The following is a 144179-nucleotide window of genomic DNA, read 5'->3' as shown; positions in this document are numbered from 1 at the left end:
TAACATCAGTCACTAACCACACCCCTAACAACAGTCACTAACCACACCCATAACAACACAATTGCTGTCCAGCCGATGTCTGTTTCTGACAACCAATCCAGGTTTAAGGTTGGCATCAAGCACTGGATTTGGCTTGAATTTGTGAGCTGGAGTGAAGCTGCAGCCACTGGGCCTCACACACATGTTGGGGGTTCAGATTCACAGAATTCCTGTAATACTTCAGGCCTGTTGTTAATTCTGCTCTGCAGTAACAGGCAGCTCTGTTTATGAACTGAGAGTTTAGCAAATGGAAGCATTATTTTTATTTAATTTGGTTTCTTTCAAGCATGCTTGACCTTATCAGTAACTGGGAAATACAATCTAATGTTTGCTGCTGTTGGTCAGATAAATTTAAAATGACTCAATTATAATTAAAGTATTATGCAGGGTGCTATTGCTCACAGGCCCCTTGGATGTCAAATCAGTTTCCATGCTTTCAAGGTTTTGTTGCCAGCCATGAAAAACAAAATCATACCCTTATGAATTAGCATTGCAATTAAACAGTATTAAATAGCCAACTGGCAATAAGAACAGCAATGCTCAGTCCAAGTCTCAACCGTTTATAAAAGTCTCTGTATTCATTAAAAGTCTAAGTTTACATTGAAAGTCTCAGTTCTGATTAAAATTCTGAATTCAGATTTAAACTTCCACTTGGTTTGTCTTCTATTTTAAAACTAAAGCAGCAAATTTTATATTTGCCCCCTGGTATATTTCATGTCATATCAGTTCATTAGGAAGGATGAATATTTATGACGTCTCTCAGCCTGCTCGATGAGAGCTAGCAAAATTTATTATAAGCTGCATTTTTAAAGCAGTGTATCAAAGCAAGTTCCTCCATGGATATGAAGATCTAGCTGCAGACTCCTTTGCAGATTCAGCAAAACTCCGTTCCAAAAAATGTTCCTAATTTTCAAGAGTAAAGAGGGCCTGTGTGAGAGAGCACTGCCCCAGTGCCACTTGTCTTCCAGTTATCTTCGCTCTTCTACTCATTACATTACATCATTTGGCAGACGCGACGAAGAGTAGTGGAGAGCATTGGTGTTACTCTCAGCTTACTCAGTTAGTCCATTACCCTATTCAGTCAGCATTAGAGATTGCCAGCTTAATATACAAGATCTACTATGGCTCCCCAAAACTGACTGGCCGTGCAGCACATACGGCATCTCTAAACCAAGCTTTCTTACATTAGACAGCTGTATGTTTACCATATGCTTGATTTCACATCCATGCGCAGTATTCTGGAATATGATCTAGAACAATGATATTACCCCTATAATACAGCAATGTCACATTCACATATCATAATCAATATTGTGTAATCGTATTAACCCACATTTTTTCAGTAGGAATCTATCTTCAAGCTATCAGTCTTCACGGAGACAAACCATTCTGTGAATACAGAATGTAATTTTGAATTGTGAATTGTGATTTTAGAAGATGAAGTACAAGCATCCATCTGTTTCCTTAAGCACAAAAAGGCTTCAAGTTGTTGCTGATTTTGCACGTCATCCATAACCTGAAGAGGTCAGATCTGTTCTGCCATTCAAATAGTTTGCTCTTTTTATAGATCATTTTCAAAATCATATTTGTATGGAGAAAGCTAAAATCTTTTGCTCCAAGGCTATTAATATAGAAATATGTGATCCTATGCTTTTTATAACTAAACATAATGATTTTAAATAAATGCATGTTTGTATATTCAAAATACTTTTTTAGAAATTTTTAGAATTTATTACAATACTACAATATTTGTATTGCATCAAAATACATTGATGTATTTTTACCTGTCTCTGTGTGAATATACTGTATGTTTGTGGGTATGTAGGTATGTATTTGTTGATTTTTGAAAAACACGATGCTCTGCTCTTGCGTCGTTGCATTATTCTCTGTTACCTCTGAAAGCTTTAAGTTTTCTCTGCTGTGATAAACCTGCAGAATATTTGTGGATTCTGGAACTATTTTCTTTTTTTCCTCTCTGGGCCATGCTCTCTCAATGAAAGCAAAATTGAGTAGTAAACTTTTCTGAGAGACAGCGTAAAGCACAAGTAGCGAAAATGAAAAGAAATTAAATCTTCCCATCAGCAAATCTTGCAGCTTCTGAGTGGAGGGTCTAGCCTCCATTGGGAGTGTTTTTATTGCAGATTGAAAATTTTCAGTGGAATAATGGAGCTGATTCAAATGCAGTATTGACAACAATAAAACTCCCCATCACCACTGAAAATTTTAATTAGCTTCCTCCGTTCTTGTTGCCTATACTGTATTTTGCACAAGAGCTCCGCATTCGTATTATCCGAACACAATGCACATCTGAGTAAATGAATGCACAGTGGATATCCATTGAAAGCCAGAATAGAAGCATTGCACATTATGATCCCTCATAAACAAATCCCTGTGCAATTAAGATAGTAAGTACTGCTTTACTAATGGACTCTCTCTCTTTCTCTCTCTCTCTCTCGGTGTAGTGCTAGAATGTATTAGTGCTTTGCAGTCAAATCTCACACCAATTTTCATAGTGAGCTTCATAATGTTTTGCACAAAAGGCATGTTTTTTTGTGATTCGGCTTTGTGCTCCACAATTTTAGATTTATAAGCAAACAATTCACGTGCAGTTAAAGCGCAGATTCGCAACATTTATTAAAGGGTATTTTAAAAAATACCTTTTGGTTTCACCATGTAGAAATTGTACCTGTTTCTATATATATATATAGACACAGGTGCTCCTGTGCTATAAGCAGTGGTGTCATTCAACAACATGGCCACACAACTGCACAATACCCAGCAGCTATGGTATAACTGCCACCCTTCTGTAAACCAAAATTTAAATACCAAAGAAACAGGAGGAATTAACCTTACTCATGCAGCAGGTTCTACCTAGCCCCTCAGGTATGAATTGTTAAAAGAAGCTAAGCCTGCCAATAAGGCATATCTTTTTTTGCGGTTTTGGGCACCATCCCAGAAAAGATGAACCACTCAGCACTGGTCATCATTCAAAAATGCATTTTAACATGAGGGTCCAAAGGCATGACAGAAGGCAATCAGCAATCCCCAGAGAGCTCCTCACATAGTATTTAAGATGGTGATAGGGCTTTATTAAGGATGGAAATATGTTTGACTACAAAATAAAAATATGATGCTCTGTGACAAATTGGTTGTACTAAAAATTTTTTTTGCATGCTTTCATGCTCTGTTAAAATATTGCCATAAAAATGTACACAGCCTAATGCTGTACATGTGAGTCTACAGGATAACTACCCAATGACTTTCATGACCCCTGTGAATCTGTGATGATGCGGGCGCATATTATCACGAGCGTACCTTATGTGCTGAAGCGCATATTATCATGAGCGCACCTTTAAGCACTCAAACACGCCACTTCCGCATTTTTCATTCCCGGACAATTTCCCACCTTAAAAAAAAAAAAAAAACTTTCACGAACTCTCATAATTCACTGTACATCTTTTATCTCACGACTCTTGCATGGATATGTGAATTCATAAGTGCACAATTAATTCGCATGGCATGGATCAGCTGAGACCATTGTATACACGCTGTTTAAAAGTGAACTGCTTCTCATTCATTGATCACGCCCTAGGGCACGCGCATTGTTAAAGGAATAAGCGCAACTATTGTTGGGGGGTGGTGGAAACCTCGCTACAATGATGTTTGTGCATTTAGTAATGTTGCACTGGCGATCGATGCTTGGTGTACACAGTATTGAAGTGTGAAAATATTCGGGTTTTGTACAAATGTATTTTTATTCATTTTGAAAGGTGCGGAGACATGTATTTGTAGTTTCTATAAATTGTTTAGCTAATTGTCCTGTGGGAATTTGAATGTGGTTTATCCCTCCACTTTAGAGGGAGGCTGAAGAGTATAAAAGCCAGTCTGTGTGGGACTGCAGGGTGATTGGTCTGTAGGCTATAACTGCTGTGAGTTATTGCTGTCAGTGAGTTACATGTTTTGTGAGTGAGTGCAAGTTGGAAACAGACTAAGTGAAGTCTAAACACTTTGTAAATATTTTTTTATTTTATTTTTTACCAAAGTCTTTATTTCACTGTAAATATTTAGTCACTATAACACCAGCTACTGGAAGAGAAGAAAAACAATCAGTTTTACTGAATTCCTGCCTCCTGAGCCTTCCTACAACCTCCCTTGACCATGAGACATGTTTTACCCGACGACATCTGGTTGCAGTGGAGGGATTCAGTGCCATTCGGAGGTGCCAAGGAGTGCAGTTGATGCCCAGCAGAGGTGAAAGGGCGTGGACGAGGGCAGCTGAAACCAGCACCAGCACCTGGTGCGGATGACGATGGCACCCTGTTTGATGACAATCCTGTCCTTAATGAGGGTGGAGCCATGGAACCAAACCCCACAGTGCCAAGGGTGAATGCCGATGTGGCGGACCTCAAAGCCATGTTCAGGGCCTTCAGGGGAATCAGCAGGTGAAGCATCACACTAAGGAAGAGATTGGGGAGTTCCTCAAGGTGCTCAACCCAGAGCTCCAGACCTGGATTAAGGAGCACAAACCTGCAACATCAAAGGAGGTAGCAAACCTGGTGGAGACCTTCATCGCTGCACGACGAACCACTAGGGCACCGGGTTCCAGTTCTATCGCCAGCTCCAGCTCTCCGGCTAACCGTAAGTCTAGTGGTGGTGATGGTTGTGGTTTTAAGGGCCCCAGTACAGCTAACAACCCCTGATTTCCAAACACTAGCTCCACACACAACACCAGGCCTACCCTGTTCAGAAGGTAGACTAGGGACAGCACAGAATGAAAGCAGAATGTCCTGCTAAGAAATTTTCAGATGCCCACCTGCGAATTGTAACAAGGTCTGCAAGCAGTGGAGTAGAGAGGTTGCAGTGCTCAGATACTATCATCCCAGTCCAGATTAGGAGTAGAACTTTTAAGGCACTTGTGGGTTCTGGTTGCAGTCTGGAAGTGGGTGTTGTTTAGGGAGGCTCCATATCCTGTTATTTTGGGGAGGGATGTACCGGTTCTCATTGACCATCTACAGAGAGGCAGAGCAGCTGAGGCAGAGGCAATGGTAGTTACCAGGGTTTAGTAAGGCCCAGGCATCTAATGATGTTTGGGATGTGTTGTCATTTGCTGAATCTAGCATCACTGGCCATGCAGACCATGAAACCAGACCGCTGACAAGGCATGCTAAGGTCCAAGGCACTGTGTTAGCTGAGGACGTACTGCAGCCAGAGTTTAAGGCAGGTGAGGAGGATTTCCCTGTTAATATTGCTGAACTGCAGAGGCAAGATCCAAGTCAAAAACCCCTGTTTGTGAAGACTGAGAGTGTGGCTGAAAGTGGCAAATCTTCTGTGGCTGGTTCAGAATCCTACAAACTGAAAGAGGGCATGCTGTGCAAACAGAGCAGTGCAGGTGAACATTTGGTCATTCCTGAAGCTTTGAGACCTGAAGTACTTCAGTAGTGCCACTTTGTGCCAAGGGCAGGGCACTTAGACCAGAATAAGTCCCTTGCTAGAGGGTCTGCACGTTTTCATTGGCCCAACATGTATATGGATGTCATCAATTTCTGTAAGTCTCATTAACTGTTAAAAGCCTACATATGCTAAATAAATAGTTTAGCCATGTACATACTTGTAATCCCAAAGTAAAAACAGATAATCTAAACAATGAAAATGTAAAAAAACAAAACAAAGTTCTTCTATTTTACAGACTAGTTGAGTTTTGAATTAAAGCACAATGTAGACATACAAGGCAATGGAAGTAAGCCGTAAATTGTTACTGGTCATCAGACTCCTTTTTATGCGAGTATACATGCAAGGTAAACATAATTAACAGAATTCCAATATAGCTTCCAGCTAACTGATGACTAAGGGCTGGCAGTGTCATGCTGTGGCTGCGAACACTAACATGGTTTTCCCTTTTCCAGCACTGATTTTAATGAGTATTTTAATGAATTCAATTAGAAAATCCCACGATCCCAGATCCTGGTCTTAATTACATTGCTTCATCTGTGCCCCTGTGTAATACCCTCAGCTTCATTACCAGCAGTTGCTGGCTTGATTAATGCCCTGTTAAGTTCCTATACTCCTTCCTGAAATTTGTTCTCAACTTCTGAGCGCCTTTAGTGTAAGGGTAGGGACAAAGAAACGCTGGAGAAACTTGAAACTTCTGTAGCCAACAAAAAATGCCCATCTCTCTTTTGCTGTCTGTTTTCACCTTTCTTGTCTGACAAATTACCCTCAAACAAATGGAGACAGACAGAGCCGTGCTGGTCTGTCAGAATCTGAAAGGTCAGTCAAGATGGAAATGTACGCAGTTGGTTACATAAACAGTGCCCAGAGCCGTGCGTGGGGACTGATGGCCTTGCTGGCAGAGTAGACTGATATTGGTGTTTATTGTTGGTGTTCTTGCTAACATTTGCAACCGAGTAAAATAATACTAGCGATACCAAGGATGCTTTTATCAGCCAGAAAGCTAAACCAATGCAGAAACTGTGCAGCATACTGAAACTAAAGCAAGCACTACCTGTTCTGCACTGTATGTGCAGAGTGACTGTAATAAATAGCATTTCACATTATACTACATTTCTTGTGATTTAGAGGCAGATGCAAGCTGCAGCAATTGTTATTTTGAATAACTTGATCATTATTTTGTAAGTTTTTTGACAAATGATTGGTCTAACTAGGTCAGCCTGGGAAAGGACAGTTCTGGGGCAATGAGTAATCTTCACAGGGACCAATGCTTATTCATCTTAGCAGCTAATCTTCAGTCAGTCATACCCTTTAGCCATTGGGGACATCTGGCCAAATGGAACCTTAGTCAATCAGAACATTTGCCTTCAACTTGGAATTAAATGATTAAAATGGACTAAAATGCATTCATATGCTACAGACAGCAATGTCATGCCCCTGAAGGCAGTACTAGAGGATGATGACTGCTAGGTTAAGGATCTGGGTCTTTGGCTCCTGATAATCCCATCTGTTTCTGTGCTTAACAGAAGGTGAAGCCTGTCGTTTGAAAACCAAAAGTCCTCCTCCTGCCATGTGCTGCTATATTGGCTTTAGTGCTATGTTTTACTCTGGGTTGGACATTCAGGCAAATGAAAGTTTTTGGAGGACAAAGTTTTTTTGATGACACCACCCCCATTTGAAAAAAATACCTAAACCATATGATTTTCTGATTTGAATTATATAATAACATAATTATTATTATATTTGAATATGCATGTGATCTGATTATGAAGTTGATGTGGTTTGCCATAACCGAATGAGGGATAGGGAGGCTCCTTTTGTTTTATTGCCATTTATTTTCCTGAGGGGGAATGAGTGGCATTGTTGACAGAAATGACTCTGCTGAAGTGTGAACCTGTGGCATGTAAAATCAGCTATGTTTTAATAAATTGTGGATTTTTGCCGTGTACCCATTCTGTGGGTGGTACTGCCCACATGACTGGGCAGCTGGGGATATACAGCTGGGGCATGCATAATTTACTGTGACTAGCACTTTATCAGATCCAAGTGTTCACTGTAGCCTGTGCACTATATTTACTGTTATCCACTCAGATGGGAGTGTGCACAATAAATGGGATAAGAAAACAGTCTAAACAATATTGTGTTTGGTATCAGACACTTTTTACAATGGCTGCAGTTATTGTCAGGTGATTTTAGTGAGAACGGGTCTTATCCAAACAATTAAGTTATTAACAGATATTCAGGAACAAAGCCAATAAAGCTACAAGGCATTCAAACAAAATCAGTGTGACTTCACGGAACTCATAAATTACTTTTTGAACAAAAACTTTTAAATTTTGTTACAGCAGAGAGTAAGTCCCAAGTCAGGTTCCGCAGGAACATAATAAGAGGCATAGCAGGCATAACAGCACATTGTCTCTTCAGGATGTGATACAAAGAGGTTGATGCTGAATTGGGTGACATGGTGTGGTGCTCCACATTGGAGAGATAATGCTGTCTGTTGAAGGATGTTCAAAACTCCAGACAGGGTTACCAGATTAATGCAGGACTCTCCCGATCAGAAGAACGTGTCAGACTCTGCTGCACCTCACACCACTCTATTGGATGGTGTGCCTGAGGGGGTGGCAAAGACAAAAACAAAAAAAGTCAACTGAAAGGTCAAAGAACATGAACAGAATGTGCACGTTTCATTCAAACATTGATGCACGGTGGTGGTGAAAAGCAAGCTTAGTAAGTATATTTTTGATGATTTGCACTATGCAGCAGTATGTTTGTTTTACACATAGTTTCGGTTCAAATTGTTCTGGACAGCTGGTTTTGCTGGCTGGCTAACTCACTACCTGTAGAAGTGTATGTGTATGTGTGTTAGGCTGTTCGCATTCATCTAGCTGCCATTCTTCTTTTCTTGTAATTTTAATATTAAAATTGATGTTATATACCTGACCGCCAGCACAACATAGTTGTTGTTGTAGTTATCAGTTTTGTTCACCTGCAGTTAGTGACTGGAGAATTTATATGAAATGACTGGGTACAGGTGTTTCACTGCTGATTAAAGTATTACAAAGCCGCTGGGGTCAAAGACAGCTGTTTGGAGTATAGAAGAATTAATGTGAAATCATTGAGTGCAGGTGTTTCACCTCTGATTAATGAAGTCAAAGACAGGTGTGTACTGAGTGATACGTAAATCACAACTCATTTTTTATTGGCCTGCAAGCAAGCAAGCAGGCAAGCGAGCTAGCGACAGTTTCCTGGAATGTGAATTAATTAGTGATGTTATTTCATCTTCTGTCGCTAAGTCTGTAAGTCTCAACATCGCTGGGACTATGATGAAACTCAGATGAAAGTCTGGCTGTCAGCAATTCATTAACTAGTAAAAAGAAAATTCTAGAGGCTGCTGAAAAATGAGCCTAATGCTACCTCCAGCAGCAACCTGAAAACTAACTCAAATAACTCATTTGGTTTTGCTATCATTTAAATAATTTTTTGTGTTACACCATCACCTAAATACCAACTCTCTAAAAACTAGTTGGCTAATAAAACATTTTTGTGTGGTAATAATTTTAGTATTTGTCAATATATAATTTACTATCAACATTTTTAAATTAACATTTTATACAGGCATGTAGTTGTAGCAGCAGAAGGGTGGAGTAGTCTGGAGGATGACCACCAGTACAAGAGACAAATTCACAACAGGACATAATATTTTTAATTTCTTATTTTTTTATTTAATTTTTTATTTAACAGGTCTAAGCCATAGCTCAAATTTATTTGTAGTTTAAATATGGCTTTTTATGTTGCTATGAAAAATACAATATATAATGTGTTTTAATAATGAACAATATTTTGAATTCAAGCTTCAGCACTTATAGAACACTAGAGTGATGCAGTTTTTTGTTGTTTTGGCTCTGTATTCCAGCATAATTAAAATAAAGCAATGAATGTGAGGTTAAAATGCAGACTGTTGACCATGTAGGAATTACAGCCCTTTTTATGCATAGCCCCCCCCCCCCATTTTAAGGGAGAAAAAGTAATTTGACAAATTAACATAATCTGATGAAAAGTTGTAATATTTGGAATCAATGTCTGCCTGAAGTCTGAAAACCATAGGTAGTGAGTTGTGCGTTGTGTTTATTAAAGAAATGTTTCTATTGTATTAATAGTTTATTACATTAATTCAGAATCAAAATAGAAAATATTTTCATGATTAGATATGCCTGGTTAATTCTGAGCGATACTTTTCTCTGTTTCCAGGTGGATTGTAGCACCTTAACGGGTTGTACATTTAGCAGGCCCCTTTGTGAGGTGAAATAAGTCTGTTGTCACAAGGCATATTTTTTGTTTTCTTGCTGTGGTCCTTTGATGTTCAGTTGCATGTATTGTCTGGTGCTTGACACGGACAGCTTTCTCATTGATGCTGTAGACCTGTGTTCTTCCTCTGAACATCATTTAGGGCCAGCAGCTTTTTCTTTTTACAACCCTGGTTTTATGAAAAGCAGCACCCGACTGCGATGCCTTTGATCAAGACTAAAGCCTCATGGTGGGAAAATGCTTGTCTATGATTAAAATCTGTAAGATCCAAACCTCATTCTAATCCCTTCTGCAAGTGCCCTGAGGTAGTCCGAAACAGAGCTGCATCCAAATCAGTCTGCTGTTTGGGGGGAAAAAGTTCCCCTATTCATTTTCAATTAAATTATAAGATATCTGTAGAAGCACTGTCAACTTCACTAACATCCAAGTAACATGGACTACACCTCCATTGTGCGTGAAAATATCTAAGTGCAAAAATCCCATTTTCCAGCTGAATGTACCCTATGCCGGTCTGTGTGTGTGTGTGTACTTATCTCAATGGCATGCAATATAATGTAATGTCAGCAGTGTTCTCGGAACATCGTCATACATTTTTCTCTAGCTAATGTTCTTTTGAGGAATGACATGAAATCTCAAAAATGTGATCTGACATTTGACTTCACTTGCCGTGATTCATCCTTTAAGCGGTGGAAATGAAAAGCGCAGTGTTCTTCCAGCTTCTGGAGGGTTCTAGGAGTACACGCCCCCCCTGTTTGGAATGCCCAGTTGTATTTGTGAGCTGATCTCAATACAGAAGAGAGCAGATAAGCACACGCTCTCCTCCAAAATAAGTGATGTCAGAACGTGCTCTTTTCAAAAATATCCAAGCTTTCTGTAACATATGACGTCAGCAACTGTTGAGCACTGCAGTTACATTACAATACACATTTTGCAGACACTCTTAACTAGAGTGACCTACAGTTTTATAATTAATGTGAGCAATTGTGGCAGACCTGGCTAACAATGTTCCCAAACCAGCAAGAATTGACAGCATTAAAAACCAAAAAGCAGCAGTGTCAGTTATTTCCATATATTGTACTGTAAGTAGTGTGTCTGGTGAAGGTCAGTAAAACCTTTAACAGTTTAAATTTTTAAAGTGAAACTGCTCAAGCTCTGTGCATTTCAAAGTTTGGCTGCTTCTTAAGATGGTTTTCAAAGGAATATGATGGCACATCAGCAGCAGTGGGAGTAAGAGCTGTTTATCACTACCTTCAGATTTAGCCTTTTGAATACCAGCTTGTCACTTTGGCTTGAAATATAAATATGTGTCTTCTGTGGCAGTAATTCAAAGAAGTGACAAGCAGTGCAGACTCATGATCAGAGAGACGTGGGTGAAATCCCAGCTAAGGAAGTATCCCATACTCTGTCCTTGACAGAGCTGCTGAGTATTGCTAGTGTGTCTCGCAGTGCTGTATTAAACGGACTTACATGCCCCTTTGCATAATTGAGTGTGCAGGTCAGTTTCAGCACAGAAGACTCAAAGAGCTGACATTAGAACAGTCATTCAGTGGTGGGCACTACGCGCTCACACACGCATGCACACATACACAGAGGCGCACACACGCACACACACATGCATGTGCGCACGCACGCACGCACGTATGCACACACACAGTCATTTCTCAATTCCTGAGAATGCTTCCCTGCTTCCTTACTTCATCAGTGATGATCTGCGATGGTCAATTCAGTAGGGAGCCAATTGGGTACAGCAAGGGTTATTAAGCGGAAAGTTTTAGAATATAACAAGGACAGAGGGGTAAATACTGTAACCCATTCTAAAAGTGACATGGGATCTTTAATGGCCACTCTGATCCTGGACCTAGGTCGTCTACAGCACAGTGTCCTCATCACTGCAAGGGGGTATTTGATTGATTGTACTGGTCCAGAAGGGAGGATTCTCGCTACGGGCCCACCCACATCACTTAGTAGCCAGGTTTTCCCAGGAGGCCCATCTAAGCGCCTATAGCATTGGCTGAAATCCAGCTGATGACCTAAGGCCTGTACAGGGTGCTATGGCTGCTGGCCGTGGCTTACTGCCAGTCCGGTGAAGGACAGATAAGGTCTTAGAACCAAGAGAGGTCACACATACCTCAGAGTGAAGACCTTCTGCAGGCACAAACCAAGGGTGAACTCCCTGGAGAAAGCAGAGGGCTGTGTTGGAACACCTGTTGGAGAGATTTCCCTCTCTTAGCATGTTCACTGCTAGCCAATAAGGATCAGCATCTGCCCCGTTCCTGTCCTACAGGAGGAGGGTGTGCGATAACCTGCCTGACACATGCTAGACCACACACTAAAGAGTTAATGGTGAATAGCATAAGAATAGAAACCTTCTTTTCCACACAAAGTGGAAACTCGCCTTCAGCATCACAGTGACGTTGAAAACAACATTCATCAACAGTGTGGCACTAGACACTGCTTGGGGCAATCATACAAATAACAATAAGGATGCATCTATCACTTAGGGTGAATAAGAGTTACAAGTAAATAAAATCTTCAAGTCTGTTTTGACACCAGATGGCCAAACAGGAGACAACATTTATCAGCCATTGTAGCCGCAGCCCTGGAAATAAGAACAAAGAGAAATCTATCAGTGCAGATTTGATGGAATACTCTTGAAAACAAGTTGGCAAGTCATTATCAGAATGTCAAACAGGACGTGAGTGGGTTCCCTGAGAACTGTTTTTGACACGGGCGACTTCTTCCTAATCTGACAAAACCATCGCAGCCTCCATGGAGCTCCTTGGTCCACTGGAGAAGATAGTGAAATTTGCCTTTAGCATTTGTGCCTGATTTTCCATTCTTTTATGTTTGAAAACTGGAGGCTTTGGCGAAGAGTGGCTTAGCGCTCCTCTCACACAGGTAAAAGTGGGGTGTCCTGGGTGTGTGGGGAAAAACAGAGAGGTGCAGAGGGATATGGTCGCAGCAGGATAATGGCCACATTAAGATACAGTGGGGTGGGGCAGTAGAATGGGGCAGTGGTACTGGGTAGTGTGGTGGGTGTGGCTGTAGGGCGGGACATTGAGGTGGAGCAGTGGGCATGTGTGAGATGGTCTTGTCCTGACATTGTGAAAATAAATCACTTTGAAACCCCTAGAGAGGTTGAAACTAAACAGCTAACCATTTAGGGGGGTTGAAATGCCAAGTTTAAATCAGCATGATTTTTTAACCATAAAAAAGGTTATTGGATTGTGTTTTCCTTGGCTGTGATCTGAGCATTTTTTTTAGCATACTGAAGGATCAGAGAGTAACCGTTGATGGAAAAACCCATGCTGTAGCACATGATTGAATTATATGCAAATTATGTTAAATGTATTATGGACAGGACATGTAGTATGCGTCCCTTTCAAATGCAGTTGTATGTGTCTGTTATCATTTATTCTACACCAACATGTCATATGTAAAATCAATAGATCTGATCCACAGTAATATATGTTGGAGATAATTACAGCCCCCCAAACTAAGTAAATACCCAAAAACTGTATTTTTTATACACTTTTATTTTAGGATTTAATTTTATTCTGCAAAATAGCCTGCAGGTACAGAAAGATAAACCGCACTAGCCTATGTGAAATGTTTTAAAAGCATTTTTTAGAAGCATTAACAAAAACAGGCAGGTTCCATGATAATGCTTGATGGGACTTTCAGGGTCATGCAAGTTGAATGAATTTATTTGTTCAGTTTCTACTGGTGACTACAGCACTGGATCCATACTCTTAACTTCTTTATATTGTTCTCCTCTTGTGGAAACACTGGCTTTTCTCATTTATTCATATTCCGTTTATTCTCTCCTTCATCTAATAAGAACAAAGTCAGAGCTCAGGAATTTAAAGAGGTTGAACGAAGAAAATAAGTTTGCTTTGTCTTAATTTAAAGTATTTGGCACAGCAGGATGAGCACGGCAAATTGTCTTTTATAGTCTGCTCACACACCTATTAAACACTCTGTGTGCTAATACACCTCTAAGCAGCCCTGAACTCGCTCATTCAGACTTCCGATGATTTCTCTGGGTACAGAATTCCCGTTACCCTGCTTCGTCTCTTTGCTTCAGTGTCTTTTCCATCATAACCAGGAGGCTCTTTCAGGATTCATTTATTCAGTCAAAACATCTTTCATTAAGTTTTCAATAGCACATCACAAAACTTATTGAGTTTAATCTGAACATTTTTTGTAAACGAAATGCACATGGTCGTTATAATGAACAAATACTGGCTTATGCTAGGTACAACATTAACAAATACGTGAGTTTTTGTGAGAGATTTATTTTAGGAATGTCGTTCTCAGGCGACACTTTGCGCAGCTACTGTGCTTTGTGTTGCACTGATGAACTTGTGCGGAATTTGTTCTTTTGTTTCTGTTGCCGTTGGTACATTTGATTTCATTATTTTTTTGCAGACCTGCTTTTAGCTACCTATGCGAGGCTCAAAGCTGCAGTCCGTTAGAGCCACCGCAGGTCCGTTTCTTAGGCCCAACTCTATCCCTCTCCATTGCCTTCATGTAGTACAATTAGCACATGCTATATCAGTCTAATATAGCTGATAATTTAGTACATATCAAGATACAAGCCAAGAAAAAAGAAAATTAAAGGGAAGAAGAGTGTATTCTCAAGTGGCACTGTAGGATTATTTCACGAATGAACACATTTCTGCTTTCCCTTAACTGCCTCAAAAAATCTTTTACAGCTCTCCTTCAAAGGGCTGAGGGGTAGCATTGTATCATCAACCGTGTCATTTAAAAAAAAAAAAACTGCAGTGCTTCTATGGTTGGATATATTCCCTTGAAAACAGACTAATCTATGCACAGTTCATTCCCTGCTTCCTTCAGGCATTTCAGTCTTCTGAATTCTTTGCACATTTTAAGAAAGAGCTTTATGACCACACTGCAAATTAAAGCACTTTTTTGTTTGTGAACAGTGTTTGTGGAAAAGGGGGGAGGAAGCTTCTGCATCTACAAGTTCATGTAACACTGTCACTCCATTAAAGGAAGGAGGGACATACCTGTCTCACTTTGACTCTCTTTAACTTCTGCCTCATTTCGACTCTGTTTAACTCCTCCCTCACTCTGACTCCCTTTAACTCCTCCTTCACTCATGAATCATGCTTATCTGCTCACTTTGATTATAGGCCTTCAGTCTTTGTTTGTTTGAAATGTAGTCTTTATGATCACAGAGTTAGAGCTGGCAGAGAGGATGGTTGTGGGGTAGAGGGGCTGGAAGCAGTTCATGAAACCATTAAAAAAGCATTACAAAGTAATTTACAGGGAGATAAAGTTTCCAGAGAGCCATTACCCTTCTCTCTGTACCCTTCTCATCTGAAAATGAATGAATTCTTATGCAAACCCGTACCCCCAAGAGCCAGTATGCTTTAGAATCAGCCTGTTTATTTTCTTAAAGGTTCCTTGGGCCACAGGGACGAAGCAGAGCGCATGAGCGCAGAGGGCCAGCGGGGTGCTGTAGAGAGGCAGAGAGGAGCAGAAGTACTAGAGATGGGCAGAGGGGGTGCTAGAGAGTAAGGCATCAGAGCCCAACAGGACTAGAGCTTTGAGAATTACAGAGTGTACTGCTGTTGTTCATGTGATAATTTTCTGTCAGAGTATTAAAAACTTACTGACTGTATACGATGCCTTTTTAAATAGTCAACTGAACTATGATAGTTTATTCCAGTACTCCTTGATTTGGTATAGGAAAGGTACAAGGGAGCAGAGACAAGCAGCCAGCTACTCTGGCTCAACACCAGTCACAGCCCCCTGAATATGCCTAAAGATACTGTAATATAAACAAAACCCCCAAAAACACCATTTGGGATGACATTTACCCTGGAATAATCTACTTTCACTCACACATCACAGTGAGGTAACAAGCCATCAGCCAATCACAGACTCTCTTCAGTGTCACTGGGTATTTTCAGCAGGCTGTTTATAGCAGGCCAGCAGGACAACAGGAGATGAGCTGGAGGTAATTTAAGGGCCACTGAAGTGTCTCATCTCACTGCTATTGATTAGATTGGTACACTCAGTAATGAGGTCATTCACATCAATGCTGCAACATTCAATGACAGAAACTACTGCAGGTTAGTGGAATGAAGAGACTGATGGTGACACACAAACAAACAGACGAACAGAATTTTGGTAGCGTTGCATGGTCTCATTTGCACAGTTATTGCTGTAGGAACTGCAACATAATTCTTCAGGGGTATGAAAAATAATGTGTTGCCCTTCGTCATCATTCAGGTGTGTCCTCTTTCCCCAGGCATTTGTTTTCAAGCTCATAAAAACTGGCATTAATATGAAGACTTTGCTTTGCAATAAAACGAACGGCAGAATAAATCAAGATTAAGTCCTCAAATACTTTTACAAGGCAGACTGAGCACTTCATAGATCAAACAGACTGTAAAATTATGCCACCTGCATTAACACTGCAACAGCCAGGAAAAGTGCTCTATCGCTGCTGAGGCCATCATTATCTGAACAGGTGAAGTACTGTCCAGCTCAAATGTCTTCATACGACAGAGGAAGGTAAATTATTTTCATGCCAATCTTTTAAATACCATTGACATATAAAATATGCAGCAAGCAGTGCATAATATCTCAATAAGCCTTGTGTTCTTAATAACTTCTACAGCAGGCATGAAGCATTCAGGGTCACGACACAACCCGAAATATGATGATTTTGCAATGTTTCAGAGACGCTGGTGCTAAAACAGTGTAAATTATAGAAAAATATTTATTTTTCCATTTTATTGTTGGCGACTTAAAATCCCAGACCTTCAACCTTACTGCATTGTTTTCTGGCTGTACAAAAAAAAAAGAAAACAAAGATAAAAGGAGCGATGGATGGATAATTGTATCTAAACCAGGCCGAACAGATAAAAACAATTGTTTTCCTCTTTCTTGTCATAGCCAGATGGGTTCATAACAGAGCACAATTAAAAGAAGTATTTGGCACAGAGTTAAACAGAACTCTAACTGCTAGCTGCCCAACTCTATTTAGTATCATCTGGGTAGAGTGCTGCTGGTAATATGTGAGGTATTTATTTCAGTGTGAAGACAGTATTAATTCCCTGGGATACAAATTTGTACAGGCTTAGGCAACACTGAATAATTGACGGTAGAAAGAAAATCTCCCTGGAGACTTGGTGACATTCTGAGTTTCCCGCTTATTTTATATGCCTCTGAAAAAAAACTCTTTAATGTTGCATAGAAAAAAAACATCCTGTTTCACTGATGTTCCCTCAATCCGAATCTGCAAATGATCTTTCCTGCACATGTGGAGCATTCTATCTGCCAGTTAAGATTTAACCACAGGGATAATTAAAATGTGCTGTAGGAGTGCATGCCCAAGAAATTATGGATTGAGATTTAAGCAAATGGAAAAAGAAGTTTAAACTATTCACACTAACCAGCGATTAGTTGTTACCACACTCACATGCACATACTTGAATACAGATGAGAATACTTTATGTGGGAGGAAGCAATTCAAGCAAAATGAAAATAGATCTGAGGGGGCGAGGAGTCAGAGTGTTTGGAAGAGGCCCAGGGTAGGGGTTAGGGGAGGAGCAAAGAGGGGTGGGGAAGGAGCAGAGAGAGCTGCTCATCTTTATTTTTTTTTATTTTGCTGCTGCCGATGGATGCTGTTCTCTCCCACTGGCTGAGAGGGTTTGCGCACACTGGACAGTAGCAGCAGCCTCATGCACAGTCAAGGTGCATTAATAATCAGCTCAGGTGTGGCTCATAGCCTTCCTTAAGCCGGTTATTGAGGCTTTTGGAGAGTGATGGACAGGAATGAAACCACTACATAATGTGCTTCTAACCTCAGAGCCTCTCTGTGCTTGCATTTTGCACTTCAGGTGTTTAGTAGATGCTCTTAACCAGAGTGACTTGCATAGCTTGCATTCTTTTATATGCAATCCACTTATACAGCTGGGCATTTTTGCTGAAGCAATTCAGATGAAGTACCTTGCTTACAGGTACAACAGCAGTGCCCCACCTGAGAAACAGACCTACAACCTCAGACTCACAAGCCCAGTTCCCTAACCATTATGCTACACTGCTGCCCTTTTTTTGTTCTTTTTATTAGAGGCTAGTAGATAATGGTTTCAGGCACAACCAAAGTTAAGAGAAATAAATCAGCTTTTGTGCCCCCTGACCTTGTATTCCTTCTCAATCACCACCCCACTTAATGGCTTTTCCTGAAACCAGAGCAGGAAAAATATAAAAGTTAGTGCCAGCGCTTGGTCCTTTTGTCTTGAGGTATTCGAGAGAGAATTCTCTCTTGGAGCCTCAAAGTATTTGGCTCATTCATAATAAAACCCTTTAATCTGATAGAACTCAGCATACAGAAAGAATACTAAATGGATATTTAATTAATTAGCCTATTTAATTACATGAATAAAATATGTTTTTAATTTGTGCTGTTAAATATTTATTTTCTCAATTGCATGAATACAAGTTAAATTGTTCAGCTTGCATGGAGCCTGATTATTTAATCAGGCTTTTTCAACTGTTTTAACTTTAAAAATGGTTGGAGTCTAATTTCTTCTGCATCTAAACTGCGGCATGATTATAAAGTGTGATGTTTCATTTCAAATAGCATTTTGTATTCTGCACCATTACAGCTTGATCATGTCAAGGGTGCTTTTGTGTGAATAATTAATACTTGACTGCATAAATGCAGAAAAACAATGAAACCAGCACAGAACAGAGTGATGCTGATTTCTGGGCGGTGAAATATGTTGAAAGGGAGCTAGCCGCTGTTGCACTCTAGGACTCTTCTGGCTGCAGTTCCATCTTCTTTCCGGAAAAATATACCAGTGACTGCTTGCATTTTTGCTTGGAAAAAGGACATTATCGCTTTACCACAGGGCCCAGAGAAAGCAAGCATTTTAAAATAGGTTTGTCTAAATATTATCACATAGATTCTTTGCAAATCTTGGCACACGCAGCAGTGTGATCCCTATGCCATTTCAGTAGTGTCGTATTAGCTGTGTTATTCTGTAAAGGCAATGAGTACAATTCCCAGGGAACAGGAACAATGCTTGATCAATTGTTTTGTAGCTTTGTGAATAATGTTCTCATTAAATTACTGATTCTCATGTCCTAAATCAGCAGGAGTACCTAGCTGAGGAAGAGCTTCAGAGGCTGTTTATGATGTGGATGGGAGTCTGGAGGCATTGTGGGACTTTTGGATATCGGTAGGATACACAGTTTTTTGGAAAACTGTAGGATCGGCAGAGTCCCTTCTGCAGGTAATGAATGTTCAATTTCATTAGCATTCCCAGTGAGGATATTGTTATGCATATTGTGAGCAGTTCTCAAACAACATTATATTCCTTTCAGTTTTTGGTCTCACACATACACGCACAGACATGCACACACATACACAAGCAGAAATGCACAATAATGCACACATACAAACACGCACACATGCGCGCAATGGACATGCAGATCCATACTCACACACAGACACACACATTCACACGTCCAATGCCTAGCCCCCCCCCCCCCCCCCCCCCCCCGTTCCTGCTTTGTCTTATCTCCAGGTATATATATTTATTACTGTAGCAGAGTTCATTCTAATCTTCAGGAGAGTTGATGGTTGGAAAGTGGATTTCCTCAATCTCCTCTCTGCTGATTGGTGAGCATTTTTGGATTTCCTATGAGCTCCCAGAGGACAAAGTGGATGGACGTAATTTGGAGAAATTAAGATGGAACTTAAGTTGGAGAAGTGTTGGGTGGGGGAGGGTGTTGAGAGACGAAGTATAAGTACTGGGAGTGAAATGATATAGAACAAAGAGATTCTGCTGTGTGTACTGAACACAGGGTCAGCCTGGCCACCATTAGCAGGCTGCCGGTCTCAGAGGGCCAGGAAGTCCTGCACTGTGGCCAGACTCTTAGCCTCTGAGAGAGCACAGACCAGGGGCATCATGGGAGATATTTTCTGGGTAAAACACAGACTGCAGGGCTACTCTGATCAGGTGCTGATGGCTGAGTGTGCTCTTACACACTGCTCAAATGTGCGGTAATAACAGCACCCCCAGTCTTTCAAATTGTATTACAAAATCAATGGTATTGGGAAGCTCAATGTATTCTTCTATAAAATTTGTTTTTGTAATGCAAAACGGGAAAGGCTGTGGCTGAAATTGAATTTGTCCATTTGTTCAATGAGAATGAAGAAATGGAGAGCTGTTCATTTTCCTCAAGTGCACTTCCACACCCTGTTCTCTAATGCCAGTGAAATATGAGTGGCTTTCCTGCAGTCTGCACTCATGTAGATTTCAAACATTTTCATATTTTCCATCACACTTCAATGCAAAAACTCAGCACAATCATTATAACAACACAGCTCCAGAAAAAAGCAGGGACAAACCACCACCGTTCAAAATCTGAAAAAGGATTCTTTTTTTTTTATTAGGTGTTGGATATTTCTTTGTTTTCTTCAGAAAGTTTGATCAATCACAGAGTGATTATAATTACATTACACGACAAGAATATTTGCATGGGCATTGAAATAAACACTTGCATTAATTTGCATGTCAGAAAAAAAATGTTGATTGGATCCAAGCTGTGTTTTTGACCCAATATCCTGATTTAGCCAGCCTTATTGTGTTTGGATAAAGACCTTGGTTTAGTGAAAGTGCTGAATAGCTCAGTGTTAAAATAAAGGAACCTGGTGCAGCCAGGACAGTGAGTATAAATGAACAGTAGATAATGTGTGCTGGCTCAAATAGAAAATTTAAATCCCACATCCGGTGACTGCAGGTACTATACTATGTGCACTCAGAAACTCCATCAACCAAAATCAGACAGGACCGATTTCTGAAGCCACGGGCAAAAAGCACTTTCTCTCTGTGAGTGTCTGAAACACTGCAGCAATAGCACTCATCTACCAGGGGAAGGGACACACCGAAAGGAACATGAAATACGTGTTTTAATTTCTACTGGAGTAATTCGCCACTCCGACTGCTTTTGTTTGCCCTGTAGACCAAGCTCGGACAAACACAATAACATCCCTCTGATGGATCCCTGAACTGAAAACAAGTCCTGCGTTGAACAGTTATTGCAATAAAATGGAAGCATACCACATTTTTTAGGTGATTTAGTGAAAAAGTCTATGCTGTGCTACAATCCACCTGCCTTCCCCATCTGCATTATTCTCTTTAAATAGATGTGCCTTTTCATCTTTGTTAAAAGTTAAATACTATTTGTGGTATCAAGCATTTTTTTTGTGATTTTCTTTCAATTGGCAGCCAATTTAGGCCTTGGAAACAAGGCATGTGCACTCTCTAGCCAATCAATGACATAAATTAAGCACTTAAGTGCAGGAACACAACAAAATTCTGTAGACACACAGCAGCCGTCCAGAATTTGAGTTTGAGGTCCCTGTGGTGCAGGGTGTCCTAGCAGAGACACTAAACTTTCCCTGCTGTCGGAGTTGGAGCAGAGGGTCCTAAGAGCCCTCAGAGGAGTCAACACACGCCCACCCACGCATGCATGCACACACACACACACACACGTACGCACCCACGCACACATGCACACACCCACGCATGCATGCACACACACACACACGTACGCACCCACGCACACATGCACACACCCACGCATGCATGCACACACACACACGTACGCACACATGCACACCCACGCACACATGCACACACCCACGCATGCTTGCACACACACACACACACGTACGCACCCACGCACACCCACACGTACGCACCCACGCACACATGCACACACCCACGCATGCATGCACACACACACACACACGTACGCACACATGCACAAACCCATGCATGCATGCACACACACACAGGTACGCACACATGCACACACCCACGCATGCATGCACACACACACACGTACGCACACATGCACACCCACACGTACGCACCCACGCTCACATGCACACACCCACGCATGCATGCACGCACACACTTGCACACACTCACTCTCTTTCACTCTCTCTTTATCTCTCTCTCATTTCTGTTCCCCAACAGCCTACTGCTCTCTACAGTCATTGCCCCACTTCTAAATAAGCTGTAGCCAAATGAATCATTCAAACTTTAGAGAGAGTTTGGCCCAGGTGTATTCTAACTGTAATCTATAATGTAGCCACACCTTTCGCTTTGACCAATGAGCTGAAATGTTAAGCTCTTCCTTTCTTACAGAATATAATGCGTTGTGTGGTCACTGAAATAAATGGAATATTATAAACAATGAACATGTGGCATTTGCTGAAATTTGATGCTGAAAGTGTTGTACAGTTAGGTTAAATCTTGGCCTTGGTGTATTCCCCTAAATGTTTGTCCAGCACCTGTAACTAAGGCATTGATATTGCAGATTTCAGCCATTTCTCTGGGGATCAGTTGTTCTTTTATGTAGGCCCAAAGAGTATCATCTCCTGATCCTCCATGCTGGCTATTCTGGAGCCTTTTGACAGGGGACATTGGAGGGGCCATGCTTCCTACGCCCCTGTCTATAGATATTTAAAAAATATATGTCAATGGTACAATAATAACTGTTTTGACCAAAGATGTACCCTTAGTATCATGCTGCTGAGTTCTTCAAATTAGAAATGATTTCTTTCACTTCCTTCATATTGGGTGGATCTAACTGTTTTAGAGTGGAGTCCTTTATGACCTTTGATGCACTTCCAACTGACACAGTTTTTTCTGAGAGTGAAATACCCACATTTACAAAAATGTTCATTAGAAATTTCAAAAAGATCAGGGAAGGACATATTCCCATTGTTCATTTGTGATGGCAGAATGGCAGAGGCCTTATTTTTGTTCAAAAGGTGATTGATGATTCCCCATGTGGATTCAATATTATTGGCTGATTCTTTAATCTTGTCGGAATAGTATTTTTTAGATATCCTTGGAAGATGTGTGAATTTGTTTTTGTACATCTTGTAATTTGCAGAACCCAGGGGTGTTGGAGAAGAATGAAACTTTTTATATAATTTGATTTTAGTTACTGCAGATCTTTGCAAACCTTAGCTGAACCATAGTTTGTTGAACCCAACAGGTTTTTTCGTATGTGGTTTGACAAGTGGAAAGCATTCATTAAATATTTTATTGAAAAGCATTTTTGATGAAAACATTGTTAAGCTAATTCTGCATTGGTTTGTTTGTACACATTCTCCCATGAAATACCACCAACACCTTAAAATGGTCTTTTTTCAGTTAAATATTCAGAATTTTGAAATTTTGTCTGCAGCCTTCTGCTGATAGTCTGGTAATAAAGAAAACTGAAAAGTAGGGAAATGGTCAGAGATGTCAGTGAACAGTACACCCAATTTTATAATGCTGCTAAGAGTATTTGAAAAAATGCTATTAATTAGAGTGGCGAATGAGGCAGTCACTAATGTTGGTTTATATTTGAGAAGATAAGTATAGCTAGAGTGAAATGTAATCATAAAATGAGCAGTTTGAGCGAGGGATTCATTTGTGAGCAGGTTAATGTTATAGTTGCCCAATAGAAAGCAATGGGTGCTTTCCTTATTTATAAGATCCAAAGTAGGTGAATGGGCTTCAATAAAATGATTGTTATCACTGTCAGGAGAATGGTCACATCTCTACCACCAGAAGAACAGAAAGGGATTTCTCCCAAAAGTGACTCCTCTTTAGTAATGTCTGTGTTATACAAAGTGCAAGAATTTATTTCACTGAACTTAAATTTATCGTGGGCAAAAATTGATACTCCTCCTCCAACTCTTAATTTTCTGCAGGAGTGTACAGCATTTTATTGTGATATTACGTACACCGTTGTTATACTTTCCCTTAACCATGTTTCAGATATGGAAAATTATTGCCTACACTGTTTCTCTTTTTTGCTTGCATAGATTCTCCAAACACACTTATGCATGCTCCCCTTTGCTGTTAAGGTCCTGAGTAATTGGCCTGACACTAAAACTGAAGAGCTGCTCACTGCCTGCAAATGAGGTGCGAAATATAATGAATGAGAAAAACTGAAGTCATAATCTGCCCATAAAGAGCAGAACAGATGAAAAACACAGAAGTTGGAATCGTTCCATAAAGAGTAGAGCAAATGAGAATATGCCGCACTTTACAGAATGAACAACAACCCTTGCACATATTCCCCACTGCATCACATGTCCCTTCACAGTAATCAGCTCCCAGCCAGTATGGAATTTTTTCCCAAAGTTTGTGGAATGGTCACTTGAAAGCCTACCTTATAATTGATGGCTTTATTAAACAATATTTATATTATCTGATTGATATTAAGTAATTGTTTCTAATTCCTGTGACTTTGTTGCATTTTGGCCTCTGTAATATGAATACTTCACTTCAAGCATAAAGAAGAAAAGGAAGACCAGGAGAAAACACTTTCTAAAATGTTTTTTTTTTAATAAATAAAAAATTATTAATATGCCGTGAGTACAATATTAAAGTAAGAATTCTGATGGGTTATGAAATGTAACAATTATACATTTAGTAATTAAAGCAATCATCAGTATGCTGAATGCAAATTTAACATCAAATTACAAAAATATTCTCCAGCTGGGTAGGACACTTATTTTTGAGTTGTTCTACTTGGATACAGCATGCTGACTCCTGAGCAGCTCTTAATTCATCTATTATGAAAAATAAGCCTGGACTGACTCTCACAGCCTGTTTGACTGTGCAGAACATTAAGTGGAGGGGTGTATCAAGGATACATTGATACAGATTTAGAAGGCAAATGACTGCCTGACTCTGCTAGGCTTGTTCATGTGAACACACACGTGCGCCTACACAAACACATGCACAGCCAGACACATGCACCTACAGTACACAAACACACCTACACTCAGACACATGCACTTACACAAACACATCCACATTCAGACACTTGCACCTCCAGTACACAAACACATGCACACTCACACATATACACCTGCACAACCTATGCACACACATACTCATGTACATGCACACACACACACACACATACATGCACACACGCCACTAAATACTGACAGTCCCATTTACTGCTCACTCTTTATTTCCCACTGATCATGAAATGCTGCTGTTTCCTGCCTGAGATGTTATCTTCAGGCATGCTATCCATCTGTGTTATCTCCAGGCATCTGAGGCAGAAAACAGCAGCATTCCTACTGCCCCTGTCCCTAAGGAGAGCAGCTGTGTTGCTCACCACCTCTCAGCCTATTCCTCATGGCTCCTCTTGGCTCAGCCTGCTCTACTTTAGCTACTTTCCAGCTTGGCTCATCACCAATCCCTTCCTTCCACAACGCCTCAACAAAAGTGTTGCTGTGGAAGTTTTTAGGGGCACAATCTCATTTTTCATGAAGGATTTTCATGAAGGTGGTTTTATGGAACCACAGATTCCCATTTCCCATACTCTGTTCAGTTCTATTACTTTCCTAATGGGATGTTGTTTTCATTTGGGGATGGAGAAGCACAGAGAGTGAACAGAACCTGATGTTCTTTTGTTCCCATGGAGACACCATAGAGAATACCCAGATCCCCAGGAATGCAAATTCAAGAGACTTTGAAATACTAATTTGGAGAGAGAACGTGTGCATTACCCACTGGTGACAACAGACAGGGAACTGCAGTGGTATTATTTTAAGATGCTGGTTGCATTATTCTGATCAGTGGCCTGGGGGCAGCAGTGTGTTAGAATGCTGTTTCATCATTATGATCAGTATTTTTGGGGTTGGGTGTTGTTCAGCAGCATTTTAAATGCTCTTTTGCTTAGGGAAGAAAACATGAACCAATACTTGAATCTGTATCTTATATAAATATACAATATGTAATTTTGATAAGGCCAAGCTGATACAAGTGAATCTTGGCCTCATCGGTCTGCAAGACCTATTTTCCAGAACTTCCAGGAGCAGTGAAAGTCTGAGTAGAGCAATCTCAGCCACTGTCGTGCTGGCCACTTGGGTGCTTGCACAAAGGGGTTTAACTGCTTGTGAACTGTTTGATTAAAAATCTAAAATTGTGGAATACAGAGCCAAATCAAGAAAAAAATGTCTTGGTCACAATCATTATTGAGCACACTGTAGATTCTCTTTTATTACCGCTGATGCAAAAAAGTTAGTATTTTACCAAAGTGAGTCACACTTTGCATTGATACAAAAACTGGATATACCCCAGTTTTTCCACTTGGGTCCACTTAAATTCAGTGAGTTGGGAGCAAGTTTCTGAAAAAGCGATGGTTAAAGGAAACGATGATAATTTCTTGGTACAATAAAGCTATTTTAATGCAAATCCAGACTGTGCCAGTGCTGACTGTGGCCAGCAGCCCACAGGGCAATGCACAATGGGCCTCAGAAGATTGACGTAATGCAGAGCAAAACCTGTACCCATATATGGATTTCCAGATCAAAGCATAATTTCTCTATGGAGAAAATGAATGGGATTTCCCATTCCCATGAATGGGAATAAATCACATTCCCATTCATGGGAATGGGAAATGAATGGGAATGTGATTTAGACTGCTGTTTAAAATGTTTTTATCCGGACAAATTTCTGTCTTAAATTGCATTGGATCTACTGAATTCTGATGCTACCTTCCAACCGATATTATTATTTTGCTAACAGCAAGCCAACACTGCTGCAAATGTTATTTACGTCACAGCTAGCCTACTGGCTTTTTGAGCTGGTCAAAGCTACCGAGGAGGAAAATAATTAAAAAGAAACAAAAATAAACAAGGCTAGAGTAATGAAAATAACCATTTCAATTAATGATTTGAAGTATGACTGATGTTCCAAAAAACCCCCATTCCTGAAGTGTTTATATCTCTGGGGTACAGTTGTTCTGTGTTTCGGGTTGACAGGTAAAATCAACACTATCAGCAGAGACAAAGTTGTTCGATATTAAAAACGTTCTTGAACAATTCAAGTGAACATTCCTGTGGCCTGTCATGAAATGAATGATCATGTCTGTTCTGTGACTGTATGACACTGGTGTCCCTGATCCTCAGATAAGCATCTTCACAGTCTGTACTGTCCTTCAAAGACAGGTATTAGACAGCTTGCCAATGGGGAAAAAGCTGTTTGAGGTTCTTAATCCATTTTAGTCAGCTTTTAATGCATTATTTTGCATTGTTATTGAAGTGTTCCATGATTGCACAATCACCCTCAACATTTAGACATTGTCTAAAAATCTTGTACTTTGCATTTGGTCAACCGTACAGATACACACTATTGAGATGATGGCTGTATGCTATTGTAGCGTCTGTCTAATTTTAAAAATCTCGTTCAATATTGGGAAGAGTAGGGCCCTCAAATGTAAATCACATTAACTACCCACAGGCCTTTGCTAACTGAACACATTTTCTGTGCATTACAGTGTAGGTATGTGTGCTATAGTCAGCCCATAATTTTCGCAATAAGCACATTGCACTTGGCGTTGAAGTTTTAAAATGGCAGTTCTCCAGAGGAAAGCTGATTAGCCAGAAGAGTGTGGCAGACAGCCATGCAAACAGTGTACACATCAAAAATGCTGAGAGCTCTGAACACAAGTTCTTGCATTTGCCCAGCAGGAAGAGTCTAGGTTTGTGGAAAGACTAAATGATACATCCATCACAATGATTTATACGTTACTGGAAAGTATTTTGGTTATTCTCAGAGTAGTATCTATAGCCTATAGCAGGAAAAGGAAATACTTTCTTAAACAACACCCATTTTTCTTCATAAAAAAACAACATCAGAGTATTGTGCCAATCAGAGCATACAGCATTGAGAAAATGAGTATTGGGCATCGGAGTACTGGGGCATCAGAGTAATTTTTGTAATTATTGTATTGCAATTGGGTAATTCTGCTATGGGAGAATTGGGGTAATTACGGTTATCAGGCTATCGGAGCAATCACATTATTGGGGTAAGGACAATATCGTAATCCCACCATTAATTATGGCATCACAGTATTTGGTGAATAACAGTACTGGTGTAATTATGGTGTCAGAGTACTGCAGCAATTACAGTATTGGGAGAAATATCAGTTTTTGGGAATTATTATTTTGTATTTGGATAGTACTGGTAATGGTACTGGATCAGTTATAGTATTGGGGTATTATGGGTTTGGAGTATTACAATATTGGGGTGTTGAATATACAGCAGAACACATGGCCCCAGTAGTTTTTAGTTTGAGAACATGCATGTAGCCTAATATCTGAATAAAACATAGTCTTCAAAGCACTTCTAACCGGGATCTGATTAATGAGTCCCCGAGTCACTGATGTAATCAAACTGCAACGACTGCAGAGTTGAAAGGAGTCCAGATATCTGCTCCTCACGTACGAGGCCAGTCTGATTAGCTGCAATCACAACAGATAACACAGATACTGAATCCAAACAGCTCCTGCTGTAGACAGACCCTCTCCTCTCAGGTTCACAGAAACACAAAGACTCAAAGACACATACACTGTAGCTCCAGAGCACTGGTGGTTGGTATATGTAACAGTATTTTATATCAAAACTAAAATAGATTATTAGCTTATGACCATTAACATTTTTTGATATTACAGTGGAAACTGGATATATTCTTAATTAAGTTCTGAATTAATAAACATAACACTTTATTTAAAATTGTTTAATTGTTCAAATGCAATCATAAATTAGAATAGAAATTATGCAAGAATGTACCTATGTTTTTACCAATGCTCTGCCTTCTCTATTATAAATGCCCCCATCAGTTTATCTCTTGAGCGTAGCCCTAATATATTTTTGTCACTTGAAGTGGCTTCTCAGACAATAAATAGATCCACGCTACACTGTAGGTAAATACCACATGGCTGTGCTCTGTACAGTACAGCCTTTAACTATTTTTCATGCCCCATGCTTTGCCCTCTGCCTCAAGGTGATTCCATGTTTTTCCCATAAGCTCAGCACCTATACAAAGCAAATGGATTTCGTATGAGTATTATTATTATATTATGAAATGATAGCATGTATTATATAATTATATATATAAAGTGATTAAATAAGTGATAGACCTGAGTGCTGAAAGCAAAGGCCAGACATGAGGGCAGGAGCTGAGGCTGCTTTTTCATGTGTGAATTACTGCAGCTTCCACTACTCTAACTACAGAGACTAAGAGCTGTTATGGGATCAGCCTGATAACACCTGGATCTCCACCTCCTGTAGAGGCACTAGCTTCTCTCTGACTCATTGCCCCCCACTGACTTTCCCTCTAAAGGACTCTTGATAAAAATGTGTAGAGCAGGATGTCTCATATATTTCATAATAGTTTTGTACTGCTTATTTTGTGTGGTGATCATCTTAGTTGTAAGAACACTTAATATTTTAGCGAGGGGGATCTTGGGACCTGTGTTTACCTGTTCATTCCCCTTGGCCGGCTGCTGTCTTCAGATCAGGTGTTATGTTTGGTCTTAGCTTAAGGCGCTCAGTCTCTGAGATGCATTAAGTCCAGTGTTGAGTTTCAGTGCAATGGTCTCCAGTGTAGTCATACTTTCCAATGAATGTGTAATCCTGAAACTAGTTTTATTTTTTGTTGTGAGAGAGGAAACCAACTGAATCATTAATAAGCATCTTTCACTTCTACTCATTTGCACCAACTGACTAACACCTCCCTTGATTATCCAAACAGCCAGACTCTTTGATGAGGACATTTTATAACACAATTCAATAAAAATTTAATTATCAAAGCTCATATCCTTCCATTTTTTACAGCTGTCACAGAATTATACAAAAGCATCGTGATTATAACTTCATGAAAAACATTAAACCTGAAATGGAACTAGTAGCCAATCACATTCGGCCTGATATTATAATTACTTAGTCTGCATTTTTGCTAAGAGGATTTTGGTAAGAAGATTTTGAGGTTACATGGACATCAAGTATGATGAGGATGCACCCCTGTTCCCTTCTTGTTGCTCCACAAATCAAATAACTTTGTTTATCCATATACAGGATGAATTCTGCTTGCTTAGACATTAAAAAAAAGAGAAGTGCCTGAGCAGGACTGATACCTAATGAATGAAACACATTAAATTAACCAAGACATTCAAAGCACAACCATACCCGTATAAAGGAAACAATAATAACAGCATTAGGAGCATGCTTCAGAAAAAAAGACAGATGTTATATGCACTCTGAAAGCCACTGGCAGCAGACCTCTGTCATCAAAGCTTGGCTGGAATCCTCTTTGACATCAATTGATCACAAGCCAAACAGTACACAGCCCAAGAAGCTAATTCTGCAGAGGACCTCCCTGAGTTACCGCATCACAGAATTTCTCTTCTCTTCCTTTATTTTTAAAAAAACTTGAATGTAGTCAGAAGCATGACATTATGCATATCTGGCAGCTTTGAAGTGCAAATCAGATCCCACTGAAGTACGAAAAAATAATTCTGCTCAGATGGAGGACGAGAGACCTGTCAAGCCCAGAGAGCATTGCTGTTTGGAAAGCGATCAGTCACATCAGTATATCACGCCAGAGGAACTGCGCATTAACAGACACGGAGCTGCCATACAGTTTATGATCTTTTCACTGAGAAAAAAAGAAAGAAAGAATGAGAACCCCTTCAGACTGCTGGATAGAAGACAGCAGCGGAAAGAGTTCTCAAAGCTCTGTGGACATAGAGGTGGGGAAGTGCAGAACACGAGGACCACTCAGCTTGAACAGAGTGAAGTAAAAGAAGTGACTTCTGACAAAATACAGGAACAGTGTGGATGGAAATGTGGCAGCGCTGCGTATTATACATAACCCAAATAAACCCACATCTAGAGCATGGATGGAACTGTATCATTGCTGCTTATTATTATACATAACCCAAATAAACCCAAATCTAGAGTATGGATGGAATTGTAGCAGTGCTGCTTATTATTATACGTAACCCAAATAAACCCAAATCTAGAGCATGGATGGAACTGTAGCAGTGCTGCTTCTTATTATACATAACCCAAATCCACAATATGGATGGAACTGCAGCAGTGCTGCCGATTCCTTGCAGCTTTAACAGAATGTGAAACTATAGTCCCTAGCCATCAGGGGGCACTCTCTCTCCAACTAAGCACGGAACCTTTCCTACCATCTGTTCTCTTTTATCTTGTTTGTGTCAGATGAAATGATATCACACTTCAAATCCCAGATAAATGTGTCTAAACTTCTTATCCTTTGCATGCTCGGCTGACTGGGGCTGCTCATTATTGCAAGTTTAATTTGCCTTTCAGCTCTAAACTCCAAAACACAGGTGCCACCCTTCACTTTTCAGGCTCATTTAGAGCTAAAGCACTCTACTGTCTAATGATCTAAAACAACAGTAAACAAGTTAAGCCCAAGGACACCAAATCATCCACACCCCACAGCTTGGAGCCCAGGGAAGTCGTATGCAAAGCTGATGTCAGTGACTGTAGAGTGTGACTTTCAGTCTATTTGAACACATTAAATAAAAAAAAGGAAAGGAAACCACTTTCAGTTTTTCCGCTCAGAATTCTCTCTGACCACACTGCCGGCATGTGGCCTCAGGGCTACAATCTCACATGTACTTTCCCTACTTTGCCCTGTCCTGGTTTATTTAGGCTATAGCTTTTCATCTCATTACTGATTACCAAGGGGATGTCCTTCGTCCGCTTCCAACAACACACTGAATATCAGGATTTACCAATCATGTGTTGAGCGTGCGACTGATTTCTGGTGCTATTTGAAGCGTCACAAGCAAATGTACATCAGACCATAAGGTTTTATGAAAAAGAAATGCATTTTGTTTTATGAATATAAAAACCTATTTATTGTAGAAAAACGGTGGCTTATATCGTCATAATCAAACGGTCTGCATTGCATTCATGTGGGTTGTAATATCTTATATACAGTATGTGTGACTCACTGTGCTGCATGAGACTGTGGGGGCGAACCTGGGGGCACAATTCACCTGCAGGTACCCATGCAGAGACTGACAAAGCTCCTGCAGACACACTGTCCACTTCATCAGCGTATCTAACCACATGTTACCATGGTCTTTTAAAGCATGATCTAAAACAGTGTTTCTCAAACTCAGTCCTGGGGCACCACTGTGCATGCTGGTTTTTGTTCCAACCACTATTGCAATCCCATTATTTTAATAAGTTGCTATTTTTTATTAATTAGGTGCTTTTCATGTTTAGAGGGATTATTTACCATCTTAAACAACATTATGTCCGAAATACCTATGCACGCCATATAGAATTAAAGGCCTATATTCGCAATGGTATATTGCAAGCGATTAAATAAAGAGAAGTGAAAAATGTTTTAATGACCCCTCCACTCATAAAGATGTTTGTTTTTTTTTGTAGTAGTAGTTGTCTCCTCTTGGAAGCATGACTTTGACAATACTGATTGGTTTTTGTGCAGAACTTGTCACAAGAGCACCTTTTTCACATTCTTCCACTGTGGCGGAGAGCTTCTCCATACTTCCCCAAAATCTGAGCCGGAAATGTGCTAGTAGGAGCGAAATGTTTGACATCACAAATATCTCAAACCTATCATGATCCACAATGCAAGATACTGAGATTGACACTTTTCTCCTATAGAACTTTTCAACAGACTCTCAGCCCTTAAGAACATTAACTTCTGTACCTTCTGACCTCATGAAAACACACAGAATTAAGATACAACTTCAAATGTCTGCACAATCATCTACAGATGATTCAGAACGCCGCTGCCCGGCTCATCTACAACCTCCCCAAATTCTCCCATGTCACTCCTCTGCTGCGATCGCTTCACTGGCTACCGGTCGCTGCCAGGATCCGATTCAAAGCCCTGACCCTTGCCTACACTGCCGCCAACAGGACAGCCCCCATCTACTTGCAGGACATGACTCAATTCTATGTGCCTGCTCGACCACTCCGCTCTGCAGCAGCAGGGCGTCTTGTAACCCCTCCCACCCGCCCAAAGGGATCACAGAGCTTCTCCACCCTAGCTCCCCAGTGGTGGAACGAACTCCCCGTCCCTCTCCGAACCTCCCCCTCACTATCCATCTTCCGCCGTGGCCTGAAGACTCATCTCTTCAGACTATACCTAGAATAACCACCACCATGCTGTGTATATATATACATATACATATTAAAAAAAAAAAAAAAAAAAAAAAAAAAAAAAAATAACCCTTTTTCCTTTGCACTTGTTACATGTTGCCCCATCCCTGCACTTCTTGGTAAATTGTATTTGTCCTAATACTCTAGCTTAATCTTCTGCCTAGTTTGGCTTTGCAGATGTTAGACCAGGATAGTGTTCATTGTTCTCAGCTAGAAATAGCTGTACAAAATAAGTAATTGTACCTTACTGAACCCGTGTTCAGCAGTTGTCTACGATCATGAAAATGCACTTCTTGTACGTCGCTTTGGATAAAAGCGTCTGCCAAATGAATGTAATGTAATGTAACAATAAAGTCTCATACTTGGGTTATTTTACGGTTACTCCTCCTTTTTCCTGCCAATTTCATCATCAAAAATGCTCCAGTCCCTCAATCAATAATTCTCCCAATTGGACATTTAGCTGCAGCTGCCAATAACTACATCTGATTGAAGTACTCTAATCAATGTAGCCATTTGCACAAGCAAAATGGACATATATGGAACTGCATGTGATGCTGTTTCAGCCGATAGAACACATTTGCTGTTGCCATCTTTATTTTTTGTGGAAGCTAGCTCACTTGCTAATTAATAATAACTGCAAAAACAATTACTTTTACAGCTGTATAACCTTTGTGGAAAACTCATATTTCTGAAATGCATTCTCAATCATTTCACATGAAAATCTCCATAATTTTGTTTATTGACTAGTGATGGTATCATTTAAATTTTGACAATACCCATGTTAAACAGTACTTTAGAGGCCTGAGACCTCAACCTTTAAAATAACAAGAAAAATTACAGCTGTAAATAATGTATTTTTAATTGCAAAGGCTGGTCCCATTATTTGAATCATTTTGGCTAAAATACAGTTTCACTTTGCCATTTTTACCTAGTTTAATGTTAGTTAGCTTGCTAATGGTACCTGCTGAGCCCTTCTCCTCTGTTGGATCAAGATGAATATGTCCTGGCTATTTGAGGATGGAACTGAGCCAGATGATTTTGCTGGATGTTCAGGACTGTTATAGAACCAGAAGAAAACTCTGTATTATTCAACCCACAGGTGGATCCATCCATCCAATCAGGCCTGCACTGTAGCAGATCAGGGTAATGTGTGTGCACGCAGGGTCACTGTGCTGGCCACCTGGAGCTGCTGTTTTTGGGCACACTCCTTTGGTGCTTATAAAGAACCTGCCCTGTCTCATCAATTACCTGGCAGTGTAATGAAGGGTCCTTCCTGTGCCCATGACCTTGAGCCAGCATGGCTACCTTCACTTAATTTCGTACCAGGTGGCCTGATGCAAGATGGAAACTAGAGACAGTGGCTCAGGTTCTCTGGTGCTCTGGTGTTGCCATGCCAGTGTGGCTGGAAGCCAGTGGAGTAGATCTTACTTGAAATTGGGTGTCAGGTGAATGACCACCTGAAGTTTACTGGATGACCCCTGGAGGGTATTGATGGCTTTATTTGTTTGTGTCACCTTGTGAACTTCTCATTCAATCAAAACTAATCAAGCACATCCCATCTATGTAGCAAATGATCAACTGACCTAAAATTCTTTTAAAAAAACAAACTAATTTCTGTTTCATGTCAACACTAATGTGGATATATTAATGTGTGGGTATAACATTTACTACAGACACATAGCCTATACACACTGGATACCTTTAAGGAGATAGTTGTTGTTTTTTTTTTGCTTTTATATTTTCCAGCTCTCTTTCACTTATTCAAGCAGTGCCATTAATCTCAATGGAGGGTTGATTCTGACAGAGATAGGAAAAGGACATTGTGGTGAGGTTAAAAGTGTTGCATCAAACAGATAATTTAGGGTAATGGCTGATGTCACACACCACCCTCCCCCATCCCACACTATTGATATGGGACATGTGCTGTGTGAAATCAGATGGCTTCATTAGAGATCTCCTCCCCTGTGCAGAGATGCTTTGGTTTCTGCAATGCACCATTACAGAGTGGTCTGTGTGCAGACCCAGAACAACTGTGCCTTCTTTACCCTGGAGAATTTTAGCCTGAATATGCAAGACATCACTCACTTTTTACCTATCTGAGTGAGTATTTCTCGATGTAGTACAAGCATGTTTTTGTTTTGTTATTCTTATTACGACTAGCAGCCTTACCACCTTGTACCATTCTCTGGGCCGATGACTGAAGCTAAGCAGAGCTGGTCTTAGTCAGACTGGGGAAGAGCAGGCCACTGCTGAAGGGTTGTTGGGGGCCAGCAGGGGGAAATCATCCTTTTGCACAATGCCTCTTGTACTATGGGAATCAGTGTCCAAAGTATTGACTCACTTTAGTTAATAAACGTCCCATGGAAAACAACAGACAGGTCACCAAATGTCTCAGCCAAATTCTTGAACTGGCTCTATTAATCTGTCGAGCTGATCAGATGGACTGGATTAATGGTTCTCTCTCTCTCCGCTGCTGTTGTGTGGTGAGAGGTCTGGCACAAAATGGCTGCTGTGTGAAGCCATCTTTGTGCAATTATTTTCCTTTACTCCTCTGTGTGGACACATGCACTAACGTGTGCACTTCACAAACCGAACATGAACACAGGTACTCATGTGTTCACTCTACAAACAGAACATGAACTCAGGCACTCACGTGCAAAACTTCACAAACGGAACAAGAATAGATAGAATCAGCTCTGAACAATGTTGGGTGCAGGAGAGCCAGAAGAACAACATGAGAAGACATGGCAATATGACTGGGCTCTTTAAAAGCTGTTTGTTTCATGGGCTGTCATAGGATGTTACATCACTGCCCCCTTTTAACTGCTACTTAGTTCCAGGAAGACCTGCTGCACTTTAAATTGTGTCTAACAAAAAGCTCTGAAAGCTTCCTGCTCAAACATTTTCAACCTCATTTATATAAAGTCTCTTGGAGGAGCACAGACCTCAATACCAGTGAAAGACTGTTTCCATTTCTTAAATATGTATTTTAGGCAAGCGCATAAATATTTCAAAACTTAACTTTCATTCCACTAAAGTAAGCCAATGACAGAAGGTGCAATCTTGTTTATGTAAAATGTCTTTGAAGTGTGCAGACCTTAATTAATGAAAAGTGCACTTTTTGTTTCCTAAGCACAGGAAAGCACATACATTTTTAAAAACTTGACAACATGTTTATCTTTGCATATAATCATTACGCCCTCATGATAAAAAAAAGACAATCTGTCTTTTGCGAACCAAGCTTCATTATTTTTTCATTAAATAAAATATATATGAATACAACATATGGTCCATAAAACAGGTTTTTATTTTACAACCATTTTTGTAGCAGAACCACCAAAGAAAACAACTTGCCTAATTCAAGTTTGTTAAATTCATATTCTGAAGACACATGTACATTGGGGGCACTAGAAGTATACTAACAGAACTGCAATAACAACACTAATTCTACAAAATACATTTACTTTTATAATTTTGGATAAGCAGACTTGGACAGTATAGTCAAATGTTGGAGTGTGTTGCCTTTTTTAATGTGTGATTTGCAGCTGAAGTGCTGCTCTCTGTGATTTCATTATGAATCACAGCACAGTGACTTCTGACCCCACTCATCGGGAAGACCCTGATAACACAAATCACCATCCACCATCCCTGCACATCAGAGCCCCGCCCACCATCCCTGCACATTACAGAGCCCAGCCCACCATCCCTGCACATCACAGCCCCGCCCACCATCCCTGCACATTACAGAGCCCAGCCCACCATCCCTGCACATCACAGAGCCCCGCCCACCATCCCTGCACATTACAGTGCCCCGCCCACCATCCCTGCACATCACAGCCCCACCCACCATCCCTGCACATTACAGAGCCCCGCCCACCATCCCTGCACATCACAGAGCCCTGCCCACCATCCCTGCACATTACAGAACCCCGCTTAATGTCCCTGCACATCACAGAGCCCTGCCCACCATCCCTGCACATTACAGAGCCCCGCCCATCATCCCTCTACATTACAGAGCCCTGCCTACTGTCCCTGCACATCACAGAGCCCCGCCCATCATCTCTTTACATTACAGAGCCCTGCCCACCATCCCTGTGCTTCAGGGCCCTGCCTACTGTCCCTGCACATCACGGAACTCTGTGTTTCATGCTGAAAGCCCATTAGCATGATACTCACCATTCCTGGGGAAGGATGTGAAATATTTCATTTGGTGACAGAGTAAGATTAGAGAAGGCATGCATCAGTGGAACTCATGCTTCTTTGCTGGCAGCACATGGAGGACTCGCTGCATGATGGTGGGTACCATAGCAAGACTGTTTCTGTCAGGAAGCTAACTACTCACAGCCCAATACTCCCAAAACAACAATAACAGCACCCCAGTGATTGCTGATTAGATTGTGACAGACACATACTGCAGCAGGGATGCATGACCCCCCAGTCTTGATATCCTGTGATGCTCTGACCAGTCCCCAGCAGGCATTACATAGTAGGTCACAGCACATGCGTGACTCACCAGTTAGCCTGGACCAGAGGAGGAATTCACTCAGAATTAATAGGGGAAAGGTAGTTCACCTGTAAGCACAAGAACTGTTTTCCCTGTTTTATCATTCATGCAAGTACACAGGGAAGCAGTAACATTCTGAAGATGGATGTTGTCCATTCTCTCCCATCTCCACTATCTGTACTAATGATGGTAATGAAGGCGTGTAGCAGGAAGGTCATGAAAGATTTTTGAAGCCCATTAGAGGTAGTCATTGCATTTAGCAGTTATCTGTAGTTTTCCATAAACTTGTAAAATAAAACTAGTAAATTTCCCTGGTATCAGCTATGTAATCTTTTTAAAACTGCACGATTGAATTATACGGCTGCAGACTTTCAGCCATAGTCAGCAGAGAGGTGCAGCTCTCCTCTCCTACTGCGTAGCCTGGAGGTTCGGAGCTGTGCACACCCTTCTGCATGACTGCTGGTCACTCCAGACACAACTGCCAATTCAAACCAGGGGAGAAAAAGGGGGAAAAATATTTTTATTCTGAAAAAGCAAACATGCATTGCAAGGAGATAGTGACCTTGAAAATTATGCTTTGAGTAAAAACACCCGCCAGAAGATTTTAAATCGAAATGACATAATGTTAGTCACAATGCTATTCTCAAGCCTTACATATGAGTCACCAAAATAAAAAAATACACATGTATAAAATTCAAAGCTTCTATTTTCACTTGGAGAGATAAAGATCAAACAATCAACTCTACAGCACAGATGGGTATATAGATAGGATTAATCAGTTGAAGAGAACAGGTTTTAGGCCATACATTACAAACTGACAACTGGAGAATATGAATATAAACCATCTTTTTAGCAGTACCATCTCATTTATAATTTCTACAAGATGTTCTTCTGAAGTACTAAACAAAAGTTTGAGCACTTTGTTGTATAAAGCAAGTGAATTAAAAACCAAGTTGGGAAATATAGGCTACAGGTTTGTGAGGTATAGCTCCATTTTACCATTTCTACTTTCTTAGACTAAGGTGTTCGAGAAATCAAAGAAAATAAGGTTGCTAAAAATTTTTCACAGAAAGAAGTATATTTATTGGGTTGAGGGTATTTGTTTAAATATAATCTGAGCGCCTCTGCATTGCCCTCTCCATGTTATAGTTTCACGGCTCACTTCATACGATCTGTTCAATCTGCTTGTGCCAAAGGGCAAATCCACTATTATGCTCTACTGTTCTGATTCTTCAGTCATTCATGTTCCTGTCGCATTTCCTTGAGACGGTTTTTATCATTATATGAGGCATGCAAACAACTGAGCCCCCTCAGACACATTTGGGTTCACAATAGCAGCTAATGTTCACTGAAACGTGCTTGAGGGCTGGTGTGCAATCGCTCCTAAGAGACTGCAACACACACAGTCCCCGCTTTTTTGGCACTGTCACAAATTGTTTACTTCAGGAAATGAGATGGACGCTGAGCCAATGAAGAGGTCTGCGAGCGAGACTGAGCAGCGGTTCAGTCAGACATTTATGCAGCTCCATTTCTACTCCTGCAATATTATTGGGCTTGATTCACAGCTTTAATTTGAGGAGCCTAACTGGATTTGGGAGGTTAGAGAAATCCCACCGTTTGCTGCCCGCTGGAACTGGAACATCTGCAGACATGCAAAACAGGGGGCTAAAAAAAAAGATCCAGGAATTATTTAGCAGCCCTTCTGGCATCATCAAACCAGCCTATTCTTTAAACATGGAGAATCAGAATTTCTAAAAATTTAACCTGAATAATTGACCAAGATGGACCCAAACAGCCAAAAACTGCTATTCTGAGCAGCCTGACGATGACAGTAAAGTTGCACAAAAAAAGAGAAATGACTGGGATGATGCCTGTACAGCACTGGTATTGTATAAATATCCTGTTTCACAGGAATCTAGTAAAACTTTTTCCATATTCAAACACCCCACTGGTGTCTTCCCTGGGAGTGAGAGGGTGGGTTGAAAATGAATGTTACAGTAAAGCTGGTCGATATGTCCATAAATAGGAGATGAAATGATGGCATCCCTCTCATTATTTCCGCTCTGCACCACACAACAGGAACCTGTGGGAGCATTAATATACAGTCCTGTGTTCATCTTTATGAGGATTGTCTGGGTGTTCTGCATAATGCAGTGTGCATTGGACACAGCTGCCTATGCATTATTTACATACCCATGGACGGCAGTGCCTGAAAAAAATTGTGATTTCCTAAGTACTAAGAACTGGAATAATACATTGTACTACAGCCTTCTCTGGATTTCAACATAATTGAATTAATCTGACTATCGAATCTGCCTTTTTCTGTCGCTCACGTTCGCTCATTTCATTGCCTTTAAGAATCAACAGTCTAGACACCAACTGCATTACTGCACTACTGTTATTTTGCTGTATTGTTAGGACATCAAAATGCCTAAAATACAAAATCTTTTTTTGACATAACATTTGTCGCTTGTTTGGTAGAGACACTGTATTATTAGAGTGAAATGTCAGGGGACAATTAATAGTAATGCATTTACTGAAGGGTTTATGCTCCTTATTACATATGTCTTCAATCATAATGTCATGTTCTCTGGTGTCATGGTAATTAATTAATTTAATTATCAAGAGTATTGTGGTACATTGCATGTTAATTTAATTTTGAGAAGGCCTTTCCTTCAACACAACCTGGAAAAACCTGGTTCCTGAGGGACACATACATATTACTGAATTTTCCAGTGCCCACAGTCAAAATGCTTGTGCATGCCCACAGAATGCTCCAGTGCCCACTGCCAAAATGCTGCCCAATTCCTGTCACATGCCTGTCACTTTAACATCCATCCCCAGCTCATTAAAGGGGTTTTGTACAGTGATCCATTCCCAGAGTTCCAGGGATAAAAAGAGTAGGGTAAACTATACACATTTCAATAGGGTTAATCAAGCGTAGTGACAAATTTCTGCGATTGATGGCAGCTTTGTCAAGTTCCTGCTAATTGCCACTGTGTTGGGGTAGTGCTGCACGGTGAATTTTGTTCAGTCTTTCATAGGAGTCACAGATCATTCCAAGGACCTTGTTTCAGTGTTTTCACTTTGTTAGAGGAATGTTTGATTTCCCTAACTGGTCAGTTTGATTAAGATCCAAATGATGTATGCACCAGGGCAGGAGACTCACACAGGAGGGCCAGCCTCACACTCTCACAGCTTGCTCTACAAACCTCCCACATTCCAGTGAAAGTGACCATGTTAGCTTTTATGTGCAAAACTGAGTACCTTTCAACCAAAAGATATACATTTTTAAACAAATGTCATTCAAACAACCACAGACTCGATGGACAAACAACTGCTGTTTTTGGAAAAGATTCAGCTGGAGACAAGTTGATAAATCACAGTTCTGTAACTCTACCCCACACATGTAACATAATCAATTAAAAAACAAAACAACACCAAATTTGGGAACAGTGTATGATTTTACTGTGTAACTAGAGCTGTCTGTGTGACCAGTCTAAAGCCATGGGAGCTTTTTGAGAGTTTCGGAGCTTTAGATTTATGCTCACATATGATGCATACCTTATAGGTGTAATTCTACAGACAACTGGGGGGGGGGGGGGGTAGTCTGGTATGACCTGACACAACACTATAGATTATGATGAACCCACAAGTCAAGGATCAATCTAACCATTGCTCCTATAAATTGGCAGCTTCAGAGATTATGATCATGGTTAGAATGCTTTGAAATGAATTCATATTTCTGATATTAATATCTTTACCAAAAATCAGTGAAAAAAAAATGATGTCAGTACATGCCAATTGACCAATCAAAGTTCTGTGTGGATTGTGTTTACAGTGCTTGTGCGAGCACAGGACTACAGGCCAGATAAACCCAGCATTCCTCTCTCTTAATTGACATGTCCAGTTAATGTTCTTTGGCTGTGCGTCTGGGTGATGCGCCTGCATTAACAGGCTCTGAATAGCGTGCAGGATATCAGCAGTCTCTGTCACGTAGACTCTGTTCCACCGCATACAGTCTGACAGCTGATTGGCACCCCCATAAGGCATCCAGTGCACTGATCAGGAGAGTCAGATCAGGAATTGTGTCCTGCTGAGAAGCTATCACTGGGAGGACAATGTCACAGTGGTTACTATGGTAATGACATTTCCTTGGCACCCTCCACCTGCAGAGTTAATTACCTGTGATCACATGGGCACTAGAAGGGGTTGAGGAAGGAGGATCAGGTGATGAATGTGAAATGGCAGCTTCCTGTTGGGATAGGAGCACTGCTGTGCAGGTGGCTGCCCAGAGCAGCTCCAGCAGGCCTGTCCGTCTCCTCAGGTCACCATGTAATCAGCCATTTCCATCTACCCATTTTGCATCTAAAGCAACACTCTCAGCTTTTAATGAATGCTGGGAAACATGCTCCTCAGAGACCCTCATCCTCACTACTCCTTTTGTTCCGCTAGGAGCCAGTACACTGCGCAGTACTGAGGGATCTGCCTCATCCCATTGAGTCAGTAATGTCTCTAAATTGAACTCTCATACGTCTTGATGAACTACAGTCATAGAGGAATGACATCGCATACATGTGATAATGAATACAGTATGTAAGCTCCCAGCAGTCCTCTCATATTTGGTATGTTTCTCAGGCTTGGTCTCTGGGTGTATACATGACCACACATTCAACTTTGTTTTGTTGGTGGGGATTTTTTGTGCAAAGAACAGCCTGTTATCCCTGGGGTGGCTTTAAAAACCATTTTTCTCTGGTGCTATATGAAAAAAAAGTATATCAAGATTAAGAGTGGATAGATTTTACAGTAAGAAATTCTTCAATAACACTCTAAGCCTCTTTATTTCTTGAAAAATAATCAATGCATCAGTTTCCCTTTTTTTAAAAAAGGATTTTGACTTTAAAATGGCAGCCTGTCTCGCCACTGTAATCACCAAGTATGAGCAATTCTCTCTCGTGGCACTGAGAGGCTCATTTGCAATATTTTACATTTTGATGTTTCTGTGTTTCAGAGTTCATCAAAATATTCATCCATCACCTCTGAGTGTTTCACTGTTTGCTATATGACTGAGCTCTGGATATTTATGAATGATTACATGTTTACTTTTTGATTCTCAAGCATACATCAGTTCAATGAGCTCTGCTCAGTGATTCATCATGACAGACCATGATTATCACTCAGAATGCCCAGTTTTAGAAAGCAGTGTAGTTATTCAGAAAGACGTATACTGTTCACTGGTAAGTCCAGGCACATGCTGTTGGGCCGGGCTCTGTGCAGGCTCTGGGTGCCCGAGCACCTGCCCCTTTTGCCCTTAAGTGCCAGATGTTCCCATCCATTCCATTAAAAAGTGTATTATTTGTATTATTGTTGCTGTTGTTAATTTTCATTCATTCATTTTGGTAAAATATATTCTCTACGATAACTGGATGTTGTTAAACCGTTTTTCTATGTTGGTGTGCCCCTTTCTCACTTTAAGCACCTGCCCCTCAGAAGGTCTCTACATGGCCCTGGGTTGGACCATAAGCAAGCCCTAATATTTCCCCATAGTGATTAGTGATGAAGCAGTGAATGAGAGCAGGATGAGAGAGGGAGAGAGCAACTTTGGAGGTTCTTTGAGTCCTAAGAGTGGAGAGAGGGCACTCACTCCATACTAATCACAATGTGGAGCTTGCACTGCAGAAACACTAAGATCCCAATCACAGTCAGAACTCTCCAGTTCCAGTTCTACAAGTTTGCCTCACAGAATGATACAAACAGCCAGAGTGGAAGTGTTGTTTCTTTCTTGTGAATATGCTTAGCAATGATCTTAATCCAACAAACAGTTCTAATGTTACTGTAAAAATTGTTACAGTCTTCATTACTCTTTTGTTACAACCTGGTCAAGGGTCAGATTGTAATGGGATGTATGATCTGGGAAATGAGTGGGGAATGGGTAAGAGAAATATACTGCAAACCAATGAGTAACTCCAATCCCTGCCTGTCCAGAACTAACTAAAACCTAACTAGTCTTTGAAGATTTGCTGAGCACGGGGCTGCTTTGAATGCTGAGCTTCGAGGTAACCAGTCTGCAGTCTGAGAACCTGAGAACTGTCTGAAAAGTGTACCCCCAACAGAGATCTGAAATTCCACCCAGGCTTACCTTTAAAAATAATAAAAGAAAAATAACAAAGCAAAGAAACAAAGCAGTGTCCTAAGAGAAGTATTTGTAGCCCACCTGGGAACACACTAACAACCCGGAGCTCTAAACGGCGAGCAGATGGGAAAACGAGAGGTGAGGTTGAGAACGAGAGAATGGTCAAACACAAAATACAAGCGGCAAACAAAGCAAAGGGGCTAGGTGAGAATCGGAATCGAATACAACGATGGAATGGTCAAACACAAAAACGCGGGGCAAACAAACTAGAAAGGCTAAGGCAAGAATTGGAGTTGAGGGGGAATGAGTCAGTGGTCAAACACGAGATCTACTTGGCAAACAAACCAGAAGGGCTAGACGGGAGTCAAAATCAAACCGAATAGGGTCAAATATGCAAAGTCAAACAAGGCAATCACTATGCACAAATTGCCAGGAATGAGTTTGAAGAGCTAGTCTCCACTGGTACTGCAAGTGGCAAATGGTTTTTCGAACAGAGTAACTAGAAACAGAAACCTCAATCTGATGATGAACCAGAAAAACGAAACACATCCACAAGACAGACAAATGTAAACACAAGCTTATGACGGGTCATTACAGGCATGTCTGGCTCCATTGCATTTAAATGTTTTAAATTAATCTTTATGGCTGGCTTCAGTGTTGTAGGAGACCAAAGAAATCATTTAAAGGTCGGGTGAGTAATGAGGAAATCGTCAGACAGCCATGTTGTTTGATAGGTTTAAAATCTTCTGCCATATGATATGGTGATTTACAAGTAGCCATTCAGAACTTTAAAGCTCTGAAACACAGAAAAAGGTGGAGACCCGACACAAAGGCCTAAAGCAGTATGATTCATAATCACAGAGATTATACGTTTTGAGCTGTCCATACCGTATCTACACTCAGTCAGCCCCTCAGAGTCAGCAGATGATCAAGGCTCACAGTCCCAGGTCCCCCGCTGTGTCATATTACACATCAGCCCAGGTCCCGATCACACCTCTCACCAATGGAGGAAATGAAATATCTCTGCTCCTGCAGTAAAGCAGGTCTGTGGAGGGACCAGTTAGCCACGGGGCAGGGATCACGCAGGAGAGACGGGGACAGCCTGCTGATAGGCTACTGCCAACCCACTGACTAGAGGAGACTGGTACTGGTGACCACTACGGGATAGGGGTGGGCGGTACTGCCACTTTTGATTTCAGCCCAATATCAAGTAATACCAGACATAGTACTGCCAATTGCAATAAAAAAAACATATAGTATATATGAAAGCTGCTGCTGTACTTTAACTGAGTAGAACAGACCTGCAAATATTGCAACATCCTTCCCCAACCGCCCTTCCAAACATAGAAAACTATCCCAATCTAGAGTACACTGTGTTCAGTCTGAAGGGTATCATGTGATGAACAATGCAATTGTGGTTATATTTGCCTAAGAAATACACACTCTTGGTCAGGAGCTAATATGTGCACTACATTTTATGAGAAATGCTATCTCAGCCAATTCCAATACACAATGACACAATAACATGTATAATTTATAACCTATTGTTTCCTGAAATAAATCCAATGGTTCCTCCACCATCCCATTGGAATGTGTTATCAGTAAGCTAAACGGTCTTTTATTAAACATTTTACTTTTATTTGGATACTAATATTAAAAAATGAAGTCTATCTTTTCTCAATGCATATGTGCTCACTTTACAAAAAGTGTTGGTTTTATTCATGCATTTATATTCAGTTTCTTAAAGCATCTGTGTTTAATGTTAATCTGCTTTTCTGCTGTAAATAGATAACATTTGGTATGAATGTAGGTCTAAATATTCATATAATTAGAATTTTACACAATATCCACAAAAGCATACCCATTTTACAAACTTACACTTGAACTTGTAAAAATAACAACGTTGTGAAAACTTCACTTAACATGTAATATGATTTGACTTACTAAAGAAATAATGTTTTTCATTTGTCCTTGATAGACCTCCCATTTTTTTAAATTACACTCCTATTTCCATTATGCATGAATCAAAAGGCATGTTTCTCACTTAGCCTAAAAGCTCAATTGAGTGATTGGATTTCAGCTTGTGAAAATCTGTTCATTTTTCGTTTTAAAATATGCTTTACGTAATATATTGTTTGCAGGCAACTCCTTACACCTTCAAAGCACTGTTTATGATGGCAGCGTGTATTGGCTGTCTGTCAGTTTGCCTGTAGCTGCTCAGCCAGAGAGGAAATCAGCTTTGCTCTGTGTGCCCTCTTAGGGCCATGCCCTCAACACCAGGCCTCATACATAATTCTCCCTCTAATTCCTATTGCAGTCTTATTACATGGGCCTGTTTCTCCCCAAAGTGAGACAGAGCGGTGTTTTTGATGCATTGCAGGCAGTGAGGCAGTACACTGCTGCTTGTGGGATGGTGGGTGGTACGGTAATCAGGCTGCCGCAAGTCCTGGTGCTAGGTGGTAATACGAGTGTGGCCATGCAGGGAACAGAGGTCAGGGCTGTGGGTGGATTCTGATTTCAACATGTATGGTGAAGCAGGTAATAGAGGTCAGGCTTGGAGGTGGATTCTGATTTCAATGTGTATTGTGAAGCAGGTAATAGAGGTCAGCGGTGAAGGTGGGTTTGGTGTGTTCTTCATGGTGAGGGAAGAAACTGTGCCTACTGCAGTCCTCTGTTCTTCTGTTATACAGGCTCTGGTCTTGCTGCTTTAGCACAGAAGCGGCTGCTGAGGGACAGAGAGGGAGGGAGGGAGGGCGGGAGGGCATCTTTGTTGGATAGCGTATGAGAGACTGAGATCAAGAGAGAGTCCTGGCTTTATTAGCACTGTCCGCGTTAGTACACACCTTGAAGCTCTTTGTAGCTTTCCTATGGCATCATACAGGCCTGTATCACATTCTTTGGCCAGAGACATAATCATAACTTTTTCGTTGACTCACCTCACAATTATTGAGAAATAAAAACATTTTTTAATACATTTTTATGTCCATTGTATCTGTCTCTACATTTTGAGTACATTAAAAAAAAAAAAAAAAGGAATTCCAACTACTTTAAAAGTGTACTTGCAAGACAAATTCAAAACCTCTTCCCACTTTATATGTATGAGTGCACCAGTCATTTACAACATTGCAGTAGGTATGAAAGATTTAGGAGCGATTCAGCATGAGGGTGGATTACAGCATGAGTCACTTTAACCTCAGATCAGTCTTCAGTGTCCAGTGTGAAAGCTACACTGCGTTACACTTTGGGGGCTGTACACACACATAACAGCCCTGTAAAGATACAGCTCTGATGTACTGAATTTCCTAACTTTAGTAAGTGGAACCACAAACATGAAAGCCCGCAACTTGCTGGCATAGACTGTGAATATTGGGGACCCCTGGGGTGTGACCCACATTTTTCCCTTTGACGAAACTATAACATAAACTGAGGAGGGGTGTTGAGTACCCAGCATCACGTACTCTCCCAAAAACATCACTCTACCAAACACATCACTTTATCAAACACATCACTTTACCAAATACATTACTTTAATAAACTCATTATCAGCAGGCAGGAGAATGCAGCATTGGTGCTAGTTTGTTCTCAGGTGTCATGCTGTGGGAGAATGCGAGTTCCATTATCAATGTAAAATCCCATTTGATTCTAAATCCATTAACAAAGATGAAGCCACCGTCAATGCTAATTGATGTCATTAACAAGGCATGCTACATGCAGGTCAGTGTTTAGGTTGAGGGACTACAGTAGCACCTGCCCAGATCCTGTCCTCCTTGTAAAAATACCCCTGGTGATTACTGTCTGTCCTAACACTTCTCCCTGTGACATCAATTGTAACCATGGAGACATATCTGGAATGCTGCAGAACTGCACAAAAAGTGCAGACCCTGTTTTAGGAAGTCAGCTAATTGGCACCTTGTTTTTACTCTGTGCCCAGCCTTCACTGGGCATGCAAAATTGATTGTTACATAAAGACATACTATGCAGGATTTTTTTTTGCCTTGCTGTGGTCCTGTGTTTACAATGAATGATGTCTAGATGGCTAGAAGTAACATTACTACAGGTCCAAGAGAAAACACGACAAATCCGCACTGCTTTTCATCCCCTTTATGAACTTCAGCTGTCACGATGGAAAAAAAGAAATTCCACATTTTTAGCTAGCTATAAACAATCTCTGAAACGTGATCCCACACAGGCTCTGTAGCCACAACCTGCCCTCCCCAAACTGAAAAAAGTGTCATGCCCAGAAATGTCCCGAACACACTTTAGAAGAAGAAATACAGGTAGAGGAGCACAGATTTGGCAAATGTGTGCAATGACAGAAACTGCCAGTGCATCATAGATATGTTTTATATTTTCAAGGTAAAAAATCCTGCATAGTATGACTTTAAAAATCAGTTTTCCTGTTTACCTCTGAAAATACATATGGTAAATTATGAAAATATTTTTAAGTATTACATTTTTTTGTTTAACTATTGCTTGACCATTGCATTAAATCAATAATGATACATTAGACCTTACAGTGCAATGACGTAATGCCTGTCTTACCTGCCAATCTGGACTGAGCTGCTGAGAAGGTTCAGTTCTGATTACAGACCCAGAGGCCTGAGGTGAAAATGCCCCCTGCTTTAATATTTCACACCTCATCAATATTTCACACGGTAGGGTCATGGATCACATTCTGACTAGAGAGGAACTGAGCCCAGGGCCCTGGTCGCACACATGTACTGGCTGTGTGTGTTTGTGTATTTAGCAGAGAGAGAGAGAGACAAAGGGAGGGAGGGAGGGAGGGAGGGAGGGAGAAGGGGAGAGAGGGAGAGAGAGAGAGAGAGGGAGAGAGGGAGAGAGGGAGAGAGAGAGAGCGGGAGAGGGAGAGAGAGAGAGAGCGAGGGAGAGAGAGAGAGAAAGAGTGTTGGCAGAGAATAAATAGTATGGAATAAAGATGGAGAGGATGACTTGGAGGGTTGCAGAGAGAGAGAGAGAGAGAGAGAGAGATGGTATGTGTGTAAATTTGACATCAAATTGGCATGATGTTCCCAAAGCTGTGCTGTTCTTTCGTATGTACATGCGCAAGCAACACTGGTGTGCAACATTTTAAATGAAATAGAATCAATGCCTGCAGGGTAAAATGCCCAAAATGATCCCTGAGCTGGTAGGGCAGCTTGAGAACATCAACATGTATCATTTTTTTAAAAATTCCTGAGTAATGCGGTATGGAGAGGTAATGCTCCCCCACAAAGGCCACAGGACTAGTCCACACTGTAACACCCTGCTGCAACACTGGAACACCCTGCTGCAACACTGTAACACCCTGCTGCAACACTGGAACACCCTGCTGCAACACTGGAACAGCCTGCTGCAACACTGGAACAGCCTGCTGCAACACTGGAACAGCCTGCTGCAACACTGTAACACCCTGCTGCAACACTGTAACACCCTGCTGCAACACTGTAACACCCTGCTGCAACACTGGAACACCCTGCTGCAACACTGTAACACCCTGCTGCAACACTGTAACACCCTGCTGCAACACTGTAACACCCTGCTGCAACACTGGAACACCCTGCTGCAACACTGTAACACCCTGCTGCAACACTGTAACACCCTGCTGCAACACTGTAACACCCTGCTGCAACACTGGAACACCCTGCTGCAACACTGTAACACCCTGCTGCAACACTGTAACACCCTGCTGCAACACTGTAACACCCTACTGCAACACTGTAACACCCTGCTGCAACACTGGAACAGCCCAACGTGGCTCCCCACTGCTGCAAAAAAAAAACAACCATTGCTAGAAATCTGCTGCCTGTCAGGTGATGAGGAGGTCTGGCAGAACAACATTACCAGCTTTAATAATTTTCTGGAGATTGCAAATTCAAGCGCAGTTAGGCTGCTGAGGCCAGATAAGCACAGTCCTTCTGTGACTGCAGTGGAGGAGATACTGCAGCACTGCAGATGAGACAGGTTCCAGCTCTCGCTGCATAAAGCCTCCATGCCTGCGAATGCATCCTTCAGACTCACTCAAGTTTTCCGCTGCCAGGAGCCGCTGTGTCAGTAGCCTTACCCCTGGAGGGGACAGCGGGGCCCAGCGGCTGTTCCAGCACAGCCTCCACTCCAGCGGGTCGTTTCATCTCCAGCGGGCGGGACCTTTCCACAGCCACTTACAGCCGCCGTTTGTACAGCCAGACCCTGCAGCACTTCAGGATCAGCGCCACAGGCAAGGTTACAAAAGCACTAACCTTCACAGCTATGCCACATTACAGCCTTTACACCATGGGAGACGAAAGGAAGTTTGCGCTTGGCTGAAATTCTCTAATCTCAAGTTCACAAGTTCTCAAGTTCGCCCTTTTGGATATGGTCTCATTGCTGCAACATCATACGTTATGCTCATGCAAAGCTCATCGTGTCAGCTGCCCGCCCCCCTTCGCTCTCCAGCCCACCTGCTGCGCTGCGCAGTCACTGCATCTGAAGAGCATATTTTATGTGCAGTGCTCTTGTGTGACAAGGAGGGTGGCAGTCCCACTGACTGAAACCCCTCCCTGGGTCCTGCTGTGGACTGTCATGAAGGGGCCCATAGGGGTGCTACGCTCAGTCCGGATTTAGTCACAGACAATCGGGACAGACACACACTCGAGCCCACAACCAACCAGCAGCCTAATACACCTGCAGCCATTTTCTTGAATTATTAAATGTCAAAGTATTAAAATATTTAAAAATGAATTTAAAAATATTTCTTATAGGATAACTGGTTATAACTGCTGGTATTACTCGTGGCCACTAATTACAAGCAGCCACTTTTTGTCAGTATCATTAAAATGGCTGCAATTTTTATAATAACACACAATAACAATTTTTGAACAATTCAAATGTATAACATATGAAAATAGACTATATAAAACTGCTGCTGCACTTTAAAAAAAGCTTATGTACACTGTTTCAAACCCCCAAGCTTTCAAAGGTGAGCTCTGTTGCTTTCATTGCCGAGTGGAGTAAAAGATTCAGCTCATTTGTATGTCTCTCTGGATTCTGATAAATAATCTAAAACCTGGGCTTTCTGCTTTAAATGCATGCGATGGGGAGGCATAGAGAGGTACGGATATCCTGTAATTTGACATTAAACCTCTCTGGAGTAGTGTGGGCTGATTCTGAATTTGAGCAGGAAGCTGGGGTGAGATTTATTGATTAAGCCATTGTGTGGTGTCGTGCAATCGCTAGACAGAAAAAAAATTGTCTTTGCATATTTACATGATGGATGAGTCAAATTTCTTTCATAACCAAGCTTCAATAGTTAGGAGCTTGCTTTGAATTCCAGTCTTCTTCATACTTGATAGGCTAGAATCACAGAGTATGTTGGCTGAATCCTGAGATGTAGGCTTTCGGTCTAAGTAAATAAATTTTTAAAAGATTCTTTATTTCTAATTGAACATTGACTTCAGCAGAACTGAAATAATAATAGTTATTTGTTTTTTTTCTTCTCCATTTTGACTGTCTTAGAAATTTTCCTTGAGGGAGATAAGTAGGCCTTGGGAAATACCAGAAAGCCAACCTGAGCCTAACTGTGGGAAATGACAGATGGAATTAAGAAAGAAGAACGACCCTGATGTGACATGATGATCACAGAAAGGACAGTTCTGCTACAGCGGAGGGACAGCAAGGCTGCACTCGGCTGACACGCCCACTGTATGGACACAGAGCAGAGCCCAGCAGCACTGGGTCCATAGACCAGCCTTTCCCACCACTGCCTCAAATGGCTCAAGCAAGCATAAACACAACATTTGGGAAGCTATACTACATCAACACATTCACATAACATGTGTCACCAGATTAGGAAATCAACAGAAAATAAAATATATATATATAAATATAGTGTTTATTTTAAATTTACATAAAACACATTTCATATGTAGTTTATGTTGAAGTAAGTTTGGTTTATACACCTGCTAAGGTCAAAATTGCACGAAATGCATGAAAATATGTCATTCATTTACCGTAAATCTGAATTTGTATTGCTATTCTGCTATTTTTCAATATTGTATGCATTAATTTCATAGTATGGTATTACATAAAATGTTTGTCGATTTAGCGAAACAAATTTTAAAGTTTGGAGTTACAGCTGTGAGTAAAGTGTCTCCCTCTTGTGGTGGAAGCTGGAACGTCAATCGCCTTATTACATTGAACACCTCTTAATGACATTGAACACCATTGTTTATATTTTCGTTTAAAAATACATAGGTCCATATTTTGGTATCTTAAACTGATCAATGACTGGCATTATTCACCTGGCAAAAGCAGCCCGGCAAAAGTCTGTAATGTCAGCTCAATTGACAGAAGCAAATGCTTTATTTTTAACCTTGACCCAAAAAGGCTGTATTCTTAACCACAGTCTTGAGCAAATTAACAGAAATAGACAGATGGGGGGCAAGTTTAAAGAGCTCTTACCAGTAGCCTACATGGAAGGTTTTAATTCAGTATGAGATACTTCTTATACCGTCATTTTACACAACCTTTTGAATTGGTTCACCAACTCTGCCGTAACATCGATTAAATGAACAGTTAGGGTTCATTTAATCCAAATGTAGGCTGCAGTAAACACTCTATTATGTGTCGTCCTCACATTATTTTATTTGGCTTCGTGCAGTGGCACGTCCATTTCCTGGGAGCTTTTTACCCACCTGGTACAAAACGTAGCATAATTGCAACTTTTCACAATTTTCATTACCGTTGTGAATTATCTTCCTTACTACAACATGTTGTGCTATAACATTTTTCCTTTTAGTACCCCGGAACCACAACTGCCAGGCTATATTGTAAATGGGTCTACTCTAAATCACACCTATATAACTTTGCTTTTCCGAAGGATTTTTAACAGTACAAGCCGTCCATTCTAAACAGGCCTATAAGTGCACATCCACGTGCAACTGTCTGCTATGCTTTTCTTCTGATGTTAGTTCAGCGTCTGGATGGAGATTTCACGAACACACGCCCACTACATTCTAATTGGATTGCTGGTCAATTGAATATGAAAATTACAGCCCCACTGCCGCATCTCATTGGCCAACAGCTTCTGCGGCTCATTTACCACATTCCGCTACGTGAAGCATTGAAACAAAACCGTTGCCTGATCACTGACGAGGGAAGGAAAGTTAGGCAATGTAGAATACCTCCACTGCTAAACATCTTCACGGACCAAGTGTGGCGCTAACAGCAGGGAAGATCTGGTAGTGGTCAGAAGCGGCGAAGACTGTTGTGGTAATAGCCTACGTTCTCCTGGCAAAATGGTTCTGTCAATGCGGGAATGTAATCAGACTGCGAAGTAACATTTCTATGACAGACGGCAATAATTGACCAGGGGGCTGCCGCGCTTTTCCTGTGGTAACCTGGATTCTCGAGGCTATATGGAGGGGATGTCGGAATGGCTTGCACGAGGAGAACCAAGACTTTGGTGTCAACATGTGTTATCTTGAGCGGAATGACCAACATTGCTTGTCTTCTATATGTAGGATGGGTTACCAATTACCTCGCGAATGTGTACATCAAAGTTCCCGAACCTGTTCCGGAGAAAAAGTTGGAGGAGGACAACAAAGGGGAAACTTTGAGGATTATCGAACGACTTGATCGACTCGAGAATGTTGTCAACCAGCACATACAAGGTATGATCTTCCTGCTTTTTATGTACCGTCACATTTTAAAAAAATATCTTGAACGGATCTGAAGGACTGTCCACTGAACGCGTTATATGCATTAGATAGGCTATCAATCTGCTTGATTTATTAAAGCATAGATTGACTATAATTCGTGGAAATAATCTACATGCGCATGTTTTCAAGTCACTTTTGTTCTTTTAGAATGTAACGTCATTTTGTGCTGTGGTATTTGGCTTCATGTGCATGACTCTGGCGCATCGGGTAGCAGCTGGTGGTGGCGCTTTTGAATGGATGTGAGAGAACGTGGATTAAATGGCACGCGCCGCGCATTTACGGTTTTGACGAGAGTTGCATCAAATTGCCGAATGCAGAATTCATGTCACCACCATGCTATTCAGTACCAGCTCGTATGCGTCCTTATCACAGAAATGACTTTTCTAGAAAAAAGAAAAATCTAATAAAAACAAAATATAAGTAGCATACCATGCGACAGTTTCGTTTTATTTTTTCTTCCTATGCGCGATGAAGAAATGTCTCCACATAGATATCAATCTACAGTTGCGTGCACGCTGAAACAAATCGTCTTAACTACGATTCTGCAGTAATATAATGTAGAGAACTGTTTTACTTCCATCACCTGATACTATATTTTCTGTAAAGCTAAAAGTGTTTTTCGAATCAATTCCTAAAGTTGAAAGTTGAGGAGGAACGCAGCTGGTAATATTCTTTGTATGAAATGGCTTAAATGGCATAGGATGGAGAACTTCAATGGAAGTAGATATGTGACAGAAATGATAGCTATGGGGAATCGCGAGGTAGTTGAAAACAGTCTTATTATTATTATTATTATTATTATTATTATTAACAGCAGCAACAACAATAATAATAATAAGAATTATGCACAAGTGTGGTAAAGTGGACTCAGTGTTAGTGTTTGCTGCTTGTATTTAGACTTGAAAGCACCCGGGACATTGCAGTTATTGCAGTCCAAGCATCCATTGAAAAGAGGTGGTGGTCAGAGGTGCTCGGCTTCGCAGAAAGGAACTTGAGTCTCACTGAGTGCTGCGCTTAAGTGGGCAAAGAATCTTCCATAAAGGAAATCATCTAGTCCTTTATAACCGACTGTGCTGGGAGGGAGAAGAGTGGCAAACACAGTATGCAGAGACATCTGTATTCTGTACATCTGTATTGATTTGAGGACTTTTATTTGCTAAATCAAGTCTTTATTTTGGGATGCATTCAGTCTACATTGTATCCATACAGCCAGGCGTTTAGAGAAGAATGAAGTTGAAATTCTTTAACTCCATTACCCAAGGGTACATTTTATGTAACAAACCAGTGTGTGTGACTGACTTGCTACATGTTACATTCTTACTCTTGCTTCACTCTTATCTGGATACTTTTTAGTTTTGTGATTTCATTTAGTTAAATCATTAATTTAACTAAATTAGATTTAATTAGATACTTTAACTACAGCTACAGTGTACTGTCATCATTATAGAACCTTAAATGTTGACATAAAAAATGTCTAATGTGTAATATACTTACTAATTAAATGGACAGACTGACAGTAGTGGCATCTGATCTGAGGTTAGGCCAGGTGAGGTGTACTACCTCCACACAGCAACAGCGTAATTTGCAACCCTGCATATTCCTATAAAATGGTAAGTGATAGGCAGGTGGAGCCTGCATGGTTACAGGTAGGCTATTAGGCAGGTATAAAGCCTTTAAGGTTACAGGTATTGGACACTAAAAACTGGATAAAGGCTACAAATTTATTTTTGAACACAAAAGCCATAGCATTAATGCAATTACCCTAGCTAGCTGCCTTGCAACCTGTCCTAGCTATCCAGCTACTACTGGCTGTATAACACTAACTGTTACTACAGCTACGTAAAGCTGTTACTGTAAATGACAAAGCAAGCAAGTACTCAGAACAAATGCCTGCCTGCCTATTTTATTTTCTGCTTTGAATAGCTTTTCTTTCAACTTCTGTACTGGCAGCAATTTCAGTTTGATAATCTTGAGACATTGCAATATTACGAATAAGTTTGAATTTAATTTTTGGGTCAAGATGATAGCCCTCGTCTCAAAAATACCAAAAATGTGATTGCTCACAATTTCAGAAGTTGTAGTTTGTACTTCTGTACTTCTTGTGTACTAGAAACCAATACTGGGTCAGTAGTCGTACTAGCCCATGGAATGCATCGCCTTTGGAATGCAGGACATTTCAACATCTGTGTGTTACACTAATTCACTTGTGTTCTGATAAAAATAACTTTTTGCCATAATATCCCAACTCACAATGATAACACAATACATGTATGTCATTCGTAATTTAGTAAAACCTTTACCCATCCAGATCAAAGGGTAATTTCTCTTCGGAGAAAATTAATGGTAGTTTCACCTAACTGTCCCTGTCGCAGTCTGTAATTTAAGCTTTTTTTATTTATAAGAAGTTGTAACTAGCAAACTGCAGACTGATGTCAGTATCATTTACCCTTTTACAGATACTGATGTATTTGAAGTTGCTAGCTGCATTTATTTGTAGATTGGCTACATTTTGTGTGGATCAGTTACTTTGATTTGCTCTTGCCGCACTGGGAATGCCCAACAGGAAACAGGGCAGACAGCTGTCTCGATTGGTTGTTAAGATTCAGGCACGATGAAATTTGGAGTGGCTGATTTCAGAGCCTGGGGCAGTCAGAGAGACCGGATTTTTTCTTAGACCTTATAATGTATTGATATCTGTCTGGATGTGAAGGAAATCTAGCCAAATTTGAACAAAAGTGTTCTTACAACCAACTTAGATTCTGCACCTTTAATCTAAAGTGAAAAAATCATTGTCCAGACTGTCACAACAGTGAGCATGTTGGGTAATTTGTATAAGATCGGTTTGAATGCATGCTACTTAACCATCAGTTAACCATCCGCAGAGGGGCGGAGATGGGGCATTGATTTGCTTACATAGAAGTAGGCCTTTGCTACTCCCAAGTCACAGGTGTGTCTCCAGGCAAAATGAAAGCAAGCTTTTCACCTTTGGGTGGCAGTGCATGGCTCTTTTTTTTGCACAAAATGCAGTGGTAGGGCTTTGTTTTTGCTTTTTAACAATAGGACTAATGTGATGTATCGAATGGAGACGTTACACACTGGTTTATAAATAAATGAAAAATGTGATTTAGTGTTTATTACCCTATAAGGACTGCACTCTTCTAGAAATAATTGATTCAAGGAAAGAAAATGAAGAGTGATGCATTTTGGAATGTTTTCTCTGAAATGCGTCAGTCTTTAATTTTTCGCTTGAATCAATAAATTATCCCTAGGAGAGTGCTGTCCTTAAGCCTCTTAACTCCATGCTGCAAATAATGTTTTGACATTCTAATCAAAACAAATTTTTACCACAAATAATATTTTAAAACCCTAGGAATGATTTCTGTTTGAAGCTAAGGGTGCATAGTGGTGCTATGGGTAGCACTGTTGCCTCACAGCAAGAAAGTCCTTGGTTTGAATCCCAACCTTTCTGGGATCCTTTTAGACCAGCAGATCATAGTAACGGTTTCACTGTAGCCCGGGGAACTGGTTTTCTCGAGCTGCATTGAGTTCTACCTGTAGTTGTGGTGTAATTTTACAAAGGTTTCTTTTACTAGACTCCACAATTTGTCTTATTTCTTGATCTTCCTGGTCTTCTCTTGTTAACATTACTGCCCATCAGCTGGACCCCTCTGGAGTGTTGCATGGAGCAATTGCATGTTATTAGTAAGTTGTGTGTTGTAGAAACTGAAGGAAATACAGATAAATATTTGTCTCGGTAAAGACTCCAAAAAGCACAAGCATCCTCACTGCAGGGCTTTCTGGTTTTGGGTTTTTGCTCATAGTTAGTTTATTTTTTTTTGAAGTTGCTAGCTGCATTTATTTGTAGATTGGCTACATTTTGTGTGGATCAGTTACTTTTATTTGCTCTTGCCGCACTGGGAATTTATTTTTCTTGTTGCATTTGTTAAAAATAACTAAATATGTGCCGCTAAAATGTGTGCACTCCTATGAACTCGTCTGTTCTCCACTTCGGGACTGTACTTTAAACAAAATGTTTTTTTTAAAGAAGGAATCTGCAGTCAATGAACATTTAAAATGATTTTATATGTTGAAAATGGCAGTTGAATTTCAGAGCTGTCAGAAAGAGGACTGGAGCAGATAGTGAGGCATTTATGCATTCTCACTGCAGATGGATTGATCTCTCCATCACATTTGAGGAAAAGGGAAAGCAAAAGCAAAATGTCACATCCATAATGGATATGGCTGCTGCTCCTGGGATCTGGCAGAAATATTTCGTTTGTTCAGTTTGATATCAGAAATCTTCATATGATTTCCTCCCACAGTTTCACTTTAAACTGAAATTATTGGAAATGTATTTGTTTTTTAAATGATGTGTCCTCCATGACGCTTAATTTATTTTAGAAAACGGAATAAATTACAATCAGTTAAGCTCAAAATGCATTCTGTGAACTAAATAAGAATAATGCTGGATGAAAGTGCTTAGTATTTTATTCATTCAGATTGGCACCGGCAAAATGCAGGAGTATATTTCTTGGAGCATTTTAACTGTAATGGTTTTTGGATCTTTTTCTTTTTGAGGGAAATCTTTGAATGTGGAAAGAGTTTTTTGACTGAAACAAATATGGTTTTCAAAGTTGGCCAGTTTATTTTTGATGCAGAAGATTAGCCTATGTGAGACTGTTCACCGTAGATAGTAAACTTAAATAGAAAGCCTAAACCAAAAATCAAAAACTACTTACTACAGATGGTAAGGTTAAATCCCTCAGGACTGCGCAGTGTACTGGCTCCTAGTTGAACAAAAGGAGTAGTGAGGATGAGGCTCTCCGAGGAGCATGTTTCCCAGCATTCATTAAAAGCTGAGAGTGTTGCTTTCTGGGTAGATGTAAATGGCTGATTACATGGTGACCTGAGGAGACGGACAGGCCTGCTGGAGCTGCTCTGGGCAGCCACCTGTACAGCAATGCTCCTATCCCAATAGGAAGCTGCGATTTCATATTCATCACCTGATCCTCCTTCCTCGACCCCTTCTAGTGCCCATGTGATCACAGGTAATTAACTCTGCAGGTGGAGGGCGCCATGGAAACATTGAGAAGCGCTGTGACATTGCCCTTGCAGTGATAGCATATGCGCAAGACACGTCTCCTGCTTCGAATCCCCCCGATCATCGCTCCAGATGACAGATGGGGAAGCCAGTCAGCTGTCAGATTGGGCCTGGCCCCGCCCTGGCAGAAGAGCCCCCTTCGCGGGTGATTTATGGCCACAGTGCCGGACTGTGCTGTGCGCAGTGACAGGCTGCTCAAATTGCACGCTATTCAGGGCCTATTAATGCAGACACACCACCCACGGTGCTTGTTTTTAAAGAGCTTGGCCGTTGCTTCAGACACGCACAGCAAAAGGGCATTAAATGGATTTACTGTGAAAAGTGAGTTAACAATACAGTGACTTAATATTGAATTTCCTGCTGTCTGAAATGCTATATATAAGTTCCTGGAAGAACATAATGAGACAGACATACTGTACTGCTCCAGCAGTGGGTCACAAAGTGCTGTGTAACACTAATCTGTGTCCCTCAGGAACTTCCCCTCCAAAGAACTGGAACAGTGCAGGGCATGGCCCCTTTCAGAATGTTCACTCTGTCACCCAGTAATTAAATCAACATTTAATTATTGTGGGAGAAATGCACGAGAGAATAGTTGGTAATGAAAACAATTAATTCCCATCATGCTAATGTAGAGAACATTATAATAAACATTAAATTATTGAGAAGCGTACACCCAGAGAAAAAGGAGCGTCACGTCAGCCCTGATAACTGTGAATAAGCCATAGCAGAGGAATATGGAGGCTGAAGTCTGGGCTTGGGCTGTCTCATGTGCATCTGCATCTTAATGTGTGCATCTGCTTCCTAACATGTGCGTCTGGCTTCTAATGTGCATCTACATCCTAACATGCAGAAAGCATGTTAGGATGTAGCTCAGCTTCCATCTCATTTCCTGGAGAAAAAGTTTTGTGACAGTGCCAGAAAGCGAGTGCTGTGCATGTTGCAGTCTCATGAGCCGCAGGGGGTGCAGGGGGCTGCAGCTGGGGGTGGCCCTCCCCCAAATGTGCCTGAGGGGCTCAGTGAAAGCAGCAAGAGCAGCTCAGTCAGTACCACCAGCAGCAGGAGTAGGTCAGTCGCAGGGCCGGTGGCCCGACATGATTTATTTTCCATACGGGTCTGTAAATCATGGCTAACAGGTGGTCCGGTGTGTTGCCTAAAAATATATTTTTTTGTACTTAAAAAGCAAAAAAACCCCTCAGAGTTGCTTTTGGGTTGTGTTTGTTATGTTCAGGCACTGTGTTATGCAGCAATGCAATGGTAATATTCATTGGTAATGCACTGCTGCTTTGCAGCAACTGCAGTACTCTGCGAGAGCTGAGAGGTCTGCGTGTAAGAACTGCAATCAGAGCATGTAAACCATTTGCTCTGAACCTGGCAGATCAGTCAGCTCTTCAGACCTAACCTGTGGTGACGAGGATGGCTGAATTTCTCCTTCCTTTCTGGCTCTGCCAGGGGAGCCTCCTGTATCCTTGCCGCTGTGGTTCAATAGTCTTTAACATACCTGGACGCCCTGGGGTTGGGTGACGTTAGTAACGCGGTTGGCTGCGCGTTGATTCATAACCGGTGGCTGACAGTAGATAGTACGTAGCTAACCTTGGGGGCTTGGTTAGCTCATGGAAATTCGGCGCCCTCAGAGATGAAATGATTTGTGACCAGCATATTGAAGGCACCAAGAATGATAAAGTGCGACCGACTGTTACTAGAATCAGCAGTTGATTTATCACCCGCTGTACAAATTAGCCTTGTGGGTTGATGCAGCTGCTGAATGTGGCACCACGTAAGGCTACCCCGCTAACGTCAGCGCTGAGCCTGTGATGCCGCTGATGCACCGGCTACATCCGCACTGTGCTGTGCACACTGCCGGCTGCCATTCCACACTGCCTCAGCTGAAGACCCGCATGGCAACAGATGTGCAAAAACCTTCATAGGCGTCCATCTATTCTGCTCCTGCCACAGTCCCTGCACCATGCAACTTTCTCCCATGCTAGTTAGACCCTCAGCAATTCACAACGTCACGATTGTGCTCTTCTGCCTGTCCACTGATTGTATCAGTCCCCTCTGGTTTAACTTCGGCACTGTGCAACCCATCCTTCAGCTCACTTTTGCAGCCCAGGTTGCCTCATTCCTGGACATAGTGACTTATTTGTGGTCCCTGCCGCAGTGCACCAACACTGCTGTTCTGCTGAGCTAAGTCCTGGGCCTGGACCTCTTCCTGTCCTTCACCTGAAAGCTCAACTCAACTCCCAACTTGTTCTGGCCCACTTCCATGTTTCAAGCCCTACCTTCAACACCTGCAATACCTCCACCGCTGCTGTGGGGGCAGTGTTGTTGTGGCTTCACAATGGTGTTTGCCTCCTGCGTCCTCGTCCCCACTAAGCAATGCCACTTAGTCAGTGAACAGAAGGCGTATGCATGTGTCCGGTGGCCCATGCATCTCTACGGCTACTAGCCCTGTGCGTGGAGAACATGGCACTGTTCAGCTGCTGCACAACCCCCCCCACAAGCAACTCCAGCAGGCATTTGAGCAGGAGAATAAATAAAGGAGAATGTCATCTGCATACAAAGAGAGAATGTGATTCTCCTACAATTCAGATTCCTGTTATATCTCAGGAGGGGCAAATAGCCACAGCAAACGGTTCAATGACCAAAGCAAATAACAAAGGCAGTGCAGGGCGACCTTCCCCTTGTTAAATGAATGTGGCTAGAAATTTGGTAATTGGTTTATACTGAGGCTTTGGGCTGTTATACAATATTTAAATCAATTTACAGAATATGGGTCCAGATTGAAATCTTTTTACGATTATGAAAGATATTTCCATTCAGTTCTATCAAATGGTTTTTTTTTGCATCAATAGAAAGAAGTACACTAGGATCAGTTGCTTTGTTTGAGTAATATAAAATATGAAATTGTTTCAGAGACTGTCTGGTCTGGGTGTATCAATTTGTGTGTTAGAGACTCTAAATAACAAGAATCTTTGCTGTTATTAAGTAGTGACACTCCGACATAAAGGGGGGTCTTCTTTTTTCGTAAAGTGATCAGTAAAGTTTTGTTCAGTTAATAAAATTTGCCTTCAATACCATGTGGGCCTGGAGATTTCCTATTTTGTAGACTTCATACAAATATTTATTCTCATTGTTGAAAAACCGCCAAAAAATTGTTTTTTCTGACAAAACAAGTAGCTGAGTATATTTAAGAAATGTAGTCATTCAATTTTGTGAGTGTTCAATTTCTCACTAATTAGAATGAAAAGATTTTAAAAGGTCTGTTTCATTACATTACATCAGTGTCGACTGAAATATTTCACTCCACATCATGTGTCTTAGATAGCTCTGTTCTTTCTGCTTTTGCCCCTTGCTCTGTGTAACAATTATTAGATTTAAATGTGTTTGCTTCAATTGATTTAGTAGTAATATTACATTTAAGTTTTAAGTAGCCCTATTGGTATATTTCTGCACTTCTCTTTATAGAATAGTCCTTTTCTCTTATTCAAGCAAACCCAATTCATCGCTAACCGAAGGAATAATTTAATAATCCTTTCGAAAGGAATAATTTAATAATCCTTTCGAAAGGAATAATTTAATAATCCTTTCTGAAGGAATAATTTATCACAAAGCACATTAGTGAGAATGAAAGCATTAGTTGATCTGGCTGATTAAATGTCTGGGGAAGGGAGTATGAAACATTTTTCTTCAAAGTGTGCATAGCCATTTCTGACGTGTGTTTCAGATGATCAATCATCCCTCAATATATATTGAAAGTGTCTAATTCAGAACAATTAACAGATGGAACCACACACTTTTGGTGTATATTGAGTGCCACTTGGTATCTGCAAATGTAACTGAAGGTATTTCTTCACTTGTACTGAACTATGTGGAGGAAAATAATACATTCATACAGTGAGGTTTTATAGACATTTTTTTTTATACCATAGCAATTAATTACTTAATAATTGCTTAATACATTTTACAACATTGTTTGTTTTCGACTGGTGTGGTGCTGCTATGTTTGGTTTCCACAATGCTGGCTGCTCACATTGATCTACAAACATGATGTTATACCCCACCCTTTTCAAGACTTTCCCCATACCACCCATTAAAATCCCCACATCTGTCATTGGCTCTCAGACGTTTTTATTCTGAAACATGCTGACGAAGCCCCTCCTTGTCTGGCATTCAAAGAAGAGCGGTAGTCAAATGTGGCCTTCATGCTGTGGCATTCTGGGAAGGGTTTGGTGAATACATTGAAATGAAAATACTGTTTTAAGGTGCAGGTTATTATGAGTAAAAAGGCAAGGCATACTGTGGTGCAGAGAGGAGTGAGAGTAGGTATTGATTGCATTGGATCTATTTTTTTTTTGTTGATTGTGAGGCAGCGCCCTGTTCTGTTGAAGTCGATCTTGACTCTCACTCAGGGACACAGCTGGGGGCTTTTAAAGCTGCAGATGCTCTCAGCCTGTTCTCACTGAAGCTCTGTTTGAAAGAACATTGTCACCATATTTCACTCAAATGCCTCTGTCTGTGAATCCCTGGGAGATATTACTTTACATCAGTGGATCAACTAGGAAAGACCATTGGATGAACCTATGAACTGTATAACTAGGAAACCAGCACAATTATAGCACTTACAAATGTGTAGAACATCTTTTATAATTATTTTATTGATTATAGTTTTGCCATGAACTCAGAAGAGCTGGAAAATCATTTTTCATTTGGATGACTCATGTAGCCACACCCATTTAAAGTGGTACCATTTGTGCTTTACACACACACACACACACACGCACACTTGCACACGCAAACACACACACACACACACCCACACACACACACACACACACTTGCAAAACACACACCCACACACACACACACACACACACACACACACACCATTAGTGCCCTGTTAGCACGGCTCATAGAAATGCCCAGCAAGGTCTAGTGTGCTTTAGGTGTGTATAAACTATGTGTATGCGGTGGACAGGAGGCTGTGAGCTCAATTTGGTGGAGGTGACCCTGTGAAGTGTTCAGCCTGTCTCTCAGCTCTACGTTAGCACTTATATGGACAATTTGCTAACCATCACAAAAGTTGCTTGTATTTTCTTTTATTTATTATAATATTCATTCTTTTTTTCATACTTTTTTCTTTGATCTTTATTTTAGAGCTTAGAGCTTATTATTGCTTTCAGTTACTGAAAGCAATACATCTCATGGCTGCATGGAAAAACCTGTGAGATCCTCTCTTTGTGCTGGTGTAATAGAGGACACCACAACTGCATGCCTTTTAAGCCTGTCCAAGCATTTAATTTAATGTTCCCCTGACTCTGCACGTTCAGTCAAACGGCTTCCTGCATGCACATTCATATTCTCCCTTTGTAGGTTGACCTGCACCATTTCATTCAGAATGAGCAATGAAATTAACAGCCCGTCTCACTGTTCTTCAGTGATGCATTGCGAGGCTGATCCAGTGTGAGTGCCACAGAGCTTTTTCTAGAAACGTGCCTTTCACGTTCTTCACCCTTGTTCCGCTAATGCTCATATTCTCCACCCTTACTTTGCCACTAATGTGTGCGTTCTCCACGTTTACTCTGCACTAATGCCCACATTCTGCATTTTCACTCTGACTTCAATGCCTGCATACTCTACTCTTACTCCTGACACTTTTATTACGGTCTTGCTCGCATTGCAGCAGTTGCATATTTCACATGCTTCCCCAGGGATGCTGACCATAATACCGATAGTGTCTCGGTGTGAGTGGGCGATGTGCTCATGGCCCATGAAAGTGGCCCAGAGTAGGCTTCACCCTGCTCTCAGTCTTCCTGCCCCTGTAGCTGGTCTCCTCCTGGGCAGATTTCATCACACTCTCTGATACACCGGAACAGTGGGTGGGATTCTGTGATACAGAAGGATTGTGGGTGGGGCTCTGTGATGCTGAAAGACTGGGTGTGGCTCTGTGATGCTGAAGGATTGTGGGTGGAGCTCTGTGATGCAGAAGGGAAGTGGGAGGGGCTGTGATGGGCCGAGCCATGGGAAGGCCTCTGTGCTGTCCCAGGTCACAGGTCACTCTGCTGTGATTCATATTGAGGCCGCAGGGAGCAACGCTTCAGCCCCTAATGAAAAAATATGCTCAAATGAAAAAGGCAACATTCCATTTTATTTACAAGTCTACTTGTCAGTCATTACTGAAGGAAACGTATTGGTGCAATTAGCATTGTTATTACAGCGCAATTGGTACACTGTGAGTGCAATGAAAATGTGAAAGTAGCCTGTGAACCTCAAGAGGAAGATGGAGAAGAGGCTTGTTTGTTTGTTTGTTTATTTAGATCCCCATTAGCTACTGTATTGTAACAGTAGCTACTCTTCCTGGGGTCCCCATAAATCTTTTACAATACTTCCGTACAGAAAAATACATCAATACACATCCGTAACATTCATACTCACAATAAGACTCACAATACATAACAACACACATTACATAACACAACCACTAAGACACACAACAACCAACAACAACTCAATGCCTGTCAATATATATGATAGCTCTTCATAATAATTTCATCTCTTAAATAATTGAGAAAAGAAATCATTTAGCAACTCGTCCTTTAAATCACAAATAAAGTGGGATGGATAGCTCTCTACAACCATTTAGCGACTCATCCTTTAAATCACAAATAAAGTGGGATGGATAGCTCTCTACAACCAAGAACAGAAAAAATCTTCTTCAAGAACAGTAAAAAAAAAAAAAAAAGGTAAGGGTGGTTTTTTTGTTTTTACCTGTATTGTAAGTCTTTCCATCTCCCTTTAGTTTTTACTTTTTGATGAATAAAAAAAGAAAATAATTCACATCTTATGAATATTATTTTGCAAATTATTTTCTTAGCAGTGTACACAGATTAGATGGTGTTTGACATAATACTCTGGCATAGTCTTTGTCCCCGTAGAGTACGTCTGTGTTAACCTTCTGACTTATTAGGGTAGCATTGCCCTCTCCCAACCCCCGAGAGCAATACAAAGAAAAACACAATAAATCACTGAACAGGTAAGGACCTAAGCTTCAAAGAGAAATGCAAAAAGGAACAATAAAAACAAATTGAACTCATCAATCACAGCACCGCACTTCTCTGTTGAATGAATTGATCATATTAATCTATGGTTTATGGAGGCCGTGCATTAACATTACAGGGGCCCGTCCTGGAGTACAATGTCAAGAGAGGAGATCCCCTTAAATAACAAGCATGATGAACTCACTGTGTCTGCCCCCATTGTGTCTACTACATTGTTTTTATAGGAGAAATACTCTCTCAGATAGGTAGACGGTGAGTGATGTCCTGCGTATTGAGGCTGAAATTCTCCAGGGTAAAGAAGGCACAGTTGTTCTGGGTCTGCACACAGATCACTCTGTAATGGTGCACTGCAGGAACCAAAGCATCTCTGCACAGCGGAGGAGATCTCTAATGAAGCCATCTGATTTCACACAACACATGTCCCATATCAACGTTGGGGGAGGGGGGGGGGGGAGGTAAAACATCAGCCATTACCCAACGGATCAGTTTGAAGCAACATTTTTAATGTCCCTATAATTAGATTTTTGTTTTCTGCAAGAGCCAGCCACATTCTGTTAGACCACGCAGTAAAAATTCCAGTTTTAATTCAACTCTAACAGATAACATTTATAATAACAACACAACTGTGTTATGGTGTAAATGTTTTAAGACTGTGGTAGTTTGATCCGATTGGTGGGATGTAAAGGGTTAATTTTGCTCAGTGAATTTGGCTCGTTGCTGAACCAGCCAATACAGGCCCAGCATATGGAGAAACGCAGCCATGGGAGTGATTTTTCCAGCCTCACTTGTGCTAGTGTTTGTGCAGGTTGGTAGGAACAAGATATGAAGCTCAGATCATTTACTGTATGGAAGCGTCACATCTTTTTCTCAGATTCTGTGCTCAGGACCCTTAATTAGAGGCAGTGGAATGTCATTCTTTATTAATTAGACCGAACTGAGTCACTCTGATTATTAAATTATCTCAGAATTGCAGAGTAACTTTTTCAACCCAACGGCACTTATCACTGGGGCATGGACTGGCATTGGCTCCAGCTGGCTGTTCTACTGAAGAAGAAATGGATGCACAGAAGTTCATTAGCACATTTGGCATGTCATATTACAGTACTTCTGGTGATTATCTGTGTAGTGCTTTGTTCTGCTGTCTGACCCACCTTAACAATTGTATTTAACTGTGAAGGACAAATGCTGACAGAATCCAGACCAGTGTTTTCTGTAAATGGCTTATAAGCAGAGTTTCTGCTTCACTTTAGGGGTGCTTCACTGGATCTGTAAGCTTGGTGCTTAGTGTACTTAAAGTCCTCCAGTAAAATACCCATAAAGGGACATTGGGGGGGAAAAAAGTATGTTGCCTTGGGTAACAGTGTCAGCTGAAGGCCTGACACAGCATGGAAATGCATAAAATTACCATGGCAACACATGGATTCCTGTCCACCTCCACCGAGAAGTTCCACAGTAGCGGAGAAATCACATTATTTCCTTTGACATCTGCTGATATAAGCTCCGTCAGAGTGCATTTGCACCCACAGTCATGTGTGTACCATCATTGATTTCTGTGGCTTTTACCATCAGCTACCAAGCAGGTCCTCTGGAGTCCTTCGATATGTAATGAAGTCCTTTCTGCATCAGATGACTTTATCGCATAAAGAAGGAAAATGCTTTTTTGTGTTATTAAATGGCTGACTAATCTCAAAGCAGCTCATGAAGATAAATGTGAGTTACAGTTATGTAGCACACTTTTAGGGGTTATGCAATGAGACACATTACAGAGTTTATTAGACCTTTCACTGTGCAGTTGATGAGATGTTAGTGAGCACCCTTAAAGAAATTCACGTGTTCAAAAACCACTTGTGAATGCCCAACAAGTGAAGAGTACACTTGTGAATCATTTAAATAATCCTTAAATAATCCTACTAATAAGTAGGCCTACTCATAATAATCCTACTCATAATACACTTTTTAAAAAGTCTGTGACATGTGAAAATGAAAATTACTCAGTGTCACCTATTTTCATGGGAACATGTGGAAATTTTCATTCACTAGTGGAAAAAATCTAATCACATGAAAATGTTCAGTTCACGTTTGAACATTTCTTTTTTAATTGAAAGTGAAAAGGGAAATTTCATGTGATGTTTGTACGGGCACTGTAGAGGGAACAGGTTTGAGTGTTCTGTGAATGGTGTGCAGTGTTCAGTGAATGGTGTCCGGTGTTAAGTGAATGGTGTCCAGTGTTCAGTGTGCTGTGTTCAGTGAATGGTCTTTAGTTTACAGTGCTGCAGCAGAGGTGCCTTTGATAAGGTTTTCATGCTGAAAATCTGAGGGATGAAGCAGAAATGTGCCATGATCTGTGAATAACACAAGTGTGAAAATCACCAGTGAGTGCCAAGTCCTCAGAGACTCCTCTGCCTTTAGCTGTGTGGAGGAACTCAAACATCCACTAATATTATTATCTTTTTTAGGAGAGAATGGGTCCTACGTCCTCTCTCCTCATTGATTTTGCAGAACTCTGATGTGTGTTGACCTTTGCGGAGTGTATAAATTATGGCATCCTGTTATTTGTTGATTTTCTTTCACAGGACAGTGAAATGTCAGCAAGCCCAAATGTGTTATGAAGTAACTTCACATACATTAGAAACAAAAGTCACTTAATAGCTATTTCTCGGACCTGAGAGTGTCGGTACGTTCACACCTATATTTCGGACCTGAGAGTGTCGGTACGTTCACACCTGTATTTCGGACCTGAGAGTGTCAGTACGTTCACACCTATATTTCGGACCTGAGAGTGTCGGTACGTTCACACCTGTATTTCGGACCTGAGAGTGTCGGTACGTTCACACCTATACCTCTGACCTGAGAGTGTCGGTACGTTCACACCTATACCTCGGACCTGAGAGTGCTGTGATAGCCAGACTTCATGCATTCAGTGAAGCTTGTGTAGGATCTGATTTCCATTTCAAAGCCACCAGGATGGTGCACAGGCATGCTTCTGATTGCATTGAACAGAGAGAAAAAGCAGGGATGAAAGAGACCTTGTGGTACCTGGGGGCAGGCCTCCACAGTACAGTGGGGAAGAGCTTCCTGCGTTGGCTGGCTGCTGCTTAGCAGATGTCATTGTGCATTCGGGCCATACTGAGATAAAGGAGATGCGGAGTACTCTAGCAATCATGTTTTTATAGTTGTTCCTGTACATCTGGTGCATAACATCCATAACCCTTATTGCCAGGGAATAGAGGTCTCAGCTGGACACTGGTTTTAGCCCCATGTCCCCCCATCTCTGTCTCTCACTCTCTCTCTCTTTCTTTTGCTGGGAGAAGTATCTGAATTTATAAGTATTAATGGCTCTGTCCATGGCAGTGGTGCTGATTCATCATGTCTGTGTGAGTCTGAAGCTGTACTATATGACCAAAAGTAATTGGACACCCCTTGGTCTGGTGCTGTTTTTTATGGTTTGGGCTCGGGCCCTTAGCTACAGTGAAGGCAAATCTTAATGCTACAGCATACATTCACATTCTTTATGAAGACTGCGCCAAGAAAGTGTTCTGCTCTGTGGGGTTTATTAGCTAAAGTGTGCTTCAGATGAACACAGCCTACATAGTCCACCATATTTGTGCCTGCAAACAGTGATTGGTAGATAGTTTAAGTGTTGACCTTTCTTAGCTGGTCCAGTCAGTCTTGCTTTGCTCAGATTGCCTCAACGGGCCATTGGATATCTCTTTTAAAGATGGGAGGGGGTTAGATCTGTTGTATGGCCACAGTAGAAGCCAGCTGGGGTGAGGAGCTGCAGACTCATGACCTTACATAAGACACACTGACACACCTTTCAGGACCAGTCATGTTAGGAGCCAACAGTTCTAACTGTGGATTATGGTTTGGTGGCTGGTGCATTATCCCCCAATTAAGGGAATTATGCTCTGTGCTCTCATGTATCACACACCCCTCTGCAGGATGAGAGGCATTATATGGACAGGACTGCATTCTGCATTTACAGCTCAATGATGCATCTTTCTGCACTGGTAAAAATATGCAGGGACAAGGAATCCTGGCTTTAATCGATACAGGCAATTATTCTCCTTTAGTCATACGGTGATAAGTGTGGGTCTGCTGGAGTTCCACTCTGCATGTCTGTCCATTCCCCCCCCCCCCCCCAATGCAAACATTGTATAAAAACACAGATTATATTATTGATTATTTTCCAATTTTTACTGCAAAATTTGAATAATTATTGCATTGCCTTAAAATTATGCTTTTAGGCACTTTATAAGCTATGTGCCAGTGTTTTTACATTTATTAAACACACACAATACTATTTACAGGTTCAAAACATAAATACAACTATTTTCACTATATTATTGTCAACATATAATAATGATACTAATATTAATAACTATTATTATTATTATTGCTGACATTATTCCAGATATATCTCCTCTTGCAGTTTTTAAGATACATATAAAACGTATCTATCCTAAAATTTCGCACACACATTCTCTTGTATTAAAGTAGCCTGTAAAGATTGTATTGCGATCTCTATTGCATTAAAATTTGTGTAATGCTCAGCATACATTCCGTCCTGGCATTTAAACAAATGAGATTTTCCACAGTAAATGCTGGCAGAATTCCAGAGGCATTGTTGGCTAATTAGCTTGTAGCTAAAGCTGGCCAATTATATTTTACTGTCTGACATTTACGAACCAACTCTAGCCGACTGGCAGAATGTATAATCCTAAGAAATTACCTAGTACTTACTGCAAGTTTGCTAGCATAGCTAATAAATGTAGCCCTTTACTGTATATGGCATAGAGAAACACAGCCACTTCAGTTACAGGAGCCCCGCCCTCCACCCCTTATCTTGCTTGCCCTACTGGCCAGGACACACCATCCAATATTCACAGCTGCCTTTCAAAGGCTAATCTACTGAGTAACAATGGAACCAAATCAATTCAACATGGTGATTCAGGAAGAAACTAGATCATTACAGCATTGCCCCAACAGAAACTTTAAAATTCACAATTTTCAGTGCCTCAGCTGATCTTTTCTGAAAAGAAATCTGCCTAAGTTTGGCTGTATTTTAATTGATGCATATGAATGCTTTAGTACATTAACATGTGCATAGATTCCATTAAGACATGAAATGAAAGTGGATAGAAATATTCATTTATAATTGAAAATGGACATTTTTTCAGCATGACATTTTTGTGTACACAAAAATAAATTGTGTTTTGTGGGATTGAAGCAAAAGTATTTAATGAGTTTTTTTACTTTTTCTTGTAAAACTCTGCTACCCTTACCAGCATGAAAGCTGTTTTTTTGTAACTGGCATAATTAGAAAAATAATTAGCGGTTTTACAAACACAGCGAAGAACACAATACAGGATTTAGCTTTTGTTTAGTGTGCTAGACAGTAATTATTTCTTTGTGATCAAGACACTTTGTTTACTGCTTGAGGTATTTTTACCTCATACTTCCTTGCAGTATGGCATTTCAGATTTTTCCATCTTCCTGTACCCGGGAGGATATTTGGATAACTGGCTCAGTCCAGCGGTGAGCTGGGGCATCGCCCGGGAGATCTTATTTATTATAACATTGTCAGTTCTTTTAGAAAAACTTGTTTGTGGCTACAGTTCAAAGAAACTTGCTGTTTTGTGTTTGGAAAAGGTGAGGAGCAGACAGCAGTGATGAGCAGCATTCTCTCAGAGTGATGTCAGCTGGGTGCTGTGGGTGGCTGTGCCAGCCATCCCTCTGCCCATCATAATCAGCCAACAGACAAAAACTCAGGCCCCCTGGGAGTTTCAGGGGCATCTGCATGGGCTTGATAAGGACTAGACTCATTCATCCAATTAAGACTCAGACAGACTGGACATAATTCAGCAGGGCTGTGTATTATACTGGGAAGGAGGCTGTGAAGGTCCTTTAGTGTGCAGCACCAGAGAGCATCCTTTAGTGTTCAGCACCAGAGAGAGCGTCCTTTAGTGTGCAGCAGCAGAGAGCATCCTTTAGTGTTCAGCACCAGAGAGAGCGTCCTTTAGTGTGCAGCACCAGAGAGAGCGTCCTTTAGTGTTCAGCACCAGAGAGAGCGTCCTTTAGTGTGCAGCAGCAGAGAGCATCCTTTAGTGTTCAGCACCAGAGAGAGCATCCTTTAGTGTTCAGCACCAGAGAGAGTGTCCTTTAGTGTGCAGCAGCAGAGAGCATCCTTTAGTGTTCAGCACCAGAGAGAGCGTCCTTTAGTGTGCAGAAGCAGAGAGAGCGTCCTTTAGTGTTCAGCACCAGAGAGAGCTTCCTTTAGTGTTCAGCACCAGAGAGAGCGTCCTTTAGTGTGCAGCAGCAGAGAGCATCCTTTAGTGTTCAGCACCAGAGAGAGCATCCTTTAGTGTTCAGCACCAGAGAGAGTGTCCTTTAGTGTGCAGCAGCAGAGAGCATCCTTTAGTGTTCAGCACCAGAGAGAGCGTCCTTTAGTGTGCAGAAGCAGAGAGAGCGTCCTTTAGTGTTCAGCACCAGAGAGAGCGTCCTTTAGTGTGCAGAAGCAGAGAGCATCCTTTAGTGTGCAGCACCAGAGAGAGCGTCCTTTAGTGTGCAGCACCAGAGAGAGCGTCCTTTAGTGTTCAGCACCAGAGAGAGCGTCCTTTAGTGTGCAGCACCAGAGAGAGCGTCCTTTAGTGTGCAGCACCAGAGAGAGCGTCCTTTAGTGTTCAGCACCAGAGAGCATCCTTTAGTGTGCAGAAGCAGAGAGCATCCTTTAGTGTGCAGAAGCAGAGAGCATCCTTTAGTGTTCAGAAGCAGAGAGCATCCTTTAGTGTGCAGCACCAGAGAGAGCGTCCTTTAGTGTGCAGAAGCAGAGAGCATCCTTTAGTGTGCAGAAGCAGAGAGCATCCTTTAGTGTTCAGAAGCAGAGAGCATCCTTTAGTGTGCAGCACCAGAGAGCATCCTTTAGTGTGCAGCACCAGAGAGAGCGTCCTTTAGTGTTCAGCACCAGAGAGAGCGTCCTTTAGTGTGCAGAAGCAGAGAGCATCCTTTAGTGTGCAGCACCAGAGAGAGCGTCCTTTAGTGTTCAGCACCAGAGAGAGCGTCCTTTAGTGTGCAGAAGCAGAGAGCATCCTTTAGTGTGCAGAAGCAGAGAGCATCCTTTAGTGTGCAGAAGCAGAGGGCATCCTTTAGTGTGCAGAAGCAGAGAGCATCCTTTAGTGTGCAGAAGCAGAGAGCATCCTTTAGTGTTCAGCACCAGAGAGAGCATCCTTTAGTGTGCAGCAGCAGAGAGCATCCTTTAGTGTGCAGCACCAGAGAGAGCGTCCAGAGTACAGTTTGCAGTGCCACAGAGAGTGTTCTTTGCTGTACAGTGTGCAGTATGGAGTGCAGCTCAAGAGATAGTGGTTATGTTCAAGACAATGCAGCAGAAATTGTACAGTAAAAGCATGATTAATCTATAGTTGACAGTACACGGTAACCACAGTACACAGTAAACTAAGTAAATAACAGTGAATATGTAGCTGGACTTTTAGAGCTGTGAGCTGCCTTAGACAACGGTATTGCGTCCAGCATCATGCTGACTTTTATTTTTAAACAGAAATTACCAGAATAATTACTTTAAAGATGTTATTCACTTCTCTGAGCTGGGGTGAATTCCTTTAATTATAGTCAGGATGCGAGATGGGGAATTATATCATGTGAATCTGAACTGTATCCACACAGACTTCTGCTCTACCGCCCACACGCTGGAACACAACATGGCCTAAGAACCGCAATGCCAGCGCTACTCTTAAATTAGCTAATGTGGGCTTATTTTCTCCCTCTGTGTATAACAGTTAAAATCTCTTTCCCATTTAAGTGCTCTTCAGTTCCAACTGAGTTTCTGTTCCAGGGCTGCCCTCTGAAGGGGGAGCCTCAGCTGGTGAGAGAGTGTGGAGGTACTGATATTCTGTAGGGCTGCACAGTGTGGAGGTACTGATATTCTGCAGGGCTGCACAGTATGGAGGTAGGCCTACTGATATTCTGTAGGGCTGCACAGTGTGGAGGTACTGATATTCTGCAGGGCTGCACAGTATGGAGGTAGGCCTACTGATATTCTGTAGGGCTGCACAGTGTGGAGGTACTGATATTCTGTAGGGCTGCACTGTGTGTAGGTACTGATATTCTGCAGGGCTGTAGTGTGGAGGTACTGATATTCTGTAGGGCTGTAGTGTGGAGGTACTGATATTCTGTAGGGCTGTAGTGTGGAGGTACTGATATTCTGAAGGACTGTGCAGTGTGGAGGTACTGATATTCTGTAGGGCTGTAGTGTGGAGGTACTGATATTCTGCAGGGTTGCACAGTGTGGAGGTAGGCCTACTGATATTCTGTAGGGCTGTAGTGTGGAGGTACTGATATTCTGCAGGACTGTGCGGTGTGGAGGTACTGATATTCTGTAGGGCTGTAGTGTGGAGGTACTGATATTCTGCAGGACTGTGCGGTGTGGAGGTACTGATATTCTGCAGGGCTGTGCAGTGTGGAGGTACTGATATTCTGCAGGGCTGCACCGAGCTGCACAGTGTGGGAAACTGAAACTCCCAACACTTACACTTTTCAACCGGGTTTATGTCACATGCTTTTCAACATCCACTTTTTTAAAAGTTAAAAGGTTTACACGGCATCCTGTCGTCTACTTCTGTAGTCAAAGCCCCCTGTAATCCCCGTGGATCCTGTCACCATTAAAACACCTTTGTGACGGAGCTGTACTAAAGGACTGTCACACCGAGTTCAGCTCCGTTTAACCAGCGAACTGCGGTGGCTCACATGGCAGTAAAAATGCAGGACCGATTTCAGCAGGCGGTCTTTATGAGAATATTGTCGTGACGGACACAAACGGAAGGGTGTGGGACTGTTTATAAAGGCCATATAAAGTGAGGGGCTGACACCAGCGGGCATGCTGGGATCATTACCACAGCTTTCAGCCTCTCATAAAACACTCAAAATCCCTGAGAGATGTTCCATCAACAATTCACAGCTTTGATGTGCTTTGAGGATGGCACACAGTTGTGATATTAAGTCTGTTCTTTTTCATTGTTTTCGGAGGCTGTGCAGTTTGTCAGGGTCAAAGTCTGAGCCATTAGACTGTGAGCTTAGCTGGGATTTAACAATGTCGTTTTAGATCCTTGGGTTTTGTTCAGCTGTTATGTTGTTTTTTAGTGCATTTTAGTGATGGAAAGCTCAATGTGCTGTCTCATTTAATCCAATTACTACATTCAGCATTATAATTGACTGCAATAAATCAGTATTACTAGCACTAGCTTTGACCGCTTTTGAATAGTCAATTTCAGGGGCACACCAACAGTGAATGCACTAAGAACAACAAAGTATTCATCAAAGCTAGCAGACTGCACTATGCTTTAACCGCTGTAGTAAGCAGTAAACCGAGCCCAGGCCACCTACTGTACAGTGAAGCTTCTTATTTGTGTTTGCAAACGGACTGCAGTCCCTGCTGCCCTGGAAAGGCCTCTTTGGAGGCATTAAATAATGCACCCCCTCAAAGCACCCTGAAATCCCACAATCCCCCTAAATCAGCTGCAGAACGAATGCTGCTGGTCTCCTTAGAGACGGAAGCAGTAAGAATCAGCAGCTCAGATGGTTCTCAAACTCAGGCAGACAGGAAGCAGATGGGAGAAATGGAGGGAATAATAATGACTGACTCTGCGGTTCTGCAGCACAAGCCTGGAGAGGAGAAAGAACAAAGGGGAACATCAGGTGTGTGTGTGTGTGTGTGTGTTTGTGTGTGGGACTGTCCTTTAGAGACCACGCACACACACACACACACACACACACACACACATGCAGACACACTAGAATATAATAATATATGGTGTAAAAATAAATCCCATTTAAACTGTAATCCCTAAACCCTGTACTGTGGAAGAAGGCATTTAAAACCAGAATTTAGCCACTGGTAATCTTTTATGCTCTGTAGGCCTACACTGATTGATAAAAGTTTTCCCGTGATGCCTCTATTTTAAGCGCCTCTTCGTAGAACATCACAGAACACATCAAGTCCGAACAGCAGACAAATCAAGAGATACATCCGCTCTCTCTTTCACTGGCTTCATTTTACAAGGCTTATCTCGGGTCTGAGTGAAAGTGATTAACAACATTTATTTTCTCTAAGAACGTAATCCATTTAGAGACTTGAAAGCCATTGTCTTCACTCTTCTGGATGCTGGATCTAGCACGTTTGAAGATGAGGTCCTGTGTGGTTTGAACGGAGGGATGTGTGCCTGTCTGTGTGATTTACCCACCAGCTGTGAGGTAATTGGTCTTGTAGAAAACGGCGGTGTGTTCTCGCCAGGCCTGGGGCACGCCTTGCATTCTCTCAGCAGTATTGTGTGCCTGGATGTGAGGAAAGCATCCCTCTCCGCTCCAGAGAACAATTACACCATCGGCTAGTACAAGCGGCTGAATGCTTTATTTCACACCCCCGATGTAAGGCGGGCTTAAATGGGACAGGAGCAGACCCCGATAAGGAGGGGGAAGTTGTGCTCTTTTATACAGGAGGAAATAATGGAAGATTACCTATGAATAAATCACAGTCTTCCACAATGTGTGACCGTTCTTTTATCTTTGTTCTGACTTATCAGAGCCACTCACACAGCCAAAATCCTTCCCCAGAAATCTCCATGTTAATAAGATTTGCTCCATCTCAGTCTAGATTAGTGTGATCTCTGTCGATAGGAATAAATGCTCACCTGTGTGCATCAGTCAGCACTTATATAACGTATAACGTGTGAAAAGTAGAGAATTTTAACAATATTCTCTTTAATGAATCGTGTGGTTTGACTTTTTTCCCATTCTGAGAAAAGCCAGATAAACATGGAATGTAATTTTGTTTAAAGGATCTCTTTGGTTCAGGTTTGGTTGTAATCCCCGGACTGAATCCTTCTATGTGTTTAACCAGTGCTGCAGTCGCACCACAAAGAGCTGAACTGAGCAGCAGTAAGTGCGTCTGATTCTGGGATTGGGTTAAGTGTACCTATTGAACCCACCCAAATTGAAGTTTTATGACTTGATTTATAAACTTTTTAACATTCGTGATAAAGAAAATATTATGAAATGTGAGTCCAATCTGGGTTTAATAGGTATCCCATGTACAAAACCCATTTGTGTTCCAAACAAGCCTGTCTTGAGTGATCCTGTAAATGCCAAATGCAAATGCAACCAGTAAAGTCTGCCTCCTGTTTCCCTATAAAGAAACCCTGAAGCCTTTAGGGTCCCTGTAGGGCTAACTAACACTGATTTCATTAGTGGAATTGATTCATGTGATTATAACTAAATTAATATAGATTTCTTTTTGTGTGTTTTTAAAAATTGTTTTACCTGCAGTTACAGTGGTTTTCATTTTTTGCTTTGTCATTTCTTGCTGTCATTACATCACCTGTTTGCCTGCTGTTATTAGATTAGACACCTGGTCTGATGATGTAACAACATATAATGTTTTGAGCATATTTTTGGAGTTTTTTTAACCCTACTTATTGTTACGTACCTGCTGTGATTTCTACAGCATTGTCATCACTTTCCCTCTTACAGCATTACCGTCACGCTCCCTCTTACAACATCACCATCACTTACCCTCTTACAACATAACCATCACTTTCCCTCTAACAACATTACCATCACTTTCCCTCTTACAACATAACCATCACTTTCCCTCTAACAACATTATCATCACTTTCCCTCTTACAACATAACCATCACTTTCCCTCTAACAACATTACCATCACTTTCCCTCTAACAACATAACCATCACTTTCCCTCTAACAACATTACCATCACTTTCCTTCTTACAACATAACCATCACTTTCCCTCTTACAACATTACCATCACTTTCCCTCTAACAACATTACAATCACTTTCCCTCTAACAACATTACCATCACTTTCCCTCTTACAACATTTCCATCACTTTCCCACTTACAACATAACCATCACTTCCCCTCTTACAACATTACCATCACTTTCCCTCTTACAACATTACCATCTCTTTCCCTCTAACTACATTACCATCACTCTCCCTCTTACAACATAACCATCACTTTCCCTCTAACAACATTACCATCACTTTCCTTCTTACAACATTACCATCTCTTTCCCTCTAACAACATTACCATCACTTTCCCTCTTACTTACTCTCAAAGTGGAAGATGCAAGATTATCTCTTGAACATGATAATACTCCAATAAGGAAAAGTAATATTTGCAATGAAAGATTAAGTAGTCCTTAACCACTGACTCCAGAGATGAAGGATAAATCCCTCTTTGAGATTGCCTCTGTGAAAGCTTGCCTGTCTCAATAAAATACACTTAATCACATTTCTCTTTGCATGGAGAGACAGGCGTGATTATCACTGCTTTTTTAATATTCATCTGTTTGAGTTTTCAATATGAATGTGAACATTTTAGCAAATCTGTAGAACATAGTCTGGGTTTTTCATTTCTTACATTATATTTCACAGAATGTGATATTTAATGATATAATATTTTGGAGCAGGGGCGTCGTAGTGGGGGGGAAAGTGGGACTGACTACCCAGGGCCCAAATGGGGGGAGGGCCCTTGAAAAGCCTGGAATGATGCGTGAGAGACATGGATCAAGAGAGGAAGGGGGCCCCCAGAGACTGCTTATATGTATAGGGCCCAGAATTTTGTGCTACACCCGTTTTGGAGCACATACTGTTTTTCCCACGGCGCGCAGGAACTGCCGCAGTGGGCTATGCATGGCAAATTGTGGTCACTCACTCACTCACTCACGGATGACCTGTGAGACACATGCACAGGTGGTGCTTCGTTTAGTAGGACACATGCGCAGGTGCATCTCCCAAAATCACCACTTCAAACGGCACAAGATTTTTAAGCACAGCTTTATCGCCTAACGTTACTTTAGCTTACCCTAACATGTTAGCGTATCGACTACTTTAGTTAACCTACTTAGTGCGTGCCACCGATACAGATGTATGGACACACGGAAGACAACAGATAACGTTACAGAGGTGAGGACATGCCATAGCTAGCTAGCTATATAGTTAGCCAAGTTTTACTCATGACACTTTGTACAAGTGCGCCGTAGGTCTGCACGGTTTCGTGCTTGTTGAGTTCTTGAGATAAGTCAGGTCATTGGCAAGGTGAAGTATTCCAAGAAAATAATGTCAGTCATTGTCTAAAATAGTTAAATGGGAAAAGTATGAGTGTGTGAAGGACACTGCAGTTTGACTATTTCTGTAAAATGGTGGTGCAACAGTTGTTCCTCTGCTGTGCTCATCTCAGGAGGTCTTATTGTAATTTATTGGAGAGTTATCTTATGTGTTTTATTTTGTTTGATTTCACACTCCATGTCCAGACTTATGGAGTGTGACCATGCACGGCCAGCTTTTCTTTTTAAAAAAAGACCATATTATTTTATCCAGAATGGGAACAGAAATGGGCTGTGTTTCAGCTCTCAGCCATGTTACCAGAGCAACAGTGTGCATTATCGCCTAATATTTCCCTCTGCATGTCCCTGCCGCCAAATATAATGAAATGTATAAATGAAATGTTTTGCTTTTAACAAAAAAGGATAACATATTGTATCATAAAAGTATGATATGGGGAAAAAAGACAAAAATTGTCAGTAAAATCCAAGGCATTCCTCTTGAGAATCCGATAAGCTGAAGTGGTAATGTTCATAAAGCATTCTTACATAGGACTGCCTTGCTTTAAAACCGCTCTGAAGGCTGTCTGTGAATGGGTATTTCTATCATGAGTTGTGCTCAGTGCTAGCATTTAAAATAGTATTTCAAAGAGAAATTACACTGAGCACAATGTAACCATCACACAACTGGGAACTCGCTTGAGACAGCTGGCATGAACAGACACATTCTTCTAGAATACTTGATGTGTTTCTTGTCAGAGGTCTGTAGTTCTGTGGAGAGGGTGTTTTGTAACTGTACCGATCATGCTATAGAGATAGGTTTAAAAAGTAATGACGCTTGGTTTAATTAGATACTTTGTGTAACATCATAGCTTAGGGACACACATTGAACACCACATTATTTACCCAGATAAGTTCCATGGGGCTTTGGGGGCTTTAACGACCATACTGAATCAGGACTCGTCTGTCTGAGGAGGCCTCTCATCTCATCAAGTACTTCAAGTGCAGCCCTACTTGGCTATAGCCATTACACAGAACTAAGGTCCCTCACAGAGTGGTGTGACTACTGGGCTTGACTGGGCCAAAGCCCTAATGTAATTATTCCACTGCTTTATTATTAGTGAAGTCAAGGACATGGCTCATTTTGGCTAAAACACAGGGCGAAATATCTCTTTAGTCGTCCAGCCTGCGTGTAAAATGATGCCTGAATAATTCATTTGGCTGCAGCTTCTTTTAAAGTGGTGCTATATCTGTAGTGAACAGAAGGGTGTTGGGGGAACAGAAGTGTGTGCATGTGTGTGTGTGTGTGTGTGTGAGAGAGAGAGAGACAGAGAGAAAGCGAGTGTGTGTGTGTGTTTGTGTGTGCCCTAACCACACACGCACACTCACTCTTCTATTCCCCCACAGTCTGCTGCTCACTACAGCTATAGCACCACTTTTAAACAAGCTGCAGCCAAATGAATTATCTAGGCTTTATTTTACACTGTGTGTGTGTGTGTGTGTGAGGCCCTCTATGAGAGGCCATTGAGGCCATAAATCATACTTGATTTCATGCACAGCATTATATTCTCTCAAATACACCATTATATTCTCACATACACCATCATGCTTCCTCACACACACAAGCATACTCTCACATACACCATCATACTTTCTCACATACACCATTATACTGTCTCACACACCATCATAGTCTCTCACCCAGAATCATAACTCAGGCACACACACCACCAAACTCACACACAGTAATTCTTCTCACAGACACAGTCATACTCTCACATATAAATGTAAAACCTCTTATGCTCACATAAATTTTCTTACATACAGCAAGCATTTGAGATATTTCATAGGAGTATGTGAGAGAATGATTGAATGTGTGAGATAGAATGTAGAGACTTGTAAATTGAAAACTGAAGGCTTAATGATTCGTAATCATAAAATGAGGATTTTGTTTGCAAAACGTGGGCGACAGTTATAAACTGTCATGTACGAAACAGCTTTTGGGTTTATGTTTCTCTGGTTTACAAATCTTACAATGTTAAGTTTATCTATAATTTGTTTTTCAAGGAAATCTAGTGCCTGCCTATGCCTGTACAGTGTCCACCTGGTGATCTTACCTGGTCTTGTGTGTGAGAGAGTATGATGGTGCATGCGCGACGGTATGTTGGTGTGTGTAACAGTATAATGGTGTGTGTGGGCCGGTATGTTGGTGTGTGTGAGAGAGCATGATTGTGTGTGTGGGAGGGTATGTTGGTGTGTGTGAGAGAGTATGATGATGTGTGTGAGAGAGTATGTTTGTGTGTGTGAGAGAGTAATGGTGTGTATGAGAGAGTATGATGATGTGTGTGAGAAAGTATGTTGGTGTGTGTGAGAGAGTATGATGATGTGTGTGAGAAAGTATGTTGGTGTGTGTGAGAGAGTATGATGATGTGTGTGAGAGAGTATGATGATGTGTGTGAGAAAGTATGTTGGTGTGTGTGAGAGAGTAATGGTGTGTGCGAGAGAGTATGTTGGTGTGTGTGAGAGAGTATGATGATGTGTGTGAGAGAGTATGTTGGTGTGTGTGAGAGAGTAATGGTGTGTATGAGAGAGTATGATGATGTGTGTGAGAAAGTATGTTGGTGTGTGTGAGAGAGTAATGGTGTGTATGAGAGTGTATGATGATGTGTGTGAGAGAGTATGTTGGTGTGTGTGAGAAAGTATGTTGGTGTGTGTGAGAGAGTAATGGTGTGTGTGAGAGAGTATGATGATGTGTGTGAGACTATAATGGTGTGTATGAGAGAGTATAATGATGTGTGTGAGAGTATAATTGTGTGTGTGAGAGAGTATAATGATGTATGTGAGAGTATAATTGTGTGTGTGAGATGTCGTATGATTTATGGGTTAAACGGCCTCTCGTAGCCCGCCCTCCCTCTGAGAGCTTTCAGGAAGCTCTGCTCCTGCTCAGACAGCAGGGAATGGTCACAGTCTCAGCTGGGGCACGCCATGCCACATCTACCCATCTGTCTCAGAGACAGACTGCACAGACCCCACAGCTCGCTGCGCTAGTGTGGAGCTGCAGGCGTCCTGAGAGGGAAGGGGATGCATCATCAGTGGGGGGCTGAGGAGGGAGATTCATGTGGAAAAATTGGACATTTACCAAATCCTTATCAGTCTCTGTGATCGATTTGTTTATTCGCTCGGGTGTAGGACAGAACAGTTTGGGCTTCCAGAACTGCAAATGTTTCATTTTGGCCATTTTCTGCTTGAGATTTGGTTGTGAGGAAAGGAGAAGTCCATTTGATTCCCGTAAGATGTGAAGGAGAAACACCAGTATTGTTGGTTTTCATTTGCGTTCCTGGTGTTTTTGGATTGCTCATGTGTACCATATTTTCTCTTTCAATGCTCACTGGATATTTACCCAAGGCCATTGTGTTCTTTGTGTGCTACTCGTGTGATATCCTGACCTGTGAGGCTTTGGTCTCAGTGTCAGATTTGATGTAATTTACTTTTCAGGTGGGTGCTACCTACCTGAGATTAGAATAGAATAACTGGGTTTGTGTGCTGTAAGAAGAGAAATTATATCCTCCATCCCAGGGACTGGCATTAGAGAGGAGCGTGTGTGAGTGCCTATGGGAAAGCTGAACAATGCTCCATCTCTACAGTCTTATTGATCAAATGGAGAAATTATAGTCTCTCACAACACAGCCTTGTCCCTTTGTAAGAAGACTTATATTGTAGCAGTACACCAGTACTGTACTGTTCACTTGTTGTGAACTGAAGCGGGTTTCACACACCGGAGCCCTGGCTTCGTTTCTCCTGAAGCTGAAGGACTGAAGCGTGAGCTCTGAGCTTCAGACCTGTTTGTGCTGAAGCCTGTGATCTGGAAGTACAATGAAGAGGTGCACTATTCCATAACCTCTTTTCAGTCCTGATTCATTTGTATAATGGGATTCATGTCACGTGACTTATGAGAGCCGTTGAGCTCCAGATTTCCGCTTGAGAAATGGATCTGTGCCCACACACGGACTGGCCGGGAGGAGAAGCAATCAAAAAAATAGAGCAGTGCTTTTTCCATGTTGAGATTTGAACTCTTAATGTAACATCAAGCTCAATCAGAGTTTGAAGATGCTAGTGGGCCTATTAAAGTGAAATCCATGTCTAGGGGAGTGGTAGGGAGTAGGGATGGGCAATTGGATGATTTTTAGTGCTCGAGTACCTGGGGAGAATTTCGATAGTGTATTTGAGCACTCGTTCGCTCCTGGCGGGGGAGGATCCCATGATTATTGCTATTTTTAGCAGATCCTTTTCCCGTTTTTACCATTTCTGAGATTTCCTCCGTTTTTAGTGCTTTCCATGATTTTCCGGCAGTTTTGGATGGGAACTGTCAACCTTAATGTAGCCTACAGTGTGGTTTGTAGCCTATAGGATAGGCCTATGCAATTTCACCATATTGCAACATGCTGGGAGAAACAGTGTGGCAATGTAGATTCTAGAATGTTCTGGGATGAAGATTCCAGTCCTTGTCAGTTGTAATGGAATGTTTGATGGCCCCTGTCAAAAGAGTTGTTGATGAGCTCTCCTTCCCCATAACATGTCAGTGACAGTATGCTTCATCAAAGACTGAAACCTCGCAATGTACTTGTTGTACCAAAACAAACCTTAAAGAAGTAAAAAAGAACGCACGGTAGCCCAACCCTTCTTTATATTTTTGGAAGGCCAAATGCAGTTTGAGCATGATGTGTTTCATGTTCTGTTAAAGACAAAAAAGCATGCTTTGGAAAAACAGAGCAATAGGCGGAACACATTTCTGCTAAATTAATATATTATTTTAACCTTAAATGAAATTTTGGTTGACTAAAAAAAATCCTTATGTGGAGATTTAATGTGATATACAATTTTGACGTAATTTTCAAAGAAACTGCTTAGAATCATCAACAAATTTTCAAAGATCATTGGTGTTGATTGGGTTTGTATCCTTCAGGAGGCCGACAATATTGAGAACTTTTCCACTTTAAAGTCACAACACCTGCCGAAAGAACTAAACTGCGGAGCAAGGATTTCTGAAACTTACATCATTACCCATAAAGCATCAAACTGCTAAAGCTACAATTTGTAAAAAAAGAATAAAACAAAAGACGTTAATTCATATGAATTTATTTTTAAAAAGTTTCCGGGGTACTGTATAGCGCTTGAACAGTCTTTATCTTTCGAGTACTCAAATGCTAGAGTACTTGTGCCCATCCCTAGTAGGGAGTAGAGCTGTGTTTTTCTGACAATGGCTAACAATGACCTGAAATCAACTACTGTATGACAATGAACTCTCCCACTGTTCCCTTGAATCATATCGAACCTGTTTTGTTTGATCGGAGAGTGCAGCTTGCTGTTGGGATAGTTACTGGGTCGGTTATGTAGATTAATGTGAAGAAATACAGCCTAGGGCTTTACTACACGGCCTGAAGCATTGCCAACATGTCTGGCACATGTAGCCCTGTGAATCTTAACTGAAAGCGACCAATAATGCTGACAAACTTTAATTTCAGAAGGAAATGCATTAATCCATTTTCATTATGGCAAAAGTATATAGGCTACTGCTGCTCTCTGTCAAGCTTTCAGCAATACAGCAATACTTAGCCTGACTCCATAATAATAATTCACAGAGAAAGACAGCAGTTACACAATCATCCAGAGGAGTAGATGAAGCAGGTGAATGCCAGCTAATTGTCTCTCTCTCTGCCTTGGCAGCACTGTGGCGGACTATGCAGTGCCCTGCATGTTCAGGATTCCATCCTCGACCTTACAGCCCATCACTGTACTGAGCACAAGCGCTTTAGCCGAATGCAACACCTGGCAGTCTATAAATTCACTATTATCAACATTGTTTTGTCTGAATTCCGTTATTTTGTTAAACTAGTTATTGGCATGGCCAATAAAACGTTTTAGCAACAGATGTTTTCTGATTAGTGTATATTAGTATTTTTAAGTCATTGTAGTATGTTTAAATACTGTTTAAGCTTATTTCAATAATTATATAAATAACATTGTATATCGTGAAAATGTTGGCCAGGATAATCAAGCAATGAATATGAAGTCTATACATTTGAATATAATTGCAAAGCCATTTTCAATTCAACTAAGAAAGTATTTCTTTGACTATATTTCCTCATTTGGCTAAAACCAAAGAAGTGTCTGCCTCTTAATGTAGCATTGTTGAGGTGCACTGTCTCAGTGCCAGTTGCTAACAGGACCTGCCTTTGACCCAGCAGCGTCTGCACCATCCCTTGGCCCCAGCCTCCATCTTCCCCCTGTTGGCTCTAAATTACGGTGGTGTTCATGGCTGATCTCGGGACAGTGTACTTTTCACTGGGCTGAATTACAGTACAGTTTATCCAGAAGTCTGTTCTTTCTCTAGCATGATGCCTCTGTAGTAATATCTGCCATGCAGGTGAACTACAGGGACTGTGGTAACAGCATTAGGTGTGTATCTAGGCTACAGAGAACCAATAGCAGCATCCTGAGTGCTCACAATAAGGAGAAAGGAGTCATCACAAATGCTCTGCACACACTGCTATTGTTATTTTCTCTTTATCATGTCCTGTTCTGTGTGCCTCTCTGACAGGAGAGGTCACGTTAATAATTGAACAGAGGGAAAAGAAATCTTAGGAAGGCATGTTATGGAAATTGGTGATATTTTGGACCATTATCCAGTTGTATTACTGTTTAAAGCAATTGGAAAATGTGGAAAATCTGGCAGCATAGGTGAAATACTCTGTCCATCCAGGGCCTGGTAGGTGCTGTATGATTGGCTGTAAAGAGAAGAGCAGTAACTACAGTGGGACACCGGCAGAGATTAATTACTGTATGTGAGGAAATGCACTGTAGTGGCCATATTAATATAACCATGCTATTCATTAGCTTTCTTTAATTACCCTCAGAGCACATTTTAATATTCCATATGTTTTATGAGGACTGTGTTTTTGTAAAATCGATGTTCGTAAATACAGTAGAGCTCCCAGCTGTATTTCTGTGCGTTATTGATGCTGTGAGTGAATTCAGTGCCCTACAGTATAACAGCTGTTTGGGGTGTTATCACTGAAGACCATGTCTTTAAAAGAAGGAGGCGTATTAAATCCCAGCCTTTTGGTACACAACAAATTAGTGGTGAATTGCTGAAGAAGGTAATTTAGAGGGTCTATTTAAATTCAATTAGATTTCTCTGGTAGACAAAGCAGTCACACATACGGACAGGCTGTTTGAGGAGCTGTAATGTAGCCCAATCCAGTTTATGATCCTCCCTAGAGCATTGTACTTTCACAGGCTTATTCTGTGTTATTTTGGTATGGAAAGTGCTATTCAGAGGCATGGTTTGTTATTCTAGAATGTAATGCTCTATTCAAAGGCACAGGTTGTGTAAAGCACTATTCTGAGACATGGCTATTCTGGAATGTGAAACATGGCTATTCAGAGGTAGGGTTTGTGTTTTCCTGGTATGTAAAACACAATGCAGATGCACAAATGTCAGGCTAATGTTGCATTAACATTGGACTAACATTCTTTTCCCTCCCCACCCACAGAGACGCCTCCAAAGGCAGATGAGAACACAGCGGCAGAGTCTTTCTCGGACTCATCGCTGTTCTCCCGCTGGGGTCAGGACCTGAGCCCTGAGACCCGACGCGTTGCACTGAAGAAGTTCCAGTACTACGGATACAACAGCTACCTCAGTGACCGGCTTGCCCTGGACCGGCCCATCCCTGACCTGAGGCCTGATGGGTAATCTGCCAGACAGAGGCTGGCAGGGCATGCTGGGAAAATATGTTCATATCTACTGTATATAAAGAGGCAATTGGATTAGGGTGGACCAACTCCATATTAATGCCCATAATTTTGGATGAGATGCTGGAAGCCAGATGTCCACAAACCTTTGGCCATGTACTGTATTTTAGTGGACCGTTTAGGTGGAATATGATTGAGTTTATGAACAGGCTGCCATGTATCTCTGGTCTGAGAAGCGTTGGGCCGAAACAAGTCTAGCCCATCAGGTGCCAGCGGTGTTCCAAAACAAAAATTCCCCCATTGAAGTCCATTCAAAACTGAATTTACCCTGGCCAAATTAAATTATTTTGGACATTACTTTTTAAGCTCTAAAATTTATTCACATTGAAGTAATTACTCTCCAGGCACCAATTTGTTTTCTGAGTCCCATAGAAGAAGATATAAGATTTATTTCATTCCAATTTGGTCCGCATGGTTTCACGTTACATTGCAGTAAATATTGAAAAGGTCCATTTTCTGGTCTTTTCAGTTGAACTAGTCTGCTGATCAGTGGTTCCTTTTTTAGTCATTATTCCTGCACAATTATTTGTGTGCCAAATTTAAATTAATCCCTTGTAAAATGACAGGCAAGCTTCCAATTAATGTTATTGAATCATCGCTTGCACATCTTCAAAAATAGCTGTGAGTAAAACTTAAAAAGCAAAGCCTTTTATTATTTTTGTTTGGAGATAAAATGACACCAAGACCTGTCTTGAGTTAAAAAAAAAAGAAAATAATTGTGCTCAGACAACTGAGATGAGGAGCTGCCTCAAACCGTATGTAAACTAATGCAATAGAGAAGACGAAACTGTGACTGTCACTCATAAAATATCTTATGAAGGCTGATCTAATGGATGAAACACCATGTTTCATTACTAAAACTTATTAAACATATTTTTGCACATTAACTGTTAATGTTTGGGTGTGGTTGTGTGAATGGATGGTTACTTGATTTGCATGAACGCTGCAGTGAATCGATTAGTGCAGATAGCATTTGCAGCTGTGGCACAATAACTGCTCTATGTATTTTCTCTTAGTGAATCTACCCCGCATATTTATATTTACAATTCTGATTAAATCCTATAAAATTTGCATGTTTATATGTACAGCCTCTGGAAACCTAATGTCACTGTGTAAGCTGCTTTGGAGTTACTTTAAGTGTATTTTCTTGCTTTAGACCACAAATCCTTGAATGGCACTGTACCAGATATTACCAAGACTGGTTGGCAGAAATTTTTGTAATTGTCTAAAATATCCTTTACTGCACAATTCGGCTGGGCTAACTGAAAACATACACAAACTGAAATAATCAGAAACTCCAGAAAGTGGAATATTCTGAGCCCGGACTTAACTTCAGATTCTGATTGAAACCAAGGGTCAGTTTACTTTTCCGGTCGTGTATTCCAGCTGAGGAATGTTGATTGATTAATAGATTGGATGTTTGATTGACTAGAACACTTTGTGAAGACATATGGGCATTTGTTTATTTAATTGAATATCTGTTTGAAAGTATACACTAGTTGAATTGATGTTTTCTGATGATAATTTAACTATTCCAAATTCCATTAAAATCCATTAGATGGTTTTTTCTCATGCAGCCAGGTCAACATGAAGCAAACAAAACTTTTTTTTTCCAAACAGATGGCCCCAGTGGCTCCTGAAGTAAAGCTTTCTGCCAAATCCAGCGAAGGTATCAAAATGATGTACTCTCTTCTGTCTCCCTCCAGGTGCAAAAACAGCTCGTATCCCCCAAACCTCCCACAGGTTAGCATCGTGTTTATTTTTGTAAATGAGGCGCTGTCCGTCATCCTGCGCTCCGTTCACTCCGCCATCCAAAGAACGCCCCCCCACCTCCTCAAAGAGTTCATACTGGTGGATGACAACAGCAGCAACGGTGAGTCCCAGCGCTTTTATCCTCTGCTTTCATCCCCCTCTCTTTCATGCCAGTGCTGCGGGATGGCTTGTAAAGTGGGACTTCTGGGAAAAGGCTTTTCTTGCAGTGACTGTGTCTTTGTAATACCCTGTTTTCTCATCCACCTTGGCTGAACACACTTTCCGTAAGTCCCTCTGGATCAGAGTATCTGCTAACAGAATAAATTATGGCTGTAAAATTAGATTATGTACATAGCAATCTCAGCAACTATTGTGCCTAGGTTGTGAGCGTAGCAAGAGAACTGCAGCTGAGGCAAGTTCTAACAATTGTGATGCACCCCCTGCCTTGCCCCACCCACTGCATTTTAGTGCTGCCTCTGTTTGTGCCACTCAACCAGAGCACCCCGATTTCAACTGTGTGAGGGGTGAAGTGAGCCACTCACTACCAAACCTTCCAGTTTTTTTACATAAAAGAAAGGAACATCAAATAGTGCTTGTAGCATTTTCGTCTTCTGAAACAGCTCTCCGGGGTTTCTGTTCTGGAAACCCACTCACGTCCTGTTTGACATTCTGATAATGACTTGCCAACTTGTTTGCAATAGAATTCTATTATATCTGCACTGATAGATTTCTCTTTGTCCTTATTGCCAGGGCTGCTGCTATGATGGCCGATAAATGTTGTCTCCTGTTTGACCATCTGGTGTCAAAACAGATTTGAAGATTTTATTTACCTCTAACTCTTATTCACGCTAATTGATAGATGCAGCTTTATTGTTATTAACATTCAGTTCAGGTCAATTTTATTTGTACACAGCTTTTTACAGAGACACTGTCACGAAGCCGCTTTTCAGTGGAAATGATTCAAGCAGATTGAAGTGTCACGCTCACAGCCGCTGACTGTTGCATAGATCATTAGCATGTGTCATATGGCTCTGGCTAAACATTACATCATCAGCATGTTGGTGTATTCTGCGGGACTTGTCAAGGAACGGAAGAGGGCACACTGAAGCCCTCTATCAGCCCAGCTTGGCCAGTCAGATGGCTCACAGTGTGGTCCCACTGAGCTCAGCAGATGAGCTAAGTGATGATGGCCATGAGTAACGTAGAGCATCTCAGAAGCAAGCCTGTGTACGAGAACATGTAAGAACATAAGTGCGCATGCTGACTAGTACAGGCCATTCAGCTCATCCTGGCTCCCTCCTGATAATAATAATAATAATTATTATAATAATAAACTTTATTTGTATAGCACTTTTCAAAAACAAAGTTACAAAATGCTTTACACACATAAAAGAAATAAAATAATACAAGGTGTAGACGACAGCTTAAGAGACACATTAAAACAAAGTATATGAATAAATTAATGAAAATAGGAGCAGCATGAAAGAGGGCCAAACAGAGGAACAGATACAGATACAAGGTTAAAAGAATATAGTAAATAACAGGATGTTAAAAAATATAAAAATAAGAGTAGAATAGGTATTAAGTGGCTAAAACATTAAAAGCAACTTTGTAAAAATGTGTTTTAAGAAGAGATTTAAAACGAGGCATCGACTCAGCGAGCCTGATATCCTCGGGCAGGGCGTTCCAAAGTCTAGGAGCTCTAATCGCAAATGCCCGGTCTCCTTTTGTTTTTAACCCAGACTTTGGAATGACCAACAGTGCTTTGCCCGAGGATCTCAGGCTATGGGTTTGCTCATAGGGGGAATGTAGATCTGAAATCTGAAAGTATGTCGGTGCTAGACCAGACCTGACCTTGAATGTGATGAGTAAAATTTTAAAATCAGTTCTAAAAGAGACTGGCAGCCAGTGTAGGGATGCTAGGATAGGTCTGCTTCCTGTGCATCCCTCAGCTCAGCTCTCTGACCTGTTAGAAATTATCTGGGGCTAGTCTACCCACAGAACAGTTCTGTCAGTCTACCCCCTAGAACTGTGTTAGAACTAATAAGGAAATTGTCTTCTCACATCAGTGCTATTTCATCCATTTTAATTGAAGTCCTGTATTTCACCTAAATCCCAGGGATATAATTAGGGTTATGGTTAGAATTAGAGTTAGGGTAACACAGTAAGTGTTAGGGTTGACGTTATGGTTATTTTCAGGAGCACGGAAAAGGGGTAGCAAGACTCAGTCCTTGATTTCGACAAACAAATTTGGGCCCAACATGATAGCTTTATGTATTTTTGTAAATAATTCACTTAAAATATGTATTTCTTTTGTTGAATTGGCAATATTTTGATTTTTTTCATCCATTTAATAGAAAAATCACAGTTTTGCCGTTGCCGTAGTTGCAGTGAAAATTGTTGAGACTGGAACTCCTTGCACTACGGCTCAGCTCCTATGCTGCTGTCAGGTCCTGTACAGTGACTTTGACAGGGCAATTTGACTTAATAAAGCTAATTAGTGGAGAAAACCAAACGGCTGTAGTTAAATATGAGCCGCAAATTGGCAGTGTGGATCTGCAGTCATTAGGAAAGCACAGGGTAGCTGCGTATTAGAGGCAGAGGGCCAGTGTGGCCCAGTTATAGATGTGCGGAATGGCAATGAGATTTGTTCATTTTTTTAAATTCATTTGAACTTTTGAATAATAATAATAAAAAAGAAAAGATTTTTCACACCTGGCACCTGGTTAGGAAACACTGGCATAAGCAGACTAAGCTTATATAAATGAGAGGTTGAATGTATGTAGTGTTTCTTTGTAAGCTGGATTTTCCTACTGTAAAAAATGGGAGCATTTCCATCCCTACCTACGTACCTCATCACACTGTTAGGGTATGCACCTTTTTGTTGTCCCCGCTATTATAGACAGCAGCAAAAGCTGCTGATAAGCTCATTTTACAAAAAATTTACAGAGAAATGTCAGTGGAAATGTATTATTTATTCCGCCAACAAATTCAACAGTAAGCAACCGGCATGTGACAGACAGTGAACTCAAAATGGAGTCTAAGGTGAGGGATGTCCGCACTGTGACATTACCATCCGTTAACCATGGATCTCCCAGAGAGCTGCAGACACAACAGGACAGGGTGGACCTGTGCATACCTGTGACTCTGTGTTTACTGTGTTGACTCTGTAGCCGCATTGCTATGTGTATAGAGCTGGCTCCCACAGTAACACAGTAGCAGTGTAAATGTGTCTGTCTGTGCCCAGTGTGTTGTCAGAAGCAGTAAATTGCCCCAGGGCCAAACGTTCCCCTTGTCCCCAAAGGAATCCCCACTCTTTTTCTTCTCTGCATTCCAGAGGAGTGCATTTACCCAGGAGCACAATGCCCTGAGACAGGTGTTTCCACTGATACTGTTTGTTGGGGAGCAGTGGAACTAGGCTGTGTGATGTGAGCAAGTTAGCGATTTGGGTGTTTTGTGAATACTTCTGACTTCAAATATTCATTCTTATGAGACAATAGTGGATTTTTTAATTCAATGAAGGTGCAGGAGGACTTTTGTGCAGAATGTTTCCATTTCCCTCAGCCTGTATAGACCTGTATAGATTCAAAACATTGCTACGGTCAGTCTTTCTAGAAAGGTGACTAAATTTAATTTTTATACACAATGGTCATTTCCACTGAGCAAGCAGCACACTGTTGTAAATGTACATGGCATACATTAGTACTAATAAACAATACTAGGACAGAAATCACCTTTGGCAGTTTTTGTCAGTTAGATGTGTTTAATAGACACAGCAGGCCCTGTGACAGTATCATTGCTGTGCTTTCCTGTTCACTGTGTCTGTGTCCATGGCTCTGCAGGATTGATCTTCTCAGCTCTGAGCCCGACTTTAGGTAATGAATGTGTTACGCCTGTTATGGCGGGAGGCTCATTATGATTAATTGCAAAGCAATGCTGATCATCATTCTTATTCCCAATCAATTCACCCTCTTGTAAGTCATCTAATTATAAATACAACTTGTCATCCTTTGGAAGTTTTTTGTATGCATTCAGGAGGGGCCAGATGTATTTCAGCGAATGGAATACATTTGAGGTTCAAGCAGGTAAACAAAGTTCTAAAAATTAGACAAAATATTCTGTTTTGAATTGGAACTGGTTCCAAATTTCCAAAAAACTGGGAGTTCCTTAAGAAATGTGCATTTTGAATTAAACAGATCTAATCAGTTCAGAGTGGTGCATGTGTATGTTTTTGAATAGTACATGCATTTTCACAACCTCTTGAGATTGCAGTGTTGACAGTGTGATAACTGAAATACAGATCGTAGTTTTTGGGTCACTTGATAGTACACTAATTGGTTTCTGGGTTCCTGCATCGCTAGCCTGCTTTGACTGCCTCTGAGCAGGTTGCAGAGGTATAAGGCCTCTTACTTCCTCCGGATTTTAATAATAGGCAACACTTCAGAAGCTCTTTCTACACCACAGGCTGTTTGTATTAAACCCGATCAAAGCAGGACTGTGAACTGAAAATATTTCTAGCCCTTGGTGGCAGCATGGAGGAACCCACCAGGTCTGCAGCGCCTGAGTAGAACACACTGCCTGTTACAGGAAGATACAAAGAGAAAAGCACAAAACAAAATCCGGACTATGATGTAAGCAAAGATATTTCCAAGTAAACGCAATTATTCTATCACAAGCTCTCTGTGGAACATGCTAGAAACAGCCCTCTCCAGAAAAAGCACACACAGTGAGACAATGAGAGGAAAACAAGAATAATGCCCTGGCATTCTCCTTTGTCCCTCTCCAGTCTTGTAAATGGCTTTTCCTCCAGTTCTCAACAGAAAGGATATCCTTTGTGATGCTTTTTTTCTTGTGCCATTTGGGATTATGATGAGGGAAACACTCTTTGCTGTTTGTGCTTTTTTGAGATCGTTGATTATCATCAAGTGGTCAGCCGGGTCAGACCCACGGATCACGAGCCTCCAAGCCACGTTTGTTCATGGTTCCCCTTCAATCCTGTCTGACAGAGACCATCAACTTTGTGTGATTTAGCCTCCATGCTCTGTTATGCACTTCTTAAAATTATGTTGTATTGTTCCATTGCTGCATTTTTCAGTCTGTATTTAACCCATAGAAGCTTTTCAGTATGCAAATATACCTCTAGCTGAGTAAAAAATGTTTTGTCTGTCTCTGTGAGGTCATAGTCAATTCACTCCACTCACAGGTGGTGGTGGGGAACTGGCCAGGTTCTGTTAGAAGCAGCAGCTGCTGTCATGTGATGCTGTACCTGGCTCTGTTTCTCCTAAAGAAGCTTACGGGGTCTTTAGGGTGGCTGTGTAGAATAATGCTTAAGGAGCTGGAGTTGCAGGTTGTAGGTGTAATTCCTGGGTGGGGCACTGCCATTGAACTCTTGCACGAATTGTGTACCCTCAATTGCTTCAGTAAAAATATCCATGAATGTATAAATGAAATGTATGTAAAAAATGTAAGCTATGTAAGTTTCTCTGGATAAAAGCTTCTGCTAAATGCGTTAAATTTAAATGGAATAAAATCTCTGTAGGAAAAGGATTGCACTCTGACGTTGGGCATAGACAGGTGTGACATGAGCTGTAGCTACAGATGGGTGCTGTGTGATGAGGTATCTGCAGTGAGGGGCTGGCAGTTCTGTGCTGAGTTGTCTCTCAAGCTGCAGAAACAGGAAGTGACAGATCATTCAGACCACCCTCTGCCCACTACTGGAGATATTCTTATGCTGGGATCCACCGTTAGCATTAATGCTTCAGTTTCCTGGTTGATTCACTGCTAGCAATACCACTTCAGTTTACCAGTGAATCTGCTGTTAGCTTTAGCGCTCCTGGCGTACGTGAATGACTTGAATTTCGATGCACAGGGTAATATCCTGCAATGACTGCTCATCACACAAAAACGAATGGGCATCTGATGGGGATTTAGGAAATGAATAAAATCACTGGTCTCAGAACAGTGCTGTCAAGTGTTGAGACATGAATAAGCACTGGAATACCCACGAGCCTCTTAGTTTGTATTTTTTTTATACTGTGCTGAAAGCTGAGTCAACAGCAGTCATGTGGAAAAAGGCAGCCGTCAGATAGAAAGGTATTAAACGCTAATGATTTTGCTCACTCCCCTTAAATCCTCATTACAGCCAGCCGCAGCCTCCGAATGACTTGCTTTTCCAGGTCATTGAACACAGCTGATGGATTTACTCTAGAATCTATAGATTTCTCATCTTTAAGGAATTTAGTTTCTTTTTCGATCTTTGAAATGATAGCACTGCTTCTCTTTTTAGTCCACGAAGGGGAATAGCCTCTTTAGCATGTCTGAGGACAGTAAATGCTTTTGCTGGTGGGTTTGAGCCTGACGTGAACATTTACTTATGCCTGACACCCCTCCTGGGGTATAGGCCGTCGACAAGGGACCTCCAGAGTTCACGGTCATTAGCTTTCTTTTTTATCTGATACCAGGTGCATCCCAGTCTCTTGGTGTCTGCCTGGAGATCCCGTCGCCAGGTGTTCTTTGGTCGGCCTCTTTTCCTCTTCCTTTGAGGGTTCCATGTCAAAGCTTGTCTGGTGGTGTTTGACACTGGTTTTCGTAGTGTGTGCCCGATCCATCTCCATCTTCTTCTTCCAATTTTGTCTGCTGCTGGCAGTTGTTGTGTCCTCGTCCACAGATCGTTATTGCTGATTTTGTCTGACCAGTGGATATTAAGAACTCTTCTTAGGCAGTTGTTGATGAAGGTTTGCACTTTATTGATTGTGGTCTTTGTCATTCTGCAGGTCTCGGTGCCATAAAGCAGCACTGATTTTACATTGGAGTTGAAGATTCTTATTTTTGTTCGTTGCTGTATCACTCTAGAGCACCAGATGTTCTTGAGCTGTAAAAAGTCTGTCCTTGCCTTGCCTATTCTTGCTTTGACATCTGCATCCGTACCTCCCTGTTTGTTGATGATACTCCCTGAGTAGGTAAAGGACTCTACTTCTTCGAGCTTGCTGCCTTCAAGTGTGATTGGTTCGACACTGGTTGCATTCATCCTCATGATCTTTGTCTTTCCCTTATGGATGTTAAGTCCTACTTGTGAGGCGGTAGCTGCAAGTGTTGTAGTATTATCCTGCATCTGATGGTGGCTGTGTGACAGTAGTGCCAAGTCTGCAAAGTCTAGATCATCCAGCTGTGTCCACAAAGTCCACTGGATTCTGTTCTTTCTTTGTTCAGTTCTTGTTCTCATTACCCAGTCGATGGCTAGTAGAAACAAGAATGGAGATAATAGGCAACCCTGTCTGACCCCGGTCTTGATCTCGAACTGGTTGGTGACCAGTCCTTCATGTATCACTCTACAAGTCATTCCAGCATAGCTATTCTTGATAAGGTTCACCAGCTTAGTGGGCACTCCATAATGTCTCAAAAGCTTCTAGAGGGTCTCCCTGTTCACACTGTCGAACGCTTTTTCATAGTCGACAAAGTTGACATACAGTGAGGAAGTCCGCTCTAATGATTGCTTGATGATAATACGAAGAGTGGCAATCTGGTTGGCACAAGGTCAATTCTTCCTGAATCCCGCTTGTTGGTCTCTTAGCTGTTGGTCAACTGCATCCTTCATTCTATCCAGGATGACTCTATTTAATACTTTCCCTGGCACAGTTGCCTAGGTCTCCTTTCTTAGGGAGCTTGTTGATAAAGCCCTCTTTCCAGTCTGACGGTATTTCTTCTTCTTCCCCTTCCCCCGTAAACATTTAGAAAGGTTAAAACAGCTCATGTGATGCTATCTGTAGCCTGTCTGTCTCTGTCTTATCTTAGAGTGTGCACCAGTCATTAATGTACATCTGTGGCTATGATGATGATCTCAAAAATCCATGTGATTCAGTGCCACAAGAGAATACCAGCTAACATTTAGTTTTCATACTCTGGTGTGACATTGAAAAAGTCCTCACTGCCAGAATATTTGTGAATTATTATGCATATATTATTCATAAGTCCAGATGATGCTTTAATAGCACAGATTTTTCAGAATTGGAAATGCACTGTGGCTTTGGAGTAGAGAAATTAACAACTGGATCCAGACAATATCCACGCTCTGTGTTTCAGCTGAATGAAGATGCTAAAAGATTAAAATGTTTTGGAATATTGGCTTCATCTGTGAAACCGTTTTGCGCTGATGGCAGTCTTAATTACCTAACTATAGCATCACCACAGGTGTACAAGGTAATTAGAGGAGAACCGCCAATTAGACCCTGTATATTGGGCTCTTATTTCAGCCCTTTGTGTTAAAAACAGAAGCGTGACAATTCAAGTAATTCAGTAACTGCATTCATGCTCAACATTTTAGCTGCAGTAAAGCTGTTTGCACATGATCAGTATCAAAATGCTCGGCATGACGTCGAACCATTAATGTCCTATGGAGGCTGCATTGACACCCAATTTGGCAGCAACGATACGCCTGGCGAAGTGCATGGTTCAGAATTAATACTGAGTCACGATGCTCATAGTTAAAATTGTTTGAACTTTGATGTAGTTTGACCTTTCGTAGCAAATGCATTACAGCCTAGAATGATGCAGGCAGATGTAAACTTGGAAGAACAGGTTAAAGTCAATGCTTTCTTTTTCTCTAGTGACAGAAACATCTTACCGCAGACAACCTACTATTATCATTCCTGTTTTCCAAACCCCCGTCTTCCAGGATCGATGACGTCAAGTTTCAACTGCTGGCGGCACTCGATTCTTCTTGTGTAGTCACCGCCTTGCTTGGCATTGAACGCAGTGCTCAGTTGTTATCATATGAAAGAGGAGTAAGGCTAACAGTGGCCTGGGGTTGTATGCTGATGGCAGTGGTATATACATACCTCTCCAAGGGAGTGTTAATTAAGGAGGTAGTTCCTCCCTAATTATGTATGTGCACCTGGTCAAGCTGTTAGTTATATAGGTTACCATCAGCATTTAACACTTGTTTCACTGATGAAGCCAGAATGCTGAAACCTGTGCATCTTTTATCCTCATATTAGCACCTCTGTTTTAACCAAAAATGCCAAAATAAGAGCGATCCGTTTCTATTTAAAAATAATAAATCAATATCCATCATCTCCTCACAGCCCATGCAAATTGCAGCCATGAGAACCAAGCTCTCAGATAAAACAGATTGACTCAGCTCATCACCGGAACCAAGCAGCAACCGATGCAGGCAGATTGGCAGGGACAGCATTAAGCACAGTGAAAGAACATTAACAGCCTGAACACATTAACATTAACAGCCTGAACAGGGGAATATTAACCGTCTCAACAGATTAACATTAACAACCTGAAGGGAGAGTAACAGTAATAGGCTAAACAGAGTGGAACATCTGAAGAGGCAGATTGACAGTGTTGTGCTGTGGGGGAGTTTGGCTCTGTTAGGGAAGGGAAACATAGCTGCATCCAACATAGGGCCCAGTGTCTCAACCCATATTCTTATCCCTAACTCATAAAAGCAGTCCCTTGGAGACACCAATTTACAATTTAGTCATTTAGCAGCTGTTTTTAGCCAAAGCAGTGTACAAACGTCCATTTCACATGCTAAGCAACTACCATAAGAGCAGGGGGGTTACCACAATTTTCTTTATGGGGCGGCTGGCGCCGGGGGGGCGGGGTCACAGACTCAGTAACAAGGGGCAGTACTATCTCCAACAGTTATATTAGCCAATGATAATATGATATTTTAGTTGGAAAAATAGGGGTGGCACCTGGGGTGGCCAGTCAAATTCCAGAGGTTACCCTGCCCATTCTATTGGACACAGCCCCTGCAAAAGAGCTAGAGATTGGTAAAGTTACAATCATTGAAGTTTCACTGTCATGGTATTTGTCTGAAGACTTACAAGATAAATGGAGAGAAGTGTTAGTTGGTATTTTATAAATATAGAGAAATACTGAGTTAAATTGAAACATTGAGGTGTAATTTTAAATGGTTTGAAAAGACGTTTGCAGAAGTGTACTGGGGTGGAGGTAAGCAGGCGTGAGGTCACAGGCAGCTTTGCTGTACTGTGAGCCAGCAGAGCCTTGCTACAGTAAGTTTTCATTGTGGACTGAGCCTCTGCAGCTTTGTGGTTTCTCCCGTGTGCAGAGGAGCTGAAGGAGAAGCTGCAGGACTTTGTGGATGAGACCAACAGGCAGCGGCCCGGCTTCATCAAGGTGGTCCGTCACGCCAAGCAGGAGGGGCTGATCCGCTCCCGGGTCAGCGGCTGGAGGGCTGCCACTGCCCCCGTGGTGGCTCTGTTCGATGCCCACGTGGAGTTCAACATCGGCTGGTGAGCCACTTACAGGAAGTACCTGCTAACCTCACAAACTGCGCCAGAGCCACGTCCAGAAAGTGCCTGTTGACCATACGTCCTGCAGGAAACATGTCACCTTGAATCAAATAAGGATTTACAGCATGTATCATTTTTTAGTATCAATCATTAAAACAATGTGGCTATTAATGTTTTAATTAGTACAATGATACAGTAAATGGGGTAAGTTTATTTAACAAGTAATGTTATTTTGTGCTGGTGTAAGAAGCTTAGAAACAGTCTTCACCTATGCAAATTGCATATTTCCAAGATTGCGTACTGATAACAGATTATTTGCAGTTGCTATATTGTATTCAATCAGTCATTTTCGTAGCTCAGACTACCTAATAAGTGAGCTGAGCAAAATAAAAAATAAAAAAATCAACATTTAACTGTTGGTAATTTCTTCTGCCTGCTGTCAATGAGAGGGAGTGGTGATCCTCTGCATTAATCATCTCACATAAATCATCTGTTTAAATACACACACCTACCATGGAGGTTTTGTGTAAAGGTCAATGATCAATAGGATGTGTGGACTTACTCTGCATGTTAACTAAACTTCCTATTCGTTATCTCCAGTCACTCTGAATCGAAGGGAAGTGGTTCTGCAGCTCTTGTTCTCTTATCAGTCGGTGCTGGATATGCTGTATTGCAGCTATAGAGATCTCTGCTAATTGTACAACTGTATTCTGTTAGCTCTGTCAGCTGCCAGCTCTGAAACAGGAGCTAACTGTAGATCTGCTATCTGAAATTCTTTGTTGAGCACACAACCCTCAGCCACAGGGGAGAGTTTTCATCATGAATACATTTCATTTTGTGCAATTACTGGCAGGATGGAAAAGATTACATAGTCCTTGCCATCACCTCCATCCAGCATCATCAGAGATCTGTCATCTCATATTTGTTCATTTTCACATTTTTTATTTTTTTCCACTGATACTGCAACTTTCTGAAGAAACGTGTTCTGTTGGGAAAGATTTTTTCATTTTCAGGTTTGTTCTTCCAGGGCTGAACCTGTTCTGCAGAGAATTAAGGAGGATAGAACTCGAATAATATCCCCATCTTTTGACAACATCAAATATGACACATTTGAGATCGAGGAGTACCCCCTGTCTGCACAGGGCTTTGACTGGGAGCTGTGGTGTCGCTACCTGAACCCGCCTAAATCGTGGTGGAACCAGAAGAACAGCACTGTGCCCATCAGGTAAATCCACTCATCAGCTCGAATTCCAGAACAGTGTTACTGCAACATCTCACCCATGGGGTACCTCCAGTACAGTTAGCACAGTGTTACTGTAACACCTCACCCATGGGGTACCTCCTGTATGGTTAGTACATTGTTCCTGCAACACCTCACCCATGGGGTACCTCCAGTACAGTTAGCACAGTGTTACTGTAACACCTCACCCATGGGGTACCTCCAGTACAGTTAGCACAGTATAACTGCAGCACTGTGCCCATTAGGTAGCTTCAGTTACCTGGGTAACTTTCAAATGGCAGTATGGAATCTTGTCTTTGCCTGGTTAGATGTTTTTATATGGTACATTTAAATGGACTTGCTGTAGTTACATTAAGATGCGTCACCGCCTGCTGCGATATTGCAAAGTGGCCGCCCGGTTCCAGATTAAAGCCCTTCTGACAATAATTTGAAGACTCCTTCACCCTTTTTGAATGCAAAATATAAAATGGAGGGAGCTAAACACCTCCTCAGGTGGCTTGCAGTGTCATCATATGAATGACCAATTTGCACTGTCATGACATTGACAGTGCTACAGTGCCTCCCAATATGAGAGACAAGCAGGTGCTCTAGACCATCATGAATACCTGCTTAGAAAGCATGCATAACTTCACTCAACCAAAAGCACTTAAGCAACTGTCCCTTAGGCCTCTCTTTAGTGGTACTGGCTTTATATTTTCATTGTTTTGTGTGGGAGGTTTGCGTTTTGAGCGCTCCTGACCCCAAGCATGACCTGAGCTGTTTTTAGCGCTTAGCGCTCGGAGAGCTGTACTCGTTTTGGGAGTTGAACAAATCTCAACTTTTCCTGACAAGTACAGCTTGTCAGTTTCACTTTGAGTACTACCAGCCAGTCAAGTTGAACGAGTTGCAGGACCATCACAAGCATAGAGTAAGCGGAAGCAGTAGCTACATATCAGAAACAAAGATGGAGCTGGTTGTAATGTCAAATTCTGGTTGTGCATGGGAGAAGAGAAGAATCCTCGCAGAAGTGGACATGTCTCAAATAGGCTAACAACAATTAAATACAAGAGTTGCCTGGTAAAAAAAATTGGTGCTGATGATGGGATGTACTTAAATGTAACTGATTCAGCTCATTTGACACAGTGTTGCTTAGTAGTAACAACAAAAAGTTATTACATACCAACAACAAAATTGCATTTACATGCAGGTGCCACCATTTGGCACCTGGTGCAATCAACGTGCGCTGAAACAGCTAAGCACTAATGCTTTTTAACTAGCTAGAGGTCCCTGGTGGACACATGCCCTATGTTTCCAGGTCTGTATATGGCCAAAAATGCATACCCCTGCAGCTCTGTACATGAAAAGCTAAAGCTGAATGTGGGAGAGCTGAGCACTTGTCTTGAGGATCAATTATTGCTGTAATCTGTAAATGATGTACTGCCCTATTGCATCAGTTTCTTGTAGGAGCATTTTCTCAGATCAATACAGCCAGGCCATGGAAGCTCTTGTAAAACAGTGCTACAAATGATTTCCCTATTGATCACAACTGCACAGCAAATGTATTTATGATTGTTATTCAGTATACAAATAATCTGTAACATGTATATTACCTTAGGTTGCCATTTTAATGAAAACTGGTTACATAAAATCATAAAGTAAGAAGTATATGTGGTATGATAATCACAGCTAACATGTTATTGAGACAGTCACTTTGGCCTTTTGCTTAGTGTGCTGGAGCTGTAGTCATTGGTGCAGTGATTTACTTCCCCCCCCCCACCCCACCCCACCCCCCCAGTACAGAATCCTGACCATGCCTCTGTGCCATGACAACAGATGGCACTGCTCCAGTGGGAGGGGCTTAAAACTGGGAACCCAAGTAAAAGTAGGGCTGGAATATTGGTTGAAGAAAAATGTGATTTGAATCAGTTTTGCAAAACTTGTAAACTGTGTACTGTACACAGACCTTTTTTCACTTCTTATTGGTCCTCTCATCTTTTCTCACAGGAGTCCAGCTCTTATTGGCTGCTTCGTGGTGGACAGACAGTACTTTGAGGAAATTGGTCTTCTGGATGAAGGGATGGAGGTGTACGGGGGTGAAAATGTGGAGCTTGGTATCAGGGTGAGTTATGATGCCACATCACTGCGCTTCAGCGTGAGTTATGATGTCACATCACTGTGGATCAGCGCAAGTCATGATGTCACACTAGCTAAAACACAGTTAATTGCACCTGCTTTAACGGAAGCACAGAGCATGGTTTATTGCTTCTTGTTTGGTGGTTATTCCAGCAAGCCCATGCAGCTCTGTGGCTCTGGGCAGTGTACAGTGCCAGTGCAGGAGCAAATGGTGCAAGGTGTGTCTGTTATCCTCCCCATAATACCTGCCCCAATTCTCTCAGCAATCCTGCTAACACAGTCAGGCCCCTAATCACATCAGTGATAAAACCAGCCGTATGTGAGTGAAAGCAATGCAGGCACACGCTGAATCAGACACACGGTAACCTGGATGCACACTAAGCACATTAAAGGTGTGCACTACACACAATGTGCAGTAAAAGCAGAGAAGGGTTGGATGCTTTATTCTTCTCTGGAGGGGGGCGGGGGTGCGGGGGTGGGGGGGGGGGGGTCGGGGTCGGGGCGGTTCTGAAACACCACTCTATCTGTCTGCACAATCAGCCCAGCATCCTTCAGCACATCCTTAGGAGGCCCAAATTGCAGCCGCTATTCTACAGATTAACCTCATACATTCAGAGCCACACACTCACACCACTGACTGCATGTAATGGTGGTTATAGTGCTGCAGATTACAGCCTCTCTTCCTGCAAAATTAAAAGGAGGGCCTTGAAAAAGTCATTTGTATGTCCCATCAAGCCACATTGATTTTAGTGTCTGCACACCTAGGAATGGGTTTTCTATCAATGCGGTAGTTGCCTTTAAAAAGCTCTCATTATATTAATGGCACAACAGAAGCAATAGTTGCCTTTGAGAGCTGGTATTGATTTTGTATGTACCGTTTGATGCGTTTAAAATCGGTGATTATACTATCTGTGCCGAAATACTCTGTCCCTTGCACCAGCTGCTAAAGCACATGAGAAATATTAACCTACGGAAGCTCATTTCAATAGGTGCCACAGCGTCCCTTCCCTCTGTAAGTATGATTCCATTTCCTGGAAGAAACTGAGCATGCGCTCACAAGTTAAGATCATATCTCTTTGTTAAAAGTTTAAGAACATAAAAATACATAATGATGAGTACAGGCCCCTTTTGCTAAACCTTAATAGATGAAGTATCTTAAATCGTTCCTCATAAATATTAAATATCATACCATGAGCCAAGTTAGTCACCTTTCTTTGTACTTTTTTCCAAATCTTATAGTGACAAGAATTGCACACAGCACTCAAAGTGTCATCTGACAAAGGCGTTATAAAACATCAGTAACTCTCCTTTGGTTTCTTTGCTATATGCCATGTCCCAGCCTCATCTTGGCCTTTTTACTGCTGCAGCACAATGCCTCGCCCCTGCTAGAATTTGGTCAACTACTACTCCCAAGTCTTTTTCAAATGTAGCACATTCTTATTCTGTTCCTCCCATAAATTACTGTCTTAAATTTCAATTTATCCCATGCAGAAATGTACATTTTTCCATATTTGCCAAATTAAAAAATTCAAACTCGCTTTGTAATTCCTACTGACTTCATTTTGACACTGAGTCTCTCAAGTCTGATTTGGGTCAAAACACTGTTTAACTTCATCAGAGAAGTCCAAGAGATTTATTATGCACCTTCCCCTGCAAAAGCAAGTGCCTATAGTTTCCTGGATCAGTACAGTCCCCCACTTATATTATATTATATTAAATTATAATATATTATATTATATTACCTTCGAGTCATCAGGTATTTCTATAGTTTTTTGTGTGTAAAAATACCTGTCAGTGATCTAAAGATGCCCCCCCTCACTCTTAGAAAACTCTTGGATATATGCCATCAGAGTTTGTGGCCTTCTTTGTATTAGGGTTTTGTCATTTTTCCAGTACTACTCCATCCCTTATCTCAGTATCCTCTGATATTATGTAAACAGGATGTAACTGTAGGTTCTTCTCTGGTAAAACAAAGTAATTAATAGGGTCAGTAATCTCTGTAGTCTTATAACTAGGGTTTTTCCTACATTGACATATTGACATGTCTTAGTCGATGCCTCCTAAGTGTTTGTGTGGAGTCATTTGGGTAAATGGTTGATATTGTACCCTAAGTTTTGAGTGACAAAAATGAAATGCATTTCATGACCCCTTACAATGTGTTAATCCTTCAGTATAGGCTATATTTTCCCCATAATAATTCTGGCACATACAATGTGTAACCCTTCAATAAATAAATTGAAATTGTTCCAATTTTAAGTTTTTGTCATGCGTTTAATTTTTTATTTTATATATGAGCCTACATCAATTTTTTGCGGTGGTCTCTTGAAGACTTCACTGAACTTCACATTCTAGATGTAGCTAAATATTGGGAGACGACGCATAGAGTTGACAGTGGCAGTAAATCCAGTCTGAATGCAGTTGTTATCACGCAGTCACCACCTAAGCCCTATTGTGAGCCAGGAAAAACCCTGCTTGTAACACAATACTCCTTCCATATTTTAATTCACTTAACCTCTTCCTTGCTTTCCTTTTCTCCTGTAATATGGGAAAAGGCTTAGGATTACTTTTTGAATTTTAAGCGCTTTGCCAAAAGTAATCTTACATGTTTCTTCATTTTTGAATCATCAGCTATATGTGTGAAAGAAAATCTGTTTTTCATCAGCCAAGCCGCCCCGCGGGTCCCATGTATTTTTCGCAAAAGTGTATGTCAGCAATTTCTAGCAAATCTAAATCTTAATAGTTTGAAATAATGTGATCTCTGAGGAAAACGGTGCTGCTAAGTTGTAAGTGGAAGGAGCAGGGTTGAGTTGGGTTCTCTTAGGCTGAAGAAGTCTCATTTAGAAACTTTTCAGTTTTCAAGAATCCTTTCAATTTGCCTGAGAGCTTCCTGCTGGTTGATTACTCTTGTCGTATAATGGTGGGGAGGGGAGAAATGTATTGTTGGATAACTCAAAGTTAATTACATTGGATCCTCCGGGGAGATTGGTAATTATCCAGAGATGTGCTCTGGGTTTGTTGTGGCCAGATGGAGTCCTCACTCTGTGCTTGAGATCCCTCTCATTGCGGGAAATTGACTTCCTCTGTGACACATTTTGGCTGAGGCTTTATTGACGACTGTCTCTGTCAGGACCCCACGCTGTTTCGAAGTGCATCATACATTAAGTGTGGAGAGAAATTATGTTCAACTTTGCATAATGTATGCTAATGATAATGTGCTGTAGCTTTGTATCAAAGGATATATTGCCATGATCCATCTAAAGGAGTCTTTCTCTAGCTCTGCTTGTTCAGGGGATCTTGTACTGGATGCTATGTGTTAGCATTTTGTCTGTAATACCAGGTGTGGCAGTGTGGGGGCAGTGTGGAGGTGCTGCCTTGCGCCAGGATTGCCCACATTGAGCGTGCTCACAAGCCCTACACTGAGGACCTGACTGCCCACATGCGCCGCAATGCCCTGAGGGTGGCCGAGGTTTGGATGGATGAGTTCAAGAGTCACGTCTACATGGCCTGGAACATTCCGCAGAAAGTGAGTTCTCCCGCAAAAATGCACTGGACAAGCATGGTGCAATGGGAAAGTCAATATAGTTGCTCTGTGTAGACTGATGTGCAATGAGAAAGTCAATATTGTAGCTCTGTGTAGACTGGTGTGCAATGGGGAAGTCTCTTTAGTAGCTCTGTGTGGATTGGTGTGCAATGGGGAAGTCTGTATTGTAGCTCTGTGTAGACTGGTGTGCAATGGGGAAGTCTATATAGTAGTTTTATGTTCTGGTCTGCTAGAGGGTCTGTTTGAATAATGTATACATGATCTGCTGCAGGTGACAATGGGCATTATTTACCCTCGGGGGATAAATGATGTAAATCAATCAATCAATCAATCAGTCAATCAATCAATCAATCAATATGGCGAACATGCTACATGACTCTATAGGAACATTAAAAAGGGGGATTTTTAATGGTGAAATGAAATCCCTTTATATGGTAAATATCCATGCCCCTGTCAGGTTATTAGAGTTGGCCATGGTTTTCTTAGTGTTGGCTATAGTTTTTTAGTGCTGGCCATAGTTTCAAAATGCTCCACTGTGTACAGTATAGCTCTCTGTGGTGCAGGACCTCTGCATATTTAATAGAGCTCAGTGATCCCTCATTGCCAGCCAGCTTGCTTTTCTCCCTCTGACTAATGTCTTACTGGTGAATAGCTGTCACATACTCCATTCTCCTGACAGTGCTCATTGCTCGTCAAATAGGCAGATATAATGTTAGATACATTTAAGCAGGTGCTTTGGACTGGCATCTGCTTTCATTTAGCTGTCTGCTACAAAGACACATCCTCCCTGGAAAGAGTCATAAAAACCCAGACTATTTATTTCAATGCAAAGAAACCTGCTTCATAATACACTAAATATGTATCAATGTAACTCCTGAACTGATGCTGCTTCACCTTATTCTCATAAAAAATATAAGTGTTGATAATTTTAATCCCTCTTTATTAAGAAACATACCTGTTGCTAGTCCGTTGCTGTTTCTTAGTTATGTGCTCATTACTTTAGGCACAGCTATGTCTAATAATGTCTAATTGGCACTGCAATGTCCCAGCATGCATTGCATCCAACAGAAAATGAAACGTTCCTGGCTTTGCTGGGGTCTATGGTGTAAATATCTCTCCTGCCATCCAGTAACATGACTGTAAGCAACAGCTGTGCTCTCATGCTCATTCTCAGAAGCCGTCGCTACTTTTTACTCTGCAGTGTGCCAGCTGAGCTGCGCAGCTGCAGTACAGGAGAGGGGGTGGGCTGCACAGCTGCAGACTGCAGGAACTCCCTGCCCACCTACACCTTCCTCCTCCCAGCGACACTATGTTCCCCCAGCATCAGTCAGGATTCCATCCCCTTACACAGAGTTACCCAGGAGGCCCATGGAGAACTTTGTCGTACATTGTATAATTATATATGTGTGTGTGTGTGCTTACTTGTGTGTGTGCGTGCGTGCATTTGCACGTGTGTGTGTGCGCCTACGTGCATGTTTGTGTGCATGTGTGTTTAGGACTCTGGAATTGACATCGGGGATATCTCTGAGAGAAAGGCCCTGAGAAGGAGGCTGCAGTGCAAAACATTCCGCTGGTACCTCGTCAACATTTACTCTGAGATGAGGATGTACATGGACACCATCGCCTACGGAGTGGTGAGATTTATACTTTTAGACCTTTACTCTTATCGCCTATGGAGTGGGGAGACACATTATGATCTTTTATTACACGGCTTTGTTGAATGCTCAGTTCTGATTGGCCACTTCAGACATTCCATGGTCTGGTATTTCTGAATAATGACCGCTGTTATGGCTAGCAGACCGCTTCAATTTAGAACGCTTGTCATATCACGCTGCTTGGTGTCAAGAAGACGTTACTCCATTGTTATCTTACTATATTACTTGCAAGAACACACTGGAAAACTTGTTTCATATTAATTTCAATAAAATCACTTAAAGTGATTTGATCTCTTTTGTGTCAAATTATTGATTGATTTCTGTCGTCAGGTAATTAGCCGTGTAATACGCGGGATAATCCACTCCGAGGTGGTCTGCTATCGAAAAAACAATGACCGTTGTTGACATGATGGTTTGATGGTTTCCATTAATGGTGGAAGATTTTTGTCTGTGTCCTACTTCACAAAATGTGAAGACTGAGTGAGCACCACAACAGAAGTTTAAATCACAGGTTCCTGGAGATTTGCTGGGCTGGGTGTGCCCCAGCACTAATGCTGTAGATACGTAGCTTTCCGAACGATAAGGAGCGAGGTAGATGGGCCAGGATGTGTGTGCATATGTTACCCTGTGGAATGTGTGAATCACTGCGCCTCCACTGAATACGGGATACTGCTGCTTTCCACCATCAGCCCACCAGCTCCATTCATATTTCATTTTCATTTTACATCCAAACATGTCCGCTTGTTGCCAACTGCGCTTTTGAATAATCTGTGCTGGCACTGCAGACTTAGTTCCCTGTTTGATTTCATATTGTGTACTTCAAGGGATGCAATTAGAAGATGGAAATGGGTCAGCCTTATTAAAACTTAGCTGGCAATGGAAGGTCCAAAAATAACCGTCTTTGCAGCGCTCAGTGGCATTTGATTAGCAGCCAATCGCATATGGGTGATAACATCATCAAGATCGCAGCTGCAAACCGTAACGTGTATTTCCCTTGATGGACAAAAAAACGGAGTGTGAGCCTTTTAAATGTGACCCATTCAATAGCAGGAGTTTGAGGTGTCTAATGAACCAATCAATCACCCAGCCAAATTAATAAAACCCACTCTAATACCCTAAAATCCACAAGTCCTTGTCACTCCACAGTGTTGTTATGCACTTCTGTTTGTCAAAATAAAAGTTGTGTCAGATGTAATAAGATTGAAACGTGTCCCCTTCTCAGTGACGCTTGTATTTGTTTGATGAGCTGCATTTGTTGCATACCAACAGACTGCCCTGAGCTACCGGCCATCAGTGTTTTGCAGGAAATTATTATCCCTGCTTTCACTGTCACAGGATGCTTTCCTGCTTCATGCAAATGTAGGCATCTGGTGTGGTGAAAGTATGTGCTCTGAATATTTGATATATAATATACAGTATATGCTCTACCCGTCTCTCCTAAATCAAAGTGAAGTTATGTTTGCTGATCCATTGTTTTCCTGTCCCAAGGCCAGCTGCTCTGAATGAGCTTTTAATTCTCACAGTCAGCATTCACAGCAGCCACAGGGCATTTATTTTTGCATTTATTTTTCTTGGACCTCATTGAAATGATGGAATGCGAGCTCATAGTGTTTCCAAGATCCGCGAACACGGAAGATGTTAGTGTAAGCAAGGCTTCACAAACCTCAAAATCAGCGTAGCTGTCAAAGTTCTGAAGTGGAGAGCAATCTTTTGATTGGTTGATGGCAGTCAATGGTTGAGAGCATGCGTGAGCTACACCCATTCATGAGACCTTAGTTACATGCACCTCCAAGTAAAACTGAGATGCTTTTTAACAGTTATATTACAGATTAACCCAGGAGATGCGTGGATCACATGTTCACCAGGAGATGTATGTAAGGGAGAGACATGCTCCTGCCTTAGGCTCGTGCACCTCTATGTCTCATACTGCTGTGGCTCATGTCTCCCTACTGTCTCCTGCAGCTGAAGAACTCCCTGAAGAGTGACCTGTGTTTGGACCAGGGGCCTGACACTGACAACGTCCCCATCCTCTACATATGTCACGGGATGACCCCTCAGGTCAGTACCCAACCACCCCTTAAACCACACCACTGAATCCCCACACCCCCCATCTCCACAAGCCCTGCACATCTCCATACCCCTAAACCCCCAAACTCCTCAACACAGAGCCTCAGTCTGTGTCACAGGGTCCACTGTGACTCAGCCAGATGTCCACAGGTTTTTAACTGGTGTATAAGGCTGACTTCACCTTTCTGTCCCTTCATCTAGCTATCTGGGGTCTACAAGTAAACTCATCTAAGGTTAAAGACAGCCTGCTGTGTTACCTCATGAAGTGAAGGGTCAAATTACAAATCTTTTTCCAAACACTTCTAGTGTTTTTGAGTTTAAATATACTCATAGCTTGGTGGCTGTTCATCCATGAAGCTTAATGGAATATTTTTAATCTAATATAAGGCATATATATTTTCTCATGCTAATTTCTAAATGGGATCTAATGAACCCAGAGCTCATCAATCACATTTTGCATGTCGTACATCAGCTTGATATTTAAATATTATGATTAATTTTAACTTATAATTTATACCCTAATTGTAAAAAAATTGTAATGTAGTCCTATTTACGTCATTTTAAACGAACGAGAGGAACAGCACAGGTCTCCAGGTTAGAACATACTAATATATTTAACTGTATGTGGACAACAGGTCTAGGATATAGGATCATAGTTTTCCTAGTATCCAACATCACAACTGTCGGTTCAACATTTGCAGTGCCCAGTCCACATAGAATCTCAACCCAGATTAAAAGAATAAAGGCTAAAGAAAGACAGATTTTTGTTTCAGATGTATTTAGTGTCTTAATCTTTCACAAATTGAAGCTGTTCAATTGCTTTGCTTTGTCTGTTATTTGTCATAGCAGAGTATCATGATCAGGGTTATATAGGATTAGGAGACGCCCTGGGACTCGCTGTTGCATCAGGAAGCTGTTAATAAATCCCTGACAATATCATGTTCTTACTGCCAGCTTTGCTTTTGAGAAAATTTTGAAATATTGCTAACCAGAGATTTGGAGCAGTATGACAGAATCTCATCTTCATATGCAGTGAGACTAGCAGAACAAGATATTTCCTTTATATCATAAAGCACCAAAAAGCAGTTTGAGATTGTCTGATGCGCAGCGATTACAGCGATACAAAGGTTTTAGCTTACATAGTGTTGCAAGGACTATGATATATGCAGAAATATTAGAACACAGAACCGCTTTTGGCCAGAACTCCCTTAAGTTCTAAAAATGCTGATGTGTTTCAGAGTATGAGTCCATCACAGCACTCAAAAAGGATTGTGAGTACACAGGCTCAGTGCTGTGAAAAAATATTGCATATTGCATATTTGTCACACTAAATGGTTTCAGTTCTATAAACAGTGTAAGTGTAAGTAGACAAAGGAAACACACTTTTTAAATTATTATTTTGTTTATTTCATGAAAAACGTGATCAAAAACCCATATCTCCCATGTAAAAAACATCATTTTCACAGCACTGTGCAATACCTGATCTGTGTTTGACTTTCTAATATGAATGATAATTCTGATTATTATTTTAGTGAATATTTTTGAAGCGGTGTCTTTAGATAAAATCAAACAATCAAATGATTGCTTAACAGCTTCCTTTCAAATGCTTTTTTATTGATTTCAAGATTGGTATTGGATGTAAAAAAGCATAATGTGACTTTTCTTATTCTGGTATGTGAACTTTTCAGTGTTCAAAAGTTTAAATATGACTGCGCAGAGACCACTGTGTCTGGCTGATCTACTGACAGACGTGAGCAGTTAACTCACTGAGAAGAGCAGCTTTGCACTCTTGCCCCGGGTGCGAGGAGTCATTATAATTTAATGTTACCTGGGACAGCTAGGCATGCAACTGTTGTATTTGGGTCACAGGGCCAGACAGATGCAGCCCATTTCTTGGGGAAAACTGCAGTTCTCTCTGCTTTGTGTGCTTCACTAGCACAGTAAATCTCCCCTTTTCTTTCTCAATATGGATTACTTTAAGCACAGTAATTGTGATTTTAGGCGTTTCTATTTTTTTTAGGTTATATAACTGCTCTGGATTTGTAGCTCTGTCATGTCTATGGCTGCTCTAGTTGGACACACAACAAGGAAATTAATGCTGATGAAGCAGTCATCAGATAAGAAATCAATCTTAATGAGTCTGGTACAGCCCAACAACCTATCACATTAACACAATGGATGTAAACATTCTGACAGTGGAAGAAAAAATTACAGTTAATAGGCTTTTGGATCGCTGTGTAAAGATGGGTCATTTATCTGCTTAAACTGAAAGCTCTCAACACAGTGTTAATCCCTGAGTATATTTTATGAGAAAATGTTTACTGGGAAGCATAATTAAGCATTATAGATGACAGGAAAGCATGGTCATTGTAATTAGGCACAAATAAAACTTCCTTTCTTGACAAAGTTAGCATGTACAGAATGCTCAATGTGTGTACTTTTGTCATTACTTTGTAACCACATAATTTCTTTCCTCTTGAGACAAAATAAGAGTCTGGGATGACTGTTAATGAATCCCTGAAAGACGGCATCATGTTGGGGCTCTGTTTCCATCTTGCCACTGGAGGGCTGAATTACGGGCTTTTTAACCCAGTAAACTCTGGGTTCTCTGTGGTAAATGCAGTAAAGGCAGCCATTTATACATTGCATAAACTTGTTTTACTGTTGTCCTTAAATGCCAGAACACTTTCATGGGAATGGGGATTAAGATTTTGTTTAAATTTGCTATCTTCATAAACACGCGAGGCAGAAGACATGCTGTTTAAAGGCGTTCAGTGACTGTAGGTTTAATTAGTGTGGTTCTGCTGCCAGTACGGATGGGCCTATGCAGGCTGACGCTCTGCTGGGTGGTAATCTGAGTGGTCACGCTGGATGGTAATCTGAGTGGTCAGGCTGGATGGTAATCTGAGTGGTCAGGCTGGGTGGTAATCTGAGTGGTCAGGCTGGATGGTAATCTGAGTGGTCAGGCTGGATGGTAATCTGAGTGGTCAGGCTGGGTGGTAATCTGAGTGGTCAGGCTGGGTGGTAATCTGAGTGGTCACGCTGGATGGTAATCTGAGTGGTCAGGCTGGATGGTAATCTGAGTGGTCAGGCTGGATGGTAATCTGAGTGGTCAGGCTGGATGGTAATCTGAGTGGTCACGCTGGATGGTAATCTGAGTGGTCAAGCTGGATGGTAATCTGAGTGGTCACGCTGGATGGTAATCTGAGTGGTCACGCTGGATGGTAATCTGAGTGGTCAAGATGGATGGTAATCTGAGTGGTCAGGCTGGATGGTAATCTGAGTGGTCAGGCTGGATGGTAATCTGAGTGGTCACGCTGGATGGTAATCTGAGTGGTCACGCTGGATGGTAATCTGAGTGGTCAGGCTGGATGGTAATCTGAGTGGTCAGGCTGGATGGTAATCTGAGTGGTCAGGCTGAAGCTCTGCTGGATGGTAATCTGAGTGGTCAGGCTGAAGCTCTGCTGGATGGTAATCTGAGTGGTCAGGCTGACGCTCTGCTGGATGGTAATCTGAGTGGTCAGGCTGACGCTCTGCTGGATGGTAATCTGAGTGGTCAGGCCCCGTGCCAGATTCCGTCCCCGTGCTGCCGTGTGTAACGCTCATAGAAAGATGCCAGAGTGTAAAATGTGTGCTATGCATTGGGTACTTGTGTGCTAGACTTTACAGGATTTGCACAATTAGCATTAACATCAGCAGCACAGAAAGCGGTTACCCATTGCAGGCTGCAGTTAATTAAATCAGCGGAAACCTATTGTTTAAATGCAAATACTGTGGCCCTGATCTAGAGGGTAAATGCTGGATTTCATCGCCAGTTAATATAATTTGTGTTTTAAAGAGACAAAGAAATGTACACTCTGGAAATCATGCAAACACTTTGCGGTCTTGTAGGCTAGCTGATTAATTCAGAAAACATAAAATCTAATTTTCCAAGAGATACTGAACTGGTTAATGACAGACATGAGATTTACAATATACTAATACCGAAAACAAGCACTAACGCTATCATGCAGAACAGATACCAGAGCTATAGCACAGCAGGAAGACTTTGGGTCTCTGGCTGAGGCCTGGGCTGTCTCTCTGATGGGGAGCAGGAATGCACAGAGTTCCTCATTAGATTAGCACATTGTTTGGGAGATGCAGCATAAGTTACTTTGTTAGATCAGCTAGTCATTACGATGGCATAAAGGTAAGGGATTGTGCTCGTGATGTCTGAGCCACCTCCCAGTTCAGTCCTCTTATTCAGTACTCTCAGCATCACGCACACTTTAATTGAGTGAGTGAGTGAGTGCGTGAGTGCGTGAGTGAGTGAATGAGTGAATGAGTGAGTAAGTGAGTGAGTGAGTGAGTGAGTGAATGAATGAGTGAGTGCGTGAGTACGTGAGGTTATATTAGCTAAACAGTACACTGTAATTACTGCCTTAATTACTAAGGGATTATTCTGTGACAGGGAGCTATATGCAATGCATCAAGCCCAGCTCTTCAATGGTTGTACTCTGTGCAGTCATTTGCTCAGTGATGCATTTTGTTTGGATAATACAAATGGGGAGCTCTTGTGCAATAAATGTTATCCTGTTCAAAAATGGAGAACCTAATTATATTTCTCCATTGTGACAAGGGACCTTATTGTTCTTAATGCTGCACTCAAATCATCTGGTCATTATTCCACTGTACGGTTTATATAGTGTGGAATTATCTCCCCATTATTCCACTGTAAGTTTTCTATGGTGTGGAATCATCTCCTCATTATTCCACTGTAAGGATTCTATGGTGCAGAATCATCTCCTCATTATTCCACTATAAGGTTTCTATGGTGCGAAATCATCTCCTCATTATTCCACCTTGAGGTTTGTATGGTGTGGAATCATTGCTTATTATTCCACTGTAAGGTTTCTGCGGTGCAGAATCATCCCTCCTTTTTTCCACTGTAAGGTTTCTGTTGTGGGGAAACACGCTCATTTTCTGAATTTCAGTGGCTGATTGAACAGCATCATCCTTTTTTAACTGCGGCACTTTGGAAACTTTTTGTTCTTACCTGGTTCTTCAGAAAAGTTAAGCTCAGTTAATTTTTATTGAGTGAAAGTATTCCTAAGGGAGAGTGAAACGATCACAGATTGCGCCAAAATGTGACTGTGTGCTTTATATAAAATGGTAGCTTTGACATCTACATTTGGATTCTGTTTTAAGATTCAGTTACTTTGTTACAGTTACTAGGATTGTGTAATAGCTGATTGATGGAAATTTTGGCTTGTGAAGAATGATAAAATGTTATTGGTGCACTCAGTGTTGATAAGAATGAAGATTAGCGTCTGATTAAAGGCTACAAGATGGGAGAGATAAACACTGGTGTCTGATTCGATTACATTTTGTGAGAAATATTGGGACTTTGTATTTTCAAAAATGTATCGAAATTGAACTGCTCAGCATGAACATTCTGCTACAAAACATGGAACATGGAGTGCTCTTCACACACATATACATTCCAAAAAGCAATCTGTAGTGAAGTAATCTTTTTGTTTACCTGAGTGGAGCATTTCAGATCAACACTTGCATTATCTGCGTCTCCAAAGTGGGTCAGCCCTCTGTCATATGCATGTCTATTTCAAGTCTGGGGTGTGTCATTTGCTGACTTTAAATATCCAAAAACTCACATTACTAAAGTTATTAACAGTATACATTCAGGTCCAAAATTATTTCCACCCTTGTTGAAAGTAGACCATATAAATAAATAAATTAACACCGATAGTGGGATATATTTTATGGTCAGACACTAGAAATACATATACGGTTATTTTAATATAATTATTATTTTAAAAATGTGCTCTTTTGAGTAAAAATATGATTAAAAATACTTATTTAATCTCATTCTAAGGAACTGTGTTATGGCCTTCCATCACTTCCAGTTTCACTAGGGTATAACAAGCATATAAAATCCTATTGTCATCCATCACAATGGGAAGAGCCAAAGAACTGTCAAATCAAAAGAGACTGGTGATTGACCCTCACTAATCAGGTAATGGGTACAGAAAGTAAATAAATGGTTAAGCACACAACTTATTTTCTCATGTGATGTTTTGGCTCTGCACCTCATGAAAGTTTTTGGAGTGTAATATGTTTATTCTGTCTCTGTTCCTTGACATCATAACCACAGTAACTATCTCATAAAAGCCCTTGCTTTCCTTCTCTCCTTCTTTCCTCTCTGTGGACTGAAATTTCATACCAGCGACCAAATCCACAGTCAATTTCATGTCCTCCAAAAATAGTCTGGTAGACATTGTGTTCACTTTTATGGAAATACATTTTAATTTGGACAGATTTGAATTTCATTCATCTGATCTTTATTCCTGAAGATAGCTCCATTGCAGTCAGAAAAAACCTTGTGTTGGGAAGATCTGTATGAATGCAGGAAAGTGAATGAGGTTTCCCTGAGTTGGTGGGTTCTGCCGAAATGGAGGATCAGCTCTGTGTACCATTGATTGAAGTGCTGTATTTTCAGAGTGCAAAATTCACACTCCAGTGCTTCCACAAAGAGCACAGGCACATGCAGGCACATGGAGCTGAAGCTTTTAATTTGCTGGCACACCTCCGCAGAAAATAAAACATTGATTTAGGTTTGGGCGATTTCCAGTGAGCCTGGAATGTATTGATTAATTTAATGAAAGACTGGACAAAATGGAGCCCTTTGAGAATTATTCTTCACTGAGAAACTTTAATTAACTGGGCTCCAGCAGGCCACTCGTGTTTTCATAAGAGCAACATCAGTGATCCCTCCAATCGATACCAGGAATCAGTCTGAAAGCTGCCTTTCTGAATTTTAGTAAAGGTGCTGGGGGTGCTTCTATGCAGAAAATACAGTCAGAACCCTCACCTCAAAGCAGATTTCACTCAAAGTGTTTCTGCTTTAAAGAGAGCGTTATAAACTGAGCAGACTGTAGTGAGGATTCGAGGCGCAGTCCGAAAAGGTCTGTCAGAAGATGGCCAACGTCTCTGTTCGGATCGCCATGGGAAGCTCATTCCACCATCGATGGGCCTAAACAAACAATAGACATGCCCGGGAAGTGCAGGGTTGGAGAGAGACAGACAAATTCCTATATTGCGCAACGAAGGGGTCTGGCTGGTGTGTATGGTCAGATGATCTTTTGAAAGTATGAAGGGTCAGTCCCCTTGGTAGCCTGGTAGGCTAGCAACAGTTTCTTAAATTTGAAGCTTGTAGTTATGTGTAGCCAAGGGAGGTCAGTGAGTTGGGGGTTGGGCGGGTCGGTAGCCAACAGGTACCTGAAGCTGCCTGTACCTGATGCTACCTGTACCATCAACTTTTTCCTGCTGAATGTGTGCATTGCTGAAGCTCTGCATATCTGTGAAGACTGGTGTGAGATGTATTCTGATTTATAGCATTAGGTTTTTGGAAAACAGAATTTCTCCATAGACCGAGGAGCCTATCACAAGAGCTGTGATTATTCACAGGGAAGATTTGGCCAAACATTTGTTGTCTGAGTGTGCCCTCTATACTTACTGATAATGTATAAATTGAAAGGCAATTCCAGAAAATTCCATCTGTCCAACAAGGCTAACTAAAGAATGCTCTCTCAGCAGTACAAAGAAATAGCACAGCATCACTCAAGTGCTTTTTATCTCTTCGTGGAAAATGTTCTACCACTAAAGGAGAAACTTGTGCTGCATCACTCAAGTACAATCACTGCTGACTAAATTGTGGTTTGAAAAAAATGTTGCTCAAGGTATTCTCCAGAGCACTGGGTCTTTTTTCGTTATACTTTTGGGCTTGGAAGGACAGAGATATTGTACTGACCATCAAACGATGTGCTTAAATGTTGGTATTGGAATTAACATTTTCCCTGTCATAAATGAAACTGGCCCACCATGAGCCCTGTTGCATGGTGGGCAGACTGGCATGGTGGGCCCTGGGCTGCCCCGGCTGCACGGGTTCTGCCTCAGCGCGACTGCATGCACAGCTGAGCCTCTGTTTCGGGTGTGTTGCTAAATAAGTGAAGTGTACTGCCACGGACTGAAGGGATTCCGCGCTATAATTTAACGGCTTTTTTTATTGCAAATGCAAGAACGTGGCCCAGGGATGTTGTCTGCGCTTGTAGAAAGCAAGAAATAAGACACAGCTTTGGTAAAATAAAGATACCTTCTTATTTGGGTCTTGGGATGTCAGATTTGAATCTCTTTTGGAATTGTACAGATAGGCTTCTGTGGCATTGTGAAAATCTTGTTACACTTTTCTGCTTTAAAGCCTTTATCTAAGTGCATCATGTGAAAATTAGACATTCAGACAATTTTCATGCAGGGACATATACACGAGGAATTCTCTGCTGGTTCATTGTCCATATTTAATACACGGCAGATTGTAGATAGACAGCAATGTGCATATTTATTAAATAAAACATAATTATAATGACTCTGTAAATGTGAATAAATGCAAATGTGCATTACGGTCTTCATACCTCTTCTATAATCTGATTTTCCATGTTATGGCTCTAGGAAGATTAAGTGAACAAGATGCAGCATGAACATTGATACCGTTACAGATGAGAAATATTCATATTCGTATTTATTTTTATTAGGCAGGGTAACTGAAAATGTTATCTCCACAAATCAATATAAATATTACAATTAAAATATTAAATGAACCTTAAATACATGTATTGTAGACAAAGTGGACCAAAAAACGTCTCCTTATGTGGAGTTGCAATGTGGTATACTGCAACTTTACAGTAAAAATCATAGCCTGTTTTCACACCAGTCCATCAGTAATAACATTTATTCAGGACCAGTTTTTTAATGGCACTGAAAATAGCTTTGACTGAGTATTCCATTATTTACACTTAGTGCATCTGGAACATTTGTCCTCATACAAGTCAACAACGGCTCTTCTTGTATGATTTTAAGTGCTTATTTCTGACAATTTACTTAAATTGGAACTGTCAGTTTTCTGACTGAGAAGTAAGAGGAAAATGTGTGGACTCGTTCACACTAAAAGAAACAAGAAATGCTCAAATAACAGCTGTTTGCAGCAGCTATGTGTAGAAGGGTATCATTGAAGGCACAGCGTGTTGAACCTTGATGCAGGTTGGCTACTTCCGGTCTTGTAAGACCATGCTGGATTCATTTCCTGTCAGCTACAGTGAGAACCGGAAGATGAGGCTACAGTGTGGGCATGTGATCACCAAATCTGGGCGATTGAACGTTGCCTTTTCTGATGAATCTCGATTTCTGCTGCAACATGCAGATGGTAGGGTCAGAATTTAGCATGAACAACATGAATCCACGGGTCCACCTGCTTTGTGTCAATGGTGCAGGCTGTTGGTGGTGGTGTCATGATGTGAGGAATGTTTTCTTTGCACACGTAGGCCCCTTAATACCAACTGAGTAATGTTGTTGACCATGTGTATTTCTTTATGGCCACAGTCTGCTCTTTTTCAAGTGGATGGTTCCAGCAGGATAACGCACCATGTCACAAAGCACACATCACCTCAAGTTGGTTCTACGAACATGACAGTGACCTCACTTTAGTCCAATGGCCTGCACTGTCCCCTGTTCTCTGTTAAATATCCAATCAATGCTGAGGAGAATTCAGGCTGTTCTGGAGGAAAAAGGTTGGATCCTACTCAGTTCTATATGTACAGGATTACCTCCATTTGTCGTTAGTTTTAGGGCAGGACTAGGTGCTTCATAGATTAATAGCTTATGTTAGTGAATCTATGTTCTTTGCAGAAATATGAAAAAAGGGAGTGAAATTTAGAAATGCAATGTAGCATCCATATCAATAGATACGACTGACATCTGAAGTCTTATCTATTGTTTAAGATTGCATGTATGTATGATGATAAGATATGAATATTAGCTTAAGACAAACTATTGATTTATAATTGTCTATTGTGTAAAAATATTTAATGGGAACTGTAAATGCACAAGTTATTGGAAACCTAGCTATGACCTTGACCTTTATGTGCGTTCTCACTTGAGTGAGCAAGGGTTCAGGGTTGTCCCATATAAGTAGTTTACAAGTGGTGGAAGGCTCTTACTGAGCCCTTATCTGAAGTGGCATCTCTGGACACTTCGGTGAAGGGAATTGCAGATAATTTTTACAGAACTGTGAATTTCTGGACTAAATCCAGCTGCAGTCAGGAGTCAGCACTATAGATGTATAGCCTTGAGTTCAATTAATCGACAGAAGCAAAGAGCATTAAATGCATTAAAAATACAGTTAAAGTGTATTGAAAAAATCTTAAATTTAAAATGGCTTAATTAGGCCTACTGTTTGCTCATCCAACGATGCAAGGAATTGCATTACATCACTGACCATTTGTTTTTTCCATCTTTGCTTTCTGTAATATCTTTATTGGATCACAAGAATGCTCATGAACAAGCACCATGCTAATGGCACTGGGATTGAAAAAAATACCCACAAATACATCATTGAAAGTGTGTGAGTGCTAAGACTTGGACAGACATCAGGATGTGAGTTTAGAGCCTGGAAATGTAAAAAAACCTACCAGAGGCCTGTGTTACCATGTCCTGTGTGATATGAAAAGGACCAATGAGGGCATTTGGATCTTTTACATAAATCCATGTATAATTCCCCGTGTTAGAGACTATAGAATAGGAAAAGAGTGATGGCATCAGAGAGGGATCACCTAAAACAAAGTCACCCCTTCTGAGGTAAACACGACTAACTCTTTAAAGAGAAAAGAGGAGGACACGGTAAAACTGTGCTTAATGTCAACCACTCAGTATACACTGATACACTGTAGGCAATCCTTACCATTCATTTTACACTGGTACACTGTGGGTAATCTTTACCAATCAGTATACACTGATACACTGTGGGCAATCTTTACCATTCATTTTACACTGGTGCACTGTGGGTAGTCTTTGCCACTCAGTATAAACTGGTGCAAGTGTACTGTGTTTAATGTTGACCATTCATTATACACTTCCAGTATGACTAGAAACATGCAAGAGGATGTTGCCTAAATTATTCTGCTGTTTAAACAGATTTATACCGATTCATCCTTGACCTAGAATGTTCTTAAAGTTATTTTCTTGTGGTTAGCAGTTTATTAAAAAGCAAGTATGCGAACACGCAATGCCACACGGTGCTCATAAAGGAATGACTATTCATCAGTGTCTGCCTGGGTGATGTGCCCTTGTGTGTAGTGATACTTTGACTGCTTAGATTGTTCAGCGCTTAAAGCAGCATCTCTCTTGAAAGTGACCTACAATGTAACTCCTCAAAGGCACAACATCCTTACACATACCAGCTACCACAGCAGAAAAAAAGATTTATTTTTAATTCCCTTTACCCCTGCACTTTTACAAATTACGTATTCATCATGGGCTGTCAGACTTCTGTCAGTGTTCTTTTTTGTTTCAGCTTTATCATACATTACATTACATTAATTTAACAGACTCTCTTATCCAGAGCAACTAACAGTGTTATTCTAGATGTTATTATTTCTGAAAAATTCAGGAAATGTTCAGCATTAATATATCTATCTGTTGTCTTTTCACAGTAAGGGTTGCACCTCATTAAGGGTTTTATTTTCTGCTGAGATTTTCTATGTTATTCCAGAATGGAACAGTAAGCACCTGTATGTTGTGTCTTTCCAGAATGTGTACTACACCAGCACTCAGCAGTTACACATTGGGGTCTTGAGCCCCACCATCGATGATGACGACAACAAGTGCCTGGTGGATGTGAACAGCAGGCCTCGCCTCATTGAGTGCAGCTATGCCAAAGCCAAGCGAATGAAGCTCTACTGGCTCTTTACTCAGGTAAATCTCCCTATCCCACACTTCTACCAAAAGAGAACCCCCCCCCCCCCCCGCCCTTCAGTGTGCCCAGGCACCTGTCTGTTCTGCGCTCCCCCCCCCCCCCCCCGGGTGTGGAAATGACCTTCCCACTGTGGTCAGGACAGCAGAAGCCCTATCCATCTTCCAACACAGAGCGAAGGCCCCCCTGCCTGTGACTGAGAGGGAGGAGTCTGGTACAGGAAGCTGTATGCCAGTATGCTTCAGCGCTCTGTACCACCAGCTTCATTCTCATTACGGAGCTCCTCCAGGGACTCCACCAGTGTCTGGGAAATATCACAGTTCACTGGACTCATTCTACATTCCTCAAACCCCCAGTCTTCACCAGGTCTGAAACTGTCATTAAAAACCTGCAGCTTCCAGTCTTCTGTGCACCGTTCCTCCAGCCACACACACACACACACACACACACACCATATTGTCTGAACTCCCACCTATCTTAATATTAACTTCAATTAAAATAATTAAAAATTTTCTACAAAACTATTATTGTTCAATAGCCATCTCAAAATTGCGCAGAAGTTCCATCCTCAACTGTTGCCTCAATGTGCTTGTGCTTTTTTAGCGAAGTCAATCTATTGACTTTTTATAATTTCTATAATTCTGTATCTCTATAATTTCAGTGTGCAACTTGCCCTTAATTCTGTTCAGCTTTGAAAAATGTCAACAGGCACCTTGATCAAAAGCAACATGTAGGCATAGCTTATTTAGAAATGTTTCAATATTTGCTGTAACTTATTAGATAACCATTGTTTTATGTAATATATGAAAATATTCTTTTGACTGACAGTAGGAAGGTGTGGAAATGTAAGCATTTGAGATGTGTCACGGGGTTCAAGTGGAACTCTTATTGAGATGTTCATCATGAAAAAGCTGGGAGAGCACTCAGCCCAAGGCCTCTCTCAGTGGAGTCCTTTATAATGAGTAAGGGTGCTATTATATTAAAACAGAATTAATGTATACTTTTGTGGTTGAGGACAAAGGTCCTCCTGTTTGACACTGACTTGAGTAAGGCAATGTGACCTTGATCTGTTCCAGGCATTCACAAAGCTATAAGCAACTCATTGAAAATTTTTTGGCAAGTAAAACTTGTATGGAAAAGATTCAAGCAAGGGGAGGTTAGGGCTATACTATATAAACCTTTTCCAGGACGAGACCACACAGAAAACACTTTACATAAAGCTGCACGTCTTCATTTGCTAAAGCATGTTGTAACAACAGGTAATACGGCATATCCCCAGATCCACTTCAACTTCAGCTCATCAACATTATGGTCAGGTACGAAGGATCATATCAGACTTATTACTGGCTGTCAGAGCACTGGTAAAATACCCTAATAACTGTGAACTATAGCAGTGAGCACAGGCCTGTGAAATTGGTAGCGTAATTAAATTAATCTTGCTCGACAGAAGTTTTGTTTCCTAGCACACTTGAGTGTTAGAGCCTTCCCGAACCGTGGCTGCACCCTCTCTTATTTGTGTATTTACATTACTGCAGGTTTTCTTCGGTTGGAATGATTACACGGGAAAAGCAGAGGTGTAATCAGTTCATTCGATGATGAAATTAATGTTCACGAGCCTGTCAGCCTGGGAGAGTAGCGCAAAGCAGAGTAGTGCTAAATGTGTTGAATGTGCTTTTTCTCCCCCTCCTGTAACTGGAGTCAGAAGGTGGGAACAAAGTCGCTAACACGAGAGCCCTGGCAGGGATACGGGGCTGGCTCATCGCATCACGCAAACCCAGCTGCCAGCATCGATCACATCTCAGGGAGGCACGGACATGGCAACCGCATCAGCGCGCCACGGCAACCGTTTCACAGCAGCCGCCTCCCAGCACTGACACTCAGTGACACGCAGGAGGGGTGTTTCTGTTTAGTGTAGCGCTGTACTCCTTTTTACAGTCGCTGTTGAGAGGACTGTAGGGAAAAGTTTGGTTTAAATCCTCCATGCACAGTCTGTCCTCTGCACCACTGCGCCGTAGCCTCAGTGCCTCCCAGATAACAGACGCTTACCGTAATTATTTTTGCCACCTTTAGAAATGACCCCGTCTCCTGCTAGCAGCTACTGCCTTGCGTTCTGTCCTACATAATTTAATTCTGAGCGGCACACCAAATCCACATGCTTGATTCTGTGCCAGGATGCGCCAGCTCCACCGTATGCTAGATCTGCACTCGTCCTTCACACACTTCAGAGCAGCACACTGCAATTTATAATGCCTGTACGCACATCCAGCTCGCTGTCATTGCGTGACATGTGACTCACACGATTTCATTAATAATAACTGCATGTTCTTCTCTGGCTCTAATGCATGTCCACATCAGTCTACTGACTGGTTCGTTTTGAAATATTAATTTTTATAATGTATGTATATTATCTATTTTTTTTCATGCATTTGTCTCCTGTGTTAGCACTTAAGTTCACAGATCTGACCCTGGTGAGTTCACATCACAGCCCCTGGGGGTTCCAGCTCGATAGTAAATCAGAATGCTCTGCTACACTCCTACAAATCTGGGTCTGTGTCACGCTTGAAAATCAAAGAAGATTTGTTTGAATAATCGAGTATCCATCACACAGGAACACATGCATGTAAAGGACTTTTCAAAGTAATAAAATAAAAAAATCTAAAACAAATGGGTACTGGATACACATAATCCTGATCTGCAGGTCTCTTCTAATACTCACATGCCTCTAAATTTGAAATTAAATTGCGTCCAAAATTAAGAGAGAGCTCCTGGCATGTACCAGGTCTCGGCCACTGTGTGGTATTAACATACAAAACGAGTCACATCTGGTTAAAACCAGGAACCAGGTAGCTGTCTGATTCCTTCTGTACTGCACAGCTTCTGAGACACTGTTGAGAACTCATTTTCCTGACCAGAAGAAATTGTTCACCATTTAAGTGATGGGAAATTGATTTTGTTTAAGAAAGAGATAAAATCATATTGATTGGATTTTGCCTGCTTGAATAAACGAGCGAGCTTAGTGGAGAACGGTCCGGGTAATTATCCTTGTACAAGGTAGCTTTTACGCATGTATATGCTGAGGAGGACCTTCAATTTCTCTGTGCTGCTGTGGACCAACCCACTGTGATAGCATTCCTGAATGGGGGAAGGCTTGTAGTTGATAATCATTTTGTTGGTACTGGATTTTTCAGAGCAGCATCTGAACAGCGTTTCTGTTGAAATATATGTGATGCTGGTCTGGTGACCGTGGAGTCTTTCATTAGGACTGCACAAAATTAAGATCAGTTCTGACCACGTTATGCACCGTAGCTTAAACATACCCAATCAATCAGTAAATCAACCAACTAAATTGTACTTGAAATAAAACATTTTTATCATTTAAAAAAAAAAATACAACTAAAAGGCTTGCGGCTTCCATCAGCAGAAGTTAAAGAAATCTGTTGAGAAAGTCACATTACTGCAAAAATAATAAACCCATCTTACTTTCCATTTTATACTTCATCCATGCATGTACGCTCATGTAATGTTGAGGATATCAGCAGGTGTCTACAAGTGCTATTCAGTAGGTGGAATGTATTCAAATCAGGCTTGGAACTGGATGTAATTCAGTATTTAGAGATAAGGAATTGCCACATGCTGTTTCACAGAATATAACCCAGAGAAGCAACACAAAATTATAACAGTCATACACATAGATGTATTGTATAATGTGCAATGGGATGGACAAACCTGAAAGAGTAAACCAGGGAAAGATCACACACAGAGAAGCCTCACAGACTCTGAGTTATAAACTATAATTGAGTGGGGCTGGTTCGTAAATGGAGAAGTTCCCTGCTTTGCTCTTATGTAATAAACAGCAAAACGGTTTGAACTGAATGATGCTTCTTTGGTTTCTAATTGGAATCTTTTATGAGGGTTTGAACTTTGAAGCTTCTTTCATTTCCAGTTCATTAAAAGCAACGGCAGAGGCTCTCAGCTGCCAAATGGGACATGAGAGGGAGCCAGGAGGGAGGGACGACAGAATGTGGCCAAAGAAAAATATTCCTTTCAAACTCTGAAGATATGATTCCCAATCCGCCTGTCCTCCTAAGACAGATTAGACCAAACAGCTGTTTTTCTCTGGCTGTATCCATGTTCATATACACATAATGTACCTGGTAATGTTCCTTTAACATTGCTACAAAATTGTTGTAAGCTGGAAAATCCTTTTTGGTCGTTATCCAACGTAAGCTAATTCTTGAGCCGCAGTCAAATGCATCTCTCGTACAGTGATACTACAGTGGATGAAAGGGGACTGTCGGCTGACCAAATGGAAGCCTAAAGTAAAACGAAATGAAATTTGAGCTTCTCTTGATGAAAGTGTGGCTAAATGATCGATGGCTTGTGTGCGTTATTGATTGTGGTCTCTGTGCCAGACATTCACTGTCCTTCCCCGATAGTCTTTCTGTCAGCCTAATGAGGGCGGTTTTACATGGCCAAGCCACAGAGCCGTGTCAGGGGAAGAAACAGGAGAATAAAAACAAGTCACATCTGTCACATCCATCACAGCTGGCCCTGTATTGGACCTAATGGGGCAGTGGATGCAGTACAGAACCTGACCACTGCAGTCCTCCCCCCACACTATGAGTCAGACTGCAGATACCAGCTGATTGGATCAGTACGGACACACAGCTGATTGGATCAGTACGGACACACAGCTTATTGGATCAGTACGGACACACAGCTGATTGGATCAGTACGGACACCCAGCTGATTGGATCAGTGCAGAGACACACAGCTGATTGGATCAGTGCAGACACACAGCTAATTGGATCAGTATAGAGACACACCTGATTGGATCAGTGCAGAGACACACAGCTGATTGGATCAGTGCACACAGTTGATTGATCAGTATAGAGACACACAGTTGATTGGATCAGTGCAGACACACAGTTAATTGGATCAATACAGAGACACACAGCTGATTGGATCAGTGCAGAGACACACAGCTGATTGGATCAGTACAGACATACAACTGATTGGATCAGTGCAGAGACACACAGCTGATTGGATCAGTACAGACGCACAGCTGATTGGATCAGTACAGACATGCAGCTGATTGGATCAGTACAGAGACACACAGGTGATTGGATCAGTACAGACACACAGCTGATTGGATCAATATAGAGACACACAGCTGAATAGGTCCCTCCTATTAGCCTTCCTAATGTAGTTGGTTGTGGACATTCACAGTTTGTTTGGAAGATCACCATCTGTTTCTCTCGCTACGGTAACAGTAGTAAAGGTTTTATCTTTTTTGTGGACTCTTGCTTTCCTACTGAGACTTAATTAAGCTTAATGGTGTATTGTTGCTAATAAACCTTAGGTCCCTCTGTGCATGCTGGGGTATGTGGGAGGCCCCCTGCTGGAGTCTCAGGTAAACTGCACTGAAGAAAAAAGGATCATTAGCATTGGAGAGAAGAGCTGGGGCCGAGAGATATAGAACCTGATTTCTTGGTGTCCTGTTGTGCAGTAACACCATTACAGCTCTCTCACACCAGCCTTCACTTGAGCTTCATTACTTCCATATTTGAAATACTGTATTTACATCTTAGGCCTTTCGAGAATTCTGTTATCCAGAGTGCCTTGCACAACTTGCATGCTATCCATTTATACAGCCTCACCTGAAAATTGTACTTACAACCACCTCAAAGCTGCAATCCCAGTTCCCTGCTCTTCTAGATAATTGTAATTTATATTGACAATTAAACCATAGCGTTTGATCGTTTACCTGAGGGTGTGGCTTTGGAGAGAAAAAGAGCAGCCGTACTGGTGGATCAGAGGGCATGCATCTGTGGGACTGTTTGCACTGTGGGCCAGTTTCCCTGGCCGACGCGTTACCTGATGCAGGTGCTCCTCTCTGTGTTCTCAGGGAGGTTCCATCCAGAACAGGAAGTCGAGGCGATGCCTGGAGCTGGTGGAAAGCGGCAATAATGAGTTTGGGTACCAGCTGGCCCTGCAGCAGTGCAGCGGACAGAGCTGGACCGTCACACACCTGCTGGCGGGCGGCGCGCTATGACCCTGTTAGCACCAGCTTGCTGTGACCTGCCCACCTTCAACACTGCTCCTGAGAGGACTACCAGAGACTCTATTGCTTTGGCCTTTCACACTCCTTTTGCTGTTTTCAAGGAAAAAGGAGCTAAAGTCACATCTGCTGTATGGTGATACTTTGGGCACTTTGGCATCTCCCTCTTTCACCTGAAGAAATATTAAGATAAATGTCAGACATTTTTACCGTATTTGTGTCTTCACAAGTCGGCCACTATTTGTTGATTTCTATACGCTGCAGTGTGGGAGGCTGAAACATCAGAGTATACATTTTGCAGTTCCTTGGTTCTGTGTTGACTGGATCCAGTACAATCATTAATCTCTGATATATACAATCGTTAGGTCTTTGATATATCTTTGCTACTGTGTAGCAAGAGTTTGCTAAAGCCGCTTTTCCACCGCATGGTACCGGCTCAACTCGACTTGGCTCTACTCAACTATACTCGCTTTTGATACCAGGTACTTAGTTTTCTACTGCAGATAGTACCCCCGTCAATGTAGCTGGTCGTCATAGCGACGCCACATGAAACTGCCGTGACGTCATTTTCAACGCGACACACACAGGAACAATGGAGGATATTGAAGGGATGGTGTTCTTGATTCTCGGTATTTGGCTGTTGGTCGCAGCAAGGAGACACATTTTGTTTCAGAAGAGGCTGGAGGCAGCAAGACAAAAGACTGCTTAAAAAAAACAGTAGAGTTTGGGAAATCCTACATCAGAGCTCAGACGACGAGATGACTCTGGTTGCTCATTAGCATAAAAGGCGACGCAAGAGGGTGAGCTAACCTAGTGACAATTCTCTCTGACCAATCAGTGGTCTGCAGTGTTTTCACGTCACCTTTTGGTATCGCCTCAGCTCGCTTGGAACCTCAACGGAGGTGATACCAAACAAGCATGTAACCGTCCAGACCCACGGCGCAACTCACTTCCGCAAACACATTTTAGCTGGCACCACCTGCGCATGCGTCCCACAAAACGTCCCTCAAAGGTCGTCCGTGAGTGAGTGAGTGAGTGACCACAATTTGCCATGCATAGCCCACGGCTTTTTTGGGAAAAAAGGTACCAGGTACTATCCACAACTTTTGCCCGATGGAAAACCAAAAAAGTTGATTAGAGTCGAGTCGAGTTGAGCTGGTACCAGGCACTGGAAAAGCAGCATAAGTTTCCTGCTGTATTTGTGCCCTCCTAGTGTCTCAGGTTTGTAGGTTATGTTTATTAAGAAATCGATCTGTACAGTTTTGAGCAAACGCAATTATGTTGATATGTCTCAGACTGAAGATTTAAAACTATTTTCTAAATGTAAATAATTAAAATATTTATATCAGACAGTAAAAAAGTGCTGCAAAATGCTTTTTCTTGTTTTTTGTCCACTGCAACCAGTGAGCAGATTCTAGAAATGGCTTTTAAGAAAGAATCTCACTTTTAAGGAAGGACCCCACTTCTTTTTATGAGGTGAAACAAGGCACTTCATAGGAAGGATAATAGCTCAGTGTGGTGTTTTTTTTTTTTTAGTTTTGTTAGAAAATGTTCCAGTTCACATTCATTTTTTTTAAAGAGGAGAGTTGTGAAACAGAAGTGTATAAATGAGCATTCAAGGGGGTCTGGCACTCCATTTGTTGTGTTGATTAACCTCTCAGCTTCAGCTGAGCTTCAGCACAAATGTGATTATTTCCCCACTTTAGCTGCAGTCAGACTCAATCCTCATGAAAGGCCAGGGTCTTTTCTGTCTGGAAGTAAGTGCAGGAAGTAAATGAGTGAGTGACCAAGCAAGGAAAACACATTCTGCTTTCTGTTTTTAAAGCACATTTTATTTTGTTTTTTAAAACATTCTGTTTTCTGTTCTTTAAAAGAAATGCTTTTGGTTTCCTGTCCTTTAAAATTACCTATTGCATACAGAAGCTTATAATGCAAACTGTATGTGATAAAATGCTTCTGCACTGAAATCTCCATGGATGCCTGTTCAAATGGAATGGCACCCCTGTGTAAAGGGCAGAGCAGATCAAAGAGTGCACACCTGAGATTAACATTGCTATTGCTGGTTCCATTTCCCATCTACTTCTCATCAGTGTTGTGCTCTATACTTACCGTATGCCAGCACTGGTGTCTGCTCTCCACAGGTGTTTACTGTTAGCCTGGGCATCATTAACATGACCAATTCACATCAGTCTCCTCTAATGCCTGGATCTATGGGGCCTCTATCCTCCCACCTCAAGGGGTTTAGGAGACCTCGAGTGATCAGCCACTGTGGAGCAGGAGGAGAGCCATAACAGACAGGAAATACTGCAGTCACCATGACAACCATGGGGAAGCAGCCTCAGCAGCACAGCATGGGCAGCAGTTCTGTGGGGCTGTATGAATCAAAGCTGGCTGCTGGGCTCAGAGTTATCAGGACTGTGGGGTGTTTGATATGAAGACTTTGCCCCACACACACACATACACACACACAGTGCACGTGTGCACACACACACACACAGAGGACTGATTCAAACGTGCACACACACAGTCACAGTCCAAATGCAGAGAGGCCCAGTTTTATTTCAGATAAAACGACTGTACAGAAGGTGCAACTCTAATCTCACTATAAATGTGTGCACACTGAGGGCAGTGGAATTGGTGCTTTAGATCAGATTTCATCAGAGAGGTGTGAAAGTCATAAAACCTATAATACCCCCTTTCCAAGCTTTGAGGACATAACCAGAAAGGGGTGAATACTGACGATCCCTTAACTGCCCAAGTCAAGAGGTGATTACAAAAATGTTTTAAAAGAGCAATCCTTTCTCATCTGCCTTCAATTCATCATTTCATTTATTTTCTGTACACAGATTTAAAAATATATATATTTTTTTTTAATTATGCTTTTATGTGACCCAGTGTGAATCATGCACAGTAAGGACATTTACTCAATGCTCTGATGTGTATTTTATTTTACAGTTTAATACCTCAAGCTACAGTATGTGAATTTCTGGGCACTTGGTTGTGTAACATGCAGCATAAGTCTAAATTTAAATGGCTAGAAATGGATTCCATCACACTTCCCAGACTGAGCAATCTGCATTTAACTAAGCTAAGTTCTTTAGCTGTTCTTTATAGAGACAACTGGCAGAGCAGTGCTAGAGCTGTCAGAGGCATTTTAACTGGTCCTGCAGTTCCATGTCAGTGTTATTCGTGCACAGATGGTCTGACCATAACTGACACGTGTCCCATCTCCTGTCATGTCTCCGGCTAAAACACTACTAGAGTCACCCTGCTACAAATTTACTGTTACCATAACAACAAGTGGATAAAAATACTTGGTGGTAGAGGCATGGAGCCAACCTGTCACAGTAGTAATAATTACACAAATTACAGAGAATGCAGTATGTCTGAAGATGCATACATACTATAGAGTGGTCAATTATTTCTCCTTAAAATAGACACCAAGAAAGTAAAGGTATTTATTTTATACTTTAATTCATGTTTATGGACGTCAGTCCTGGTTCCTAAACAGTGGTAGACCTATTGAATTAGTCATGTACATATTCCTCTCCTTTGTTTGCAAGAAGAGATCAATGGCAGAGGGGAGTGGGCCTCCCAGTTAAACACGTTTGCAGGCTCGGGCTCCGTGCTTGTATTTGGTGCGGCCGTGTGAGAGGGATTAGCAGGCTTTGGCATGTCATGTTGGTCTTAATGGTTTATTTATCATTGGTACAATTCCAGAGAAAAGCCATCCGTGATTACAGCACCATGTGTCAATGTGAACATGAGCTTACAGACAAAACCTACAAATTACTAGTAGATAAGCAAACAGCAAAGACCTGACATTGACAACAGGGAGAATTAGATTTTAATCTAAGGTGCAGTCGATGGTTTGCAATTGCTGTATTGGCTAGGTCCTGAAGCAATAGCAGAAAAAGCCAGTGAAGGTGATAACACACATCAGATGCCAGGGGCCCAAACACACAGCACTGCAGGCATGCCATATAACACATTCGCTGTAATTCACCATCACACTCGAGGGTGCATTTCATTTTTCACACCAACTTTTTTTATATCACACTTCAACAAGAAGGAACGGCTTCTCACATATAACTCCTACAGACTGAGAAATACTCCAGATGGCCACATATTTCATTCCTCTGGTGTCATCATTTTCCAATTTATTTTATAAAGACAACAGAATTGTGCTAAAAGGCGCAGGGATTGATTTGTTGATAGCCTGCAAGAGGAAGCTCATAGTGTTCAATCCTCGTCCTCACAGTACAACACAAAAAAGACAAGACAAACTTTCTGAGCTACATCTCAGGTGCAAATATTATTGGTTGAATCATCATTGTTGGAAAAAACATTAAGCACAATGCATCTGCATTTCGGAATACAGTATTCACGTTGGAATACTCTCCTAGTGTGCAGTGCTACCTAGGCTAAAGAACACTATAAATACTGCAGTGTGCAAAGCTAACGGGGTGGCACTGATTGGATCAGTGGTTATATAGTTTTTGTTGATTGGCACAGGTGTTGAAGGGTCATTGCTGATTGGCTTAGTGGTTTAAGAATCTTCAGTAACTGGATAGAACATGTGTAGTTAATGTGTAGATGCTGTTATGGTTTTAGAGCCTGTGCAGTGTCTGGTCGCCTCAGTCATTCTGGATGGTGTAGCAGGTGCAGTCTCACCCTGTGTGGTCCAGGTTTAGCCTTTAAACCTTGCTCCTGTGTCCCATCGTTACTGTGTGCTCAAGCCTTCAGAAGCTCCTGCTGTTTCTCCTGGAAGCACCACACTCACATGGGAGGATTCCCAGCATTTCTGAGGTATGGATCCCATCAAACACCCAGCTTGTGTTTGGACTTAGACACTATTGTGACAGCACCCTGAGCAGTATTTTACAAACTAATTATCCCTGGTCTAGGACTAAGTGACACGTTTGGACAAGGTGAGAAGTAGTTTAGCCTTGGGTCAGAGCTCAGTAAGGTTCTATGTTATGTACATACACATTTTATTCAGTGTTTGTAATGTGTGAGCAGAAGAGTCAAAAACAACAGAGCTGCTGATATTTTGAGGGGTAATTTATTATTTTTTCAGGTTATTTCGTTGGCGAGTATGCAGCCAACAAAATAATTTATCCTACATTACTTACTAAATCTCTGCAGCCGTCTAATGCTTTCATTACACTCCTTTCTTCCTTATATCCTTCTCCTGAGCATGCAAGAAGAGACGGTCTCAGACACCGAACAGTGCATACTGAACACACACACAGCATATACTCAGTCAGAACACACTCTGCACTATGGCTGCCAGTTTTAGAATTTGTCAAAACTGGACACCATGCATGCTCACATGCATACATTGGCAAAGTCTGCATTCGCTGACTGGGGGGCAGCTTAAAACTGGATCGCGAAGCATGGAGGGCTGTCAGAACCAGTGGCAGACTGGGCCTGGGGGGATGGTTTGGGGGAGGGGAGGAGAGGAAAAAAGTGTAACAGTAGATCATTACAAACTAGCGATTAAATTTCAATCAATTATTCAGTTGGCTCACCACATCAGGACATTTATATTGTCTGATCGGGACCACAAACTGGGCCAGTATAAATAATTTGAAAACCGGACATTCCAGTCCAAAACCAGGCATCTGGCAACCCTACTCAGCCCACATTCTGCACACACCCAACACACACTCAGTGTACACCCAACACGGACTCAGTGTACACCCAACACACACTCAGTGTACACCCAACACACACTCAGCACACACTCGGTATACCTTCAGCACATCCTCAGCACACACTCAGCGCACACTGAACCTCACTAAATGCACACTCAGCATACACTGAGCACGTACTCAGTACACATTCAGCATACTGATGTCAGGGTGTTGGGGGCTGGTGCCAGGCCCAGATTGATACAGCGTGTTATAGAAGCGGTCACCGGCAGTTAATCACACACTGAAGGAGCAATAAGATGGAATATTATATTTATCATATTCCTGTATCAGCTGAGACAGAAATACAGAACTGAGATAAATCATGACTGTCATGTCCCAGGTTATAGTTCCACCTGGAAGGATTTATCTAGAGTTTAGAGCCATGTGCTGGGACCCTCATACTGTGACTGATGGCTGTACAAATACAGTGTGAGCCATGCATTCACGTGTGCAATGTACATATATTATATGCAGTGTGCAAGCATGTATACAGTACACGAATAACATATAATTCTCTTGTATCGATATATCTTATAATTTAACTCAGGAATTTGCAGAGACATTTGCAGAAGACAATTCATATATATTGCTTTATATTGTACATTATGCTTGTCCTGTTTTGCTAGTAATTGTTTTAAATTTGTGTTTCTTCAGGACATGGTCAGCCATCTGTTGGAATATTAGCCTAAGGTTCCCTTTAGTTTCTCATTATAATTCTGTGCAGCACAGATCAGCAGATTTTACTTCCAAGCCCTGCGTTCTTATTCATTTTATCCTCTAACTGCACTTTGCTCTGCTCTTGATTCTGCCAAAGCAGTGGACTGTTTGTATTCAAAGTGTGGGGTTCAACTGCAAGATTAAACTCCCATTGCAAATTACAGTGTTACTTCATAACCTCCACATCTCCCATGCGTCCTTAAAATTAAAGAGAATTACAATGCATTAAGCCAACATTATACTTACAATCCTAAAAATGTTGTCTTTAATTGATGGATAAAAATTTCTAAATGTCTTTAATTACAATTTTCTTTATAGAAGCTATGTGTGTTTATTCAGGACATGACTGACACTCCTGCAATCTCCCCCCCCCCCCCCCCCCATATTTTTTTCTTTCTGACTTTGGATTTGCTTTTGAATAATGTTCTAGTCATAGATATATAAAGGTATGTCATCTGTGTTGTGGTACTTTCTTTAATTACAATACAAATAGTTCTTTGTTTGTTTCATATTAAACTTATTGATTATTAATGGGCCTCTGTACCTTCTTGGTGATATCACAGTTTTGTATTTATCAGTTACATTGATATTCTCCACTGCTGTACATCACTGTGAGAGTGTCTTCTAAGTGATTATAATGCATTGTAACATGGTCAGCCATTAGTTTGAATATTTGCCTGAGGAGAAACTTACAGGTTTGAGTTCTCCAGTGTAATCAAGCTTTATTGTGTTCCAAAAAAACCCCTAAAAAACTGGAGAATTCCGCCTACTGAGAGAAAGACCAAAAATGCAGATTAACTGGCAGACTTAATGATGATATTTGAGAGATGGCATAGATTTAAAATAACATACACTAGGCATACACGTCTTTGACTCTGAGTGCCTTGTGTTAGTACAGATATAATAGTTTGCTTTTTGCTCCATTGATCCTGATAAAAAGATGCATTATTGCAGAAGCAAGCAAATTGTTTCTCTTGTTTCACCATTATTCAACCCAGGCAGTGTACACAAAGTCTGCATATTTACCTGGAGATAACACTGTAAAGCCCTTGTTCAATTATTCAGCATTATAAGTAACTCTTTCTCTCTGGGGACATACAGGGCAGTCAGTAAGTATTTTGACAGTGACACGATTTTTGTTGTTTTGGCTCTGTACTCTAGCACTTTTGATTTGTAATTAAACAATGAGGTTACAATATGAGGTTAAAGTCCATACTGTCAGCTTTAATTCACAGGTATTTACTTCCATATCCAGTAATTCATGTAGGAATTACAGCCCTTTTTATACATAGTCCCCCCATTTTAACAAATTAACGCAATCTTAAATAAAGCTGTCATATTTAGTACTTGGTTGCAAATTCTTTGCATTCAATGACTGCTTGAAGTTTGTGACCCATAGACATCACCAGACACTGGGTATATTCCTGGTGCTATGCTAGGCCTGCACTGCAGCCATCTTCAGTTCCTGTTTGTTTTGTGAGATTTTTGGGTTCAGTCTTCAGCAAGTGAAATGCATGTTCAACTGGATTCAAGCAGGGTGATAGACTTAGCCAGTCAGGAACATTTCACTTGTTGGCCCTGAAAAACTTGTTCAGTGTGTTTGGGGTCATTGGTGTCATTGTATTCGGGATCTCACTCTTTCAGTCACTACCCATAGCATGTGACCATAGATGAGGGTAGAGACGAAGATCGACTGGTAAATCGAGAGCTTTGCCTTTTGGCTGTGCTCCTGCTTCACCACCACCGCCCGATACATTGGCCACATTACCATGGCCGCAGCACCTAGACGGTGGTCGATGTCCAAATTCCTTTTTCCTCTTACTCATGAATAAGACCCCGAGATAATTGAACTACTCCACCTGGGGCAGTTGCTCCATAGACAATCGTGAATTTTTTCCTTCTCTGTCATCCACACCAATGGTCTTCCATGGTCTACCAGGTGTTTTGCTATTGGTGAGCTCACCAGTGCATTCTTGCTTCTTAAGAATGTATCAAATAGTTGATTTTGATACATCCAATGCTTTGGCAATGTCTCTGATCAGATGATCCTCTTTTCCCACCCTGTGATAGCATGCTTTGCTGCCACTGACACTTCTTTGACCCTCGTGTTGAGAGATAACAGTAACAAACTCCAAACGTAAATTCCACTCCTAGAATCCCTGCTGGCTAAGAAATGGCTTAGTAGCCAATTATCCAACTAATTTTGGTCCACAAAAATGGGGAGATTGTGTGTAACTAGGGCTGTAATGCCTACATATTTCACCCGATATGGATGTAATTACCCATAAATTAAAGCTGACAGTCTGCACTGTATCCTCATATTCATTGTTTCATTTCAAATCCAATGTGCTGAAAACAGCGACACAAAAACTGTGCCACTGTTTAAATTCTTAACGATTGCTGTGTAGTTTTGCTTGATTCAGTACAAAAAAAATATTCATGTCTGACAACACATCTTTATGTTAATTTCAAACATGATTGTACAGCTAAAATAATAGTTGGCTCAGATATGACATGAGTCCAGCTCCATCCAGCAGCCATTATTTACAACCACTCTCACTGCAACAGAAAAGGTCTCATCCATTTTTTTGTCAGAAAAATGGCACTGTGAACTACACTGTGAACTACACTGTGAACTTGGGGCGACATAGCTCAGGAGGTAAGACCGATTGTCTGGCAGTCGGAGGGTTGCCGGTTCAAACCCCGCCCTGGGTGTGTCGAAGTGTCCTTGAGCAAGACACCTAACTGCTCTGGCGAATGAGAGGCATCAATTGTAAAGCGCTTTGGATAAAAGCGCTATATAAATGCAGTCCATTTAACTATGAAAATAATGGAACCATGCCTCATGATAATAGCTGTTTTAATGATGGATAAACGGATGTACTGTTATTCAGCAGTGATTTATTTCCATATAATGTGTAGAGTATCAGTGTTGCGGCATTGGTGGTGTGTGTACTCACACTTGGGCAGTACACCCTTCTGTGTCTGGACTGTTGAGCTTATTCTCACCAGTGAGATACTACTGATCTCAGCAAGTGTGATACTGTGCAACTCCATCCATAATTCCATCACTCAGGAAGAATGAGACAGCAGTTCTGTTCATCAGAGATAGCCCATAATCCCTCAAAGTCACAGCATAAAGGTCCCAGTGGAGACAAAAGACACCTCAATTTTTCAATATTCTTTTTGTGATTTTCACAAGATATTGGGTCAATTTGTCAAAGTTGGCAAACCGCACTACAGTAGCTGCTTCCATGTACTGTATGTCTGGTACTTTCAGTTCTTGTCTCAAAGTATTTATAGGTGTGTGTGTGTGTGAGAGAGAGACAGAGAGAGAGAGAGAATGAGACAAAGAGAGAGAGAGACTATCCATGTGAGTGTGTATGCATATGAGTGTGCACGATAATGTGTGTGATAGAGGGAGTGAGTATGAGACAGAGAGAGAGAGATGAACAGACAGAAGGAGAGAAAGAATACTGTATGTGTATGAAAATAAGGCAGTGTGTGCTGAGGTTGTTATGGTTTCTCCTCTGTGGAAAGCTATTAAGAAAGTTTTCGTGAAATTTTATTCAAACTGGTTTTCAACAGCTTCAAATTTAATTATAAATCATGTTTCATCTTCCATGGTATGATGACTGTGTCTCCGGCCAGGAGCATAACTGCCATTCTTTTCCCTCAAGGACACCAGGCCATCACATTTTACCACCGGGCTCCAGACTCTAGGTGAAGTTCTCCCTGGTGGCATCATTCTGGGCTCAGATATTACCACTCATAAAATGATCCCTTTTTGGCAAATTGCTGTTATTTGCAGAGATGCCAACTTTGCAAGGCTGGCAGATAACAACAACGACAATGACTCACTAACATTCTTCAGATTCAACACTTTAATATTTTTTACCTTCCCTTGTTGACAGTAATTTATTTAAATTGCATCTAACATCAGGCCTTTAACGATGATGAGTGATGTCACCACAGTGAGACATGACAAACGCTGACCTGGACTGATAAGCTAACGTCTCCTGGCTGTTCCAGGCAGCCCCCTCTTCCTGCGCTGAAGGCATGCGGGAGCAGCTGTTCCAGGCCTGCTTTGATCTACGTAAGTGGAATATTGATTCATTGGCTCTGCTCTGAGCAATGTTTGATATTCGGTCATTACTGATTAACCATTTATGCACTGCGTTTATTTCCACTTTAAGGTGATTTGCTCTGGGGCCCTGAGTTTTAGCTGTGTGTATGGGAACTGAACAGATGCCACAGTCAATCTCCTCTGTCTTAGCTCCCCTACTTTGTTTTTTCTTTTTTTTTTGTCCACCTGTCTGCCTGTAGGTGGACCTGGTGAAGGCTAATTGAATGATTGAAGTGCACCTGAGCAGGTGCATTCCAGGGGATAAGCCAGTTCATCGCTGCTCACATGCAGCTCTTTTTGTCTCTTCAACAGCTTTGGGCAATGGCTTCAGTTTTGTCTCTGATCTTCAGGTGGCTCTTCTTTCTTTGGTTATTTGTATTTTATGTAAGTTGTAGTGTCTGTCTTATGTAATATTTATCCTTTTGCAATATTTTAATTTGCTTTTTTAACATTGGCAATAACATGTTTTCAGATGTACTAATTCACTCATTTTTAAATTATATTTTGGGTGAAACTGAGAGATTAAAAGGATAGTAAAACTCAGAGTGCAGCTACTCATGTGAGAGAGAATAAACGCTGTCACACGCTGTGAGTGTGACTCTAAACCAGTGGTCTCCAACCCTGGTCCTGGAGAGCTACAGGGTCTGCTGGTTTTTGTTTTCACCTTAAAATCAGCACCCAATTGAGACCCAAGATACCAGGTGAGTTGAGTTAACTGTGTAATCAACTGCTCTAATTGATTCATGAAGTGCAGAGTCACTATGAAAACCAGCAGACTCTGTAGCTGTCCAGGACCAGGGTTGGAGTCCACTGCTCTAAACAGACTGCTTTACTGGAGTCCTGTTTCCCAGCATGCTTTGCAGCTGACTGCATGCTGTGTGAATGTTCTCTCTCCTTAAGGATTCATCAGCTCCCTGATTCTTTCATCTGCAGGTAGAATAAGCAATGTGCTTCATCCATTAGCCACCCATAAGCCACTACTGGGTAATATGGTGCTTCCCAGATCCAAGCTGAAATGCTACCTTATACTATTTTATTTATACTTTCTCCCAAGACAATACCAATATATGATTTATTTTGGGGGGAAAAGGTAGCCTTGGTCTGTCCATTACTGTGGTGATCACAAAGCCAAGCTGAAATTCACCTGCTGAAGTCTATTAATTTATTAGACACAACAAAAATAATGAACAGGTGAAATTCAGGGGTTTAGGAATATACCAATATTGAAAGTGGATTTGAAATATTGAAAAGAAAATCATTTAAAAAATCACTCTGAGCCTGTAGAAATGTCCTGTTTCCTGAACTCCACATCTACATCTCTATTTTTTCTCTCTGTAGAATATTTAAGGACCTGTCAGCAAAGATTGGCAGCTATCAAATGAAAATCTTCTATACTGCTGACCCTGAGAAAGAAAATGAAGTCTTATTTCAGGTAACAAGTTTTCAGACCCCTAAAGAATTTAAGTATTGTCTAATGTTTGACAGGAAAACCCTCTGAGGACCATTTTCATTTCATAAAATAAAAAATGAGCTTCTTGATGTCATAGGGTGCCATTTTAAATTCTGCATGTCCTTTACAGCTAGACTTCTGCAACGGCAGAGCTGCCTCTTACAGATCCAGGCTGTTGCTAGTTGAAACCATTAATGTCAATCAATCAATCATCAAAGAGAATGTTATTGTTACATGTTAATCCAATAATACCAGCATACTTATACAGTTAAATGACTCTGAAGCTAAATTGATTTTGCATTTAACTAATATATATATATATATATATATATATATACACACACACACGTATTAGGCCACCTGTAGTTAAAAAAAAAAAAAACATTAGGTAGAGAAGAATTCAATTAATATATATTATATATGAATTCAATTAATAATATATATATATATGCATTTATCGAATAACAGACCAAATGACAAGTTTAAAAAAAAAAAAAAAATTCTTCCTACAATAACACAAAAAGATGACTTTTACTTAAAAACAATCTTCAGACACAACTTTCCATGCATATTATCTCTCTGATTTTGCTCTCGGCCATTAAGAAACTAACTTGATTTATGCCAAGTGACCTCCTCCCATCATATATTCTGCACCATTTTTTCACAGTACATCTGCTGTCAGGTTGTATAATCCCACTAACAGGTCCCGATCACTTCTGTGCTGCTTTTGCCCTTCCCATTGCATAGTCCAATATGCAGCTTCTCACTGCATACAAATGCTGATTTCTTAAGGAGTTAAAATACCTGCTGTCCAAGAATGTACATGGTCAATAGTCCGTATTTAGAATGACCAGAATGGTTCCACTTACCAGGACTTAAAATGGCTGGTTCTGGAACCACGCTCATGCAACATGATATCTGTGTGTAAGACTCTATAGTTTCAATGGTGACGTCTGAAATGCACTTGCATTCATGAGTTGTTTCTGTTACTCTGAATTTGACATACTGCAGGCTTTATGCTCACACAAGCCTTGTTTTTTCTATCTGCTTACACCACACATTTTCCTGAATTCAGTGCAGGAAACCTTTTGACATCATTTGAGATATTATGGCCATGTGTCACCCTCATTCAGGGGAGTAAATCTCATGTGTGAAAAGGATTGAGCCTTTGGCTCAGGGCAGAGGCTGACAGGTTTCTGATAAGAGCACCAAACTTCCATTTTGCTTAGAGCTAAATGTCATGGTAAAGCTTAGATCATTCCAATTCTGAAGGCTATGCTGTCTTTTTAAATTCGTTTTTACTAATATCCTGTTAAACAAGTGTAATGAGTGGTGTTTTTTCTATAGATTTTTCATCATTTATATAAAATTGTTTCTTATAGAATTGTTTCCTAAAGGCAAATAGACACATTTGTAACAATCATAGTTGTACAATCATGGCACACACTATAGACAAGCAGAAGAGTAAAGATTCATTTTGGGGGAGTCTGGAAACTTCCAAACACAACTCGGTTTCATATGAACTTAACCACTGCACTCAATCTTGGTTATTTAGTCAAATCAATTGCGTTCTCAAGCAGTTCTCTTTTTCTAAATGTGTGTGTGTGTGTGTGTGTGTGTGTGTGTGTGTGTGTGTACACTAACATAAAAAAGTGTCTAAATAGTGATTCACAGGGCTTGCTGTGATTAATCATGATTAATTACAATTTTTTAACGGCGTGCGTGCATGCATGCATGCATGCCTCTAAAACTTTACAAGCCCAAACTTTGTGTGTATATCTAGCTACAATGCGGAAGAAAATATTTAATGTAATTATTGTTCCCAACATAACAAATTCGTTTTTAAAAAACAGCTCAGCTGAATAATGTTTGCAATGTGCTTGGGTGGTTGCGATTTTGACACTCTAGGGGAAATTTATCTCTGGGACAGACAGAATTATGGCAGCTTCTGGATGAAACTATAATATTTTTGGATGGTGAAGAATGTTCTACACTTACGCCCTTTAGTGCAAAAATTATTTATTCCAGCAGTGAACATACATGTCCTACACCAGAAGAACATATTCTGTTTTCACACTTAAAAGCCTTACATAATGGTCTGACTGCACCGTATGCTTTGGTAAATTTACACAACATATAGGGTTCTTCCCAACACACTCAGTCTGCCTGCAAGGAGCTTTTTTTATTTTGGGTTGTTCCAGAGTTCAGCAAGTATTTTTCACCTTCACCATTTCAGACAGCTGCAGGCCGGATTTCCACATGGCTTCCCATTTACCTCAGTAGCCAGTGGCACTTTCCCATAGTGTACTTTTTAATGGCACATTTCTGGGGAGAGCGCCGTCTCTCAGAGTAACCATCACACCACTAATGAGTCCGCACCGAGGTAATGCTCTAATATGCGGCTAACATCGTCCTCATTTTTCTGCTGATGTTACAGAGTTTGTCTTCTGCATTATTAAAGGGGTCTGTGCCCCTCCCCCTTCTGCAATGTCATTGGCAGGAAATGGGCAGAGACTAATACTAATTAGTCACATGAGTGCAGCTTTAATTGGAGAATGCCTCATAGTTGCAGAATGCTCATAGTGTCTGTGTTTGTACAGTAGAAGATTCTACAGCTAGTTATACGTTAGGTCACTCTCACAACTGCCCTTACACACCTATGCATCAGAACATGGAATACCTGTTTCTCCCTTCGACTCCGAGCTCTGCACCACTCTACACTCATTATTCCTCCACAGAGAGCTAGCAGTGAAGCGCTGCTTACACCACTCAGCAGGCAGGACTACCTCATGCCCAGTACAAAGCACAGATTGACTGCACTTTCTGTCTGATTTGTGTATTGATTCACCTGCCATTTCTTGTGCTGACAAGCCAGTTTTATTTCAACCTTAACCTAAAATTCCTGAGGATTAACAACACTTAATGGCTAACGAGGGATAGTTTACCCTATTAATGCCAACTAAAACATGAGACAAGTATCCATGTTACAAAGAATTTATATTTTGTATTCTCATGAGACAGATCAGCTCTGAGACAGATAATGTTACATTTTTAACTAATGTGTATCCGGCTCCTTCCTCTGGCCTCTTTCCATTTTGCCAGCTTTCCAGCCAAATTCCATAGGTAGAGCCAGATCCCCATGATTTAAATGTGACAATGCACAGATACTGAGGCTATTGTGGTGGATGGTCACTCAGTGAGCTTCGCTGATGCTTATTACAGATGCTTATTACAGATCACCCCAATGGGCTCATGATCACCTGATCCACATTGGCAAATTAAATTGGGATTAAGGGCATTTGTGAAAAACCTACTTATTTCTTTATTACATGAAAATTATTTTTGCAATAGCAGGATACTCTGAGTCTGCCTGCAGGAGGACTATTCATAATGAACTGATTATTCAATTATGATTAATGTCTTCCCCAATACTAGGTGTATCGCACTAAACCTCCATTAATATTACTCATTTAAGAACGCAGAGTTAGAGTAGACATTTTTTTAGTGTGTGTTCTGCATCTGTCTTCATTATGTACTGACTGTGTGTTTTCAGTGTTGATGTATTGCATGAAATTATGAGAAAAAAAATGCAAAACACATATGAGAATCTTTCTCAGGTCTATTGAATGCTTAGCTCTTTCTTGTTCTCTTCTGATATGCAAAGTGCAATTTTCCTCAGTTCCAAAGTGCCAGGTGATATTTAGTAGAGATCTCAACCATTCCCAGCCCTCATCTATCATAGATATTTTCTCTCATAGTTGATCCAATACAGGCAGCATTAGGAGACCCGACTTTGGCCTCAGGAGGGTGGTAAACAAGAGAGAATGTGAGGATGGTGGCTTGAATGACAGAATTTCAACCCTTTGATCAAACACCACCCATACCTGCATCAGGCTTAGATTCCCCAACCAGTTAATGAGTGACAAATGACTGGAGGCAGCTGAGGCATGTCCTGCTGTGGAGGCTATGCGCAGCGGCGCTGTACTAGCTGCTTTATAGCGACACGGGATGACTGCACTTCTGTGTGATAGAGCCCATTTCAGGTACAACAGGCTCCCGTTGGGTATTTAAATCAATACACTTAAGGTGGAAAGGGATTATAATTTGTGCAGCAGATGAAGGAAGACAGTTTGTCAAATGGGTTACAACAGCTGTACCACCTTGGGGCTCAGTGTCGGTTGGATTCTGCTCCACAGACTTCACCTTTAACTGCAGATTACCATCAAATGGCCATAAACCACGTCCTTGACAAAAGCACTTTTCATTTTACACTTTGTTTTGGTAACAAGTTGAAATTATATGAAAGTTGCTTTCAACTTCTTGAAGATGAAGCAACAGCTCAAACAGGTTTTAAGCTTAAATTGTATAATCATTATTGAATTATTAAATTATTTGAATACTGCTGCAAGTTCATGGGAATGAAAGGTGCAGCAAAGTGAAGCTGAGACTTTTTAACACTGTAAATTGGAAAAGAACCCAGGTAAGACTGGAGCTGAAATCTAATGTCCCTGTAAAAGCTGTATTGTGTATTGAGCTCTTTGTCCTTGAGATGGTAATCAGCTGTGTAGGGCACTGCACAGGGGTGGGTAATTTACTGAAAGGTCCCTGGAAAGCTGTTTTATGTACTCTGTGCTACTGGTGAGCACATTCATCAAGCAGTGTCACAGGGATTCCCACAGACCTCACCCTGAAATTTTGAAGGGAAAAACATGAAGAGTTTGTGTGACTGTGAGGGAGCAAATAGTGACTGCATTCAAAAATAATGAGCAGAGATTATCATTTCATGGTATTTTAAATATAATATTTTATCTTTGGCATATATCACAGATTGTCAAAAGCCCCTGACATATCTACCAGCTACATTGATAATTATTCAAATATTTTCTTTATGAAACCAGATAAGTGTGGTTGTGTTCTCAAAGGTGAGATAAAGAGGGAACTTGACAAATGAGAAAGTAAAAGAAGACCTGCACATATGATTTTGAAAAGATAGAACCCCAGAAAATTCCCTGGAGAAACAGCCAAGGTATGAAAGTTTCCAGCACCAACATAAGACTGTTTATTCTTCATCTCCTTTAGCGTCAGATTCTGTACAGCCCCCAGTCTCTTTCACCTTATTGGCTCATTCATCCCAACCTGCCCTCAGTCTCTTTCACCTTATTGGCTCATTCATCCGAACCTGCCCCCAGTCTCTTTCATCTTATTGGCTCATTCATCCCAAACTGCCCCCAGTCTCTTTTACCTTATTGGCTCATCCATCCCAACATGCCCCGAGTCTCTCTCACCTTATTGGCTCATCCATCCCAACTTGCTCCAGGTCTCTTTCATCTCATTGGCTCATCCATCCCAACCTGCCCCCAGTCTTTGATCTTATTGGTTCACCCATACCAGCCTGCCCTCAGTCTCTTTCACCTTATTGGCTCATC

General features: G+C 41.3%; 1 protein-coding gene across 1 annotated transcript; it reads left to right on the top strand.

Moving 5' to 3' along the window:
- The first annotated feature begins 52571 nt into the window (after positions 1 to 52571).
- Positions 52572 to 127708, top strand: LOC118214799 (polypeptide N-acetylgalactosaminyltransferase 18-like). Its single transcript, XM_035395026.1, has 11 exons — positions 52572 to 53121; positions 86010 to 86205; positions 87975 to 88141; positions 98105 to 98288; positions 99316 to 99513; positions 101512 to 101626; positions 104978 to 105163; positions 106678 to 106815; positions 108799 to 108894; positions 120538 to 120702; positions 126609 to 127708. The coding sequence occupies exons 1-11, from the start codon at positions 52884 to 52886 to the stop codon at positions 126753 to 126755; spliced, it is 1830 nt and encodes a 609-aa protein (XP_035250917.1). The 5' UTR covers positions 52572 to 52883; the 3' UTR covers positions 126756 to 127708.
- The last annotated feature ends 16471 nt before the right edge of the window (positions 127709 to 144179 follow it).

The sequence above is a fragment of the Anguilla anguilla genome, chromosome 16 (genome assembly GCF_013347855.1).
Source record: "Anguilla anguilla isolate fAngAng1 chromosome 16, fAngAng1.pri, whole genome shotgun sequence".
NCBI lineage: Eukaryota > Metazoa > Chordata > Actinopteri > Anguilliformes > Anguillidae > Anguilla > Anguilla anguilla.
Note: the sequence above shows the minus strand (reverse complement) of the source record. Positions and strands in the feature narration are given on the sequence as shown.

What these genes read in the sequence shown, in the direction of transcription:
- LOC118214799 (XM_035395026.1), top strand. Translation starts at nt 52,884, where the DNA reads ATGGCTTGCACGAGGAGAACCAAGACTTTGGTGTCAACATGTGTTATC. An exon ending in ATGTGGAGCTTGGTATCAGG is followed by an intron (nt 101,627 to 104,977) that starts GTGAGTTATGAT and finishes CTGTAATACCAG; the next exon opens with GTGTGGCAGTGTGGGGGCAG. An exon ending in GTCACGGGATGACCCCTCAG is followed by an intron (nt 108,895 to 120,537) that starts GTCAGTACCCAA and finishes GTGTCTTTCCAG; the next exon opens with AATGTGTACTACACCAGCAC.